This window comes from Cryptomeria japonica, chromosome 8 (genome assembly GCF_030272615.1).
Source record: "Cryptomeria japonica chromosome 8, Sugi_1.0, whole genome shotgun sequence".
NCBI classification, from domain to species: Eukaryota; Viridiplantae; Streptophyta; class Pinopsida; order Cupressales; family Cupressaceae; genus Cryptomeria; species Cryptomeria japonica.
This window is the reverse complement of record NC_081412.1, coordinates 609,040,913-609,185,091: the sequence shown is the minus strand read 5'-3', so window position 1 is coordinate 609,185,091 and position 144,179 is coordinate 609,040,913. Positions and strand designations below refer to the sequence as shown.

General features: G+C 36.3%; 2 protein-coding genes across 4 annotated transcripts; both read right to left on the bottom strand.

Moving 5' to 3' along the window:
- Positions 1-73,843: 73,843 nt before the first annotated feature.
- LOC131071760 (transmembrane 9 superfamily member 1) lies at positions 73,844-138,583 on the bottom strand. Of its 2 annotated transcripts, XR_009112589.2 has the most exons (14): positions 138,130-138,583; positions 136,392-136,584; positions 135,995-136,099; positions 135,830-135,847; positions 135,630-135,724; positions 135,301-135,453; positions 78,001-78,135; positions 77,331-77,497; positions 75,707-75,801; positions 75,406-75,536; positions 75,058-75,300; positions 74,517-74,790; positions 74,175-74,407; positions 73,844-74,050 (listed from the first exon to the last, which is right to left on the bottom strand). XR_009112589.2 is itself a non-coding variant. In XM_058007713.2 (13 exons), the coding sequence occupies exons 1-13, from the start codon at positions 138,232-138,234 to the stop codon at positions 74,340-74,342; spliced, it is 1,782 nt and encodes a 593-aa protein (XP_057863696.1). In that variant the 5' UTR covers positions 138,235-138,583; the 3' UTR covers positions 73,844-74,339. The 2 variants fall into 2 exon arrangements, 1 of the variants encoding a protein (XP_057863696.1); XM_058007713.2 differs by having other exon boundaries at positions 73,844-74,407.
- On the bottom strand, positions 90,725-95,040 carry LOC131071761 (uncharacterized). 2 transcript variants are annotated; one of them, XR_009358681.1, is made up of 4 exons: positions 92,121-93,460; positions 91,679-92,013; positions 91,488-91,557; positions 90,725-91,385 (listed from the first exon to the last, which is right to left on the bottom strand). XR_009358681.1 is itself a non-coding variant. In XM_059209644.1 (2 exons), the coding sequence occupies exon 2, from the start codon at positions 93,453-93,455 to the stop codon at positions 92,238-92,240; it is 1,218 nt and encodes a 405-aa protein (XP_059065627.1). In that variant the 5' UTR covers positions 93,456-93,457; positions 93,695-95,040; the 3' UTR covers positions 92,065-92,237. The 2 variants fall into 2 exon arrangements, 1 of the variants encoding a protein (XP_059065627.1); XM_059209644.1 differs by lacking the exons at positions 90,725-91,385; positions 91,488-91,557; positions 91,679-92,013 and adding an exon at positions 93,695-95,040 and having other exon boundaries at positions 92,065-93,457.
- Positions 138,584-144,179: the final 5,596 nt, after the last annotated feature.

The window sequence follows — 144,179 nt, the reverse complement described above, 5'->3', positions numbered from 1 at the left end:
TCATCTCTCGAGGGTGCATCATCAATATCGTTCATCAAATCTAGGGAATCATACCGACATTTTGACACAAACATCATATCCAGCAAAATTTTCTTTGAATTAACATGTGCACACACTTCACTTCAAAGAGGGGAAAAATGTAGACGTATAAAAATGACCACTTTCTTAAGTGAATATTTAGTATTCATTTGAACCGCATTCCTCTATATTTAATTAAATTCTTTATATTCATCTATTTAGTTAAATGAATTACTCAATTTATTTAATTAAGTTCACCTAAGCCTTTCATAGCCTTTAATTAAATAAATCACTTTATTTAATTAATTCCCCTTTCTCCCTTTTTAATTAAATTGATCTTTGTAAATAAATAAATCTAATTTATTTATTAAAATATCCCACTTGTATTTATGTAAGTTGCATCTATTTTTGTTGAAATAAAGTAATGTATTTTAATTAAAATTCCCCTCCATCCACTTGCAAAATCCTACATCTCCCACTTGCCTCTCTAAACCCCCTTCTAGATTCTTCTAATCACTTCTAAATTAGCCTAATCTGTTGGTGTTGGAAATAAGCCACACTCGGACCGATGATGGACTGGTCCAAGAGGGGTCAGTAGCTCAATGGTAGAGCACTCTAGCAGCGTATGGAAGGTCCTAGGTTTGAGTCCTAGCTAGTCCATGTCTCAACATGGTATCAGAGCCAGGTCTAGGCTAGGAGCCCCAAGCACACGAGAGGTGTGTCTTAAGGGGGGGTGCTTGTGTTGGAAATAAGCCACACCCGGACCAATGATGGACTGGTCCAAGAGGGGCTAGTAGCTCAGTGGTAGAGCACTCCAGTAGCGTATGGAAGGTCCTAGGTTCAAGTCCTAGCTAGTCCATGTCTCAACATAATCCATCTCCTAAATTTTGTCATATTCCTAAGCAAAGGGAAGTCGCTTCTCAAACCCTCAAAGTCTTTGAAAACCATTAAAGGCTTTATGTCTTCAACAAGTTAACCTTTAAAGTCTTCCTAACCATTAATGGTTAACTCAACCTTCTTACATGATTAGAGACTTCCTCTCTAACTCAACCTTCATCTAACCCAAGGGTCTCATCAAGCATTCATTTCTTTGACCATGGTTATCCCTTTAACCTTTGCACAAGAGTTTACCCCTTGGGTAAAAGCTTTATCCAATGGATGACCCTAACCTAACCTTAACCCTTACCTCCTAAGGTAGCCATCATGTCTTCTCAAGCATTTAATGCTTCTTATGTTTCCTCTCAAGCAGTCTTTTGTTGACAATTGTTGCCATTTCATTGGTGAGAATTGTAAACATGGATTGATAACTTTCAATCATGGTCCTTGTTAATATTATCCAATCTTGACCTTCCATTGACCTATTTTTCCTATAAATAGAGCTCTCATTCTCTCATTTTCATATCCAAGTCTTTAGTATCAAACTTATAGACATTTTACTAAGTATATCCAAGTTTCATGCATCTAATCTATAATCATTTTTAAATCAAGTATTTAGCCTCTCTTTGAATAGAAATCGTCTTAATAAGCATTTCCATTATCATAGCACACTCATATTAGACTAGTATATCATGTTAGGATAGACTTTTACTAATCTTTTATCTTATCATCATATCCATGCTATTCTAAATCATATTAAATTTAATATCACGGATAACTAGGAATGCATTCATATTAAGTTGATCAAGCATCCGTCATTCTTGGAGTTGTCATTCCTGAAGTCACTTTGCTCAGTGATCTGAGAGAAAAGGCATTGACTTGAGGGATCCAGTGAGATAGAGAACAATGGAACATCCCTTGGGGAGTTGAGCTATTCCATATAGCTCCATAACTTGCACCAAGAGTCCCATTGGTGTGTGGACCCCTTTTGAAACCAAATTTTCTATTTCTTTGCACCACTTTTTCCGCACACATTTCTGGCACCCACCGTGGGGCATAACCCCATAAAACATATTGTTTTTAATGAAAAAGTGATATTGCAAGTACGCGGAAAAGCTGAGTTAGTGCATTGGAGCCTTCTTTTAGCACTTAGAAACCTTTTTCTAGTGCATCTGGTTTACTGTTTAGAGCGTTAGACTCTATCATTAGCGTATTAAGCACTTAAGTTAGCGCATTAGAAAAACAGGCTAGCACATCTAGTATTTAGCCTCTCTTTGAATAGAAATCATCTTAATAAGCATTTTAAGAAGCATTTCCATTATCATAGCACTCTCACATTAGACTAGTATATCATGTTAGAATAGACTTTTACTAATCTTTTATCTTATCATCATATCCATGCTAGTTTAAATCATATTAGATTTAATATAACATATAATAGGAATGCATTCATATTAAGTTGATCAAGCATCCCTCATTCTTGGAGTTGTCATTCCTGAAGTCACTTTGCTCAGTGATCTGAGAGAAAAGGCATTGACTTGAGGGATCCTATGAGATAGAGAACAACGGAACGTCCCTTGGAGAGTTGAGTTGTTCCATATAGCTCCATAACTTACACCAAGAGTCCCATTGGTGTGTGGACCCCTTTTGAAGATGAATTTTCTATTTCTTTGCACCACTTTTCCTGCACGCAATGCACCTTGTTGTAAGTTTTCAAGAATCTCCAAAAGGAGCTGACCATTAGAAACAAAGTTCTTTTGACGATTGTAGATTGGTACAAAGATGAAATTAATTTTATGGTTGATAAGGACATTTTTTTGATGGAGGCCGTGGTTTTGTAGACTTCATGGGTTTGTAAGCTTCCCTATGAAATCTCTAAGGATGAATGTGTGGCACTTGTAGAATTTCTTCTCAAGTTACCCAAGGATTAAAGTGAATAAAGGTTTGGGACTTGTTGGTTCCCAAATCAACAAATCCTCTGAATCCTAAAGACAAGCCACTTTATTATACTTGGACTCAAGGTTGGATTTGGCCAACGAATGAGATTCATGCATAACACTGAAATCTCATGCACTTCTGGCTCTGCTAGACCAAGGTGGGTGTACTTATACAATGCCTATATAATCTATTGCCCTCTAAACTCAGACATTGTGACTTATATTAGATATTTCCCAATGAAAATATACCAGGGAAAGCCTACTAACTTTTATTCTGGCTATAATCTTGGTATTTCAACATTCTCTCAGTAATTGCGAAAAACTCCAACACTAAACATGTGTCCTACAACAAAAATTTAAAAGATATTTTGAATAATGAATTGTTTCTGGGAATGCATTGAGTTGAATGATAGATCAGTGCCTAATTTTGGGTCATGGAGTCAAATATGAAATTATAAAGGAGATCATATTAGCAAACAAATTTCAACCAGTGGATTCAAAATATGTTAATGCCTTACACTAATAGATCCACTCTTGTTGTCATAAAGTTATACTTGCATATCCACCTTGTGCACTCAAAATCATAGTTGTTTGATCAAAGTAATTTAACTCCTTCCTTGAAAGAGAACCATGAACAAACAACACAATCGCAAGGAAGTTGAGATGAAAAATTCAAATATACCTTATATATGTTGAATTCATATGATCAAAATCATACAAGTATGGATACAACTAGATGACAGTAATGTTCTTATTCCATAAATTGGTTGACATTAGCTCATAAAATCAGACACTACAATTTACATCTTCTATTTGTGAGTCAGACTCAACATTTTTCTATTCACCTGCTCAATACAAAAATTCAATTTCTTTACAAAATGAGAGGGAATGAGAATATAAAGAAGAAGGAAAAGGTTCCAAATCTAACTTGTTGCTGACACCTGTCCATTTTCATCTTTGCATCTGATTCTAGAATCTTGATTTATTTTCCCTCTCTTTCTTATTCTTGTGAATGCACTTTCACTTGGTGGGAAACATTCACTTAGCTACACTTTGTCTCTTCCCCTTAATATTCATGTGAAAATAGTTTCACCCCAAAGAAAAAAATTCCCCTCCCATGTGCTAATTACTTGCAATTTCACTATAATTCGAACTTTTTGTTTGAAAATGTTTTACCCCATTTAATTAAAAAACTTTAACCCCACAATGTTTACACCTTGGGTGAAAACATTTACTCTACAAAAATATATCCTTGTCAATAAAATAATTTTCCTCTTGCAACAACAAAATTTGTCTTCTTTGCATTCCAGGCCTCTTTCCCGTGAATGGTACTTTTGTTTGGTAAAAGGTTAACTTGTTGCACATATTATAAAAACCACCCACTTAATGTACCAATTTGTCCTTTTCCACATATGGCTCCTTCTTATGAAAAATATTTTCACATGAGAGAAAATAATATTGCTACATATTTTCTCCCTTGAGAAAATAAAAACTGCATTAATAATTTTTTAATACATTCAGTGTTTGTAACTTCATATAATATATTTTTTGAATATTTTTTCAACCTGGAAAATCATTCACCATGAGTGAAAAATACTTCACATATGTGTTTTTACCTTTTGGCTATAGGAACATTCACGTCATTTATCTTTTACTTAAGAGTGAGTTTTCACCTCTTCTCACACTTTCAACTTCTTATGTTCAAATAAATATCACTTAGGTGAAAAACTCTAGTGCATCATTAGAATCCTTTTTTGATAAAATATTTTCATGTCGAGAACTTATTTACAATAGAAAATTGTCTTATTCCTTTGATGAATATTCTCACGTAGTGGGAAATTCTCTACAACTGCATTTTTCTTTTGTCTTTTGGCAATTTGAAAAACAAATTCCAGCACTTCCTTTTTTATTATTTTGCTTGCATCTATAAAATTTATTTCTTTGTTGCAACAATAAGGAAAGTTGAACAATTTTCAATAGAACCTAAATTTTCAAGCTTCAGAATGGTGAGGAGTTCTTCTGATTGATATTATAAAAACATTTGGTTCACATTGATTTCATTTTTACCATCCTTGTTCTTCAATTCTTTTCCATTTTCCAGCAAAATTAATGCAACATGACCTCAAACAATGGGCTCTTATCCCTCCATAGGCATTTGTAATATATCTTCAATCTTATATTCTCTTCACCTACAAAACCCATGTCCCTCTTCTATCAAAACAAACATTACGCAAGCAATATCAATTTGGTGAAACCTTCTATCTTTTTCTTTGCAATATGTTCATAAAATTATTAGATATTCAATTCTTCTTCCATCAAATAGTCAGGTTCACATGCTTAGAAAGATCCATTCAAATTGATTTGGGAGATCACTTGTTTAAGCTTGCAGTTATAAGATTTAAAAAAATAAGCACCCCTCTCCATGTACTGTGCAACTTGTACTTCCTTCTTTGAACTCAATGACTTGGAAACAGGCTTTGAAATACTAAAAACCATTAGCATGTTTGTAGTCCTTCAAAGCAAGTGTTTACATGATTTCTTCTTGCAGTTGGTTCTGCAGTCTCATACTTTAAAAATTCACACTCCACCCCTCATAGTATTGCACGCCTAAAATGGTTCTTTTGCCATTTCATTATTTGCAAGCCTCATCATGATTTATCGTGTCATTCCTATACTTAGCAATATCCCTTCAAAATAGAACTAAGAGCATAAAAATCACCAAAGTACCAAGATAATGAGAGTCTGAAGCACAAATATTAGGATACAAGAGAGCCAAGAATGTTGGAGAGATTTGCTATAACTTTATTCAAGATAGTAGAGTGCCTAGAGAGACCATTCAACACAAAAATGGAGCTCAAAAGATAAATAACCTGGGCATGAAACTGATGTTAGTGATAACGAATGAGGACATTACAAATCCCACCAATTGTAGGCATAACACTCAAACAGCCACCTTCAGTGTGTGGATTTGTGGGATGCTAGGATGGTGCACAAACATCTACATGGTGTTCTAGTGTCCATGAGTCAAATTGTCAACAAATTAGGGGAATAAACAAGTGAAAGTTGACTAAGAAAGCCATGCAGACAAAAGGAAAAAAAGATAAAGAACTTTCCCCATCATCGTAAAATGAAGGTTCTTATGTAGCGTAGAATCGCACAAGGTACAATTTACAACACTACATCTTTTTCCCACTTTAGTGATCATATCATTATCAAAAGGGGCAAAGCTAAAGTAGAGATAAAGGTTAGAACGATTTTACGGAGACACGAAGGGGAAGTAGATTCCTCTAACCAAAGTTGCCCCCAAGGAAATATCCCAAACCTTCATAAGATCTTGCTAGGATGTTCCATCATAAACATGTCAATTGTAGACAGACATGTCAAATGAAAAAGCAAAAAAATTGATACAACTAGACACTGAGATAACAAGATATTGATTAAAAGATATGTATTGGTATGGATAGAAAGTTGTGTTATGTTAGATAGTCATATGATAGGGAAGCTTACATTGATCATTGATTGATTAGATAGTGGTGTGGCCCCCACAAATGAAAAAGATAAAAAGAGATCAAGTGGATTGGCCCCCACAAATAGGCAAAAGTTAAAAAGATCAAGTGGATTGGCCACCACAAAGGTGATAGATAAAAAGATCATGATGCAAATGCAAAAAATGAAAAGATATAGAGATATGAAAGTCCCCCCTTAGAATGGTATGCGTGGAACGCATGTCATTCTAAGGAGAATAGATGTTGTCTCACGTCAACATAATGAGATGTTTTCGTGGGATGCCACCTTGCAATAGATGACACGTAAGACCCACAACAACAACACAAACACAAAGGAATAGGGGTATCCTCTAATTCAGTGTTAGAACCCATAACACTAAGATGAAATAATGTATATAATTGCATATGAGTATTTCATCATGGTGGTGGACTATACAGATCATATGATGAAGGCACATGAAGACAAAGAGAAGAAAAATGGGGTCAACACAGAAGAAATCCTAAATGCCCCCAACACTTTGCATCATCCCCGATATTAAAAAGCAACATATGACAAGTGGAAGAAGAGTGGTGAACGAATAGAAGAAGGTTTACGAAAAAAATCCCCCTATTGCCAAGCACCTATAGAATGACTTGGCTCCTCCAGGAGAGCCCAACACATTAATATAGTAAACCTCCCATTTTGAAGCACCACAAAAAAAATTAAGTCCTTTGGGAGGTTAAAAACATATAAAGCAAGCACGAGGGAACACAGAAAGGCGCACCGTAATGTAAAAGATAGAGAAAATAGGGTACTACCTTACAAGTCCTCTACCAACAGGCCATCATCCTCCCAATATTGATCATATGGGGAGAGGGGTCTAGCCCAAAGAGGGACAAAAATAAGGGTGGAAACAAGCATAACACTAGGAGCAAGAGCCAATGATGATGCAGCTTCCACATTCTCATCCAAAAGCTCTTGAGAGGCAGTGTTGAACCATCATGTGAAGATCGTAGATAGCATTGGGATATCCTCTAACGAGTCAAACAAATGTCCCTCAACAAAAGAGGTAGGAACTTAATTGAGGTGGCAAAATAGGAGTTGTACCAATAGCCTCTATGGGAAGGGAAATGACAAATTCTAAAGAAGGCAAAGCCTTCTCAACAGCATAAATAGAAGCATAGAATGAGACATGCACTAAATCAGATAATGAAATAGATAAAGAAATTATCGAAGCTGATTTTTTATGATGAAACTTTGGAACAGTACCCTGCTTGAACTTGCACTTAGGCTACACTAAGGACACAAGCCTCTAATCAATTGTAGCGGGCTAAAGGACCCTAGGAAAATTAATGAAGATGGGGTTGCAAAGCTAGAGGAGCAAACAAGGTTTTACTGGACACCACCTATGTATGTAACATATGGAGAGGTTGAGAGAGAAGAGACACGTCAAACATTTTCTTTTGATTTGGTCAGTAGCTTCATTATGCTTAAATGACCAAGCTAGAGGATTCTTTTTTAGTAACTTATTGAGTTCGATTTTGTCTTGGGCAATATTGGAGTAGAATCCTACAACATAGTTATCCAACCCAAGAAAGTGTTGAAGCTCTTTTAAATTAGTTACTTGAAGATTAGTGATTCATGTAAAAATATGTTGTTGTTCCTTCATTATCCCCCCTAGAAGAAGAAAAATGCCAATAAAAATAAGAGATTGTTGATAAAAATGAATCTTGGTTGGATTGACAACCAAACCATGTTGTTGACAGAATTGGAGAAACTATCAAAGATGTGCAGGATGTGCACTGGGACTCTGACTGAAGACAAGAATGTCATCAATATAGGGCAGGATGAATTTACAGTATTTTTGAATAATAAGATCCATGTGTTGCTAAAATATATAAGAAGAAATTTTGATACCAAATGGAAAGATATTACATTCATATAAACCTTGTGGAACTAAGCAAGTTATTTTGTATCGATCATCAGGATGAATAGAGATCTGCCAAAACTTTTTTGTTAGGTCAAACTTAGAATATAAATTACTTCCTTGAATGGTTTTCCATATGTGATCTTTTCCTAGAAGAGCATGTTGGTTATCTTGTAGACAAGTGTTGAGAGGCTTGTAGTTGACAACCAGTCGCTTTTCCTCAAGCTCATTCCTATGTTTATCATATTTAGGAACATGCATTGCATGAAAAGAAAATTGAGAGGAGGATGGAAAAATCAGACCTTGACCTAGTAGATCATCGATTTTTTTTTTATAGTTTTGTCTCAAGTAGACTCATCAAGAAAAAATTTGCCTTGGCTTTTAGCGACATTTCCTTTCCTTCAACACCTTTTTTTGAGTGGCAATCTACATTCTAAACTTCTGGAATTCATTTTTAGATCCTTAGTCATTACTATTGCTTCAAATTCCATTTTTACTTGATCCAACTGGGGTTGGATGTTTGTTGCTTGCTTGGTAATCCACATTGTATTCTTTTTTTCTTTCTTTTGGGACATTGGTTTTGTTGGTATAGGCATATTCTATTTGCAACCTTGGAACTTGATGCTTATTCAATGTGATGTGCTTTTGAGTAATTAAAATGGGTTCCTGATGTTACATTGACTGACTACCAATGACTTCATCATATTCATCTATTTCATAATAGACAAAAATGAGTTCATCAACATGTCCATCAGACAATTTAATTGGTGCATTATAGATTAAATGAGAGACATGTTTTCTATAAGTAATTCTAGTAGTAGCTTCTATCCACTAATTCCCAAGAAAACAATTATATCTAGCAATATTTAAATCAGCACTAGTATCCCATAGGAAAGCTAATGGATATGATTTTATTCCTGGAAAATGGATTTGCAGTTCTAGACTAGGACATGAAGTTGTAATAGGTTGCCTAAAGGCTCTATATTGTTTGGGTATTTCTTCTCCTATATCTGGGTCAAATCCTTGAACAAGGATAGCTTCTTGTATAAGAGTACTATAATCTTTTTCTTGATTATAAAGTTCCTCTTCTTCCTTTGTTGAAATTGTTGGGGATATAGGAACTGGAGAGAATTCATTGAATCTAGAAATAAATGCTTCCTTTTCTTTTCCCTTGGTTAATTCCTCTGCAAGATTTTCATTTTCTTCATCCTCAAATTCCTGAATTTCTTGTTTAGTTTGATGAATTACTTTGTGAATAAATTCAATTATGTGTCTATGCTAAATTTTGTGTGTCATGCTACTACTGGCAAGTGCTTCAAAATAATTTCTTTGGCTCAAAGGTATGGACTTTTCTGGATGAGAATACTTGACTGATCTAGTAGAGGATGGGGGTTTTTTAGATTGACAAAGTAAATATCATTTTTGTTCTTCTAACCTTGCCAATTCGTCTTTATTTTTTCTCCAAGTTTCTGGTCCTATATCCATCCCCTTTTGAAATTTTTCTATTCTACATATTTTAGCAATGATTGCATCCAATGTTGGAGTTGTTTCTGTAGAATAGTTTCTTCCATGCATCATTCAGACAAAGAATGATAGTTTTGACATTTCTGAGTCTGAATCTGAGTTATTTTCTATCTCAAAAAATTCTTCACTTTCTTCTGACTAGTCCATTTCTTCCACATCAGTCAAGATTATGTCATCAGGGTCAAAAGTATAATCATCTACATGCAAATATTCATCTAAACCATCTAATCTTGCTTCTTTAAGTTTTCTAACTTTTCCCCTATTTTTACCCTTATGTTGTTCTAGGCATTTATTTGCATAATGTTCCCCTTTGCAAATATAACATGTTGGCTTCCAATTAGTTTTTTTCTTGAATCTATCTTTCTTACGAATGAATCCTTTGTTTTTGGAAAAACTTATTTTTATTATTTCCTCATTTACCAGAACAGCCTAAACAAGACTGATCTCTGCATTTTTTCTTATATGTTTTCTGAGCTTTGGGTTCTTCAAACTGGAAACCAAAGGTAATTTGTTTACAAACTACAGGAGATATTAAACGCCTAACCCTTTGCATTTCCTTTTCTTTTCTCACCTTGTTACATATTTGTTCATTTATTTCAATGAGAAATTGGACCAGTTGGGGAAATGTGAGTTCTTTCAATTCCATTTGTTCATGGACAAGATTTTCTAGAACTCTTTTATGGTAGTATTCTCCTATCCTTTTGAAAATTCTAATGAAATTTGTGTACATAACCTTCTAGTTTTGCTCTTTTCTAGACCAATAGAAATTCTCATAGTGTTCTACACAATATTCCTTAAACAGAGTCAGATCCTTACAATTATTCAATGTGATTCTATTATAGGCCATTCTTTCCATTGTGTCTGTGCGGCCAACAAGCATTCTAGTTAATTGAGAACAAACTTGATCTATTCCTCTTCAGATAAGATCATCCTTGTATGAGCCATCTAGTATATCCTAGACTCTTTTATCCATTCTTGTTAGTGACTTTAAGGCTTGACGAATCACATCATCAAGATGAACACCTGAACTAGTGGAAAGATAATTAATGACCCATGATCTCATTGCATCAATACTCCTCATATTTTCCATGTCATCAAATTTGTCAAATTTTACTAGAGGAGTTTTTTCCTTGGAATTCTGTATATTTTTGTGAAACTCCAATCTGATTCTTGAATCAACAACTTTGATTCTTGCCCTGCAGTATAGATTTGAGGGTCCACTTCCTCAGGCCATGGTCATTTTTCCTTGGGCCTCTTCCTCTAGTGTAGCATCTCACATTTTTCCTAGGGCAGTATCCTAAACTTTTTCTATGGTTGGCTCTGGCAACCTAGGATTTATACTTTTCCCTAAATATTGGGCTTGTAGATAACTGGCTGAATTTGCAAGAAAATTCATTAATTTTTACTAGTTGAGATGATGCAAGCATAGATACAGAAACATGTACTTTGACTTCCTTGGCTTGCTTTACCACAGTGTTTTCAAGATACATTGTTATTTTAATAATGCTTTGGGAAAGAGTGTTTATTCTTTGGACAATCTGCACAATTGTGGAAACTTCAGACTTGAGACCTTTTAAGTGTTGCTCATGTAGTTTTTTAGTTTTTTGTTGAGCTACTCACCAGGCTTCCACTTGACTCTTAAAAAGAGTATAATCAACGTGAAGTCAGTAAACTTCAGTTTGGACAAAGATTTCCCATTCTTCATTGAGACAAGCTTCAAGGGTTTGTAACTGAGCAAGAATAAATTGTATATTGGCCTGGGTGGTAGCAAATTTCTGTTGTTGGTCAAGAAGATGAGCTTGTTGTTGACAATGAAGATCTTGTGAAGGATCAAATATTTATGTATACACAGACTAGAACAATTTAACAATGTGTTTTGATTGGAAATAGGTTGCTCACCAATAACAGAGACATGTTGAGGCCAAAACTCTATTTGAAATTTGTCAGTTGTGTCATACTGCATAAAATCCTTAAAAGAAGGAATAATTCCTAGAATAACAGATCTTTTGGCTAGAGTATCAATAAGCATTTCTTCCTGATTGGAATTATCAGTAACAAGAAAAGAAACAACTTTCCTACACATAATCCTATCTTTTTCAGAGTGGAAAATGAAGTTACAATTATTACATTTCATGAGTCCATTTTCTAGTTCAGAAAAATGAACATGAGTACATGAGGATGAGTCAGGTCCTAACATTGGTCCTTTTCTTTTTGGTAAATTCATTTTATCAAAACAATCACAAATATTGTTTCCATCATGAACTCCCTTATGAATTAATCCCTTGGGAAATTGGAATATGTGTTCCCAACTAGGTGCAAGTTGAATGGATGTTGATGGGATGTCAAAAGACATTCTTGCATATTGTACCCTATCCAGGTTATAATTGAATATTCTTTTAAGGCCTCATAGATTGACTACGAGTAAAAACTGGTGCAGAGAAATTCAAGATAGCCTTATCATCAATTTCTTGAATACTAACCCCCTGTAATTGTGGAGGTTTTTCTTTATGTTCATCTTCAATCCATAGTTCAAGTGCCCATGAGGATGGCATCTTGATATCCTAATGTTTTATAATATGAGGGGCTCTCAACTAAGTTGTTGGGCTGGTAGACTTTCAAACTATGGACAAGGCTTCTTCAAGAGGCAAAGATTTTCATGGATTGGTCATTAATGGAAAGAATTTATTATATAATTGATAATGGATAAGAAAAGTCAGGGTATGATCAATAGATTTGTTTTTCATATATAGGTTCATGGTTTTGAATTGGTAGGTCAAAGCATCTTCAAGATTTGCATCCTTAAGGTTGACAAAATAATCTAAGGAACAATCAATATAGATTGGACCGTTGGTCATTGAATCACATGCCCCTCCTAGTAATGCATGGGAGGTTTTAGTTATTATGGCATATTTTAATAGCATCAAAACAATGATGGGTAGTCCTTTTCAGTAATGACCTAAGATCCCTATTCTGACATATGACAAATGCATATATTGAAATTTTTTGGGATTATCTCTTGCCTGACGTCAGAGTTCTCCAATTTCAGTTTTTGTGAATAACTTTAAATACCCTTCAGACCCATTAGTTACTACAAGTTGCAATTAAGCTACTTTGCAATGACTGACACGTTTATAAGAAAAGAATTCCTTAAGACCCTTTGGTATATATTTATAAATATCAGTTGCTTTTATCCTAGGAACTCTAAATTATTTATCAAAAAATCTACCATTATTATCTTCTAACATATTGGAAGAAGAACCTTCCAAAGAGAAATCTTGTTCAAATTGTGCAAAGAAGTGCATGAAACTTGCCTTAGCATGTCGTGCATCCATCTGATCTTGATTATTGGGAAACATCTCCATAATTATGGTACCCTCAAACTTGCACTCAATCCTCTCTCGAATCACAAATCTTACTACCTAGTTCTTCCCATAGACTATGCCATCACGCGACTTAACAAAGCGAGACTTACTCAATTAGGACTTACAACAAGTATCGGGATTTGTGAATGACTATAAGGAGAGTTAATACAGGGAGTTGTATACCATTATGGATTTAGGATGATGATCAATATAAATAGATTGAGAAATGTAGTGACAAATTTTGTATTTACTTAATGCGAAAGTTGAAACACAAGATTACTTACAAGCTCTGATACCATATTTTTATCATAAGTTGTGAGACAGAAGCAAGACCATCTTCTGTTTCTTTCATCACACGCTTAAAATTCAGATCACTAAAGACAAACAAACTTATTTTTTTATCATAAGTTGTGAGACAAAAGCAGGACTATCTTTTGTTTCTTTTATCACACACTTAAACATACAAATCACTAAAGACAAACAGACATATTTTTATTATAAGTTGTGAGACGGAAGCAGGACCATCTTCTATTTCATTCATAACATGCTTAAACATACAGATCACTAAAGACAGGTAGACTTATAACTTAAAGACTTATGTGAGGTCTAATTTTCTAATTCCCTGTAAGGGAAGAGCATACTTCTCTACTCACTTTTGACTCCTAATAAAAACTTGTACCATTTTGGGGTGAGGCTCACCAATGGTCCCTAAAGCAGGTGGAAGTAGCACAAAAGATGAAGTAGGTATAGGGATATGAAGGAGAGTAAGTGTGAAAATAGAAAAGGCAAGAGAAGACATCAATAACTTACTCGTGGCTTTCAAAGTGATTTCGTGATCTTGGGCCATCGCCCACTGACGACTCTTACGCACACTCACAAGCTAGTTCCGACATAAATGAGGATCGAGAATAGATGTCTTAGAAGGAACAGTGGTTTCCTACTCCATAGGAGAGCCCTCTAAGGTCATTGTTGATGAAGAAGAAGTCCCATCCGATGAAGCAAGAGGTGCAGCTAAAATAGGTACTATAGACATAACCATGGGTGTTCTTCCTCTTTTTTCTCTAGGAGTGGTTGGAGGAACCAGAGATACCCTCATAGGCTACAATGAAAGAGCCAAAGGTGAAGAGTGAGCATGAGGTGAGAACCTACCTTTTTTGTACTAGGTAAGAGTAGGGATGTTATCTTGGATCGAGAGCTCAAAGGATGGGTGGGCTACGGACTTAGAGAATATGGGTGTCTCTTCCTTGTCTACATCAGAAGCAGTTGTAAGAATTGAAGACACCATTGGGGGTTACATAGTCGTAGAAGAGTGAGGCCTACCTTGACGAATAGGCTTGTCCTCAACCCTCGATGAAGAAGGGACAAAAGACATGACCCCTTGAAGTACAAGAGCAAACAAGGAAGGTGAAGCAAATACTGATGTAGGAGGAGCCAATGAATACCCAAGCTCAACTAACTTAGGAGCCAACTCCCTCATCTTATATTGATAATAAGTTATGTACATCAAATCACCATGAGGAAGCATAGGCCCAACTAGAGCAGGCCAAAAATGATCTAAAAAAAAATCCCCATGGGCTACCAACAATCGGTATCCAATATCTTGAGCAACATGTATCAAGCCCTCATGAGGAAACTTTAAAAACTTATGAATCGCTAAGGATACCACGTCCAGGGCAATCAACTAGGGAATACCTAGTTTGACCCAAAAAAGGTCCAATTCAAGAAAGACAGTAAATGTGCTTGATATAGTCTTGGATCCCACAAGGAACGTCAAGGTGTTGTTTCCCAAAGGATTAAGAGATAACTTGTTATGTGTGTGAAGGGTAGCACGACACTTAGCATATCTCTTCATATGCCAACCATTAACAAATAAGGTCTCATTTGTAATAACATCAACTCTACATGAAGGATCAACCATCACACCTTTGATAGTTTGACCATTTAACTTTGCAGGGACATATAGAGGAGAATGATAAACTTATAAGTCACTAAGAAGGGGGGTGAATTAGTGCAAGCAAAAACAACAACACAAATCTGATCACCACTTTTCTCAACTTGAAACTTGACAAGCATGCAAGGAAAATAATCACATAAGATAACACCCAATAAAACATACACCACATGACACAATATTTTTCACATGGAAACCCAAATGGGAAAAACTACAGTGGGAATTGGTACCCACAAAATTTGCACTCTTTCGGAATGCACCCTATTAAAGGCCTAGCCCGATTAGGAGCTTTACAATAATGTCTGGTTAAGAGAAGACCTTGTTAGGAGTCACCAGGTCGAGGGATTTACAACTTAGCCTTGTTAGGAACTTTACCCTATTAGGAGTAACCTCTCTGGAGGATTTAAACTCAAATTAATGAGTTACCTGATTAAAGGATTTACACATTCAAGCATGTTAAGACCTACCCGGTTAAGGGATTTAGACTATTGCAACTGTTAGGAAACAATAGGTAGTTGATATGCATATAGCACCTTTGTGCATGATTAGATTCACTTCAGTTCTGCAACTAACACGGACTAAATATCAATATAGAGATTCATCTTTCACTGCACAATCAAATCTGCATTCTATATCCTTCATTTGATACATCATCACACAATATTCATCCTTTTATAAACAGCTATGCTAAGTTGGCAAACAACCTTGGAACAATTTCCTAGGTTCAATGTATCTGGTCAATCTTTCTCAACACGCTTTACTTATGTCGACCACAAACAAAAATAAAAGATTAAGTCTACCGGTTTACTAGTCTAAGTGTCTCTACTCTACCAGTTAACTATTCTTCTTGATTGACTACTCAGTACATCATAACTTGCTCATACCATCGAATATGTTGATGTGGTTCTAGTCATAGACTCATGCCAATGTCATGAACATGCATACCAAACCACAATATCTAAATCTTCACTGATCTTTTGTACCAGTCACTTGATCATAGCACTATCTCTGTTTACCAGTTTGTTGTCATATTTATCGGTTCATTGTTAAACTGACTCCACTACCGATTAGGCTTTACCGGTTGGACTAAATGACTCAGATGACTAACACAATATGGTTGTCATCAATGAAAACACAAAAAAAGTCATCAATCAACCTATTACATCATAACATCATCATCAAGCCAGCAATCTCCCCCTTTGGCATTGATGGCAACACTTAGGAAAAATTATGTCTAAGCATCGCATTATAAAAATTAAGACTCATGACTCAAATACATGCAACAATCCCCCGTAGAAATTACATGCTATTACAAAATTTTAACTAACCAATGCTACTCCCCCTTTGACAGCAATGGCAAAGGTAAGCAAATACGTGAAAAGATAAATTCAATATATATCAAAATTTGCATTACCAAATATATAAAGGAGTTCAAAATGTTTTACAATGTCATCTTATGAACTACATCTACAAAACTAGACTTCAAAAGTGTCAAATCATTGTGCCAAGTCTCCAAGAGTGTCCATGTCATTTCAGTATGTGTCCGGATCTGAGATGCAAGCTCTTCCATGGCATCAAGTGTGCTCATCTCTGGTGTAGCCAAAATTGCTTCAATCTCCTTGTAGCTTCTCTGCAAAATCTCTATCTTAGGGACTAATAATGTCTGCAACTCCTATAGTGAAGTTGTCCTTTTCACCTATTGAGCCTCATAAGCCTTAAACCTCTGCTATAATGCAATTACTGATCTACCAAAATTGATTGTTGAATCATTTAAGGGGTGAAAGGATTCACTCAAAACTTTAAGCTCTTGTTGAGCTTCCTGCCTTTTCTTCTCAAGATCATCACAAAACAATGAAAATTGGCAATTGTGGAAAGGATTTTACCTCTGGTTTATAAGGCTTCTTTAATGAGTTCCATGTTGATAGTAAGACTTACTATGTCTTTATCAATTCCTTTCATTAATTGTTATATTCTTCTCTTCTCATATTCCTTTTCCATATTAATAATTGCAGCTTTCTCCAAGCTTTTCATTTGATCTCCTATTGTTGTGACCAGTTTCTCCAGTTTGTCAATAGGATTAAGAAGACTGTCTATATTAGTCTCTGGTAATATACTAGATAGAATATCAACAGCACTTTGAATAGATTGTGATTCTTTTCTCTGAGCCTTCATTATTTTCTTTTGCACCTTAGATTGCATGGCAGATGCAATCTCCATCAACTCAATTGGACTCAACATGTCCATGTTAATCAATCCTTGTATACATAGTGTCATTCTCCTCATCATCATCAACAATTTTCTTTGATGTAAGTGACCGAGGAATCACTTTTTGTTCTTGCTCTTCCTTCTATTTTTATTCCTCCTTATGTTTCTCTGCATCCTTCTCATGTTCCTATGCTTTCTCTTCAGCTTTCTCCTCTTCCTTCTCCTTGTCCTTCACTGGTGGTGTAGTGGTTTGCATATATTTTATTTGTGTAACTACCGGTGGCTCTTGTGCATCTGACTATTTCAGTTGCTCAGTGTTTTTTACATTATCATTCACTGATGGCTCAGTCGTTTCTTCATTAGCCTTTTCTTCATTTATCTTCTCTGCATCTATGTTTTGTTGACCTGTATCAGTTCCCGATAATACATTCTCTTCTTCACCTTTATCTTTATCTTTATCCTTACCGGTGAAGATATCTTTTGGTAACACTGTCACTTCATCAGGGATAATGATTGGATCTTGTTTAGTGCTTGTGTCAGCAAAAATAATCTCATTTGGTATAATATCATCAATGTTCAAATTGTGATGGAAATCTTCTCCCTTTAATCTCTTTGGTTCCTCTTGTACTTCTTTAGGAATAAGTCCTAAAAACTTATTCAAAATTTTCTCAGTTTTAGCATGTATAGACTGAGATTCACCAACTAACAATCTTGTCAACCTTTTATTTGTAAGAAATAATGCCCTTGACTTAGAAATAATTTCTTGAATATCTTCCCTAGAAGTCTCCAGTTGTAGATGCATCAATACAAATTCAATCAATTCTTTGTCCTACTTTATAGCAGTTTTCCATCTTGCCTCCAATTTATCATATAAGGAATCAGGAATCAAACCTTGCAACTCAATCAATGCTTTGTTGTACTTATTCATGAACCAAACAATAGTATCTTCTATTTGCATTTTCTCATCTTCACCAAAAATGTTATAATCTCTCTTTACATCAGTCAAAATACCATATTTTCTTATTTTCTCCAAAATCCTTTCAAGTAAAGTGAGTTTACTTACCAGTGGTTTCACATATTTCACAGTAGGAGATCCAACCACTTTGGATTTCTTCCCACTGGCTCTTAATTCTTTATTTCCACCTTCAGATTCAATATCTTCTTCCTCAATAGTTTCAAGTGTCCTTTGTGCTTGTTGTTTCTTTCTCTTCATGTACACTTATTTCACCTTGGGTGCTTCAGGCTTAGCTTCCTTAGGTTTTGTTTTAATCTAGATCTTAGGAGTAGGAGGGGGCTTCTTCACCACTGTACTCCTTATTTGTCTACCGGTACTAGTGTTGGTTGGGGCACTAGAGGATTCAGCCTTCCTTGCTTAAAACTTTTCTCTAGCCTTTGCAATTGCCTCTTTTGTAAATCCTTGTTCAACATCAAATTGCTCAACTTCTTTTCTAACCTTCTTGGCTATTACTGGTTTAGCCAACTCATAATGTACCTCTATTGATTTCTCTTTAAATGTTCCAAACCTAGATACATTGGGATCTACCAATTTGGATAGGAGGTCTTCGGCATAAATAATCAAGATATCTTCTCCTACCTCATACCCCATAGGCATAACCCATGAAGTCCTTGGGTTTGTAGCCTCCATTTGACAAGTATCAGTATAAACCATAAAACAGATAGAGTCCTCATACCTTTTTACCACCTGTGTCGGTATCTTTTCTCTGTCATGCATTTTCTTCTATAAATCCTTAAAGTATCCCCAGATAACCTTTGTAAACTCATTACCAAGCATCTTCATATTGTTCTTGATTTGCAGGGATTCTGGTGTATTATCAGACCATTGTATTTCACCTATACCAGGAAAGAAGTTCTAAAAATGGAAAAACAAACCAATGATCAACTGACCGTACTTGAATCTTTGTTACTTGTCCTTCTTGATAGATTCAAGATTCAGCACCAATTCAACTTTCAAAGCTTCTGCAAGATCATAATCAGCATTGTCCTTCAACATCTGATAAGTTGTATGGATAGCAACTCTAGGAATGCTATTCATTTTGCTCGAGTGGTAAACCCTGTAACCGATGACCATAGATGCAAACTTTAATTCTAGATCATCAACATTATTCGCAGTCATTACACGACCATCCCATTTAGAGTCAGTCAATCAAATTACCTCATCCTTCGGGATTGATCTTAAAACAGGAACTTCACCAATGGCAGACAATTCGGTGACAGCATGACTCGCCTCCTTAGTAATCTTGTGTGGTCTATCCAACCATATAAATTGGTCATGAACTCTTCTTAAAACATATCTAACATGCTCCTCTTCAAAATCATCAAGAAAGTTCAAAGCATGATGAAAACATTTATCGATAACCCTCCTAAATTGATCTTTCAGTCATCCTTGCTTATCACACAGTTTTCGGTATTGGTCGTAAATAGAAAGTGTCCCCAAATCCTCAAATTTGCAGTGAATGTAAGATCTGATATCTTTAAAATGCAAAACACCATAGGGTATGCTGGATAGATCTCCAGCGAGATCGGTTTCTATCAACTTCTGTGGATGCCTCTTAAACTTCGATCGAGGCCTTATAGATACATCAACAATATGCGGTGTATCCATTGCAAAAACTCAAACACATATTGGATCTTTAGATAAATACCTTTCAACTTCTTCGCAGCTAGGGTTTCCTGTCTGAACGCTCTTTCACTGATTCACTTCTTTCCAAATGTTCACAATCAGCTATCAAATTTCAACAAGGCAATAGTCAAATTCTCTTCTCTACCTTAGTCACTCTGCAAATGTGTTCTCGACAATGCAAGGTGAGAAATGAAACTCTAAAAACACCTTTTATTTGCCTTTACGAATTGCATTAAATGCAATACCAATTGAACTTACCCTAATCACCGTTCAACCCTCAAACATGCTACCGATTCTCATAACACATCCAACTTACCGGTTTCAACTCAAAATCATTAATCAACATCAAATTACATCTCAATATGCATATTTAACTTACCACACAGTCCTTCAGGGGGTCCAAAAATGGATTTTGACAATAAGCTTGCCCTAAGCTTTATAACTAGCTTAGTTCATCGATGAGGGATTATCCACACTAGATGAATAATTAGAATCTTTTAATGGTTTCTCCTCACTCTTCTTTCTCTAGATCTTGTTCACCTCTTCTCTGGTTTCCTCCACATCAACCTCCTTCTTGTTGGAAATCAATAACACTAAGAGGGGGGGTGAATCAGTGTTATACCGGAATGATCAATTTTAACCTTACTAAAACATGCATACACCAACCTGTATACCGGTACATATAGAATTGAAAGAAGTAAACCAACCAATAAGCCAATCACATAAATGAGAACCATAACACACAGATTTATACGTGGAAAACCTCAAAGAGGAAAAACCGCGGTGGGATTTGTGACCCACAATATCAATCCACTGGCCATATGAAGAGATATTACAAAATATGAGGGTCCTACACTTGCAGGAAGGCTTACAGCCTAGAGCACACTACTCAATCACAAAAGGAGCCTCATTGACTACATATGAATCCAGACTACAATCTGGAGAAGTGTTGAACTGCTAAAATATCATCTTCTATGTCAGAATATAGTTCTGGTTTGAGCTTTGTCTATTTCTATTTGAAACCCTAAACCCTTTACCAGAATAACCCTTACATAAATTTCCTCACATACATGATTGCTCTAATATATTTTGCATCATATTACATTTGCATATCCATAATCTCCTATCTCATGTCTATATCAAAATGATCTATCAAACTGACTTATATACCCTATACAAAATACCATGCCTTATGTCGGCTTACAAAGATATATACAATATCAAATTACATGTCAACCAGATAACATAAATGTATAAATATTAGAACCAATTGCCGATGTCGGATCCAAGAGATGTCGGCCTCCAATACCGATAACCTTTACTAAACCATGGTGGTCTGCATTGTCGGTAGCCAAAGAAATCCTTTTGTCCTGTCGGTGTCGGTGTCTGTGCTAGTGTCGGTGTAGTATCTGTGAAATTCCTGTCGGTACACAACTGAACCAAAACATGAAGCTGGAACACAATACCATGTTGCCATCAATGACAACATAGTGAAACCAACCAATTGAGTGTCAATTGCCAACACTTCTTACCTTTCCACTCAGCAAACTGATTAACATTGCATTCCAGATTCTCTCCAGTGACCAACATTGCCTCTACCAGTTCTTCTCTGGAAGTTCATAGCAACATGTCCATAATTGTGACAAATAGAACAAGTCACATTTTGTCTATACTCCATTTCATAAGGACTAGACCGGTTCACATAGGGTCTCTGCCAAGTAGGGTTTCTCCAATTATAGAAAGGTCTTTGCCATATACCATTAGGTCTTTGATTCATGAAAGATCTCAGATTGTTCATGCTAGACCTGCACTCAATAGCTCTATGCCCATACTTGTTGCAAGTGTAGCAAAAACCATCAAAATTTCTAGGCTTGTAACCCTCATAAGCATTAGACCTATATCCATCAAAAGAACTATATTTGCTCCTACAAATATTAGCAGTATGACCTAGCTTATGACAATTAAAGCATACTGGTTTGTAGGGTTTCTTATCGGTGTTCATGTTTGTCTTAGGTGCAGATTTGTCTTCATGCATGATGTCTTTAGTATCAGAAGGCTCTCCTTGCTCAAAGGTTGTGTATCCCAAGCCATGTGTATCTCCATTATGCCTTTGTAAATAGATCTGCTCATCAAGCATAGCAGTGCTCTTGTTGTATTTAGCCAGTATCTCATTAGCATCAGCCAACTCCTTAGTAAGATCTTCATTCTTTTTCATAAGACTTTCTCTAAGAGACATGGCCATGTCTAGATCAGCCTATATTTCTTCTTTTTCTTCTTTTTTGTCATGAAGATGTGCATGTAGGTCACTAATCTCTCAGTTCAACTTAGAGATCTCATGATCCTTCTCTCTGATTTTGTCTGCAGCAGCCCTCCTGGCTTTCAACTCTTGACTCATCCTGATGGTAAGGGCTTCTAGCTCTCTCAGATTTGACTTATCATCATTCATTTTTTCCACCTCATTAGCCAATACATCAATGTTAGCTTCTTCAGATGAATTATTTTCACTAATTTCATACAACTATTCAGCCAGCTCTCTCCTCTTAGCCAATGAATCTTTATACTTGACCCCTTAACTCACCTAGGGCTTCTTCAAATTTTGCAAGCCTGTTAAAAATCTCCCTATAACTCATATCCCCCATGATGGCCTTAAGGATATTTCCCAAGTGGTTAAGCCTTAAGGGAATTAGGCTCTGATACCAATTGATAAACTTATAAGGAACTGAGAGTGGAGAGTGAATTAGTGCAAGCAAAAACAACACAAATCTGATCACCACTATTATCAACTTGAAACTTAACAAGCATGCAAGGAAAATAATCGCATAAGCTAACACCCAATAAAGCATACACCACATGACACAATATTTTTAACGTGGAAACACAAATGGGAAAAACCACAGTGGGAATTGGTACCCACAAAATTTGCACTCTTTCAAAATGCACCATGTTAAAGGCCTAGCCTAACTAGGAGCTTTACAATAATGTCAGTTAAGAGCAAACCCTATTAGGAGTCACCTGGTCAACGGATTTACAACTTAGCCCTGTTAGGAGCTTTACCTTGTTAGGAGTAACCTCATTGGAGTATTTAAACTCAAATTAATGAGCTACCCGGTTAAGGGATTTACACATTCAGGCATGTTAGGACCTACCCGGTTAAGGGATTTAGACTATTGCAATAGTTAGGAAACAACAGATAGTTGATCTGCATATAGTACCTCTATGCCTGATTAGATTCGCTTCAGTTCTGCAACTAACACTGACTAAACATCAATACAGAGCTTCACCTTTCACTCCACAATCAAATCCTCATTCTAGATCCTTCATCGGATACATCATCACACAATATTCATCATTTTATAAACATCTCTGCTAAGTCAGCAAACAACCTTGGAACAATTTCCTAGGCTCAATGTATCTAGTCAATCTTGCTCAACACGCTTTACTTATTTCGGCCACAAACAAAAATAAAACATTCTTCTCTTTAAGTGTCTCTTCTCTAAGTGTCTCTTCTCTACCGGTTAACTATTCTTCTTGATTGATTGCTCAGTACATCATAACTTGCTTGATTTACTGATCTAAGTGTCTCTACTCTACTGGTTAACTATTCTTCTTGATTGATTGCTCAGTACACCATAACTTTCTCATACCATCGAATTTATTGATGTGGTTCTAGTCATAGACTCCTGCTAATGTCATGAACATGCATACCAAATCGCAATATCTAACTCTTCACCGATCTTTCGTATCGGTCGCTTGATCATAGCACTATCTATGTTTACTGGTTTGTTGTCATGTTTACCAGTTCACTATTTAACTGACTCCACTACTGGTTAGGATTTACCGGTTGGACTAAATAAGTCAGATGACTGCTAAAACATTGTTTCCATCAATGACAACACAAAACAAGTTATCAATCAACCTATTACATCATAACATCATCATCAAGCCAACAGAGAAGGCTCTCCACAATAAGGGACATCAAAAGGGGTAAAAGATATATCGATGGTTCTTGCCCTTTAGATAGGAGGCAAGATTGGAGTAATGGTAACCATATTAACATATGAGCCTTCACTTGATGTTGAATTTTAAGATGATGCAGAGATGAAATTAGATGAATGATATGAGAAAGGATTTGTGTAAATTTACAACTCACTACTTGTCTTATCAATAGACTTATTAGACTTTTTTTCCCTCACCAATATAGATAGCTCTATTGTCTATATGGTCTTGGACAAGATGTTTAAGATGAATGCAACATTCAATGTCATGTCTAGGCACATGCTAAAGGTTCGAACTCAAGAAGGGTTATCAAATTATTCTTTAATAACATATGCATTATGCTCAAATAGGAGTCATTTAACTTAGTAAATACCTATTTCGTTGTAGTTCATGTACAAATATCTTAGTTGCCTAAGTTACAGTAATGATATTAGCCACAATCTTGTTCTTTCTAGATCCTTTCATGGAAGACATACCTCCAAAGGTGCTAGCAAGAAACCAAATCATCATGTTCTAGTAATTAGTGAGTACGAAACACAAATTAGTAAACTTCTGATATCAATTAAGAGACAACTTTTCTTTCAAAGCCAGTTGTAGAAAACCATTGAACATCCTTTGTAGGTCTCTATCTAGCATGGCAAAGGGAATTCTGGTAGAGATAGATTGGTATGAAGAAATAAAATTAGTACCTTTTTCATTTGGCTTTTGCTTGCAATGAACAAGGTTGGCTATGGTGGCCTTGGTACCAATGTTTGCCTAGAACTCTTTGAGAAAAAGTCCCATGGGCTAATCAAATGTTCAAATGGAGTGATCTGGCAAGGAGCTATACCATTCCAACGTGATTCTCTTAAGGGACCAAGATAATTATTTAAGCAGTTTACAACCTAAACTGTGATGAAACACTACACATCGTCATGATACAATCAATGATCACATTAGGATCCCCTTCTCCATTAAACCGATCAAACTTCAATGCCTTATCCCCATGGGGAAGGATGGTATTAAGGATACTTAAGTCAAGCAATCTCTTGTGATAATAAGAAAGTAGCGAAGATTGACCAGAGGTGGATGTAATATTTTTGAGTTGTTCCAATTGTCCCATGTTCTACAATATGGTGTTTAAAATGAGATTAACAGGTGGAGGGGGTGGAGGTGCACCATGCATAGTAGGTGATGTATAGGTATTGTGACAACCACCTCCACCAACACTAGCATGAGGTCCAATACCACCACCAAAAGCAATACCAGGCCCAACACCAACACTAACGAAAGCAGTATGAGTGTTGGCAAAAGCAGTGGTAAAGTTGCTAGGCACACTAGTGTAACCCAATGGAATATTCGAGACATTGATGCAAGGAATCAAGGTGTAATGTCCCGCCAGGAAACCCCGAAGGGATAAAGCTAAAACACAAGAATAGAGTGTGGATAATTTTTTATTTTTTTTCAAATTGAACACCACATAATGATACAATGAGATATCATAAGCTTAGATAACACAACGGAAGACTAAATTAACACCACAAGAGTTTCCCAACATGATTACTTATTTCAACATTTAATTTGACTTATGCTAATTAATCCAATTAAGTTGATTAACTTAATGATAAGATATTACTTTAATCAATGATAAATTATTTCAGTAAGATAAAAATGAAGATAACATGATGAGGTTCATCCGTTGAGGTTAAAAGTATAGATAACATGATTAAGGTTCATCCAATATAAATTTTAACCATACATTACATTCTAACTTTTCCTTAAACATATACCATGCATCTAATTTCATACGTACTTTAATTTCATCATAAATTAATGAATATTTTCCATGCATACTTAATTGCATTAACCATAATTGAATACATTCCATTATTCTAATCTACATTCTTTAATGATCCAAATTACTGCATTTAATAAGATGACTCCATGCATGCATTTAAGTTTAAATTCATCTAATCCACTTATACATCCTAACATAATGCCATCCATACACGCTAAATTAAAAGGAAAAATAAGAATGTAAACCACCACATAACACCGAAATGATCTCGGAGTTCACCCCTAGAGGGCTACATCTCAAGGTCTGCTCAACTGCAAGACCCCTCTGATAATTAAATAATAGAGAAGAATACATAAGTTTACATCATTTACAATCCTATCATCAAGGTGAACATAACCAATAATACATATGACCACATCGGTCCAATAAATACATGAATGATCCCTGAATAGGAAAGGATCCAACTGAACATAATAAGAAGCAAGTACATAGATCAACTGGAGCATCCGCGAAACTAAATCTTTGCAACCCATGGTCTAACATGAATATCAAGTTCTCACGAGGGCTTAAACATCAAGACGACTCCACACCAATGCTCCTTTCAAGACAACACAACAACACACTAGCAAACATAGGGGACAAGTGTCATCACACAACCTGGTATGGTTACCATGGCAGGTCTGCATAGGTTCCAGCCCCATCCACTGGCTTACCCTAGCAACCTAATCCGAACCTCCGGCCCATCCAAGCCTCATGTGGACCCACATATCCTTTCGTGAAGACAAGAATGATGGTTTTCCATTTCAGGCCTTCTCACAGCATGTCGAGTCTTTGTTAACACTCATCCCATGTGTGAGGCACAATTATCTTACTTAATGATTCATTAACTAACTCTCTAATATGCTATTAGGTTATCACTTATTAGACACACTTTCGATGGGTTACCCAACAGCCACTTTGGGCGCGGCCCCCAATCGAAAGCCACTTTCCCATACGACACTAGACCATACTCAACGAACTCCTAAACTCAGACATACACAAGGTCAAGCAACCAGAGTTCAAAATGGAGGGAATAACCATTTGATCAAAACACAACTTCATACGAGGTGCACTAACTGACGGTACTCTAACTAGAGACTTGACCAGCTATGGTCAACCACTAATCAACACTCGACACCCGCATAAAGGTTATGACCAATTACAACACCACCACAAAACAACAATCAAACTCGAGACCGAGGACAGAAACAGGTACCCCAAATCAACCATACGATAGGGTCCAATCAACAAATCAAAGTCTTGCCATTACTTAAGCAAAAGCGAATACAGAAATTTAAACTTGCATAGGCAAGAACCGGTAGAGACAATTTTTTTCCATATTGATTTAAACATTAAAAGTCGATCAAGTTTTCTAAATGATCGAAGTTGATTGCAGTTATCTACCTCATCTAGGTACAGGTCGTTCTTGGTTTTCTAACTCATTAAGTTCGTTTGCATCAAAACATAACATAAATACATCATTACAAGTTTTTAAACCAAGTTCACATGAATATAATAAATAAACATTAACCGTCTAAATACAATATTTAATCTTCAAATAAAACATCATTGTCATACTGGTTCAAAAATAATTTCTCCAAGTTCATCTTTTCCAGAACCAAGTTACACTTTACAGATCAAGGAAATATATATATATAAGGAACCCAAATATAGATAATCCATTCCCAAATTAACAAATTATTTCCTTACGCACTTATAGAAAAATACCAAAATTAAATATTATTTAATATATATTTATTAATCTACGATTAATAAAATATAAACAATTAATAATTAATAACAAAATTAACAAATCAAGTATTTAATTAGAGAAATAGGCATTAATAATAAAATAGAATTTGAATATTAATTAATGTATATTTTCCATTATATAAATAATTAATAACAAATTAATCATAAATTATTACTTAATGACCAAATTAATCACAATTAAAACTTTATTAAAATTAACATTTATTATAATATTAAATATATATATATATATATATATATATATATATATATATATATATATATATATATATATATATATATATATATATATATATATATATATATATTTGCAATAAAAAAATATATTAAAAAATTTACAATTTCCAAAAGAGAAAAAGGGGGGGGGGGGGTGCGGGGGGTACCCACGTGGGCCCCCTTGGTAGCTCACGCTACCATTAGTAGTGCTGCTACCATTGGTAGCGTGCTACCTCCCGCATGGTGGGGGGTTTTTCCCCGCCATGTGGGTTAATTGATATCTTTTTTCTTTTTTTTAAATTATTTACTATTAAAACAATAAACTCACAGTCAAACACACAATCTCAACAGAGACCTAAAATAATTTTTTCAGAAAACTTTGGGTTTTCTAAAACTTACATTATCAGAATACCCAGATCCAGGAAAGGGAAAAATTTCTTTAAAACAAACACCATTAGCAAAATAAGATTGATTAACATCTATTTAAACAACAGATCCGCCTAACCCCAACTAAATTTTTCCAATTAAAAACTTATTTATGAGAAGATTCAATGGAGTTTTAAACAAAATTTCATATAGAACAGCCAAACCCCAATATTTGGTTTTAATTTTTTGAAAACTAATTTATACAAGCAAAAATGACATCTGGAGGTTTGGAAAGGAAGCAAGGAGGGTTTGAGTTTGTGATTTCATTACAACTCTTCCATTTTCCACAAAAAATAAGGAATTATCTACAAACACAACCAGATTTTTACAAAACAAAACCAAAACAATTTCTTTAAAACAAAGAAGCCAATGAAATAAACCAGAGGCCTACCTGGTTCAGCAATCCTGGCAAGATTAAAAGAGATCCCAACCTACAAGATCCAAAAATCCTTTCTTTTGCAAAATCCCCAAATTTTCATTCTCCCCAAAAATATTTTTCAAAATACTTATCCAAAAATATCCTCCTCCAAAATATTTTCAAACCTAGGTTAAATGGGAAAAGTTTTGACCAAAAATCCCATTTTTGCATTTAAAATATTTTTATTTAAAATACCATCCCAAAAATCTTATATTTGAATTTAAAATACGTTTACACAATTTATTTCTAATTTAGAAAAATCAAAATGCCTCTTCCTCAATTAATTTCTAATTTTCTTAATTTTAAGAAAAATATCATTTATATTTCAAATTATTTAACGAGGGTAAAATATTTTTGATTAAAATAAAATCTCCAAATTCATTCTTTCAAAACTACACCAAATATAAATATAAAACTTGCTTTTCTAATTAAAATTGATTTTCTTTAAATAACTAAAATCAACCTTTCTATTTCTAAATGCCAACAAGATTAAATTAATTCTATTTCAATTAAATTTAAATCTTTCATTTCAAAAGCATAACTGAAAATATTCATTATTTAAATTAGCCATTTAAACGAACTTGCTACCAACTTGAATTGAGCAATTCTAATTAATGATAAATCGCATAAAAGGAACTTATTTAATTTAGTCCCCAAAATACTAATGCGTAAACACACATTAATTCAGTTTAAACATTAAGGATTAAATACTCAATTTAAGCACACACAAACACGCAACCCAAGAAAGCCAAACAGACAAACAACCTGCATACCCAACCAAAGGGGGTACTGACGGACGACTGACGATGCTCACTTGAGAACAACTATGGTCCAACGAGGGTCTTACGACCACCTAATCCAAACTCTAAGGACCAAAGATGGACACTCATACCTGCGAATCTAGGTAGAGACGAACCTCGCACCCTTGCAGTATTGTACCTGAAAACTCCTGCAACCAAGAGTCATACAAGCATACATATATAAACTTAATGAAAGTGTTAATCCGAGATAAATAACACGAAATAGGAGAACTAATAAACTTGCATACGAATTGGTGCGAAAACCACATTAACAGGTATGCACAAAAATCCAAAACATCTGACTATAACTTTATAACATGATAAACTAACCAAGGTCAAACCAAGATTAGAAATTGATTAGGGCAGGGGTGCTACACAAGGGATCACTCATAGATGTAGTGTCAACCATGTGTACTATCACTCCAAACATGTCAACACTAATATGAGGAGTAGTAGCATTGAACTGACTATCTTGAGAGGGACCATCTACAAGGGCCACATGACTTTTAACAATTAAGGGTAATGCCCTCAACATCTCTAGACCTATGCTATCCAATATTAACATATCTCTTAAAGTATTTCTCACACTCCCGACCTTAGGGATAATATTTTCCTGATTTAAGAACCCTTCAAAGTCTCTTAGGTTCTCCTCTAATGATTGAATTTGGTCAAATTGAATAGTGACTATAAAATTATGACTGATAGTAGGAGGAGATCCCATGGAACTATTTGTAGGGGTAGTGTTTTGTGATTTAGGTGTAGAAGAGCCCTCAGTCATAATACTCTTATGGGGAGGACAAGCAAAGGGATCATTCAGATTCATCATGTATGTGAACATCAGACTAGGCCTAGTAGGGATATCGAAGTTGGGAGGGATACTCTATCTGAAAGTCCTTCTTACAACAGCCCCAATGGCAGTCTAGGTTTTCAATCTCATACACAAACTCTACACCATTATGACCACTCTACTAGCATGCAACAAAGGATTTTAATGCAAAGTAATAGTTAAGGAAAAAATTTACACAGTGTTAAATTTAATTAGGAAAAATTCTTGAATACACACGCAATTAATAGTGTCAAGATGCTTTCACATCAGGTTCACCAAAACGTCAAGGAAATTCAACTCGCTCAAGGTGATGAAAACCTAGTGGAGCAAATAGAACTACTCCACCTCACTAAATTGGAACTTTGGTGAGCCAGGAGATACAGACTACTAAATATCCAAACCTATAAGAAGAATTTACTGGATAGAAGGTATGTCAAACTACTAAACTCAAAAGGACAGGTCACAAAGACTCCTTGTAACCTCTACATAATCTATGTCCAAGGACACACGTGTGGGTTGAGGATGACAACGCGGTGTGTTAACATCCCATATAGACAGAGTACAAAAACGTACACAAAAAGTATAGAGTGATGGGTTATGTGTCCCACATATACTATAAGGTAAGTAAATAAGTGATAAAGAGTGAAAATGACTATAGTACTAAATAATAAAAGAAGGAAAAGGCAAGAAATATCTCACAATCAATCCATGATTGAAGCCTCTAGCAAAGTAGTTATTTCTCTAGTGAAACCTGTGGACATGATAGAGAGAAAATGTTGGGGTTGTGTATAGAGATCTATCATAGTCATACCCCCACTTTGGTGTTTCCACCTTCACGAACAACCAAGATAGATAGATAGATGACAAAACCAAATATGAAAGAAATACAATGTTAGATATGCTATGGAGATTAAAATGATAAATGCAAGAGGAAAGGGACCCCAATTTTACAACCACGGTGAAGAGTTTGTCAAAAGGAGAAGAAGAAAAAGAAGGAAGTTCTACTCAAAGCTCCAAGATAATGAGTCTGAAGCACAAATATCAAGATACAAGAGAGTAGAGATACATGGAAGAGAGCCAAGAATGTTGGAGAGAGTTGCTATATCTTTCTACAAGATCATAGAGTGCCTAGAGAGATCATTCAGCCCAAAAGGGAATATGAACAAGTCGAGCACAAAACCAATGTCGGCGGGCATGAAGAGGGACAATACAAATCATGTCAAGTGTTCACGTAATGCTCAAACAACCATCTTCAGTCTATAGATTTGTGGGAGGCTAGTATAGTACATGAACGTCTTCACGGTACACTAGAGTCCATGAGTCAAACAATCAATGAAGTCAGGAAAAATCCAAGTCGAAGGCTAACTAGAAAAGCCATGTGAACAAAAGGACAAAAAGGTAAAGAAGTTCTCCCACCAATGTAAACTGAAGATGCTTATGTAGCGTAGAATTGCACAATGTGCAATTTACAACTGTAATGTAGGGAAGTTAGAATTAGTGTCAATTAAGGTAATAAAACCACTAAGATTCCAAATTAACCATTACATTAGAAATGAGGAATGAACCTAATAGATCTAGCCTCAATCCACTTAAGGAAAGGACTAAGATTATTATTATTATTATTATTATTATTATATCCACTTAAGGTTAGGATTTCCTCCTTTCAAGTTGAATTGATTTGATTGTTGATAATTAGGGTAAAATAGTGAATTATTGAAGTAATCTAATAGAAACAGTAAGCTACAAAAAACCCACAAAACCACCAACTAGGATTTGGGGAAAAGAGGATGTTTTAGACCTATTCCCAGAAGTTCATCCTAATTTTTCAGGACCAGGTGGTATCAATTCACCCTGGTCCTCTAAATTTTTCCTCGTTCAAAGTTGAGCCCGTTCGTCACTATGAACTCTGTCAATCCTCCTGATTATAGCATTCTACCTATTCCTACACATAGAGAAAGGGAAAATATGTTGGGAATAGGGGTTGCCTTAACTCAAACATCGGTTTTAAAAATAAAATTGAATTGATAAATGTAAATGAAAGACTCTCATGAAATACTTCCCTTTTGAGGGAAAGATTGAAAATGCTTGAAACAATCATGTATACCTTAATGAAGTTTTGTTTGACCTTCACAAAGGAATAAGGGTTTCATGTAGGTTGTCTTCATAAAACATTGATCATGGATGCCATCTTCAATGCATGAACTTGACTTCACTTCTACTCCAATGCTTGAGGAAAAATTGATTGCTTGATCACTTGAATGATAAAAAATTGATTGCTTGCTCACTTGATTGATTAGAAGATTTGATTATGTTTCAAATGAGAGGGGGTAGACCTCCTTTTATACTTGTTTGTCAAACTCAAATTAATTTTTTGACACTAGTTGGCATGGGATACAAATTATTTCTCAAATAAAATGATTGTTGTGAGGCCCCAAATTAGAGCCTAGTTGAGAGGATAAAAGTGTGGTACATCCTGGTCTTGCTAATCAGGACTCAACATGAAGGGGGAGAAAGGGGAAATGTTGAAAATTCAAATAAATAGGTGGTGTGAGCATAATCAACACTATAATCAAGCCTCAAAATCTGAAGTGCCAAAGTGAGGTCTAGGTGACAACAAAATAGTAAGTGAGTACAATTTAGGACACTACATTTAGCCCCCACTTTAGCAAGAGTGTGAAATTAAGCATACTCATGGTAAAGCACAAAGTTGCATTGAAAATATTTCACCAAGATATCTAAGAAACAAGATACACCAAGCCCCTAAGGATTTTAGGACCTTAGTACTCTACTATCAAGATAAAAGGGAAATCATAAAAGAGAGAAAGAGAGAGAAGCATGACTATACTAGCCAAGTAATATTTTCTTACTATGAGTCATGAAAAAGAAAAAAAGAAAATTACAAAGCAAAAGGCTTAGTTTGCAAAAGTAAGTTGAGTATTAAAATGTGTTATAATGTTTGCATAAAGTGTAACATTGACCAAAGTGTATGCCCCCACATTAAAGTGATTGCAAATGTCTTATCGAGAGAAATTTCTTTAAGGTAGCATGCATCCAAAAGACAAGCACGTTACTAGAATGATATGCCCCCAAGAAAGGACAAATCAAACAGTAATGGTCACAAAACATATATGAAAAAGCACATAAGGAATCCACTAACTCTAGGGTTAGTATGCTCTTATGATAAATAATGTATATCATGAATGAATTGACCTCATCCCACAAAGGTAGTGGAACTATAAACACAATGGAAGAAGAGAGCATGTGTCTTTTTGAGTCAACATGGAAGAGACCAAAATGATCTCAACGCTTTGCATCATCCTCAAGTACACAACACAAGGGACAACTTATAGAAGAATTGAGATACAAAAAGAGGAATGTCACAACAAGTTTGGCATCTTTATTACCTTGTACCAATGAAGTAACAAGGGTCATCCAAAGAGAACCTAACATAACACAAAGACATGTCAAGAAGCACATTACGAACAAGCAAACACACAAAAGAGAATCCATGACACAAATGAAACTAATCAAGCAAATCATCTGCCTCCTAATCTTGCTTAATATCATCTAGGGATGGTGGAGGAGATGCAAGATGAGCCACATCAAGCACAGTAGATGCAGCTATGATGACTTCCAAACAAGGACTGTTCTTTAATGATGGGTCACTTTGTTTATCAATAGGAGCTAGGGTTATTTCTTTTGAAAAGTGTGAAGCTAAATCATGATTAACATCAATAAGCTCATACATATCATCAGAAATATTAGAATCAACATTGTTAGTATGAACAACAGTATCATCATCTAGATTAATGTAAATAGGATCTTTAATACAAAAATAAGTTGAACCATCATTTTTCTTAAGCATCTTTAATCTAGGATATTTAGGTTGAACTTCCTCCTTAGACTTAGGTGATGGTTGGACAAATGGGATCAAATCAACATTTAGTGTCTTCAAGGAAGAGATGGTTTTAGAACCAAGCTAACAAGTTGTGGCACAATGTTTTCGTCATTGTTCTCTTGCATAATGATTCCTTTTAATTTTAGTTGAAGGTTGTGAAGGTTGAGGTTCAATGGACATAGGCATATTTTATTCCCTTAAAGGATAAAAAATCCCACTAGGTTGAGAAAGACTTGATGCCAAGTGCTTTCCTTTATAAGAGGTAGGAGGTGAGACAATGGCATATATAGGAGGAATAGAAGATGTAGGAATAATACCAAGTTCATTATGAGGAGGAGGAATATCCATAAGTATGGGGTCTCTAGGCTTACTCAAGGATATGATCATCTCATTTTTCCATTTCTAATAAGATGAAAAAAAAAAAAAAATCAATTTGAGGCTTAAGATGCTAAGTTTGTTTAGACCAAAAGTAATCAAGTGTGAAATTACCACGCTTTGTTGTGGGTTGGTAAATGCTATGATTAATTGTGGTGATGGTGTCCTTATGAGGAAATGTCAAACATTTATGAATCATAGAGGGGATAGCTTTCATGGAAGAAAGCCAAGGATGTCCCAACTTCACATGAAATTGATCCAATGTAGGAATGATAGAAAAAGTGACATCTAAGAATTAAGTATTGTAGCATCCTAAAATTGCGACACTTGCAATTTCGACTGCATTTGGGTCTTCACGATGGCAATGCAACACTGAACCTGAATGGAGACCCTGAAACTTGTTCATGACATCAAAAACTACATTTTTCAAGCACCCTGGCCTGATCCTCCTTGCACCCTGCTGTCCCTAGAGGTGGGACCAGGGCGCCCTGGTCCCTGGCCCTATTTTTGGGCCCAGTCTCTTTTGGGTCTCGGGTCTTTATGTTTGCAAATTGGAAAATAATCTTCCTAGGTCGGCCTAAGGTCAGGAAAATCAGTGTTTTAACCCTAATTGACAAGTATAAAAACTACATTTCCTCTCCCATTTTGGGAAGATGAAAAGGAAAAAAAGGTGGAAATGATATTCAAACATTCAAGCATTCAAGCATTTCCTTCAAGCAATTGAGCATTCTAAGTCTCCATTCAAGGCTAAGTGTTGCATTCAAGACAAGGATTCAACCATTGAAGAGGAGATCACATACAACATACAACATACTACATACATTACACCTTCGCATGTAAGAATACAAACATTCTTACAACAAGGTATCAGTACTTGTTTACATTACAAACATTTACAGCATTCTCATTTCTTGGTTAATTCCAAAACCAGGGTTTGATCTAAAGGCAAACCCCTCATCCCTAACCCCCCAATCGTCCTCTCTTTTCTGTGTGTAGGTTGCAGGTACGCGGCTGTAATTGAAGATCTGGAATCCTTGTGCAAAGACGAACAGATCCCCCTTCGTTTCACGGATTTTTCGGAGGACCGTGTGCACGCCGGGCGCCATCGTCCCGTCAACTTTCGCTCAAATTTGCAGAACAGCACCGTCTCGACATTTTACTGCTAATTCCAGGTCCGCAGCTTCATCCTATATTCCTATCTCCGTTTATAAGTGAATCTTTCTCACTTTTCATGCATTCCTAGTTCAATCTTTCTATCTACATTCTTTACAAAAGAGGGTGTCCTTGATGTCTTAACCCTTGAAACTCATATAGAATCCAATCTTGCATTGCGTGGGATTGGATCTTGTGGGTTTCAACCCCTCTTTCGAATGTAAAGTCTCCCCTAAGTGAAAACCATCAACCCTAGTGACTCTCCCTTCTCTCTCCTTGGAGTTGGGGGAGGGGAGAACAACTAGGGTTCGATTTTTCCGCTTTACAAGTACAAACCTCAACGGGAAGAGTAATAGAACCAACGGTAGGAAAAGAGAAACCAACAAACATCATAACCATAACATCAGGTTTATCATATGTTACTTGATGGAATTCTAAAACATAAAGATATTCTTTAGTCATCACATTCACCAAACACGTTGGATTAATGAGAACTCCTCATGAGAGTTTGTCTTTCATCTTTGTAGTTGTAGCATCGTAAATTGTAAGCCCTTGCTACGGTGGTACATTTCCACGCTTGGTTTAGCACCCGCCTTAGTGTGTTTTTCATCTTACATTTCTAATCTCTTTTAAGTATTTAATTAATTAATTTAATTAAATCTAAATCCATATTTCATCACTTCACACATTATAAAGTTGGGCCCTTTACCCTAAGTGTGCCCCTTTTCATCTTATTCCTTCAATTAATCATTAAATCATAAACCCTAATTATGTCATATTTTGATCTTTAAGTCCCGATTTTGCATATCAAAACATCTTGAAATCAGCTGTAACTTTGGGATTCGCTCTAATATCATCATATCTAACAGCACTGAAAATTTGGTGAAAAGTTGGTTGAACCATGTGCAAGTGCAACATGGTCCCCGACATTTTTTCCGAAATTTTGGGAGCACAATTCTATGATTTTATAGTGCTTAACCCCAAAACATTGGCGAGAAATTAAACTCCTAAGTCAGCCTAAAGATGAAATTAAGATCTAGGGTTTCATACATAAGAGCTCTCTTTCTTCATTTGAAGGTCTAATGGATCAAATCTAGGGAAAAACATTTGAAGCGATTACAAGGAGCCTTCTGTGTAGCGAAAGAGAAGATCTTTGGATTCTTCAACAAAATTCAACAACACCTATCAAGCATTCATCAAACATTCTTTCATCAATTGTGGGCTTTGAAGATGTAGGAAAGCAACAGGAGATCACCGACTGAAGATTGGCTTGCACCCCTCCCCTAGGGTTGGGTATGATTTCATGTTGTTTCCATATCTTTGTATGAGCTTCATTACATCAATTTGATTTGAATTTATGCTTTATATCACTTTTCATCATTGATTTAGAGAATTCACTTTGTCAATTACAAGCATTCAAGGTTTACCCTTTAGGGTTGCTCTAGATTGTTTACTCTCATCCTAGGATCTTGTACACACTATTTTACTATACAAATTGGCTATTTGTTGAGGTGGAAATCACTGAAACAAGGGTTTGACTAAGGAAAAACCCCATACAGCCACCCAAAACCCTATTTTTAGCTACAGGTGCAGATTCGGGATTCGAACGTCGCTGCAAGTTTCAGAACCGCCAGAGCGCACAGAGACAGTTCCAGGGCTCAGATCTCAGCAAAAACCCATAGGAAAGGGGCATGGAACCCTGGTCCTACCTAGGACAAGGGTGTGGTGCCCTGGTCCTCCCTGTTTTCAGCAGAATTTGGCAGATTAGCAGTTCAGAATTCATAGATCCTAGTCTGTCAGGTACAGCTTCAAATATGCAGAATCAAGACAGGGGCGTAGCACTCCGATCCCTGACATTTTGGCTCAAATTTTTGGCATAGATTCACCTCTAAATTTGTCTCTTAATCTGTACTTTTTAGCAATATATCAGTTATTCTCATTTATGTATTTCCAGATTAGGGTTGTTTATGCATACTTGTATTCTAGGTTAAATCATTCAAATCTGCACTTTTGCATCACTTCTTCCTCTCATTTGCAGTAAAGGAATAGAAACCCTAAGAGGTAATCCTTGGCTCTCTCTTCCTCCCAATAATTAGCCAAAGCATGTTACCTCCCTAGGCCTTTTTGTATTCCATAGTGTGTACATGAGAGTGGGATTAGGGCTTGTTTGCTTAGTCTCACTTTTTCCCCTACACGATAGTGATATATAATGGGCCATCACATACATCAATAGTCTCACTAGGATCAAAAGTAATACATAAATCTTTAGGAGGTGTGGGTTTGTCAACAAGATTCACAATATTATTTGATTATATACCACTTGGTCATCAAGGGAGAATGTAAGGGATTGAGACTAAATAACATTGGAAGAATGAGAAGGCAAAGGATTTGTAAAAAGTTAGAGATTTTGATTAGGAATGACAGATTTATTTCCTTTTTCATTCACACCAACTACGGATATACTGTTATTATCAATGAAATCTGGAATCTTACCCCTCAATGTATAACATTTCTCGATATCGCGACCAAGTTGATGGTGATATTGACAAAAAGCTTTGGATCATGGTAGGGTGGCAATGGTTTAGAAGTGTCGATTGCCTTGATGGGAGGAAGTTTCAACATATTAGTATTGATCAACCTCGACATTAAACTGTGCAAAGACTCGGAAAGAGGTGTTAATTCTTTTCTAAAGTATTTGGACAAAGGGGACACACTTGATGTCGTGGCTGCCACTTGAGTGTTGATGTTGTCATTTATCTTGATGTAACATTTGTTGGGTTTAAATTTTGCAAAAGAGTGTTGATCACCCTCAATCTTATCAACCAGAGCCATTGAAAGAGATGACTCAAATTGACTCACTTTAAGTTAATAATTATGAAGCCTTGCACACAATTGCGTAAAGGAAGTAAACTAAAAAAATAGATGTTTATCTCTAATATGTTTTTATAAATTAGTGATAAAAATTCATTGAACATCATGATCAAACACTTGATAAGTAATTTTAGAATGCAAATGTTTATATCTACCAATAAAATCTGTCACTTTTTCTTTAACTCCTTGCTTACAATGAATCAAATCAGTCAAGGTAATTTTAGGACCAATATTATTTTTGAATTGTTGAATGAAAGCATTAGCCAATTGTTGAAAAAAAGTAATAAAATAAGAATACAAAGAACAATACCATTGCAAATCTTTATCTCTAAAGGTTATAGTAAACAATTTAGCCATAAGTCTTTGGTCATGATCAAAATCACTACACAAAGTTTGAAATGTCTTCACATGAGTCAAGGGGTCATCTTTTCCATTGTACAACTCCAATAGAGGGATTTCAATATGCTTAGGGAGAACCACATGAACAATGTCATCGGATAATGTGCTCACTACATAAGATGTGGGCACATTAAACTTAGATTGTGTAATGGAAGCCAATTGATGTTATAAAGATGTAACAGTTAGAGCAAGGTTATTATTGGTTGATTTAGTGGATGGATTGAAATCGAACATGTTGGATTGGGATGGAGGAGTAACATTGTTATATTTAGGCAGAGGTTGAAAATATGGAGGTGAAAAATTATGATATGTTGGTATGTGAGATGGTTGAGATACAAATGGAAGACTCATGGAAGAAGGTATGTAAGAATATTAATTAATAGGATTGCCCCCATGACTAACATGTGAAGGATTAACATTGCATGATAGAAGATGTAAATGTAGGTACACTAGGAAAGTTTGTAAGCATAGGAATGGAATGATTGACTTGACTAGTAGGTTGAGAGTAACCAAGGACTCCGGCACAAATTTTGATTGGCATGATATTAATGTCAACAATATGAGCAAGGCTTGTACCAGTTCATCATCACTACCGGAGCACCTTCCTATGACTCCTGACCTTTTGTGTCATTTTGTATCTGATTCCAATTGCTATCTTGTCATACATTGACGCGGCAGTAGTGATCCAGCATTCCTCTGTAGGTGTGTAGTCAGGGCAGCCTCTACACACTTATCTTCTCATTTTCTTCCTTCTTACCAGCAACAGCTTGTTCTTCCATGTGCCCTTCTTCCACTGAGAGAGTGAATGATAAGTTCAGTATATTACTCCCCCTAAGATATTGCATCTCCTTTAGGCCTTAGGAGATATCACCTATGCAAAGAGTGCACAGTGCTGGTCCATGGTCTTCTTCCTTCATACCTTTTTTGGTCTCATTCTTCTTCCCATTTTCAGACTTGGGAGAAGGTCTTACCATCTTTTGTTGATGGGCCTTTTCTTTTTTGGACTCTTCATCACAACCAGAAATAGTGCTATAGTACCACACAACATCCATCCCAACTTCATGTTTGGGAAATCTCTTGGCATACCGGTTTGACCTTCTTCTTCTAGCCATGTTGTTGTGATTAACAACCGGAACCGGTGGACCTCTTGCTCCTGCAGGGACATTTCTCCTTTGGTTCCATGCAGGTCTCTGACTTCCATATGCTCTGTATCCACCTTTTTGCAGAGCATAGTTGTTATATCGGTCTCCATGTGACTGCAAGTTCCTCTTCCTACATTCAAACTCTTTATGGCCAAATCTATTACAATTATGAAACAATATTTGCATAACTCAAAGAGGGGACATTCATGTATCTATTCCTTGATACATTTTTCTCATATGCATGATTTCTATGAGATCCTAGATTATTCCTTCTAGATCACCTTCCACATTCTTCTGCCCTATGGCCATAAGCATTACATGCAAAGCAATTACTAGAGAAAGATGGCATATGACTTACAAATTTATTCTGCCATGCATGAGGAGATCTTACCAGTTTAGAATCTCCACTTCTCCTTCCTTGGGAATGAATCCTTGGTTGTCCATTCTGGGTAGCTCTTCCATCTGGTCTCTTCTTCTCCCACACTTGTTTTTCCCTATGGGTGATAGCATTTCTTTGTCCTCTATCGGTAAGAGGTCTTCTTTGATGCTTTCAACTTTTCCTACTTCCAGTGAAGTTGTCTTCTCCCATCTTCCCTTTACCTTTAGGATATGCATTGTTCCTTCTTCTTGCAGTGTCGGTCTTCATTCTTGTTTGCAAGTCTTCACTGGTTGTATTTGGATCAACCTTCTTCCGGGGAGCATTTCTCACTATTAAGGTTTGGCCTTTGTTTTCTCCATTTGAGGAGACAAACAGAATGTCATTAAGGGGGACATTCTTGCTGGTGGAGCATTCACCCGTACCACTTCCTAAACCTTCAGTGTCCTTGGCATGCTTTTGCTTCTTCAACATTTTGTTCAAAGCATCACTGCTGCCATCAAACCAAATTCTTCCCTTGAGCTCATCCTGACACTTCTCAAGGTCATTTCGGAGAATCTCCATTTCTCCAACCAACTACAGAAATTCTTTATCTTTAACTTCTAGCACATATGCTAGATCATCACACCGACACTCCTTGATGTCATCCTTGTGGGACTTCAACTCTGAGATGCTTTTCTTAGATTCCTCAAGGCACTTTATCAACTAGTTCTACTCCACCACTACAGCATTCTTGAATAACTTGTATTCATTTCTTACTCTGCTGAGCTCCTCAAGAGCATTTACAAGTTCTCCATCAAGATCTATTTTTGCTTCCTCTTCTTCTTCTCGTTCACTATCACTGCCAACTTGTCGGTAGGAGTGATCTGCATGATCATTTTCAGATGTGGACCTTTCATCTTCTGATTCTTGAGCCATGAAGAGGTGGGTTCCTTCATCATCGTTGTTACAGCTACTAGCAGATCTGCAAATTCATGAGATGCATTTCTCATCCTTTCATCACAAGTCGGTTCTGCAATAGTAGGCTCATTTCCATATACCTTCTTCAATCTCTCCCATAAATTTTTTGTCAATTTACATATGTCCACCTATGAGGAGACATCATCTGTTAACCCATAGAGAATAGCATTCATAGCTTCTTCATTGCACAGGCATCTTCTTTCTTCTTCAGATCTGGTGGGAGGAATGGCATTCCTAGGGAGACCATCCAAACATCAAACCCTAGAGAGGATAGGTAGACTTTCATTCTACAACTCCAAATAGAATAGTTTGAACCATCAAGCAAAGGAGTAGGGATTGATACTAAACAAAATATTGTGTCCTTAAGCCAAAATCTACCCAAGCTGGAGAAAGCTCGTCTGACTGGGAACCTACGCTCTGATACCAATTGTTAGACACAATGCACCACTGAGAGGGGGGTGAATCAGTAGTTCTTAATCTTTTTCCCTTTAACTAACTTATGTGTGTATACCTATTATAGGATCTAACACAATGTAGACTTACCGGTTAGTGAGGAGACCGACATAAAATCAATCACACACAAGGGGACATCTCATAACACCAGTATGTACGAGAAAAACCCAAGATGGGAAAAACCTCGGTGAGCAATGTTGTTGGAGTCTACTGCTCCAATCCAGCCTCACAATCAAAACTCTGTTACAATGTTTAGCGCTACAACCCAAGGAGCACCAACCCCTGACTTATTTACGGGCTAAAACCCAAAGGAGCTACAACCCCTACACCAAGGTGCAACTCAATGTTCACAAAGATAACTTCAAATATAAAATTAATACTACTGTTACAAGTGAATCTTGTAACCATCTCATATACCTCTTTCTGTCGGTGAGACACCTTTCTCAGCTATACCGGCTCATTCTTCTGCTGCTCTCATTTGTTGCTTCCTTGTCGGTAAACTCTACCAGTTCACCTCTCCTATGTTCTAGTCTACTAGATCTTCTCCTCTCTGCTCTGCACTTTACTAGTACTATGCTCTGTCAGTCCTGTGTCTACCTTCTCTGCAGCTTCCTTCACTTCTACTCTATCGATATGAACACTTCAACCTAGTTCTCCCTCGCACTGCTATTTTCTCACATGCAAAAGTAACACTTGATCACTTCGCAGCAACACTATCTTCTCCTATTTAGCAGCACATAACACTATCTTTGGCTTGCATATTTATAGCCTCGTTTTCCCGCCAAAATCCAATTCAAACTTTGGATGGTTAGGGTTTCCTTACTTACCTCAAGGAAAACCAAATCCAATTAGATCTTGTCTGATCTGATCGCCCAGACAGTTGTTTCCTCACCATCGCCATTGTCTTGCCTTCTTGATCACGCCTTCTATCTTTGGCAATCTGCTTTTTACCCAATCAGTTGATTTCTTGGTCAAACACCAAGATTGATCTTGTGGTTTCCTTCATCTACCTCGATCTCCTCACTCACTCTGATCTATCTCTCAGTTGTCCTCCATACCTCGAGCCGCAAACCTCTGCAACGGCCTGCAACACATCCCATGATTTACGGGATCTACCATTAATGTCGACCAACTCTGCAACAACTTCATTAGTGTACATTCCATCTACCGATGCATGTGAGTCCACCACCTTGACTCCACGTGGCTTCCAAGTCGACCACCTGCCAACTTGGATCTTCATGTTGGTCAAGATAGGATCACCCACTAAACATTATACCAGATCCTCTTTTCTGCCAGTTTACTAACCCTGTCAGTATCTCACATTGTACTAGTTAACTCCTCATGTCTGTACTATATTGAACTGTCGATGGAACTCCTTAGCTGAACATCAAACATGTCTATCCAAAGCATGCTCATCTTCATCAGGTAGGGAGTCTTCTTAATCTGCACCTTCTCCATATTACCGGTGACCAATCATACTGGTAAAACCTCTTGATGACACCATGTCATCAACCTTCCACAGACTCCATCTTTAATCAGGCCAATCTTCCTCTATCTGCATCTTCTCAGCCATGCCTTCTCCCTGATCAATTCTGGCCATATCTCTACCGGTTTGTCAAAGTGACAAACTCATTATTCTTCATCTGTACTGGTGGAGTAACACCTAGTCTTCTGCATCCTGCAACGCACTTATGTGACTTCCCTGTTTGTGCAACAAGCCTTCAAATAGGCACATGTGATCCAGTGAGGGCACATTCACTGTCAGTCATTGCTTCTCATGATGACTACATCTTCATCCAGTGGGAGTCCTTTTGATCTGCAACCACATAGCATACCGGTGACCTATTCATCCAGCTCCTCCTGTGTTTATGTGATTTAGGTAACATTTTGCCTCTTCATCATAATCAATAGCTCAAGAACCTTGCTCATCCTGCTTGTTCATTGGTCATGAGCTTTTCCAGTTGGTAACTACTCACTTGGTTGAACCATCTTCCCCATGTCAACACATCACTTATCAGTTGGCATCCTTTCCTTGGTGTTGATACATTGTATCGGTACCAGTAACCTTGCCATTTCATCCACACAAGTCAAGCACTAACTTGTGTACCAATGACTCCAGTGATCAGTCCTCTGAATGACGTTCTCTTCCTTACCTTACCGGCATCCTGCAACACAAGGTGATATCAAAGATATCTCATCCTGTACTCCTTCATGACAGTGTTGCACATACATCTCTCATACCGATAGTCATCCCATATCGGTTGACATCAATGACAACACAATGCGAACAAAACCTTAGTTTTGGAATTAACAAAGAAATTGAATTGATAAATGTAAATGAAAGACTATAATGAAATACTTTCCTTTTGAGGGAAAGACTAAAAATGCTTGAAACAATAATGTATACCTTAATGAAGTTTTGTTTGACCTTCACAAAAGAATTAGGGTTTCATGTAGGTTGTCTACATAAAACATTGATCATGGATTCCATCTTCAATACTTGAACTTGACTTCACTTTTGCTCCAATTCTTTGATGAAAGACCAATTGCTTGCTCACTTGAATGTAATTTGGCTAAAGTGTAATTGATTGATTAAAAAATTTTATTAGTTTCAAATGAGAGGGGTAGACCTACTTTTATACTTGTTTTTCGAAAACCACATTAAATTTTTTACATAGGCCAACACGGGATCCAAATTCTCACTCAAATGAAATGACCATTGTGAGGCCCCAAATTAGAGCCTAATTGAGAGGACCAAGGCATGGTGCACCCTGATCCTAATTTAGGACTACAGTATGGCACACCCTAGTCCTGCTAATCAGGACTCAACATCAGGGGGGAGAAAGGGGAGATGTTGAAAAAGTCAAATAAATAGGTAGTATAAGCATAATCGACACTATAATCAAGCCTCAAAAGTTGAAGCACCAAAGTGAGGTTTAGGTGAGTATAAAATTGTAAGCGGGTACAATTTAGGAGGCTACAACAACACTATGGACCTCAACCAAATTAATAATGCATTATAAAAACGTGTTCCAACCCAAAAAAGAATAGGTTCAAACCAACCAAAATCATAGAAACACGCCAAGTCAGTCACAAACCACATAACTGCATCTCACGGACTATTCTTCGGCGTAAATATCCTTCAAAAAAAAATGTCTAGATCACTGAAAGAGACATGAATCCTCCATTCATTTCCTAAGGTAACTAATAATTGGAATGTAATGCACAAGTAGAAGATCACATAACAGACCAACACACTATGAAACAGGTAGACTATGTAGCAACAACAACAAAAAAATCTTTCACCATTTCACCAAGGGACTTGAAAAGCTTGTCATAGGTCCAAGACATTGTCCACATAATTTTCCCAAAAACACACTATCACAAGTGTCCATGCGGGAAAATGTGGAGCATTCTTTCATATAACCTAAATCTTCTCTTCTAACAAACTAGAACTGAAGATCAAATAAGTATTTCTTTTGTATGTAGTGAAAAAAATTAAAAACTTGATAGCGTGCATAATGCCCATTACCGGACCAAACTCCAGATCCACACAACACTCTGATGCAACACAGAGAAATAGAGAGCAAAAATACTAACTATAGTCATAGATAAATTTATTGACTCCACACTTACACAATTTTTCTTTAGCTACCAGATGTGAAATTGAACCAACACAATCACAAGGTCTTCTCCATATTAAGTAAGATTAACACAAGTATCATCAATATGAACAAATGAAAAACCATGAGGTGCAACACAATTCATGAGTTCTGGAAAGATATGGAAACATCAATTAAGCCTCCAAATTGAATATTGCACCAAAGAACACCTGTTACCATGCCTTCAACATACTAGCATCTAAAATACTACCTTCAACATCACACCATTTTTCCATCTAATACACTGAAAATCATAATAAATTCATCTCTAACCCAAACTAAGAGACAATACATATTTCCAGACATCAATGTTGACATCAATGACAACATACATTTCCAACACACTCTCACTCAAATCAACAACTCTCCAACAACATCCTCATTCTTTGTTCATAAAGGACACCAGCATGTCATGTTGTCATCCTCAACCCACACATGTTGAATGGTTTTGTCAATATGGGAAACGTTAGGAATACCCAATCTTTCAATGGCTACTATTATACATGTAATAAGTTTGGTCATAAGGAAGCTAATTGCAGATCTAATGTAAGAGGGAGTGTAAATGCTTTGCAACGGGGTATTACATGTTCTAATTGCAACAAATAGGAACATGTTTTTAAATGTTGTAGAGGAAAGTACAACAAAATATTCATCTCACTAAAGAAGCTTGATCAAATAAAGAAAGATATGGGTAAAGAAGAAGGAAGATGAGAAATGTGACAAGGTGAAGGATGGATCTATACCTCAAGATGGTGTGGATGGTTCTTCAAGAAACTAAATTAAAAAGATATTCATTTGGGGGGAGTTATATCTATAGAAATTTAGAACCCCTGAGAAGAAAAGATGTTAAAAATTTTAGTATAATGATCCAAGATACAATGAACATGATGTGTTGACAGTAACAAGTCAAATTACCCATTTTTCAAAGCAAATGATCCTCTACTGAGGATTGTAGAATGTTTAGGTGATCTCTAGTGTAACAAAAGGGTCAAAAGCTACTAAAACATGTCAATCAATTAATGCAAAGTTCATAGGGTAGATGGAAATAGTATATATGATACACTTGGTCATTGTTTACCTCATTCAGAGTAAACAAAAGTGAGTGAAGTATTAAGGAGCAAATAAACTTGCAAGTGCATCTACGTGTGAACCCTTATCATCGGTCTTCTAGGTATTTTTCAAGTTTCTTCTGAAACCCTATGCTCATAAGTAAATAGTAGCTCCGCCTAAGGTTATAGATATTGTGGACAAGCCAAGCCCTCAATTCAAGAAATGTCCATTATAAATGATCCAGCAATGCATTTTCACAAGTGCCTATCAATGTTCTCCAAACTGAGGATGTGTGAATGTACATTTATGCTCATCTCAAAGAGTATGATCCCATAAAAATGGGGCAATTAAGAGAAGATAATTTTTTGGATGATGAATTTATGCTAAAAGTAGAGTGTGTTGGTGTGGGTGAGAAAAAGTTGGATATATGGAGTTGTTCTCCCATGCTTTACCAAGAAGAAATAATCAGAATTGTATTGAGCCAAATACATGAAAAATTCATCTGATTGGACAAACCTTACATGATAACCAAGGAATATATAAGGGAGGTTACTAGTTTGTTCCACCGGAGAAGTCCCTACAATGAAATCTATAAAGAATGATATGGTTACAAACTTAACAGGAGCAAAGTTTGACAAATTGGCACTTACCATTGATGACATTGTTGGCTTGGGTGTTAGATATGCTTCCATGGGAATTGCATATAAAGTCTACTTTGCCAATAGAGAGGGCTCTACATCTACAACTATCATATATATTGCCTATCAAATGGTGAAAAAAGGTAAAGATGTTGATCTATGTGAGCTCTTAAGATAACTAGTGGAGAATTTCCACAAGACTAAGGAGATGAGGGACCCATTTTGGTATGAATATTTGATTATCTACCTAATGCTTTATTTCATGAGGTAACTGCTAGGGGTTAAGAACATTGTATGGAAAAATGATATATAAGTAGGTTCTCAAATTACAAATCATATACATAGCTTTCCAGATGGATAGGCTAGTGATTCTGCCTACTAGGGCCTTTTCAAGACCTTTCAAGATGAAATGAATATGAGATACAAGATACCTAGAGAGGTAATAGAAGCTTATAAAGAGGTGATCACACTCATGGTTGAACATGGAGGTTGTTAAGCCTAGGACATCATGGATTCCTAAGTTACTATATGAGATATTTGGACCTGAATGGGTTTAATATGCAAACATATTGATCAAGAAACTTGTAGACCCTAATGCAGAAAAATTTGGAAACTATGAAGAGATAACAAGTACCTTAAGGAAAAAGAGGGTAGATGAAAGGTTTGAGAAGATGAAAGGTGATCTGGAGAAGAAGCTTGATATATCATCTAGAAGTGTTTTTGAAATGGCTAGTGTTGTTGGAGATACCCCACAATCACCCCAAGCACCTAAGAGAATAGGCAGGTGTACTCCTCCTACCACAACTACTCAAACATTGACAAGAAAAAAGAAGCTTTCTACAATCATTTTGAAGCAACTTGAAGCTCCTATAGAGAAGAAGAAACCAAGGAAGAAGCAATAAGCCAAAAGGGAGAACTTCAAAGTGATCGATGTTGAAGGAGGAAGAAGTGAGAGGCTTTGAGTTAAGAAGAAGAGAACAGAAAACCAAACTGAATGAATCAAAAGAAAGATCTAAGAAGAAAGACAAGGGCGAGGGAATATTGAAGAAAGAGCTGAAGATATCAAAGAAAAATCCTCCAACATCTCTTGGGGAAGAGACCTATAAATTAGATGCAATCCTAAATGCAATAGAATGTAATGGGGCCCTACAAGACATAGCCTTGTTACAGTCAGATGTGCCAAATGTATAATCAATAAATTATTGAGCAAGCATTTATAATGTATATGATGAAATGTAATGTGACCTTAAGTGACATTATTGACAAACTTCTAGAGACCCTGGCTAATGTGTTAATTGAAAAGAGAGAGAATGCAGTCAAGTTAGAGGCTAAAATAAGAAAAGAGGCCATCAAACAAGTTGGCACTATCTTTTCCAAAGGAGAAATTGCAGCTATTGCATAGAGGCAAACACAAGAATTGAGAACAAAACAGAGAATAAATACTCTAATAAGTACAAGTGAAGAGGATAAAGCAATAATTCAAAAAGGAAACAGAAGAATTTATAGCCAATATTTTAAAGTAAATAAAGAAAGGAGAAACATTTGTAGAGAATCAAGCTCACGATGAGAGTGATCTAGAAAAAATCCCAAACATGCAAGATATTGACATATCTATTGTTTTATCCTTTTGCAATAGAGACCAAAGATAATGTTAAACAGACCAAGGAGACGTATCCTATGGAGATGCCTAATACTCTTGCTATGAATGAAGAAAAGAAATGAGGAATGTGTTCCTCCTTTGGATTGTACTAATAAGAATGTTGGGAAAAATGCTTTGAAAACCATCAAAAGTGTAGAACAAACCAATGTTGAAGTGAATCCTAGTGCTAAAGGGAATAGGGATATCAAAGGAGAAGAATAAAAGAAGAAGGTTGATGTAAAAAATATTGATGAAAAAGAAAAGGAAGAAATCAATTTTGAGGATGGTACTATAGAAAAAGATCTGAATGTGATTGCAGAGAAAAATAAGAAGCAAAATGCTTCAATCAATGGCACAAGCAATGGAAAGGGATCATCGGATTCCTTTAAGGACTCGTTAGGTATTTTGATGTAGTTTGAGTTTGTGGTAACTCTATAACTATTGCAAATAACAACTCATGAGGAACAAATTGATTTATCAAACATTTTCCCTCTCCATAAGTTCCAATTAGGGAACATACTACATGCATCTACTAGAAAAAGAGTTTTTGAATGAATATGTAAAGAAAGCTAGTCTCATTGATGATGTCAGTTAAGATTATCCATGAAGGCCTACTGGAGGTTGATATCGATGCATCCCTAGCTTCATAACAACAATTAAGTTATTAATAGATTCATTTAAGGATCATTTAGCTCATACAAAGAAGAAATTAGAAGAGGAATTCCTAAGAATATTTAATGATAAAAGGATGGGTGAGGTCCTTAAGTAATGTGCTAATGCACACATCACGCTGTAGAAGAACATGAAGAAGTTTAACGATGGTATTGGTGATGCTACATCAATATATCAATTTTGTCTAATATGGCCTACCACACAAAAGACATAAAAGGATAGATTGACTCAATTGAGTACAATTTTTTTATTTTGCTAGAACATATGAATTAGGAAAGGTTAAAGATGGCTCCATGAGGTCCCAAATGGATAAATTTCATGAATAGTCATTTTTACTACAAGAGAAGAGAGATGAAATCAGAAAGCAATATTGTTTGCTAAGAGATGCAGTGAAGCTTAAGTTGGCTTCTTTGGTCAGCATTTTGGGAGATGTAAAGCAAGTATAATAGAAGATGAAAGCTTTGGATAACATTGATGTTGCTAAGGACTTACACATGCAGTTTGAAAGTCAAAATCAATTCCTTTCCTCTACATAGGCTACATGGGGTATCGCTCTAGTTGAGCTCAAGATAAAATATAAAAGAATATTGCCTTCCAAGAAGGCATGGTTAAGGTATGACCTGGTTATACAATTTTTGCAATGTTGGATAAATAGTTAAAAAAAATTGAATATAGTATTGGTTTTGTTTAGGGATCTCCACCAAAGGGGGAGAATTTTGAGTTGATGCATCTTGTTATGGGGAGTACATATCTAGTATAATTCCTGACCAAGTAGATATTTTGTCCTTTGTCCTTGATGTCAAAGGGGGAGAGATTGTATAGTTTATACATGTGAAAGAGATACTGGTGAAAGGCAGAGAGTTTGTTAAAATAGACTTGGTGTTGCCATCAATGACAAAGAGGGAGATTGTTGGAAATATGTGTTGTCACAAATGTCAAATTGATGTTTGATAGTATGTATTGTCACTAAGGAGTTAACTGGAGTATGTGCAAAGGTCATTGATGTTCTTGATAATCCATGTATGTGTTGAAGATATTGAAGGGCAGATGTGCCAATGATCAAATATGTAGAAGACAATCTGAATAATTACCTAATGGCATTATATTGGTCTAGAGTAAATGATATGGAATAGATGGTATGTATTGGCTTGTGTATATGTTGCAGTTGTCTTCTTCATTGTCCACATGCTCTAGGTGACAATTCTATGATGTTTGTGTTTAATACTTTGTTTGGTTGTCTGTGCGACTCAGGATTCATCTAAGTATAGTACTATTTGGTTCCTTGTGTATGTGTGTTGGTATTTTACTCTGCAATCTTCTACCCTGCATGATTTTGATATGCAGTCCTAGAGTCGTGCTCCGAAGTATGTTATGCACCATTATGTTCAATTTCCAAGTTGCAACTATTTGTATACAAAACATTGTAAGTGCTGGATCTTTGTTTCTACATCTACCAGTGTGAGATGTTTCATTTGCGTCACTAGAATGCTTTGCAATCTACTGCAATGATTGATATGACCTTGTGATTGTAAGAGGATGTTGAAAATAGTATATTTGATCAATGACAAGTATTTGAAGGTTGGTGGATGCTTTGTGCATGGTATTCTTCATAATGACTTCATGCAGACGGTTCGATCTACATAATGTTTACTAGTTCAGTGTTGATGTTCCTTTGCACTAATTTGTAATGATTGATCTCTTCAAGAGATGTTGTAGGAAGGTTGTATACAATCTCCAATGCCTTGTTCTTGGTTTGCATGACTTTTTGAGTTTCTCCCAATTGGTAAAGAGGTTGACAGTAAGCAGTCTTGATAGTAGTGGGGATAATTGACCAACATGATGTGTTCATTCATTTGCAATTGATCTAGACCTATTTAATTGGTGTTCAAATATGTGTTATGATATGTTTAGGGTTTAGTTATATGTGTGGTTGATTCACAATCTATTTTTTTGTTTATTCTACATGTTTGGAGCCACCCAATACTAGGTCACACATTACTTTTGATAGGTCCTATTTGCGCTGACCTAAGTGATGTTTTTGGATGGTGTGGAGGATATATGAGGAACAAATAAATTATGGTGAAATGAGAGCTGATGTATGATGGTATGATGAAAGAATAAGAATTTGGTCAACTACTGAGATGGGGGGTGAATCAGTAGATAGAAAAACTGATAATAACTTCACCAATCTTAGAATCAACCTCTCAAAGTAAACTTTAAACTAATAAGTTAAACCACTGAACTATAAATGCAATATCACTGTCAGAATAAACCAGTTGTCTGTTACAACAGATTAATGGTAAACAACTTGAAACTCACAAATATCCAAATACTTTATTGACATAAGTAAAACCTCATTTCATATTGTTGTCGGTTATCATGACATATCAAAGTGGATTAAGTAGTTAAGCAAATCAACCATAGTAAACATAACCATAAAAACATTCACCACTTGACATAATATTTTGACATGGTAACCCAAATGGGAAAAACCATGGTGAGATGAGACTCACAAGATAACTATCTGAACTCTTATGAAGTTCACCCTGTTGGGAGCCAAGCCTATTAAAGTTTTTACAAAAAGTCATGTTAAGAACAAATCTTGCTAGGGACCACTCAGTTAAGGGATTGACTATAATGCCTTGTTAGAAGCAATACCCTATGAGGAGTAACCTCAATAGAGGATTTGAAATCCAAGCTAATGGACCACCTGGTTAAAGGATTTGAATAACACTAAGCATGTTAGAGCTTACCCGGTTAGGGGATTTCAACTGTTGTAATTGTTAGCAAACAATAGTGATGTGTTGATCTATTTCAATAGCACTACACTTGCTTGTTCATATCCTTTTCATGCTCCTATCTGCCTTTACACAAAGTGTAGATAACTCATCCGGTTCAGCAACCACACACTCAGCTAAAACTTTGCCAACTCTAAAACAAAACAACTCATCGACCTTATAAACAAATCAATAGGTCGGTAACAAAACAAAAACCTAATTCTCTCATAGAGATTACAATCAAGTCGGTTCAAGTATGACCGTTGGATTACATAACAATCTCTGCACATCATTCAAGAAAGCCTCGACCACTCCTTGATCACTGCTTCATCGAACTCAGTAACTCATCACGTGCTTTGCATTACATGCAATATACTTGCTCATTCCCTAGATAAAACCCATTATCTCAACGCGCCAAAAACACTTTGAAACTATTGTAAAGCGGAAAAATCGAACCCTAGTTGTTCTCCCCTCCCCAACTCCAAGGAGAGAGAAGGGAGAGTCACTAGGGTTGATGGTTTTCACTTAGGAGAGACTTTACATTCAAAAGAGGGGTTGAAACCCACAAGATCCAATCCCACGCAATGCAAGATTGGATTCTAAATGAATTTCAAGGGTTGTGACATCAAGGATACCCTCTTTTGTAAAGAATGTAGATAGAATGATTGAACTAAGAATGCATGTAAAGTAGGAAAGATTCGCTTATAAACAGAGATAGGGATACGGGATGAAGCTGCGGACCTAGAATTAGCAGTAAAATATCGAGACGGTGTTGTTCTACAAATTTGAGCGAAAGTTGACGGGACGATGGCACCCGGAGTGCACACAGTCCTCCAAAAAATCCGCGAAACGAAGGTGGATCTGTTTGTCTCTACACAAGGATTCCAGATCTTCAATTACAGCCGCGTACCTGCAACCTACACATAGAAAAGAGAGGACGATTGGGGGGTTAGGGATTAGGGGTTTGCCTTTAGGTCAAACCCCGGTTTTGGAATTAACTAAGAAATGAGAATGTTGTAAATGTAAATGTTTGTAATGTAAACAAGTACTGATACCTTGTTGTAAGAATGTTTGTATTCTTACATGCGAAGGTGTAATGTATGTAGTATGTTGTATGTTATATGTGATCTCCTCTTCAATGGTTGAATCCTTGTCTTGAATGCAACACCTAGCCTTGAATGGAAACTTAGAATGCTCAATTGTTTGAAGGAATGCTTGAATGCTTGAATGTTTGAATGTTTGAATATCGCTTCCGCCTTTTGCACACATATGTCTTCCTCCCTCTTTTTTTGGAAGAGGAAATGTAGTTTATATACTTGACAATTAGGGCTGATAGACTGATTTTTCCGACCTTAGGCTGACCTAGAAACAATATTTTCCAATTTGCAAACTTCAAGACCCGATGCCCAAAAGGAGACCGGGCCCAAAATAGGGCCAGGGACTAGGGCATTGGGCGCCATGGTCCTGGGGGACCAGGGCGCTAGGTGCCATGGTCCCACCTCCCGGGACAGCAGGGTGCAAGGAGGGATCAGGCCAAGGTGCAGAAAATGCAGTTTTTGGTGTCACAAGCAGGTTTCGGGGTCTCCATTCAGGTTCAACATTGCACCGCCATCGTGAAGACCCAAATGCAGTCGAAATTGCAAGTGTCGCAATTTTAGGATGCTACAACTATCTTCATACAATATGCATACGTGTCATAATCATTACCACTCATCATCAAATCATAAACCAATATAACCAATTCACCAAACTTAATCAGTTAGGGTTTAACAAATCAACAGGTAGGGTTTACCAGTTCAACTCTTCAATACTTAGCAATACCGGTTCACTCCACAAACTTACCTACCGGTTACAGTTCTCTTCACTAGCTCTTCCTACCGATTACAAAATAACATTGTAACAATATCATTATCGATTAATTAATATCAATGACAACATAACATATCATTCATGCAATCTTCATGCAAATGCCAACAATCTCCCCCTTTGGCATTGATGGCAATACAAATATCAATACCATTGATTGCTATGATTGTGAATAGGAATCCTGCTTTACATTTTACCATGTACTCTCCTTGTCTTTAGCTTGCCTTCAACTTGTAGCTGGTTGTACATTCTTCTTTTTGACAATCATACAATTCTTCTCCCCATAATCACATAGTTCTTCTCCCACTTCGACAACAATGCCAAATTGAAAGTAAAACATGCAATGTCAAACTTCACTATTCAGCATCAACAACCTGCAACTTGATGCTCCCCCTATGGAATAACTCCACTTCTACATCAATCCTGCTGTAAAATTCTGCAAGTAGCTACGGGACTGATGTACTCTACATCATGCTCAATTCACCTCATGAAGGGGTACAACCCCTAGCTAACTTCTAAGATACTCAAAAGTAGTCTTAAATAGAGGTTTAGTAAAGATATCTGCAAGCTGCTCCTTGGTAGAAACATGATCCAAGATCACATCTTTACTCTGCACTTTTTCCCTCAAGAAATGATACTTCAATTCAATATGCTTGGTTCATGCGTGCAAAATAGGGTTCTTGGAAATATTTATGGCACCGGTATTGTCACATAATATCTTTACAGGTTCTAAAAACTTCATCTTGAAACCTTCCAAAATGTGTCTCATCCAGATAGCCTAGGTACAATTCATATAAGCTGCAACATACTCAGCTTCAGTAGTAGACTATGATATACAACTCTACTTCTTGCTACTCCATGAAACAAGTCTTCCTCCAAGAAAGAATGCTCCACCGGTTGTACTTTTCCTATCATCAACATTACCTGCCCAATCTGCATCTGTATACATCTTCAAGTCAAAGTTACCTTCATATGGATATCATAATCCATCGTCAAAAGTACTTTTCAAATATTTGAATATCCTCTTGGTTGCTATCAAATGTGTTTCCTTTGGATTCTTCTAAAATCTAGCAACTAGACCAACTGCATGAGCTATATCCAGTCTGTTCTGAACAACATAGTGCAGTTTTCCAATCATTGACCTGTACTCCTTTTCATCAACAGATGTGGCTTCATCTTCCTTAGACAATTTACAACCTGTAACTATTGGTGTCCCAACTGGTTTATAGTCACTCATACCAAATGTCTTTAATACCTCTTTCACATACTTAGACAGTTTGATGAAAATGCCACTCTTCATTTGTTGTATTTGCAAGCCTATGAAAAAATTTATCACCCACTAGAGACATTTCAAACTCATTTTTCATTTCATTTGCAAAGTCATTGTTCATGTCATCATTGCCTCCAAATATGATATCATCCACAAACACTTCACTAAACAGTATCTTATCTCCTTCAGATTTGAGATATATGTTGCTATCTTCATTAGTTCTCTAAAAACCTATCTTCATCAAGTGTGCATGAATCCTTTCATACCATGCTCTCGGTGCTTGCTTTAATCCATATAATGCCTTGTGCAACTTACATACCATGTCTTTTCCATCTGTCAAAGCATAACCATCTTGTTTCTCTATGTATACTTCTTCTTCCAGTATTCCATTCAAAAATGTTGACTTCACATCCATCTGATATACTTTGAATCCCTTATGTGTTGCAAATGCAAGTAAAGTTCTAACACCTTCCAATCTAGCCACTGGTGCAAAATTTTCACCATAATATTCTCCTTCTTCTTGTGCATAACCTTTGCAAACCAATCTAACTTTGTTGTAGACTACAACACCATCTTCATTCAACTTGTTCCTGAATACCCACTTAGTACCTATCACATTTTTTTTCACTGGTCTGGGTACTAGGGTCCATGTATTATTCTTCTCAATTTGATCAAGCTCCTTCTCCATATCTTTGACCCAACGATCATCTCCAAATGCTTCCTTCGCAATTCTAGGCTCCATAGTGGAGATCATGCAAGAATTCTCTCTAATTCTTCTTCTGGTTAACACTCCAGCATCCTTATCTCCAATAATTTGGTCAAGATTGTGATTGAGTCTCACATACCTCAGAATAACATGATCATTATCTTCAGGTTCTTCTTCTTCATTATCATCTTCTTCTTCTGAAACTACCTATTCTGGTTGAACCTGTACAACAGCATTCTCTTTCCCAATTTCAGGTTTCACGGGTTCTGGTTCCAAAAACAAAATGCAAGGATCTTCATCCTTTTTCTCCACATTGGTTTCCCCTGAGACTTCAGGATACTCATCCACTCGAACATCGGCACTCTCAATGATTCTCTGTGTCCAGTTGTTATAACATTCATAGACCTTACTCTTGGTGGAATAACCAAGAAATATACCTTCATCACTTTTAGCCTCAAACTTGCTAACATAGTCACCTCTCTTAATAAAACATTTGCTGCCAAATATCTTAAAATAACTAACATTAGGTGATCTACCATACCATTATTCATAAGGAGTCTTATCCTTACCTCTTTTTACCAAAGTCCAGTTCATAGTGTAGATAGTTGTGTTGACAGCTTCTTTTCAGAAATTTTTCGCTACACCTCCTTGTATCAACATTGTTCTAGTGGCTTCAACAATTGATCGGTTGTTTCTCTCTACAATACCATTCTGTTGTGGTTTCCTTGGTGCAAAAATCTATTGTTTGATACCATTTTCTTCACAATATCTAATGAATTCCTCATAAGTAAATCCGCTGCCTTGATCAGTCCTTAGACACTTTATCTTCTTACCACTCTCCTTTTCAGCTAAGGCGCTAAATGTCTTGAACTTACTAAATGCTTATGTTTTATCCTTCAAAACATATCACTAAATGGGTCACATTCTTGAGCAATCATCAGTGAAGATCATAAAATATCTATCACCTTGAATACTTTTAGTCCTTATTGGTCCACAGAGGTCTATATGAACCAAATCTAACAGATGTTCCGCTGAAAAAGATTTTCTCTTGAAAGTTGAGGATGTCATCTTTCCCAACTGACATTCCTTACATAGAGCATTAACCGGTTTGTCCAGCTGAGGCAAACCTCTCACTATCTTGGACTTACTCACTTTAACAATGATCAAAATTTATATGACAAAATATCCTATGCCAAAGCCAACTATCATCTACTTTAGCAATTAAACAGTTGTTGACTTTAGGATTCAGGTGAAACAAGTTACCTTTAGTCTTCTTGTCGGTTGCAATCAGTTCACCTTTGCTCCCATAGATTTTGCACATACCATTCTTAAACTCTAATGGATATCCTTTGTCATTGAGTTGTGCAGCACTCAAAATATTGTGCTTTAGACCTTCAACCCAATAGACATCATCTGTACTGCTCTTCCCATTAAGAGAAATAGTTCCCTTACCTTTAACCATCCAGGGTGAGTCGTTACCAAATCTTACAACTTTGCCATCAAATTCCTTCAAAGAAAGAAATTTGTTCCGGTCATGTGATGTGAACAACCACTATCAATGATCCAATCATCAGAATTATCCATGCGAGAAACTAAAGCCTTTTGATTAGATGTTTCCTCTTTAGTGGCTACAAACACAATGTCTTCATTAGCATCACCATCAGATTCATCATCAGTGATACCGCCATCAACTACAATAAGACAATCTCTTTTTCCTTTTCCCTTGTACTTCTTGAATTTCTCTTGCTTGTGCTCATTATCACCATTAGGATAGTTAGCTGCAATTTATCCAATCTTGTTGCATGCAAAACATTTCAAAGGTAATTTACCTCTATACTTACCAGTACCTTTGGGAAACCGCTTGGCCAATAATGCTTCAAGCTCAACCAAATTGTCTTCATCATCAACTTCTCTGTTGGATCTAGATTCATAACTGTGACTGACATCTCTACTTTTCCTCATAGATGGGTTAGAAACTGAAGCTCTAAATACAGACTCAAATTGATGAACACTACCATCATAACCATTTAATTCAAAAGCAGTAAGCTTACCAATGATGGAGTCAAGGGTTACCTTAGTTTTGTCAATAGATTTTAGCTCCTAAATGGATGCAACTCGGATATCGTAGACCGATAGCAGGGTTCTCAACGACTTACTAATCACTATGGCATCTTCCACTTTACCACCAGCACTCTTGATCTCACCAACTATCTCTTTTATCCTTTGACCATACTGTTGTATATTCTCTCCTTCAACCATACATGTCATCAAACTTTCCTCTTAGACTCTCTTCCTTGGCAATCTTCACATGTTCATCACCACTATAAATCTCTTCAAGTTTCTTCCATAACTCATATGCAGTCTCCAGACCATGGACATCTACATACTTTGCATCAGACAAAGAACTGATAATAGCCTTCAATGCTTGATTGTTTTCTTGTTGCTCTTTCTTTTGATCATCAGTCATAATCCTACTAGGTGCAACATATTGAGTATAACATGTTCCCGGTATTGATTTCCTCGACTCTTGATATAAATTTTCATTTTATCACTCCATATTTTGTAGTTCTCTATATTAAACTTCGGACCTTCTGTCTTCATCATGTTCTACAAGATCTTTACCTCAAGCTGTTAGGCTTAGATCTTAGAGGACTTGAGAAGCTCTGATACCAATTGATGGTATGATGAAAGAATAAGGATTTGGTCAACTACTGAGAGGGGGGGTGAATCAGTAGATAGAAAAACTAATAATAACTTCACCAATCTCATAATCAACCTCTCAACGTAAACTTTAAACGAACAAGTTAAACCACTGAACTATAAATGCAATATCACTGTCAGAATAAACAACAAATTAATAGTAAACAACTTGAAACTCACAAACATCCAAATAATTTACTAACATAAGTAAAACTTCATTTCATATTGTTGTAGGTTATCATAACATATCAAAGTGGATTAAGTAGTTAAGCAAATCAACAATAGTAAACATAACCACAAAAACATTCACCACTTGACACAATATTTTGACGTGGAAACCCAAATGGGAAAAACCACAGTGAGATGAGACTCACAAGATAACTATCTGAACTCTTTTGAAGTTCACCCTATTAGGAGCCAAGCCTGTTAAAGATTCTACAAAAAGTCCTGTTAAGAACAGATCTTGTTAGGGACCACCCAATTAAGGGATTGACTATAATGCCTTGTTAGAAGCAATACCCTGTGAGGAGTAACCTTAGTAGAGGATTTGAAATCCAAGCTAATGGACCACCTAGTTAGAGGATTTGAATAACACTAAGCTTGTTAGAGCTTACTTGGTTAGGAGATTTCAACTATTGTAATTGTTAGAAAATAACAAGGGTTTGCTAATCCATTTGAATAGCACTACACTTGCTTGTTCAAATCCTTTTCATGCTCATATCTGCCTTTACACAAACTGCAGATACATCATCCAGTTCAGAAACCACACACTCAGCTAAAACTTTGCCAACTCTAAAACAAAACAACTCATCAACCTTATAAACAAATCAATAGGTCGGTAACAAAACAAAAACCTAATTCTCTCATAGAGATTACAAACAAGTCGGTTCAAGTATGACCGTTGGATTCCATAACAATCTCTGCACATCATTCAAGTAAGCCTTGACCGCTCCTTGATCACTGCTTCATCGAACTCAGTAACTCATCACGCGCTTTGCATTACATGCAATATACTTGCTCATTCCCTAGATAAAAACCATTATCTCAATGCGCCAAAAACACTTTGAAACTATCTTCATACAATATGCATATGTGTCATAATCATTACCGCTCATCATCAGATCATAAACCAATATAACCAATTCACCAAACTTAATCAGTTAGGGCTTAACAAATCAATATGTAGGTTTTACCTGTTCAACTCTTTTATACTTAGCAATACCAGTTCACTCCATAAACTTACCTACCAGTTACAGATCCCTTCACTAGCTCTTCCTACCGGTTACAAAACAACATTATAACAATATCATTACCGGTTAATTGACATCAATGACAACATAACATATCATTAATGAAATCTTCATGCAAATGCCAACAACGTGAAATATTGTGATATGTGACATATATTAGTGATTTCTCAAATGATCATGAAGTGTTGTGTTGAATATGTATGACAAAATAGTTTGGGCTACAAAGAGAATTGCACTATAAGCATTTGTTAGATGCTTCTTCTTCAATAGTTCATAGTGTGCATAATATTGTGATTTCATTGTACCTTTCTCTGGAGAAGTGATCTTCAAATTGCAAGTATTGTATCTTTCCCTAAGGCAATGCGTCATTGCCTGCAAGTCCTTTTAGGAAGCAGTGAGCTTCATTGGCAGTACACCTAAAATAAACTTTGTAAAAACATATTTCATATATTGTGAGTTAATCCTCATAGTAATTTTTTCCTCCTTTTGTTTTTCACATAAAAATCTTGGTACTCTTGTGTTGTGGATGTTATGCTTCATTTCTATTTTTGTTGATCCAAATTGATAATTCTAAAAGTTAATGAATGGATAAAATTTGATATATGTTGATTCACCACCCCTCTCTTAGCATATAAGTGTGTTCAACACTACGAAGGGATTTCTATTTTTGTTGATCTAAATTAATAATTCTAAAAATTAATGAATGGATAAAATTTGATATATGTTGATTCAGCACCCCCCTCTTAGCATATATATGTGTTCAACACTGCTAAGGGTTTATGCAGGATTTATACAACCCGACGTCCACCATTTAATTGTGAGGAAGACTCATGTTGCTTGGTGTGCCCCTATCTTGTGAACGAGATTGTGTGGTCTTCAATTATGTGCCCATAATTGTGTTGGCTTGTGTGGATCAAACCTTCATTTCTTGTGAGTTGGCTCTTGGTGGAGAGTGCTTAGAGCTTGGCATCGCTTGTCTGCCAATTCATCGCTAATATCGCCCTAAAGGGTTATTTTTTTGTCATAGTGTTGTGTGGTCGTATGGTGTGACCAAGAGCTCTAGAGGATTCAAAAATTGCCTTAAATAGACCCTTTTTTCAAACTTGTATAACTTTTGCAAATAGAGCCCATTTTTTAAAATGAGATATTGTCAATTTAGCATCGTAAATTGCATCCCTATACAATGCCGTCCTCACCTAGGCTTCACTTATGCATTTTGGCCTTTGTGTCTTGTCTCCTCTTTGATCTTGCTCACACCAATCCAAAATCTGCATCTTCAACACCTTTGTGAGACTCTGTACAAATTTGAGTTCTGATTAGCAAGACCAAGATGGCTTGGGCACCATGGTCCTCCCAAAAGGGTCCCCAATTTGTAACCCACAATGGTCATATTTTAGAGGCAAGAAAACATTCTTCATGTTGGGTTACTTTGAAATTTCAAACATGTTTGAAGTGGTTAGGTACAAAAACAAGCCTAACCCCCTCATTTTGGTAACACAATGCAAGATGATCTCAAGTTGGAATTCAATCGCACTCTAGAAAATTCAAGTGAGCAAGCAATCAAGCATCATCAAGGTAGTGAAGGAGAGATCAAGTTCAAATTTCAAGCATTAATGACCAAGACAAAATGAACACATTATACATAACATTATCAACCTTTGCATGAAGACTTGAAAACAAGAATTATCAAGGTATCAAGTTCCAATTCAAGCATTTCAATTCAGATTTAACCTTGTCCTCAAAAGGTAAGCTTTCTAATTCGATCAATTGTATTTAAAGTTTAATTTCAATTTCAATTCAAGGGTTAATTCCAAACCTAGCAAACCCCTTTCAATAACACCATTTTCCTTATGTCTATGTGCAAACGATAGATTCAAGAGCTACAAATGAACATTCTAGCAGAGAATTTGACTATCATCAAATCTACCTTTTGCATGAGAGAAAAGCAAAGGACCAAGTCGCCCACAGCCACATGATCTAGTGAATTTCTGATGAGATTTTGGGAAAAAAATCTGAGTGACATTTTGATTCTAAAAAGTTTTGTTTGTCTGCATTTGATAACTAGAGGACCCGGATGCCTAAAATTGTATGGTCTTGTACTTCTGGGAAGAATTTGCTAACATAAGTTCTTATTTGTTTCTTATGCTCATATTTAGCTCTTTGTCTTCATATCGTGTCTATAGCTTGTTTTTTATGTTATTTTATGTCAAATTCTCATCATTTACCCTAGATTTAGCATTCAAATTACATCATTTTAATGGCATCCTCAACTGAAACAAAAAGGTGTAAAATTAAATTAGTATTCAGCCCTCTTCTCAATAGAATTGAGGTTGGATCTATTGAATTCACCTTTCCTTTTAAGGTTTTTGGTGGAAATAAGTGGATCTCTTAGTTTACATAGCTTAACTTATAGAACCCTATTTTCCTCACCATTAAATTTTGGTGAACCTGACATTGTGCTTGCATTAATTCTAATTTTTATTTTCAGATCTGATTTGATTGCATTTAACCAATTCATATTTGCACTCATTTCTAAAATATATCATTTATGCACTTAATTTATATCAATTTAAAGATTCAATCCATAAAACTCTAATTAATTTTGATAAAATTGACTTATGGATTGCATAATTTCTAGCTTATATACTCAAATTTGATTATCATTGTACCATCATAAATTGTAAATAGTCCAATTTACACCTCACGTTTGTGCTCCTATTTTAGTGTGTCTCATTTTTATCCCTCTTAGGCCCATTTTGGCATCATTTTACTCCAAACATGATGTCACCTATTGACACCGCTAGGTGGGCCCTGTCTCAAAGGTTGTTCTCCCCTACTTGATTGGTTGGTCCTAATTTTGGAGGAACAAGGTGTGGAGTGCCTTGTTCCTGGACCAAGGCGCACCAAAACACCCTAGTCCCCCTTAATGTGGACCCAATTTGAAATGGGATAGACACTCCCCCTCCCCAATAGATTTTGCTCCCTATCGCTACACTTGACCGTTGGAGGTCATCCTAATCGGTAATTTACCTAGGGAACCCTATTTAAAGGTATCCTAACAATTCATTTTAACATAATTATTCATACCCCCAATCATTCGTGCATCTGTGAGGCATTCATCATCAAGTAGTTTTAGAAATTCAAGGTTGCATTTCATCCTTCGAGCATTATGGAGCAAAGTTACATCAATCTTCATGCAAGCATGTGTGTTTGATTAGGGTTTTCATGTTCGTGTGTTTGTCATGCCATTACATTCAATATTTGTGATAACATTCAAAGAGCATTGCATCATCAATCCTTCTATATGTCATTGCAGATCTGAGGTATATCTCCTTAGCATTTACTTCAATATTTACATTATTTAATTCAAGGTTAATTCCTAAACCGAGGTTTGACCTAAGGCAAACCCCTATCCATGTAACCCTATTTCCTTTATTTTTGTGTGTAGGGAACAAGCTCGAGACTTGTACTCTGAGATTTAAATAGGGTCGACAATGATGAACAAGTTCATCTTTCAACGTAGTGAAATTCAGAGGACCGAGGTGAATCTATACTACCTCACCCCAAAAAGTCATGTCAAACTTCTAGGAACACGTTATAAATATCTTATTTTGCCCATATCTCAGTTGGTGGCTTTGTGGGATATTTGTAGTAGTTTGTTTTTGTTAGTTTACTTCAATTATTCATTGTTTTACCCTAATTTAATAATTCATATCTACATTTCAACTAGAAAGAGAGGGCAAACTCATAACGAATGAATCTAATCAGAACTTCAACTCTTTCCATATTTGGATTACGGCTAGATCTATTAGGTTCACCCCTCTTTCAATGTAGTGGTCCCCAATGAAAATTAGTGGTCTTACTATCCTTGTTGGTGAAACCCTAGTTTTTCCACCATTACATTTTGGTGAACTTGACTCCGTGCATGCTTATTTCTTATTTATGATCTCAAATCTAATTTGTCAGCATTTAAACAATAAAATTTGCACTCATAAATCATATTTGCAATTGAATTACATAAATTTAGTGGTTAATTTCATGAAAACCCTAAAAAAAATTATAAAATTGACTTGTGGGTTGCATAATTTTATAATTGTGTTTTCAAATCTGATTTAGGGTTTTTCATAATGGAATTTGCTAAATCTGATTTGTTTGTCATTTCACATGTGATTACGTTGCTTTTTAGTTACTTTATCAAAATAATGTGTTGGATAATGGTTTATTTCACTTTAAATTACTTCTCATTCATAGTACTTTTGCATATTGCATTTTTACGGTTTCAAAGATATTTCCTACATGCAAATAATATCTCAAAGAGTTTATCTATGTTTTTGATTAAAAAAGTAGCGTTAACAAGGGCGCTGACCCAAAACAAAGAGACCTCAATCCCTCAATGATTAGCGATAACTATTGCTAATTATTTTTGAAACAAAGTAGCGTTAAGAAGGGCGCTGACCCATTACAAAGCCAAAGGCTATCAAAATTAAAGACCAAGCAGGGGTGCAAACCTCAAAAGGACAAAGTCGGACCGGCAAAACCAACCAGTTAAACCATCAACACCCAAACCAAATCAAGAGGGGGGAGAAAACCCCGACTCTTGAGAAAGGAGGGCTTGGGAAAGGTGGTTAGAATTTCTTTTCCGCCTATGACAAACCATCGTCCAGGCAACACTATCAGTAGGAACTTTCACAGAAGAAACATGCGGGGAAAACCCTGCAGAGTCACTGCCAGACTGTTGTTGCAGAGCGGCAACAGGCTGTTGCAGCGGAGCAGCAACAAGAGAAGGAACGCCAGGAGCAGAGTGAAAGTGAGAAGCAGGAGCAACAAGAGGAGGATCCAAGGGGGCGGAAGGGGCCGTAACAACAGTAACATCAACCAAGGCTTCATCAGCTGTAAGGGGCACCTCATCTATGTTATATGTTGTTTCATGGTGACATTTTTAAGAACATGCATTACATGTGTAGATCACATAAAATCTTTCATAGACAATGATAATCCTAGAGATGAAATTGAAAAAGCTAACACTTGTACCTCTCCTAGGGTATCTCATGAGAATGAGAAAGATTCAATACTCTTATCAATGATCTCTCCAATGGTGAGAAACCATTGAAGAGCAACATGGCACCATCTTCTTGTCATATTCCAGTGCAAGAGGGGCAAGCTCACAATGTTGGTTTATCAATCTCTGTAGATCCTTCTTATTCTCTTAGAGCTTATCTTAATCATCAATATATTTGTACAGAAGATGATGTTATGCATTTTATTCATGATCTATCTCCTCACATAACGTTAAGAAAATATGAAGCCTTAGATGATAAGAACCCTCCTTCCCAAACTATCAAAGAGGATATGAATAATGGTGATAGAAAAGAGAATCTCCCTACAAAGGATATTCCTTCTTCATCCAATTCTCCCTTTAACCCTTCTATATGTCCTTACACTACAAATTTTAAATAAATTTGTGATCATAGTCCTTCTCAGTTTAAAAGTTCTTATAAGAGTGGTTATAATATAGTCTCAAAACAAGGTTATAGTGGACAAGGACTTGGAAAATATGAAGAAGGAATCAAAGTCCCTATAAACCCTCCATAAACTAGTCCAAAAGGTCTTGGACATCCTCATCATTCATCTATGGTTGATCTCCTTAGATTTTAGAAGCTTAAGGAGTATTTTGCAAGACATAAACTCTATTGTCCATTTAAAGGTGCTTCTTCCTCAATCCTTTTTGCTCATATCATCAAACTAATGACCATCATGCAAATGATCATTCTGATTTTCAAAATGGAATAAAAGAATTCATTGATGATGGAACTATCAAAATCATAGAAAACAATTATTCTCCTTCTAGTGCACCTTGTTCTATATCTCAAGAGATAAGACCTACTCCTCTTGATAATCAAAAAAAGTTAGCTACAAGAATCTTTTGGAGATTAAAATATGATAAGAATGTTGTTTTTCCTTCCCTTAAAATATAGTTATAAGAATCAAGAAGGTGATTAGTATTGTCCTTTTCATTGTTGTTATTCTCATTCTCTTGGAAATTGTAAAGCTTTTAAAACATTTGTTCAAGAACAATATGATCAAGCTCGCAATAGCTCTTATAGCTATTATCGTAGTTTTTCTTGGTGAAGAGGTAGTGCCTTAGCACTCCATTTACCTTATTATGTTTCTCCTCACCCTACAACACTAGTAGTTAACTTCATTAGGGGCTCTTTATCATGAGTGGTGATACATTTTCAATAACAATCATACTTGGCCAGCAACATAATCCTTCCTTGTCTCCTTGCTTTGCGGGGCAAGGATATTGCACCCTTCTTTTTTAAAGATTACCTCTTCTTTTGAGTTGCATTTTGTCTGTCTTGATGTCTTTTTCTCGCATTGAATTGTTCTTCATGTGAATACATGTGTGTTCCTTGTTTAACACTCTTTTTCTTTGCTTGAAGTGCTACATCTTCTGATGTATAATATCTCTTTGGAGGTTGTGCAATCCTTCTCTTTGTCCCTATGCTTGGGGGGCATTGTTTTCTTCTATCCTTTCTAAGGATCCACTTTTCCTTTGTTGAGCAGTGTTTACTTTCGATACAATGTTATTTGTTGTGTGAAGTTGTTTGTTTGCTCAAGGATTCTCTCTTATGCAAGAGGTGTGTATCCTTGTCTACAACCTCTCCTTCACTTGTTAATGCATGTCTATTATAAACAAACCCTTCACTTTGGGTTAAAAGTGTGTCATCCTTTATCAAGAATCATGTTTTCCTATCAACTGGGGGAAGGTATGAATTCTTGTTCTCCTTCCTTTGGTCAATGATGTTATTTTCGTTCAAAGTCTCTACTTGGAGGTAGATTTCTTGGAGAAAATATCTCTTCCTCCTTCTCCTCCAAAGGATTCCCTTTACACTTGTTGCGAGATATCTCTTTTACAACTATCTTTTCCTTGCTTATAAGAGTAATGCCTCTTTAGCTTGGATTTATGAACATTGTTGTCTAAAAGGATATCTCCTTGGCGTTGAAGGTGTGTATCCTTGTTTCTAGGTTCCTTAAGACATCAACATAGCTTTATGTTGACATCTTAAGGGGGGGCATTGTATATCGCCTGATTTGTACTATATTTTTATTTCTTATACATGGTGTTCATTCTCGAAACCAGACCAACAAGTCTTATACAAGATGTTTCAATTCCGAAACTAGGCACAACCTTTTTACATGTCTTATATGGGGTGTGCATTCTCAAAACTAGGCCAACAAGTCTTATACAAGATGCTTAATGCCTGAAACCAAACAAATTTTGTTTCTATTTCATTTCTTATACAAGTCATGCTCGAAACCAAACCAACAAAGTCTTATACGAAATGCTTGACTCCTGAAACCATACTATGACTGATGTTTATGGAAATTTAACTATAAAGTTTGACCAAAGTCTAAACTAAAACTGATAAAAAGACTAATAAAAATAGAAATTCTAAACCACTATTAGTTGGCAACCTTTTGTACTTGACACATAGTCGTCCCGATATTTCCTATGCAGTTGGTCTTCTCTCTTGTTTCTCACAAGGTCATCAAGAGAGTCATTGGAAGGTAGCCAAATGTATCTTTAGGTACATTCAGAGCACTACACAATTTTGCATTCACTACACATCGGAAGCTACTAGGATTGTGGGTTTCACTGACTCAAATTGGGATGGTAATGTTTATGATTAGAAATATACTTCTAACTTTGTCTTTGTCTTGAATCTAGTCTGATTGCTTAGTCTTGCAAGAAACAAATTGATATTGCATTATCATCAACTGAGGCTAAGTATCAAGGAGTAGCGTTGGCTAGTTAGCAAGTTCTTTGGCTCTGACAGTTGATAAAAGAGTTTGGATTTCGTGTTGATCATCCCACAACTTTTTTGATGTGACAATTAGAGTGTCATACACATTTCTTGCAACCCAGTGGAGCATCAATGCACTAAGCATATTGAGATCTACATGCACTTCATTTGGCAGCTCATTCAAGATCGTGTTCTTTCTTTGGATTATTTGCCTACGAAGCAGCAAGTTGTGGATATCTTCACTAAACCTTTGGCATCTCATCACTATCTTTTGTTGCAAATGATGTTAGGGGTGAAGGAAGTCATCGGAGGTCTTGAGGAGTCATTGGGGATTCATTGGCTAGGCAATATTATATCATGTGTGTTCATATTGGGGGGTTTAATATACTAAAAATCGAAAACAATACATTGCCTATCTAGTGAAAATAGGCAGTTTTTAATTTGGGCTATGAAAATAGGGGGTTTTTAATTCAGGCTATGTATTGGGAGGGGGTGATAGAAAAGGAGGTTAGGGAAATATTTTTTGAAAATAGGGGGATTCTTTGGTATGCCATGAATGCACGTGATATAACCCAGGTTTGCTAAGTGAAGCCCCCATGTGAGGAGTCCTTCCTTTCACTTTTTTCTTTTCAACATTTTATATTTTCTCTCTCCTAGAGAGGAGTTTTCTCCCACAGGGTTTTTCTCCTTTTATTTGGTTGTGAGAGATTTGAATTTCATTGCATTGTAGTTGTACATGGGTACCTAACATGGTGTTGATGTGAGGACCCTAATGTATCTCATATTTGCTTATTGCATTTTCATTCGCTAATTGCATCTCTTGCATATTTCTCCCTAAGTTTCACTTAAGGGGGGGTGTTGGTGTACATGTTTATTCCATACACAATTACTTAAGTTTACTTAGGTAAAGTTATTTACAATGTTAGGTACATTATTTTTTGTTGCTGGGAGTGATTATACCTACTCTTCTTCATGATCGGGACATTTGTCCTTATCACATGTTCTCTCATCTCCAATATTTTGATTTATAAGCACAAGCTCTGTACATTGTAACATATCTCATTCACATCAATAAATTAGCCATTGTTTGGTGAAATAGGTTCTGTTGTATTTCTTCTCAGTATTTTGGTGAAGATTGTGTTGGTTTGCAGTACAAGCACCTAGGTGCATCAACGTTTCCAAGAGTCATGTGGATAATAGCCCAATTTTTCATGTCTAGGTGTAAAATTAACTAGTGTTGAACAAAATTGTCTATTATGGAACTTGATCTTATTGGTTATAGATCACATTTCAATGCAAGGTGTTGTAAAGGGTTTACCCCCTTGCAGGGTCCGAGAGGCGCACACCCTGATGGGGATTTGGGTCAATGTCATTAAAAGTCACATTTTATATATGTAATGTGGGTGTGAAATGAGGGTTTCACCAATTAGGATAGTAAGACCACCAATTTCACAAGATTAACCATTACATTAAAAGGGGGGGTAAATTCAAAAGATCTAGCCACATTTCAATTAGGAAAAGGGTTCAAACACTGATTAAATTTACCTATGTGTTGTCTCCCCCTTTTGAGTTGAAATTGAATTTGTATTGTAAAGTCTAGGGCAAACCAATGGATGATTAGAGCAAAATAGTGATAACAAAATGTTACAGATGTCAGATAGAGCCATAGGCAAGGATATGAGCAGAAGGATAGGATTAGAACTTGTTCTTGAAAGTTTGGGCTAAATTGTTAGCACCAGGATGTTGGGGCTACCTAGTCTTGTAACTCCTAGATAGACAATTAGGATCTTTTCTTAATCAAGGAGACACACTAGATCCATTGTCTAAATATAAGGCAAAATTCTCAAGACTGGGGTGCTAGGGCTACTTGGTCCTCCACTTTTCGCTACTGTAAAATTCGAACATGTTCGCCATTGTCAACTTTGTCAAAATCTTCAATCACAACTCCTGAATCAATTTCCTGCACACATAGAGAGAGAAAACGGGTTGTGGATAGGTGTTTGCCTTGGGTCAAACCCGATTTAAGAATAAACCTTGAAATTGAAATGATAATTGAAATGGAAATAGAATTGAATTGCAACAAGATGCTTTCCTTTTGAGGGAAAGGCTAGATGTAAAATTGAATGCTTGTCATTGAAGTTGATACCTTGATGAAGCTTGTTTGAATCCTCACACAAGGGTTTTAGGATGTCATGTAGAATGTCTTCTTGGAAGGTTGATCATGGATGCCATCTTCTTCAATGCTTGATGAATACTTGATTGTTTGCTCACTTGAATTGAATTCACTAGAGTGTGATTGAGATTATAGGTTGCATTATGAGTTCTAGGTTTTCAAATGAGAGGGGTAGGCCTCCTTTTATACTTAACTATTCGAAAATTATTTGAATTTTTTGAGTAGGCTGACACGGGACCCAAATTCTCGCCCACTTGATGTGACTGTTGATGGGACCAAATTTGAATCCTGATTAAGAGGACTAGGGCAGTTTGGCGCCCTAGTCCTCAACTAGGACCATGGCACCATAGCACCCTGGTCCTAAGAATTAGAACTCAGAATTGGAGAGGAGTAGAAGGGGAAATGAAAATGCAAGTTTCCAAAAGGTATGAGCATAATCAAAGTAATCGTCAAGCGCTAAGAGACAAAACACCAACGTGAAGTCTAGGTGAGGACAAAATTGTATGCAGATATAGTTTACAAAGCTACAATGTACATTTTCTTATTGTAAATCTAAACCGTTGATCATTAGATTATAGATCTAATAGTAGAGATCATATTGGCAGTTTTTGCCCTAGAAGGCAAAACCCCTTTATGTGAAGGCATTATATTACAGTATTGTATTGTTTGTGGAGAGTACAATGGAGAGAGGAAGTTACAACAAATGTGTTGCAAGTTGCATACCTTCATTTTGTCGGATAGAATAAAACTAAAGGACTAATTTTTTCTCTGAAATAGCCCATATTAGGTGAACCATGTATTTGCCCTAGAAGGCAAAACCCCTTTATGCAAAGGCATTGTATTACAGTATTTTATTGTCTATGGACACTACAATGGAGAGAGGAAGTTACAACAAATGTGTTATAAGTTGCATGCCTTCATTTTGTTGGATAGAATAAAAGTAAGGACTATTTTTTTCTCTGTAGCATAGTCCATATTAGCTAAACCATATATATATGTGTATTTTTTTGTGTTATCTTTATATTTTATTTTTTACATTCATATTATTGTATAATGTTTTGTGATCCTCCTGTTCCTTAAGTGAACCCCATAGCTCTCAAAGATCACATACAATCAAACACATATCACATAAGAGGGAAAATGCCATATATTTTGTATGAAAGCCCTGAGAATTCTATTGATCCAAAAAAGAATGAATAATGAATACAAAATGAATCTCTTGATAAAGAATAGAGAAACCATGTGTCCTAATCCTATGACTTGACATAAAAAAACACATGACCTGAGTAAGATTAAGTATGATAGTGTAAAAAGGGGACTAATTAATAATTGATTAGTTAGGTAATTACCTTTTTACACTAACACCCTCTTAAGTGTAACTCGGTGAGAAGCTAAAATAATGCATTAAAAGGGGGAAATGGCTCCTAGAAACTAGGCTTGATGAAGTACCCATGTATAAATGAAAAATGATATCACGACTAGAGAAAGGGAGAAAATCTCATGAAAAAAATCCTATCCAAAAGAGTGAAAGACGTGTAAAATAGAAGGAAGATGATGACTCAAGAAGACCCCCCAAGACAATTTCCACCATAGCTAAAATAGATATCCCTCAAATTATGATAGAAAATATATGGACTATGAATCCTCCAAAAAATGCCCCAAAAAGAGTAGAAACATGAAGGTGAACCTAATGAACACCATTAAAGCAAAGTTGCAAAAAAGGTCGAGGCAAAAAAAAAGCAAATAATCAAGATTCAACCATACCATAAACCATTTGGGTGTATGTTGGATTTTGCATGCAGTGTGTAGATTTTGCATAAATCAAATTAGAAAGCCCATGTCTACTAGTTAACAACTGGTTAAATTTAGAATATTCTTTTTTTTGCCACAACTTTTGCATACAATGTCAAAATTGGGCAAACGAGATATTGTTGGAAAGGTATTTTCGAATAATTTTCAGTTGTGGTCTTATAATCAAATTTGGCAAAGTTAGATCTTCAATTTCAACTTTCAAGCTCATATCTTTTTACCAATATCTTTGGTTTTTGTTATTCTTATGACATTGGAAAGGTGATTCAGATTTCTTCAAATCTAATCATGCACTTTTCCTATATTTATCTCAAGGTACATTTCATTCATATTTTTGTTTTTTCACTATTTGATTAACTACTTGGATGTTTTGGGCACCTGAAAGGATCTATTTGTGGGAGAACATTTTATTTTATTTTATTTACATGTAATGAGGTTATTGGGGTCTGCTTATCTCATTTTGAGGTATCATGGGTTTTTCTTAGCAACAAGATATTACATACACAACTTGGTATTATGCCTGCAATATAGTTACATGACACCCACACAATAGAAGTGAACTTTTCTAAGCTTCTATTCTAGAGGAAATTTATTATTTGTAATTTTTATTGAAATTGAAGCTTGAAGTTCACATGTACTAAATATTTGAAATCTTTTTTTTTTTTGCCTATGATGTGTATTGAACTCTTATTTGATACTATGCGTATTTTTGAAAAATGTTTTTTTAAATTTATGTATTTTTTAATGTTTGATGAATTTACCAAGTTTTCCCCAAATTTGTATTTAGTACCAAGTTTTATTAAAAGTTTGGCCCAACAAGTAATTGCAAAGTTTGAGTTTCTAAACTATGAGCAAGAGACTTCTAATTTGGATAAAATAAACTTTTTAAAAAAATAAGGACAAATGAATATTTTGTTGATGTTGCCCACAACAATTGATATACTCTTCAATTGCTTTTATACGAGGGCCTCCCCTTTAGATGTAAATGATGTTTTACAACAAACACCTTGCAACCAATTGTCCACTTTAAAAATGCAAGGGCACAACAAAATGGTGGAAGAATACCAATGAAGACCACTTAACTATTCATGTTGCTAACTCTCCAATGGATAGCTCCTCTCACGATGTCAAATCTTCTCAAGATGTTGGATCTCATGTGATCGATACCACTCTAATAACTCCTACCCCTAATACCCCATTAGCTCACATTAGTGAGTCCCAACCACCTACTCCAATCTCTCAATTTGCTATGCCTTCGGCTTCAAATCCACTTCATCCTACTCGTGGTGGTCATTCAACATTTGGCTACTCCATCTCAACATATCAATATTTCTACTGCACACAAAAATGAGCCCTATGTGAAGGAATCCCCTCTCACTTCACCTTGTTCTAAGGACCTAAATGATAGTATGCACCTAAATGATAGCATTTCATACTTTGTTGTACAAAAACAAAAGAAAGATCTTCCCAAATCTGTCTCTCATTCTCATATAGAGTGAAGGGTATGAGATTGAGTAGGGTTGGCTCTAGCATTCTCTAGGTTGGACCCTCGGGTTCTTTGTAATTTCTTTCTTTTTGGTTGTTGTGTATGGTGACTAGGCTACAATTGTATCTCTCTGATTCGTTTTGTTGGGTTGTTTGGTTTGTCCCATATTTCATCGGTCTTGTTCTAATTACTTGATAGCTATTATGTTGTACAAGAGTCCAAGCCCTTTCAAAACCCACTTTTATCAATATCAAAAACAATTGATAGAGCCCTAGCAGAAGAATAACATAAAGACATATTATTCTCCATTTAATAAGTTTGACACAACGTATCTATAACTTGTTTTATTCCTGCACATCTTAGGAAAAACTAGAGGTTTAACTCAATGCAAGATGTATAAAATGTTAAACTAGTTTTCTAATATAATAGTTGCATAAAAACAGTACTAGTAAACTTCAAAACAGTAGAAAAGATGCTCAGATTTCCACTAACATGTGCTATTGCTTACTGGAATGAGAGAAAGAGAATGTCATTGACTTTCATTTCAAAAATGCCTTCCTAAAAGAATATTCTGCAAAGTTAAATTTCTCCTCTTCAAGATGAACCAAGGCGCTGAGGTCAGTAAAAATTTCCAGGGCCTGTTGATGCTTGATCAGCCTAAGTGAATCAAACACCAATTGGCTGAGAAGTCAATCTGATGCTTCCTTGAAAAAGCTAGCCCTAAGAATGATACAAAACATTCTAGTCCCAGTTACTATTCGAACAATAATAATGGAATAATTACCTGAAATTATAACATTCTAATCCCAGTGACTACTCAGAACATTGATAATAGAATAATTACCTCATAGGCAAATGTGAATTTTCTAACAGGCGCTGGTAAAGCTGATAAACTAAGACAAAAATTGATTTAGCAAAATTTGAAGCTTCAACTATTGCGCCATGAACTCGATAAATAATGTGACATGATAAAATTCCATTTTTGGTTCAAAAACATTTCATCTTATCCTCAGTCACATTTGATGTTTCTGTAAATTCTTCTAACAAACATTGATGAACCCAAGTAACCAACAGCTCCTGCAAGTTTCAAAATAAAACCTCAAATTATTTCCCATAGAAGTATGTCTGCCAAAACATATTAAATTTTCTCAAGTTCAGAAGCTAAGTAGAGAAGAGAAATGCTTACCACAGAGTATGCCCAAACCAAGGCAGAACATAAGAGTATAGCCAAAATAGAAGCTTGTTTGGAAAAATCCAGACATCTTTGTTTTCATGTAATAATAATATATGGAATAGAGATAGACATAGACAGCTGTTGATGCAGCTGAGAAGAAGGATGTCCATTGCCAATGATAGTTCTCCGCATTTAGCAAAAAGTATGTTCCAACAATTGTGACGCAAATGGTGACTATAATGAGAATCAAGAAGACCAGCAGCATAAATCCATAAACGTAGTAAACCTTGAATATAACAACCAGAATAATTAGATTTCAGAAAGTAACTGAAGCCATGCAACACTGAAAACAGAGAATAATGGAAGACCGCAATTTCAAATAAAGAAAAAAATCAACTTAGATCTTAGAAACATTCAAATAAATCTCTCTTTTTAATGGCAACGAAGGAATTCCAGGTAAGATGATCAAGAAGCAAAGTGGAAGGTTATTTCACAAGAAGGATAGAATTAATCTATACTTTAAGAATTAATCTATTCACCAACAGTCCCTTACCTTGTAATTCCAAAATGATGTAAAAACAAAATACATCTCAATGAATATACTTCCAAATGGAAGCAGACCGCCCATTACTGACACCACTGAAGGAGTGAGATACCATTTCTTCTCAGGAATTGGCCGAGGGATACTCTTCACTCGACAAGGATTATCTGAAGCCCTACTCCAATTCCTTCCTACAACTGTGCCCAGAAGTGCTAAAGGGAATGAAATGAAAGCCCATATTACAAAAACCACCACCTGCATTAGACGAAGAGGGAAATAAAAAAATTAATAAATGGCATATATATGGAAATCCAGATATAAAATAACAGTCGTATGCATTCTTAGTAGCAGGAAGGATACCATAGTGCCAAAAGGAATAGCAGCCAGTGACCGTTTAAATATAGCTACAATGTTCAATGCGAAACCAATTCCAAAGCACAAGAATGGAAAGAGAGATGCGGTAACGACCATTGACTTCACCCAATGCTTCCCTGTCAAGTAAAACATGAAATGAACCATGTAAGTAAAGTTCAAAAAGACATAACTTCCAATAATGCAGCAAAAAATATCAAGAAGCCACCTAATATCAATGACATTGGGAAAAACTCATGTTACAAAATTTTATATTAAATGTTAAGTTCTAATAGATAAGTATATTTACCATCATTGCGCGAGTAAAGGCTTCCACTCACATGACCTGAGATAAATGATGTAAGGGCATAGCAGACAATGAAAGTTGTAACAATTGCTCCACGACTGAACCAACATCAAAAGAACAAGTTAGATAGCTTAAGTTTACAGCCCTAAAAACGGGACACTTAAATGAAGTCTCTGATACTCAAATCAACAATAGCAGAAAAGAGCTTGAAGACAAATTGATGCCAATACATACAGTGAAGCCAGTCATTTAACAACTCATAGAACTCTAGCAAAAGCGAGCAGATTCCAAAAGGTCAAAGCATTGTATTTTATCTGAATGGTTTAATATTATAAGAATATCCCAGAGGCGTCACTCCATTAAAAGACTTGACAGAGTCAAAAAGGCAGACATTTGACTGACCTGCAACTTGATTTTGTATCGTTTCTTATCTTAATTGTGTGCGTACTTGTCTCTACTCTCTCACTTATTCAAACAAATTAGACATATTATGTGATTTGCATTCTCCAAACAGATTCTGAACCCATTCTGTTATTTGACCCTAGCTGTAAATGGAGTGATATTGCATGCATCGCAAGAAATTGGTACTTGTTATATCTGTTATATCAGATCATAGGGGTATATCAGATCATAGGGGTATCTTGTAAGATTAATAGTACTGAGTAATTAATCATCCTATGTTCAGATTAGTCATTTAGCCCTCCATTAGCATTAGTGGGATGTGTATATATATGAAATAAATGACAGTGTGAAGTATGTTAAGTAGCTGGGGAGTATTCTATTTGGTTGGGATCTCATGTTGGAGATATTGCATGGGGTGGCTTTTCCTACCGCCCTCAAAATGGGGATGTTTCAAGAACTTGGGATGGGGATAAAAAGTAGTGTCATGTCCATAAAAATTCAGATAAGAGGGATGTCCCCTCAATTTGGGGAGTATTTTCTAGGGATGTCCACTCGTACAGATTTTAATAAACAATATTTCTTGCATCATTGTATTATAGTATGTTATTTTTATTTGGGCATCTTTACTCAAAAACATCTATTTTCTCATGTTTGCGTCCCACAACCCAGCCCAGCACCCAACCTGCCTTACCTTGGGCTTACTTACTGCCAAGTTGGGACCAGGAAGGGGCAAGCTGAGGGGAGGCTAGTCCTCTAGGGATGTACGCAGACGCCCACATGCCATGTGCATTGGGCGAACCCGAGCCTCGCAGTCAAACCCGAGACCAATGGGGAGCAAATCCACGGCCCAAGCCAACTCCGCTACTCGTGCAGGCTTATTTTTGCATATTGTTGTTAATTATAACCATATTTCTATTATTTAACATGTGGATCTATTTGTTCTCCAAATTTCTCACATGCAACATTATCAAAAAGGACATGATAGTTGACCACTAAAAAATATATAATTTAGCTGTCTAATTAAAAAAATTCTGAAAAACATGACCAAAAACATACAAGAACGTGCAAATGGTGAGTGAAATAGAATGCACTTCAAATCAAACTGAGAGGAAACTGAAATCAAAATAGTATTCAAACCTCCATGAAGTTCGTGAATATGTTTTAAAACAACACATAATATTCACTGTTGCAAACAAAACAAGAGAAATGAAGCATGCTTACATACCCAACATATAGCATGCCAATAATTGCCACCACGATGACAAGAAGCACAAGCATACAAAGTTGTGCACCAGTACCCACCAATGCTGACAACAATACTAGATTTCTTGGTGTACGGAAAACATCCCCATGAACAAGCTTCCATCCTGATTCTTCACTCCCATCTCTTTCCTGTGGGCAGTTAATTAACCATATTAGAATCGAAATGTGGTTGTTGATATAACATGATAACAAGACAAAAAAAATTAGTAGAGCTGATATTGCTGCTCTTTAATGAAATGTACGTGGAAACTTATTTGGAGCTGGTCCAGACAACATCCAAGCCACTCAATATCCACCTCCACATTCATCATACATGATGGGATGGTTCCTATTCAATAAACCTCCAAAAAATTATTGCTACAAGATTGTCCAGTAGATGCCAACATCAATAGATTGCTACGTAACTAGGTATGGGAACAATCCAAAAGTTGCCATTTAACCGATTATCCAAATAAGCAATGTCTCAATTGTTCATTATTTATCCCTTCCTCACTCACCACAAGGACAATATATCAAATTACTGAGCTACAACAATTGAAATCAGTATTTGATTCAGAATAGCATAAATCATAGAGAATAACTGACACAAGATGTGGAGTTGGACCATATCACATTAATGATCTAGAACTCACCAGGGTTTCTAGATCATCATCTTCACGTGCATACTTTGCATAGTCGTTCCTCAATGTGCGCATCATGATCATAAAGACTAAACCAGCGAGAAAAATAACCATCATGAAGGAGTTGAAGATTGAAAACCAATGGATCTGTTTGCAATAGCAAAGATTCAGTAACATTAATACTCTCTAAATTAGATCAAAATGGCAAATAGACCATATCAATTACACCTTTTTTAACTTAATCATTCAGAAGGAGGTCCCATAATATAGTCACATAGGATTTCTAGATCCTCATCTCCACAAGCACACTTTGCATAGTTATTCATTTAAGTGTGCATCATGATCATAAAGACTAAACCAGCAAGGAAAATAACCATCATGAAGGAGCCGAAGATTGAAAACCAATGGATCTGGTAGCAACAAAAAGACCCAATAACCTTAAAACTCCCTAAATTAGGTTACAAGGCCAAATAGACCAAATCCATTAGAACTGTTTGTACTTAATAGTTCAAAATAGATTCCATTACATGGTTACAACAGGTTCTATCTTTTTATCAATTCATTCACAATTAGCATAAGCCAGTCACTTTGAGCCTTCAGCTGACTAATTCTAACCAAGTTTAGTTTTTAATGTAAGAAGATATACTAGAGCTCTAGATTGAACAACCCAATTGAGTTCAGTATAACCAAATAAACTTAATTCTTGAAATGTGAGCGATCTCAAAAATTTGAGAAATGTTTTGTTTACACTTTTTTGATATTTTGTTGCTTGATAGTGGAAAAATTTGGGTCACAATGCCTGAACACAATGAACAGTCTCATACAGAAACAATGGTTGTGGAACATAAACTTACTCAAGTTTACATCCTTCTTGATTTATAGAGTTCTGAATTTTAGGTTGTACTATTTAATCAATTAGATATTGTACTTGGGTCACCATTAGCTTATATATAATGAAGAACTTTGCAAAGGTTCACAAGAGATTCATATACAAGTCTAGAAAACAGAGAAGGCATTAACTTCTCGGACACAAAAATGATTAATCATCCCCTCTATGTGCTGAAACTAATCAGTTATGATATGTCACAGTAAACTGTTTGGATTCGACCAAGAGAGGAAAAGCACTATGATGAAATATACATATGTTCAAAGATGTATTTCACAGCCTTATCAAGATAATGATCTGCCTAACACATGCACATCGTGCATATCAGAAAATGTCAGAAATGTAAGTGTGTATTTGTCAATTTGGAGAAAACTAGAATAGTCAAGATGGATCTACACAAATGCATGGTTGATCTTTCAAATAAGCAACAATGAAAGCATTACCCAACTAGGCCAGCATGACTTACCATATGGAAGAAGCCTCAAAAGCATAAGCCACATGTAAGAAATACTTTGGAGTTTTAGTAGTGAGTGCATCAACTCAAGACTTTGATATGTAAAATTCAATGTTCTGCATAGTTATTATAGTGATCATAAGGTGATTCAACAATATATACACAATGCATCCACAAAACAAATATATATATTTGAAAACAAGTGCACAGAATTTTATCTCTAGAACAGATGTCAATTGCATGGTTCTCAAAACCAATGCACAAAATATTGCACATAAGGTCACTTTCAGGGCATTCTAGGGTATTCACAGGTTCAAGCTAATCTTATAAGTCTTACCAATACCCTGAGAACATTCCAAGGACTCATATAAATCTGTCTCAAATAACAGGATTTGGTGTCTCATATCTTGCCTCGATTCTTGTAGAGACTTCAAAGGATTATTACGATCAGGCACAATCTTCAAATGATTGTTAATTTTAACTTCTACTAGCATTATTGAGCAAGAGGCTATTTGTTATATGCATTAAAATGGGACCTCAGTTGTATAACTTGTGATTGTCACACATCTTGTTCCCTGGCAGTAATAAGATCAACAGATACATCTCTTTCTTGCTCAAGTTTTGGTACTGGTATTATAGTTGATTTCATAGCTTAATTAAGATCCTAAGATTTTATCAATGGTAACAATGTCTTGGCCAGGATCTTTATCTTTTGGTCAAATCTTGCACTGACCATCTCCTCAGAGAATCTTCTTTACATGATTCATTTTCATTACTCCACTTCTCTTATCGATTGCCGTTTTCTCCTCCAATTCATTACTTATTGTTTCCAGCTTTGTAGGTAATTATAGACAGATTATGTTTGCTCTGAGTTGAGAAAACCTATCTTGGCCTACACTTTTAAACAATGACCATAATCCCATTTTTTGGTGTCCCTTTATGGTTTTTTTACTAATATTTATCAATCCCTTATCAGTTGCATTTTATTGATTGGTATCTGGATGCCTATTTTTTCTGTAATTTGACATGTGATCTGTTCTACCAATTTTGTTTCTAGATGCAAATAATTTAAAGATTGCACTGCTTTACCTTTATTACTAATTCTCCAATGAAATGGGAACACAAATTCATTATCACAAAATTGTCAAGTCATGTTCTCCTTCAGTGGCTCCAAAGTTTGTTGAACTACTCATCACTTTTATTGGATTGGTAACCTTTTTATCCTCATTTATTACTCTCATTTGTTTCATTTTCCTTTTGTTGAAAACTAACATTGAAATTTATAAGTTCAATGTTAGTTGGCCCATAATGTTTTCATATTGCCCTGTTCTTTCACTGGTAGATAAGCTTCTTTAACATTTACTATTCTCATAACTATGTTTTTTCCTTTCTGAATTTGTTAGCTTAATTCATGTTTTTAAAAACATCAACATCATTTTCCATAAGTTTTTTAAACTTCTTTTAACTATTTTAAAATGCTGTTATTTTTTGTAAGAGGGCTATGTTGTAAGGGATTTGAATAGAGTTTGAAGAAACTTTGGGCTTAAAGGAAAAGGGCTAAGTTTTGGATTTTCAATTATATGGTTAACTAAAAAGTAAATATAATTCAATATCTGAAACTATCCTACAGATTAGATCCATGTGAATGAGATATGCAGTTGTTCACACCAATTCAAATGAACAACAAAATTGCAGCAGAAGAGAGGAAGATGTCACTAAATGTAATAAGAGAGAATGTCAAGAAGATAGGTGTTCCTAGAATAACAAGAGGAACAATGAATGAAGAAAACGGACCAAAATAGACAAATAAGAAGATTGGGGAAGGATTAAAGTGTAGTACCCCTGCCCTAATCAATTTCTAATCTTGGTTTAACCTTAGTTAGTTTATCATGTTATAATGTTTTAGTCAGATGTTTTGATTTTTGTGCGTACCTGTTAATGTGGTTTTCGCTCCAATTCGTATGCAAGTTTATTAGTTTTTTTATTTCATGTTATTAATCTCGGGCTAACACTTTCATCAAGTATGTATATGTATGCATGTATGACTCTTGGTTGCAGGAGATTTCGGGTACAGTACCGCATGGGTGCGAGGTTCGTCTCCACCTAGATATGCAAGTTTGAGTGTACTTCTTTGGCCCTTAGAGTTTGGATTAGGTGGTGGTAAGACCCTCATTTGACCATAGTCGTGCTCAAGTGAGCGTCGTCAGTATTCCCTTTGGTTAGGTATGCAGGTCGTTTGTCTGTTTGGCTTTCTTGGGTTGCGTGTTTTGTGTGGTTAAATGGAGTAATTAATCCTTAATGTTTAATTTGATTTAATGTGTGTTTACGCATTAGTAATTAAGGGACTAAATTAAATAGGTTCCCTTTATGTGATTAATCGTTAATTAGAATTTTGCTCAATTCAAGTTGATCGCAAATTCGATTAAATGGTTAATTTTAATTGACTAATTTATTTTGTTTATGCTTTGGAAAAGAAAGATTTAAATTTATTTGAAATAGAATTAATTTAATCTCTTTGCCCTTTTAAAAATAGAAAGGTTGATTTTAATTATTAAAGAAAATCAATTTTAATTAGAAAAGCGAGTTTAGTATATATTTTGGATATAGTTTTGAAAGAATGAATGTGGGAATTTTATTTTAATTAAAAATATTTTACCCTCATTAATATTTTGGAATATAAAGGTTAATTTTGTTAAAATTGAGAAAATTATAAATTAAATGAGGAAGAGGCATTTTGATTTTTCTATATTAGAAATAAATCGTGTGAAAGTATTTTATTTAAAAATGAGATTTTTGGTCAAAAAAACTTTGCCATTTAACCTAGGTTAGAAAAATATTTTTTGGAGGATGTTTTTTTTTTTTTTGGAAAACATTTCCAGGAGAGACATTTTGGAAAATGTTTCTGGGAGAATATTTTTGGAGGAAGAAGGTTTTATGGAGCTTGCAGGTTGTGCTCTCCTTAAAATCTCTTCCAGGATTGCTGAATCAGGTAGGTCTCTGGTTTATTTCGTGGTTCTTTACTTAAAGAAATTGTTTTTGGATTGTGTAGAAATCTGGTTGTAAAGGTTAAAAAAAAAAAATCTTATGTATTTGGGAAAATAAAGGAGTTGTAGTTTAATTTCTGAATTTAAAACCCTCCTTGCTTCCTTTCCAAACCTCCAGATTGCATTTTTGGTTGTTCAAATTGGTTTTCAAAATAATCAAATAAAAAAAAATTGGATTGGCTGTTTACAATAAGATTTTGTTAAAATCTCAATGATATTATATTCAAATTCAGTTTTTAAATGAGATCTCTGTTGTGATTGGTAGATTGGAGGTGGAAGAATGATTGAAATTTTACCAATCTCAGTATTTGGGGCTTTCTGGTGTTTTCATTTTAAAAATATGTATATGCTGATCTTTTGTTAATTCTAGAAAATATTCCCAGAGTTTGCTCTCAGAAAATTACTGAATATTGTCAAAAAAAATATATACTCTGCTGGGTCTGAGAATGCCCAAAGACTGGGGTTCTGAATTTATTAGTTTTAATAAATTTAAAAAAAATAAATAAATAAATAAAAGATATTTTATTTCTGGGTCTGTGAATACCCAGAGTGTGGGTACTGTATTTTTTTAGTTTAGTTTTAATAAATTTTAAAAGAAAAAAATTTATATATTACTCAGCGTTTTGTTTTGGGCTTTGGGGGGGAGAGCCATGGTCTCGACCCATGGCTGGGGAGAGTCGTGGCTTCCCCAAGCCATGGAGAGAACCATAGCGTGGAGACCATGTCATGGCCCCCACAGTCCCCTTCCCAAAAGGAAAGGGAACCATGTGATTCCCAAATGGTGGGGCCCGTGGGTTTCCCAAGGGGAAATTTTAAATTATATTAAAGTTTATTTATTTTTTTATTTATTTTATTTTGTTATAAAGTTTTGAAATATATTAAACATTTTAATACATATATATTGTTTTGTATTTTTTTTTATATGCTTCAGGAAGTATCTTATTTGGGTAAAGGATAAAATAATATTTTATTTGGAAAATTTTGGAAATAAAATATATTTATTATTTGGTAAATTTTAAATAATATATTATTCAGGAATATATTATTTGAGAAATTAAATGATAATAGGTAATCTGGAAATTTTAAAAATGAAATAATATAGTAATTGAGTAATTGGAAAATGGAATATTATATCATTGGGTATTTTGGACATTTAAATGATATGCTATTGGAAATATTGGAAATTAAATAATGTATTATTTGGAAATATTGGGAATTAAATAATGTATTGTTTGCAAAATTGGTAAGTAAATGATATTTTCGTTTAGTAAAATAAATTGTTTAATATATATTTTTCTCTGTATTGGGAAATAGGCAAAATTGTACTATTGCAATTGTGGTATTGAATTTATCTTGTAATGTTGATTTTTCTGTTATTGTATTTTGAAAACTTAGATCCTTTAGAAAACTGGATCGATTGTTGTGCGTAAACAATAGGAAAGAAGATTGTCTTTTCCAATATATGCCTATGCATGTTTAATTTTTTGTATTCGCATTTGCTTAAGAAATGACAAGTCTTTGATTTTGTTTTATTGGACACTGTCGAATGATATATTTGGGTACCTGTTTATGTCCTTGATCTCGAGTTTTGACTGTTGTCTTGTGATGGTGTTGTATCCGGTCATGCCTTTTTATGCGGGTGTTGAATGTTGGTATGTGGTTGTCCATAGCTGGTCAGGTCTCTAGTTAGAGTACCATCAGTCAATGTACCCCTTATGAAGTCTTGTTTGACCAAGTGGGTATTCCTACCATATTGAACTCTGTTTGCTTGACCTTGTGTATTCCTTGGTTTAGGAGTTTGTTTGAATATAGTCTAGTGTCATTTGAGAAAGTGGCTTTCGATTGGAGGTCGCGCCCAAAGTGGTTGTTGGGTAACCCATCGGAAGTGTGTCCAATAAGTGATAACCTAATAGCATATTAGAGAGTTAGTTAATGAATCACTGAGTAAGTTAATTGTGCCTCACGTATGGGATGAGTACTAGTATAGACTCAACATGCCGTGAGAAGGCCTGAAACGGCAAACCATCATCCTTGTCTTCACGAAAGGATGTGTGGGTCCACATGAGACTTGGATGGGCCAGAGGTTCAGAATAGGTAACCCAGTGGATGGGGTCGGAACCTATGAAGACCTGCCATGGTAACCATACTAGGTTATGTGATGACACTTGTTCCTTATGTTCGCTAGTGTGTTGTTTTGTTGCCTTTGATAGGAACATTGTTGAGGAGTCGTTCTGATGTTTATGCCCTCGTGAGAACATGATATCATGTTAGACCTTGGGTTGCGAAAGATTTAGTTTCGCGGATGCTCCAGTTGATCTTTTGTAATTGCTTCTTATTATGTTCAGTTGGATCCTTTCCTTTTCAGGGATCATTCATGTATTTATTTGACCGATGTGGTCGTACGTATTATTGGTTATGTTCGCCTTGATGGCAGGTTTGTAAAGGATGTAACCTTATGTATTATTCTCTATTATTTAATTATCAGAGGGGTCTTGCAGATGAGCAGACCCGGAGATGTAGCCCTTTAGGGGTGAACTCCGATATCAATTTGGTATCTGTGATGTTTATGTTCTTATGTTCCTTTTAGTTTAGCATGTATGGATGGCATTTTGTTAGAATGCATTATGTGGATTAGATGAAGTTAATCTTAAAAGCAGTAGTCATCTTATTAAAATGTAGCAATTTGAATCATGAAAGAATGTAGATTAGAATAATGGAATATATTTAGTTATTGATAACGCAATTAAAGTATGCATGGAAAGTATTCGTTAGTTTATCTTGAAATTTAAGTATGTAATGAAATTAGATGCATGACTTATGATTTAATATAAGCTTGAGCATAATGTATGGTTAAATTGTAATGGATGAACTTAATCATGTTGTCTATATTTTTAACCTTAATGGAAGAACTCATCATGTTATCTATAATAATAATTTACCGAAAGAAATTATCATTTGTTTAAGTTTTATCATGTCATTAAGTTAATCAACTTAATTGGATTAATGAAGCGTGAGTTGAGTTAAATGTTGAATTAAGTAATCACGTTGGGAAACTCTTTAGGTGTTATTTAGTCTTCCGCTATAGCATCTGAACTTATGATAACTCATTGTACCATTGTGTTGAGTTTAATTTTTTATTTTTTTTACTTATTTGCACTCTATTCTTGTGTTTTAGCTTTATTCCTTCAGGGTTTCCTAGCGGAGCATTACATAAAGAGTATAATAGGTTACCAAGACGAAGGATTGAAGAGAATAATAGGTAACAAAGACGATAAACATGTCTGCAGATAAAATCAAGGCAGAGGATGAATAAAACGAAATCCCTGTATTTGATATTTTTAGAAAATACTCATATTTGATCATTTTATAAGGTTTAACCATTAAATACTTGGAAGTCGGTTAGCATTAGTAGTAGATAGCCTATAATCAGTGATCAAAACGTCAAAAAAAAAGAAGTTTGTCCTCCAGCTCAATGAAGCTGGAGTAACGATGAAAAACTAACTTTTATATTGAACATGGACACAGATGTAATGGAAGGAGATGTGTGTGTGTGTGTGTGTGTGTGTGGGTGGGAGAGAGAGAGTCTGGTGAAATATTAAAAGCCAAGTGTCACTGATCATTCCTTAATGTCAGACCTATGTTCAACAGTGATTCCAGGAGGTGGACCAGGATGGCAAAAAATGTTATGACAATTTTCAGGAACAGCAATTAAAAATTAGGGAAATTTTATAAATATAGGAATTTCAATTATTCAAATTTCATATGAGAAGGTATTCACCAAATTCATTATATAGCCATATTACATAGCATTGGAGCTGAATTGAGAATTCATGCGACAGTTGATATATGAATAACAAAATTTCCTTGCTTTTGTTTGAGTTTTCATTGTCAATCTGCAGATATATAATATGTCACTCATCCCTTGGCTTTGAAAGAACAATTGGTGCTCCATATGGTTGGTTCCTTGATGTTTTTGATTAAAAGGTAAAACAGGTTTTGAGGGGCCCTCGAACCCTTTACATCAACAAAAAATCAACAAAAACTAAGCAAGAAAGCAGCATAATGTTCATATCCAACAAACCTGAACCCAGCAGCAAAAAAAGCCCTAATTAGAAGCCAGAACACAAGAGAACAATGGAGAACTACATAGACCCAGCTACAGCTGCTTCAAGATATTGGCAACCTCCAGCTCCTATTTGTAGAGCTTCTTGTGCAGATTGACAAAGTCCTGGATGTCTTTCTTTTCTTCCCCAAAGGATTTCATTTTGCTTCTTCTATTTCTAGTACTAGGTCCCTCCTAGGTCATCTTACCAAAAATACTGTTTTTCTTGCCCACATAAAGGACTTCATAACCTTCAACTAAATCTTTCAGCTTCTCAGTTAAACTCTTAATAACAGTGGAATTGTTTTGGATAGAAGTTAGAACACTTACTAACCTTGGTGACCTTGTTGAGGCTCTCCTTAATGCCCGTTAACTCCTTTTTGAGATTGGCCAACCTATGTTTATAGTCTTCTTTCCAATTATTTACAACAGCAAACATATTATCACTGTTCTCCTTCATCTCAACCATCTCAAAGTCAAGTTTCCTCATATTAGGAACCATTTTCCAATTCTCCAAGATTCTTTTATCCTCCTCCCTGATAGCATAGAGATGATCTCTAATTTTCCTCTTGAAGAAGGCCATTCATAGATTCAACCTATACATAAAACCACTTTGTTAGCATATGTTGTGTCTCCACCACTTCCTGAACAGTCTTAACAACCTTTGAAAGTTCCTCCTTGGATGAGGAATTGGAAAGTAGGAAGGAGAAATGCTGAGAATATTGCGGATGGATCTGGAATGCTAGGGAAGGGAAGTCCTGCATAAGGATCAACGATATAGTTCACTTTTCCTTTCAAATGAGTCCTAGAATCCGCCAGTTGAGCATCCCTCTACTCACTGTCCATCACATTTTTTTCAGCAGAATCTCAAAAATACATTGTTTTAGATATAATGAATTTTTTTTCCTTTCTTTGTCATATGGCCTCCCTCCTACTTTTTGCTGTTGGACTACACAGCCCTCTCTTTCTCTTACCCAAATTGGGACTCTTAAAATCCTTGCAATCCGTAGTCTCATCTTCAGAATGAAATTTCAGACTGCTCTCACATGAGGGGTAACCTTCAGAGATAGAACCAGTAGACACATTCTTTTCTTTCTCACCAGAAATATTCTGTAAGGTTGCAAACTATAATAAGTGTTAGAATAATTCACCGCCCTACTAATTTTGACCTCCCTAGCCTTAACACTAACCACAAAGTTTCTGGAATTGGGATGTTGGGCATTCACATTATTGATCAAAAGGAATACCAGCCCTTCATGTAAGGTGGTAGAGATAAGGACGCATTCACAATCCTTGATTGAGGTCTCCAAGGATGAGAACAAATAAAAGGTAAAGGACACCTTCATTTTATACCTAAAATGATTTAGAAGTAAAACAGTAACCATACAGATTTAAATTTGTCCTCCAAAGTCACATACCTCATTAAACAGTGTGTCAGCTCTCCCCAAACCAGCTAAAGAGAGAGTCTTGCATTCCCAGAATGTAATTTAACCAAGTTTTCACCAGGCTTCAAGAAGGACTCCAAAGCATCCTTACCCGCACTCCAATCTTTGTAAACCTTCGCCCCCTCACTGGAAAGACCAATCACCTGCGCAATAAGCTCTTCAATAATGAGGCATTCGACAACTTACATAGACACGTTCCTATGCTTCCAACCTTTCGCAAAGGCTTTAGGAACAATCATGGTATGTCCCTGAAGCCTATCTAAATAGGGCATCAACCCTCCCTTTTCCAAGATCCTCTAAACAATTTTACAATTACAAATGTCTTTGCAAGATGAAGACTCCACACAATTCCTGTCACCTCCCAATTTATATTAGCACGGTGTAATCTCCCCTTTTGAGATAAACCTGATTATTAACAATTTCAACAAATGTAATTCATCTACAAATAGAATTTTTATAACAAAATTACATAGTTAAAATGTCAATTGAGAGAAAATCCTATTAATTAACATCAAAGCATTCATATCAAGAAACTTGTATACAAATAATCTCTATTAAAATCAAGTATCCTAAAATCATTCATATCTATTTCATATCTTGTTTTCCATAGTCAACCATATTAGGAATCCAATGAAAAAGCTTGATAGGGCGTTGGGAGACTATCTTCCTCAACCAAGCCCAAGGGCATGGAACGAGCCTCTAAGTCATTCGGCCCCTTGGCCCACAAGTATGACAGGACCTTCAGTCCAGCCATCTCAGGGTGGCATGTTTGATGATGGTAGACCAATACTGCTGCATCTTCCTATTAAACATTTCACATTGATTCCAAACATGATTACTTGATGGAAATCAGGTAATTAATCACTTGTCCTATATTTCTTGATAGGATGTTGAGAAACTGTCTTCCTCAACCAAGCCCAAGGGCACGACACGAACCTCCAATCCATTCAGCCCCTTTGCTCAAAAGTATGGCAGGACCTCCAATCCATCCATCTTGAGATGGCGTACTTGATGACAGAAGACTGAACCTGATGCATCTTCCTATCAGATATATGTTGCAATAAAGACAATAATATTTGCATACCAATTATTTCCCTTGATATAATAGACTGTTGTTCTTAATTTCTAACTCAGATTTCTTTTAAATTCTTCTCCAATTCAAACTTGATTATTTGATTTCACTTGATTGATGGATTGTTGTTGAATGATTGATATTTGTATGAATGATTGATTGATTGAATGAATTCCTTTGATTGTATGATTTGAGGAATTGGTGAGTGATGATTCATTGTTGATTAGATGATTCATGAGTAATGATGTAATGAATGCTGGTTTGATATATTGGTGAATGATGATTGAATGAATGTTGATTAGATAAAGTGATTTGCTGATTGATTGTTTGCTTGATTTGATAATTGGTGATTGCTTTTGTGGATTCATGAGTGATGGTTGATAAGTCGTCCTTGAATGCTTGGAATGGTTTCTCCTTTATACTTTATTGGTGAAAGGGTCACCACCCTTTATTAATGCCATTCGAGAATAATAAATTATTTTCCAAATGGATCTCCTTTGGATGTCCTCCTCAAATGAAACCTTCTCCCCTTTATATCTTCTAATATGAGGGAAGAGTCACACCTCTTCATCATGTTTGCCCTTTGCGAGAGTCGAGTACTTTCACAATTTCCACCCTTTGAAAGAGTACAACCCTCCATAATTTATGCCCTTTGAAAGAGTCGCAACCTTTCACAATTACCACCCTTTGAAAGAGTGCAACCCTTCATCATTTCTAGCCTTTGATAGAGTCGCAACCTTTCACAATTACCACCCTTTGAAAAAGTACAACCCTTCATAGTTTTTGCCTTTTGGAGTCACTTCCTTATTTTCTTCCCATTCCTTTCTTCTTCCATCAATTCTTTCTTGATTCACATGCTCCATTCTTTCTTCCTTCCTCCCTCCATATCTCCTTCCGAATGAACTCTTCTCCCTTCTCTTCTCCCTTTTATATCTCATGTTTAAGGGAGTCACGACTCTTCATTTCATGCCTTTTGACCATTCATTGAACTTAATTAAATTTTAATTATATATCTTATTTTTATTCTTTTATATTTTACTTTTATTATTATTTATTAATAAATCCTATTTCAAGGAGGAGACATTAAACACAACCAAATTTTCATGTGCCCCACAAAAACAAGCACTTGTTTACATAAAGGAAGGAGAAATGTAGAAACCTCTAGAAGGCAAAAACTCAACTAGGTACATAACATAACTATAGGTGATGTTAATGGCCATCACATAATCTGCCATGATTTCTCTTTCTAGGTTGAATTTGTTTCCTTTCATTCCTTCCATTTTTATAATACTTGTAGCTTGTGCGGGAATCATGGCACTATCATATTACGGCCTTTTAATACAAGCTCCCCAATTTGCAAAAAAACCAACACATTCATTCCCCTCTCTGAACACATGTTGAATATGAATTCCTTCAAAATTATTATTTTGGGTTCCTTGGATGCATTTTATAATGTTCAATGAGTCCCACTCCACAATGAGTTTTATGACACCAATTTGGGAGGCCATAAGGATGGCATTAAACCAAAGTTTTAAAACTCGGACTCGGCAAACCAAAAATTTGGACTCGGACTCGGACTCGTGAAAGACTAGCGAAAGACTCGGCAAGGACTATACAACAAAAAAAATGTAGTTTTACAAAAAAAAAAAAAAAAAGAAATTAATCCATTTAGAGAACACAAGAGCCATAATTGAAACATTACACATGTCATATGATCTACAAACACGCAATATTTGAAATTTCATCATTCATACTCATAGTTTCAACTCTAAAATGTATAATAGCAGCATAAGTTTATAAATGTTTACAAAATTACATATAATGATATGTCCAACTCCAAATGTGAAAAACAACAATGAACAAACTAAAGAGAAGACTACGTCTTCCTCTTTGTATTTCTCCTAATATAGCTCGATTTTTCAGGCCTTGAGCTAGAAGTAGTAGCAGTGGGTGTTGTGGTATCTAAATGGTGAGATGATTCTTCATCAAAGTCAAAGTCCTCATCCTCGTCCTCCATTTCATCCAATCTTGCTCCTTCTGCATCTTGTGCTGCTCCTCTCTCTATTTCTGCAATTTCTTCTTCGGTAAGGAGGAAATCGTCACCATCATTTTGTTCATTCACTATCCAATCACCATATGGATCAATTTCATCCAAGTCAATGGCCTCATGTGAAACACCCTCCACCTATCTAACTCGAAGGCGAAGGTTGTACCGAACAAAGACTAGATCATTGAGCCATTTTTGTGTCAATCTATTTCTCTTCTTTGTGTGAATGCTCTCAAATACACTCCAATTTCGTTCACACCCAGAAGCACTTCATGGCTGAGACAAAACACAGACGGCTATCTTTTGAAGATTAGGTGTGCCGGCACCATAATTCTCCCACCATAAATCTACAAAATACATTTAGAAATATTAGAATTGAGAAAAAAATGTAACAATCAAGTTTGTAGTTTTTTTCTTGCAGTATTGAACTAAGTTACTAAATTTTTTACCCAGTTGTTTTCCTCTCCTATCAATTGCTAGTTATGATGAGAAGAGTCTCCCCTCTGCACTCTTGTAGATCTTGAACAATGAACATTTCCAAATTCATAAATAGATAGTCAAAGTGTCAAACTCAAATTCAATAATGAACATTTCCGAATTCATAAATAAAGATAGAGCAATTGCAAATGTCAAATCTCACCTCCAACTCATCAAGAACCTTGTCTCTCAACTCAGGATCAGGTGCCATGTTATCAATGCATGCAATAACACCTGCCATGACCTCCTCATCAGCCCTAAATGAATCAGAGAAGTAGAATTTCGGGTTCAAAAAGTAGAAGGCATGTATCGGTTGGTGGAGTTGGCTTGTCCACCTACGATCAATGATGTGCCAAAGGATTTCACATTTTCTTGTATTTCCATAATAGTAATGTGAAATGGCCTCTTTGGCCCTATCCATGGCCTCATAAATGAAAAACCCATTGGCATGCCCTCTCCATCCACCATACGAAGAACCCTTACCAAAGGTTATGTCACCTAAAAAATGAAAACAAATTTTAAATTAGTACAAAATTAACCCCTAAAAAATAAAATCAGCAAATAGACAAGATTGTATAAAGTTTACTTGTGTGTTTGTTACTTACCGCAATCAACTCCTCTCCACTTTTGGTGAACCCTTCATCAAAAACAATGCTCACAATCTTCTCTGCTTTAGGTCCTTTGGAGTATGCAAACCCCAACCAAGCATCAGACACAAACATCTACTTAAGATGAGAAATGGCACTAAGAATGCTCTGCAAAGTGATGAAGTGGCTAGCAAATCGTGTCACTTCAGGTCGCACAACGTCCTTGCCATTTGTGTGTTTTCTCATCAAAGCAAGCACCCAAGTATGGTTGTAGATGAATTTGGTGACACTTCTTGCATCTTCAACCACCTTTTTCACCCATCCAATCTTCCCAATGTCCTCTAGCATCAAGTCCAAGCAATGTGCAGCACAAGGATTCCATGTAATCGTAGGATGCCTCTCCATAAGCATTCTACCTGCAAATACATAAGTAGCTTCGTTGTCCGTGATAATTTGGACAACATTCTCAACTCCAACCTCCTGAACCACCCCATCCAACAGATTACACACAGTCTCTACATTTTTTATTTCATTTGAGGCATCAATAGACTTTAGGAATACCATTGCACCATTTGAAGCCACCAAGAAGTTGAGAAGAGTCCTATTCCGTCCATTTGTCCATCCATCAGATAAAATGTTGCATCCTTTTCTCTTCCAATACCTTTTCTGATCATCAACCACAACTTGTGTATTTTTTACAGTTGTCTCTAGCAATGGCCCACTGAAATCATGACAAGTTGGGGCCTTAAACCCCTTACCTGCAACTGTTAATGCATTAACCAAACCTTCCCAATACACATTGTTTGCTGCATTGAAAGATAGATTATTGTAAAACCAAAAGTTTGAAGCTGCTATCTTTGTTTGTTCATGCTTCTCTCTATTCCATCCTGTACCTTCAAGTGAAGGTTGTGCACCTGGAACATTGTGTGGTACAAAAAAATTAGGGTTTGATCTAACGCGAGTTCTACTAGCCTCACCCTCATTGTCACCAAAAGATGAAAGTGACTGACGACCACGAGTGTGACCAATGGGACCCGAAGTGGACAATGTGGGATTCATTGCAGCTACCATGGCTTCTTTTGTTTTTTGCCTTTCTTCCTTTTGCATATCATTCTCAGCAAGAATGGCCTTCATCTCTCTAATAATCTCGGGAGTTGATTTGGAGCATTCCTCCACACCATATCCAGGTATTTGTGCAAGGTGGTATTTTAATCTATTGATTCCACCTGTCATCCATTTTGTACATTCGGTGCAAGTGACCTCCCCCTTTTTGCTTCCTGGAATCCCATATTTCCATGCTTTATCTCTTTGTCTTCCTGACTTTGGGGTTGCCCTTGGAGTTGAACTTGCCATTGCTGATTTAACATGAAAAAATAAAAAAATCAGCAGGGTTTTATGGAAAATCAACAAAAAAAATGACAATGAATCATTTGGGAAAACTAACAAGAAAAAACAAGAAAAAAATATGAGAAAATAACTTAGGAAAGGAAATAGAAAAAAATTTGGCACCATATCCCCTTGTTTTTCAAGATTTTTTGGATTTTCAAAACATGGAAATGATTCAAATGACAACAAAAGAGGAAAATCCTTACCTAGATCTCTTTTGCTGATTTTATCTTCTTTCCTCTCCTCCTTCAAACCCTACAAACCTGTTATAACCAAGCAAAAATGTCAAATGAGAGGAAAAAAAATTTTAAAAACTGAGATTTATTAGTTAAATGGCATGTTTTCTGGACTACGCGAGTCCATATGAAAGACTTGCAAGTCCAAGCAAAATAGACTCGCCTCGCGAATCCTTGGTGAGTCGACTCGTGGCTCCTATGGACTCACGAGTCCGTCGCGAGTCCGTGGCAAGTCCAGGAGTCTTAAAACCATGCATTAAACGATGTTGCTGCTTCTACATTGTAGTTGGATTGAAGATCCAAGTTGATAGCATAGGCAACTATAAAATTTCCTCTATGGTCTCTAGTTACACCACCACCACCCCAAACCATTCTCGAATTGCCTTTTGCAGCAATGTCAGAGTTCACTTTGCTCAGATTTTCGAGTGGGGGACAAAGGTGCAAACCACATTAAATCTAGCAGGTTTTGACACCATAAAAGCAGTAGAGATGTTGAAGTTAAGGTTCCAAACCTTAGAGATTGTCCAATATATGTCTGAGACCTCTAGAGCTACACCCTTCAACAACTTATCATTAGCTTTTATAAAAAAAAATCCTCAATAGCTAAGTTGATTTTGTTTGAAACCCTATTGGCAATATATCATTCTTTTCCCTAAAGATCCTATTATTTATTTCTTTCCAAGTGCCCCAAGCAACATGCAAAAGAGTGAGGGACCATAATAATGTAAGGGAAGGATTCAGAAAGGGGGAAGCATGTTGCTCCGAAACACCTAGAGTAGTGATAGGGAAGACCCAATTAACATTGTAAAAGCAAGAGAATGATCCCCATATCTCTCTAGAGAGGTCGTACTCCAACAACGTGAGTAACACTTTCTTCTTCCCTTTCATAGAGGGCATATCTATTAGGGAATGTGAAACCTTTCTTCATAAGATTATCAAGAGAATTTTATTTTGTGCCATAATCCAAAAGAAGATATTATTTTAGGAATCAATTGTGGCTACCAAAGCTTGCCCCAATTGGGAGAAAACTTGGTCTAATTTCCCAAAGACTCAAAGCCTAGAGCCACAAAATAGACATCGTTCAATTAGTATAATAGCCCATTAAAAAGGTGTTAAGTTGTGTTTCAAGTTGGACGCCTAGGGAAAGGGGAAATTTGCACATGATAAATATCATTATTTTTCAAAAAGGTCATTTTGGAGAATAATGGAATTATTATTTTCAAATTATTGTTATTTCCCTCCACAAAAGTTATACCAAGAGGTTGACGGCTCATTTCCAAGGTTAACCATGTTAATTTTGTAACATCGCTCGTACTATTTCATGCTTCCAATATATATATAAATTTGATTACATATACTAATATGTTAGCATTAACTAAAGATAAATAAAACCAACATTAACTTTTCGCGTTTGACCAACGGTTACACCGTTCATGGTATCAGGTGGTAAAGCGATTCTCAAACAAGTCACACTCCTTCCGATCGAGTAAGTAAATGGTGACTAGTTTATATATTGTGGTGAGAGGTACGTAGTGAAGAGATATGTCTTCCCACACACTCCTTCCGATCGAGTAAGTAAACGGTGACTAGTTTATATATTGTGGTGAGAGGTACGTAGGGAAGAGATGTGTCTTCCCACGTGGGAAGACATATCTCTTCACTACGTAACCCCTCATCCACTTATATAGCATGCTTACATTGAGGAGGGTGCACACACCGAAATTGATAAGAGTGGTGCATCTTTAAAACAAAACACACTATAGCAGATAAAATACAACTTTCAGATCATATCTCCTCTTCTATTTTGATCACGGAATTTTGAAAGAACTTAACATGGTATCAGAGCGAAGTTAAGGAAGATCATATTAAAATTCTGTAACGATCTCATAAACTTTCACTAGGCTCTTACTAAGATCACATTCCCATAATCCTAATGGCAACCGGAGTTAGGTTTGAAGATAGATTAGATGGAGCATCAAATTTTGTATCTTGGAAATTCAGGATCATGCTTGTTTTGAAAGAAAATAAAATTGACTCCCATGTCAAAAGTGAAATTCCTGAACCCTCTGATGATACAGAGAAAATTCAGTGGAGCAAGGACAGTGAGAAGGCCCTTAAGATAATTGTGGATTCAATAAGAGACCACATTGTACCAGTTATTTCTAAATATGAGATGGCCTTTCAGATGTTCGAGGCACTAGCTGACATTTATGAAATCAACAACACTAGCAGGGCTCTCACCCTAAAGAATCAACTACACCATATTGTTAAATTTTGTAACGTCGGTCGTACTATTTCATGCTTCCGATATATATATATATATATATTTACACCGTTCATGGTATCGGGTGGTAAAGCGATTCTCAAACAAGTCGCACTCCTTCCGATCGGGTAAGTAAATGGTGACTAGTTTATATACTGTGGTGAGAGGTACGTAGGGAACACGTGGGAAGACATATCTCTTCACTACATAACCCCTCATCCACTTATATAGCATGCTTACATTGAGGAGGATGGACACACCAAAATTAAAAAGTGTTGTGCATCTTCAAAACACGCTATAGCAGATAAAATACAACTTTCAAATCATATCTCCATCTCTTCTATTTTGATCACAGAATTTTGAAAGAACTTAACATGGTATCAAAGCCAAGTTAATGAAGAACATATTAAAATTCTGTAACGATCTCATAAACTTTCACCAGGCTCTTACTAAGATCACATTCCCATAAATCTAATGGCAACCGGAGTTAGGTTCGGAGTTAGGTTTGAAGATAGATTAGATGGAGCATAAAATTTTGTATCTTGGAAATTCAAGATCATGCTTGTTTTGAAAGAAAATAAAATTGACTCCCATGTCAAAAGTGAAATTCCTGAACCATCTGATGATACAGAGAAAATTCAGTGGAGCAAGGACAGTGAGAAGGCCCTTAAGATAATTGTGGATTCAGTAAGAGACCACATTGTACCAATTATTTCTAGATATGGGTCGGCCTTTCAGATGTTCAAAGCACTATCTGACATTTATGAAATCAACAACACTAGCAGGGCTCTCACCCTAAAGAATCAACTACACCATATAAAGATGAATAAAGGAGAAACAGTTACATCCTATTTCTTGAGGATCATTGAGCTTAGGGATCAACTATCCACTATAGGACATCTAGTAGACAACAAAGAACTTGCTATGATGGCCCTAAATGGACTTCCTACCTCATGGGAATCATTCATTCAAGGAATCAATGCTCGTTCTAAATTTCCCAAGTTTGATAGATTGAAAACCGATTGCATTCAAGAGGAATCTCGGCTTGTCACAAGAGGAATAAAACAAAACAATGGTAATAAAGACATTCAAGTTCTAAACTCTAATTAAGAAAGGAAAGAAGAAGAACTTTAAGAGAAAGAGGGACAACAACTCAAATGGGAAGAGGTCTTCAAAGAAGAAGAGAGACATTCTTGAAGTACAATGTTTCAGATGTGACCAATATGGGCACTATGCAATGAAGTGTCCAGACAGGATCAAACAACAAGCTTCAATGGCAGAAATTAAGAAAGGGAGTAATTCTGAGAAGCTAGTCTTCTACTCAGCCCTCTCTAGTCAAGTCACCTCCAGTTTCAACACATGCGTGATTGACAGCGGAGCATCTCAACACATCACAGGATTCCGTGAGCACCTAGATACACTTGTGGAAAGTTCAAATGAAGAAGTGACAATTGGTGATGACTCAAATTATCCAGTTATGGGAATAGGAACCAGCAATATCAACCTAAAGTCAGGCATATCACTACAACTGACTGGAGTTCTATTTGTACCTGGTATAAAGAGAAACCTTGTCTCAGTTTCTGCACTTGAAGATAAGGGTTACAGATTAACATTTATGGAAGGAAAGGTACTTGCTTGGCCAAAGAACTCCACCATCAAGAAAGCCCGCACCATTGGAGTAAGACAAGGGAGCCTCTACAGACTTTGCACCACTCCACCTCTAGCCTTGATTCATGAGACTCCAGATTCGAATGAACTTTGGCACAGAAGATTAGGGCACCTTCATTTCCATGCCCTACCTAAGATAGAGAAGATGGTGATCGGCTTACCCAAGCTAAGTCAAAAATCTGAAGGAGCTTGCAAAGGGTGTGCCTTGGGAAAGAATACTAAAGGGTCTTTTAATTCTAGCAACAGTAAATCCAAAAATGTATTAGAATTAGTTCATTTTGATTTATGTGGACCCATGTCTGTACCCTCATTAGGGGGATTTTTATATTATGTAATATTTGTAGATGATTATTCTAGGAAGACCTGGATATATTTTCTGAGGTACAACAAGTCTGAAGAAATCCTTTCTAAATTTAAGGAATTCAAAGCTCTTGTAGAAAATATTAAAGGTAAGAAAATCATAACCTTAAGAACAGACAATGGGGGGGAATACACTTATGACATGTTTAAAGATTATTGTATAAATGCTGGGATTAAGAGGGAGTTAACTGTACCTTATAACCCACAACAAAATGGGGTAGCTGAAAGAAAGAATAGGACTATAGTAGAAGCTGCTAGGGCTATGTTGTTTGACCAAAATATAGAAACCTCATTTTGGGCCGAAGCATCTAGGACAGCTGTGTACATTCAAAATAGATGTCCTCATTCTCTTCTTGACAATAAAACCCCTGAAGAAGCCTTTACTGATTACAAACCTGACATAAGTCATTTCCGGATCTTTGGGTGTCCAGTCTATATTCATGTCCCCAAAGAAAAGAGGTCAAAGTTAGAACCTTTTGGAAAGAAAGGAGTATTTGTTGGGTACAGCGAAACCTCTAAAGCCTACAGAATATACATACCTGGTCAACGACAAATTGAACTAAGTAGAGATGTCATCTTTGAGGAAGACATAGCATTCAGGAGGTCCAAAACACCAAGATCCTCCTACAAGCTTGGATGAGGATTCCACCCCTGAGATTCAAAGGGAGACCCCTGAAGATGTTGAGCATGAAGTTCAAGGCTTACCTTTAGAAGAAAATTATCCCGAAACTAGGAAGAGACCACTTTGGGCTAAACAAATGCTTCAAGAAGCTGAAAATTATGCTGCTCCAAAGGGGACCTTAAGAGAAAGCAAGAGACCTAACCTATTTTCCAGTTATACTGCCTTGATGAGTGAGATCATTGATGCAGAACCTTCCTCTGTTGGAGATGTGCTCAAGCATCAAGTTTGGAAAGATACTATGTCAGAAGAGTATCAGTCAATTCTGAAAAATGATGTCTAGGATATTGTGCCTAGGCCTAAAGGCAAATCTGTGGTATCTTCTAAATGGCTCTTCAAAATCAATCATGCAGCAGATGGCAGCATTGAGAAGCAGAAAGCAAGGTTTGTTGCTAGAGGTTTCTCACAGAAAGAAGGTATTGACTATGAAGAGACATTTGCTCATGTTGCCAGATACAATTCTGTCCGAGCAGTTTTGTCTATTGGAGCATCTAAAGGATGGAAAGTCCATCAAATGGATGTTAAGACTGCTTTTCTGAATGGTAAGATTGAAGAAGAAGATTATTTGGAGCAACCTGAAAGTTTTGTGATTCATAAGGCTGAATCACATGTATGCAGATTAAAGAAAGCTCTATGTGAACTGAAACAGGCCCCCAGAGCATGGTATGAAAGAATTGATCACTATCTCTTGGAATTAGGGTTTTCCAAGAATGAAGCAAATCCAAATCTCTACTACAAGATAATCAAATGTAAATTATTAATTCTTATTCTTTATATTAATGATCTACTAATCACAAGAGAGGATAATTGTATTTCTCAATGTAAGAAAGAATTAGCCTCTGAGTTTGATATGAAAGATTTAGGAATTCTTCACTCCTTCCTTGGATTGGAAGTTTGGCAGCAGGCAGATGGTATAATCCTTAATCAAGGAAAATACACCATTGATATACTCAAGAGATTTGGAATGATGGATTGTAGATCCATGACCACACCTATGGAGACAACTCTGCACAAACTAAAGGAAGCAGTTGCAGAATCAAAGTTTGCAGATCCTACCCTCTACAAACAGATTATTGGATCTCTGATGTATTTGGTAAACACAAGACCTGATATATGTTATGTTGTTAATGCACTCAATCAATTCATGTGTGAACCTAGGGAAATACATCTTATTGCTGCAAAACATATTCTGAGATATCTTCGAGGAACTATTGGTTTTGGTCTGAAGTATAAACATGTAGACCTTGACCTACATGGATTCACTAATTTTGATTGGCTGAAAACGTAGTTGACAGGAAAAGCACATCAGGATGTTGCTTCAGTTTAGGATCAGGAATGATCTCATGGATATGTAGAAAACAGTCTTCTGTTGCTCAGAGTTCTACAAAAGCTGAATACATTGCAGCCTCCATGGGAGCAAGAGAAGCAGTATGGCTTCGGAAACTGCTTGTAGGACTGTTTGGTCAACCCTTAAATCCTACTGTCATCTACTGTGACAATCAGAGTTTGCATCAAGCTTTCAATGAATCCAATATTTCATGACAGGTCTAAACACATTGAGATTCCTTATCACTATGTTCGAGATATGGTGGAAAGGAATGTGATCCGACTGAATTATATTGGTACAGGTGATCAGATTGCAGACATTCTTACCAAGCCTCTCTCCAAGATCAAGATTGAACACTTTAGAGATAAACTTGGTATGGTTGAAAATGTTATTTAATTTTGAGATAGAGTCTCATTTATTCTGATATATTAATATATTTAAAGATGTTTAGTGTGTAAACTCTTTTATTTGTCATGTGTGTGACTACATGACTGCATGGGCCTTTTGTGAACATTATTGAAGGGTGACGACTTTTCAATAATAAAAACTTGTTTCAAATTGATATTGTAAGGTGACGATTTTACAATTATCAATTTAACTATCTTGATGGTTATCATGTGACTTGATATCTGTGGACATGTCATGATAGTATTTCTATCTCTAAGACATTATGGTAGATATCTATTGTTTGATATCATTAAATAAACCATAATTATCATAGAGATCTTCATGGTGAATATTATGAACATAATATTTGTGGACATGCCATGAAATCATTATCAGTATGGTAGGCATCATGTGACTTGATGCCAATGCACATACCTTACTTGATAACTATGAGTTATGGTGAGTATCATGAGACTTGATATTCATTGTTGAACCATATCTTTGAATATCACTATGGTGTGATATCTCCTCTCTTCACAGTCAATGGATGAATTATGATGTTTTCTCTAACATGAAATGTGTCCTCCCTAGTTAAGAGAGAGTGTTAAATTTTGTAACATCGGTCGTACTATTTCATGTTTCATATATATATATATATATATATATATATATATATAAAATTTTACACCGTTCATGGTATCGGGTGGTAAAGCAATTCTCAAACAAGTCGCACTCCTTCCGATCGGGTAAGTAAATGGTGACTAGTTTATATACTGTGGTGAGAGGTACGTAGGGAAGAGATGTGTCTTCCCATGTGGGAAGACATATCTCTTCACTACGTAACCCCTCATCCACTTATATAGCGTGCTTACATTGAGGAGGATGGACACACCAAAATTAATAAGTGTTGTGCATCTTCAAAACACGCTATAGCAGATAAAATACAACTTTCAGATCATATCTCCATCTCTTCTATTTTGATCATAGAATTTTGAAAGAACTTAACACATATAAAGATGAATAAAGGAGAAACAGTTACATCCTATTTCTTGAGGATCACTGAGCTAAGGGATCAACTATCCACTATTGGACATCTAGTAGACAACAAAGAACTTGCTATGATGGCCCTAAATGAACTTCCTACCTCATGGGAATCGTTCATTCAAGGAATCAATGCTCGATCTAAATTTCCTAAGTTTGATAGATTGAAAACCGATTGTATTCAAGAGTAATATCGGCTTGTCGCAAGAGGAATAAAACAAAACAATGGTAATGAAGACATTCAAGTTCTAAACTTTAATTCCCACAAGAAAGGAAAGACGAAGAACATTAAGAGAAAGAGGGACAACAACTCAAATGGGAAGAGGTCTTCAAAGAAGAAGAGAGACATTTCTGAAGTACAATGTTTCAGATGTGACCAATATGGGCACTATGCAATGAAGCGTCCAGACAGGATCAAACAACAAGCTTCAATGGCAGAAATTAAGAAAGGGAGTAATTCTGAGAAGCTAGTCTTCTACTCAACCCTCTCTAGTCAAGTCACCTCCAGTTTCAACACATGGGTGATTGACAGTGGAGCATCTCGACACATCACTGGATTTCGTGAGCACCTAGATACACTTGTGGAAAGTTCAAATGAAGAAGTGACAATTGGTGATGACTCAAATTATCCAATTATGGGAATAGGAACCAGCAATATCAACCTAAAGTCAGGCATATTCCTACAGCTGACTAGAGTTCAATTTGTACCTGGTATAAAGAGAAACCTTGTCTCAGTTTCTGCACTTGACGATAAGAGTTACAGATTAACCTTTATGGAAGGAAAGGTACTTGCTTGGCCAAAGAACTCCACCATCAAGAAAGCCCACACCATTGGGGTAAGACAAGGGAGCCTCTACAGACTTTGCACCACTCCACCTCTAGCCTTGATTCATGAGACTTCAGATTCGAATGAACTTTGGCACAGAAGATTAGGGCACCTTCATTTCCATGCCCTACCTAAGAAAGAGAAGATGGTGATCGGCTTACCCAAGCTAAGTCAAAAATCTGAAGGAGCCTGCAAAGGGTGTGCCTTGGGAAAGAATACTAAAGGGTCTTTTAATTCTAGCAACAGTAAATCCAAAAATGTATTAGAATTAGTTCATTCTGATTTATTTGGACCCATGTCTGTACCCTCATTAGGGGGATTTTTATATTATGTAATATTTGTAGATGATTATTCTAGGAAGACCTGGATATATTTTCTGAGGTACAAAGAGTCTAAAGAAATCCTTTCTAAATTTAAGGAATTCAAAGCTCTTGCAGAAAATATGACAGGTAAGAAAATCATAACCTTAAGAAAAGACAATGTGGGGGAATACACTTCTGATATGTTTAAAGATTATTGTATAAATGCTGGGATTAAGAGGGAGTTAACTGTACCTTATAACCCACAACAAAATGGGGTAGCTGAAAGAAAGAATAGGACAATAGTAGAAGCTGCTAGGGCTATGTTGTTTGACCAAAATATAGAAACCTCATTTTGGGCTGAAGCATCTAGGACAGTTATGTACATTCAAAATAGATGTCCTCATTCTCTTCTTGACAATAAAACCCCTGAAGAAGCCTTTACTGGTTACAAACCTGACATAAGTCATTTCCGGATCTTTGGGTGTCCAGTCTATATTCATGTCCCCAAAGAAAAGAGGTCAAAGTTAGAACCTTCTGGAAAGAAAGGAGTATTTGTTCGGTACAGTGAAACCTCTGACGCCTACAAAATATACATACCTGGTCAAAGACAAATTGAACTAGGCAAAGATGTCATCTTTGAGGAAGACATAGCATCCAGGAGGTCCAAAAGCTCTAATGAATTAGAACACCAAGATCCTCCTACAAGCTTGGATGAGGATTCCACCCTTGAGATTCATAGGGAGACCCCTAAAGATGCTGAGCATGAAGTTCAAGGCTTACCTTTAGAAGAAAATTATCCCGAAACTAGGAATAAACCACTTTGGGCTAAAAACATGCTTCAAGAAGCTGAAAATTATGCTGCTCCAAAGGGAACCTTCAGAGAAAGTAAGAGACCTAACGTATTTTCTAGTTATACTGCCTTGATGAGTGAGATCATTGATGCAAAACCTTCTTGTGTTGGAGATGCGCTCAAGCATCAAGTTTGGAAAGATGCTATGTCAGAAGAGTATCAGTCAATTTTGAAAAATGATGTCTGGGATATTGTGCCTAGGCCTAAAGGCAAATTTGTGGTATCTTCTAAATGGTTCTTCAAAATCAAACATGCAGCAGATGGCAGCATTGAGAAGCACAAAGCAAGGTTTGTTGCCAGAGGTTTCTCACAAAAAGAAGGTATTGACTATGAAGAGACATTTGCTCCTGTTGCCAAATACACTTTTGTCCGAGTAGTTTTGGCTATTTCAGCATCTAAAGGATGGAAAGTCCATCAAATGGATGTCAAAACTGCTTTTTTGAATGGTAAGATTGAAGAAGTTTATTTGGAGCAACCTGAAGGTTTTGTGATTCATAAGGCTGAATCACATGTCTGCAGATTAAAGAAAGCTCTTTATGGACTGAAACAGGCCCCCAGAGCATGGTATGAGAGAATTGATCGCTATCTCTTGGAATTAGGGTTTTTCAAGAATGAAGCAGATCCAAATCTCTACTACAAGGTAATCAATGGTGAATTATTAATTCTTATTCTTTATGTTGATGATCTACTAATCACAAGAGAGGATAATTGTATTTCTCGATGTAAGAAAGAATTAGCCTCTGAGTTTGATATGAAAGATTTAGGAATTCTTCACTACTTCCTTGGATTGGAAGTTTGGCAGTAGGCAAATGGTATAATCCTTAATCAAGGAAAATACACCATTGATATACTCAAGAGATTTAGAATGTTGGATTGTAGATCCATGACCACACCTATGGAGACAAATCTGCACAAGCTAAAGGAAACAGCTGCAGAATCAGAGTTTGCAAATCCTACACTCTACAGACAGATTATTGGATCTCTAATGTATTTGGTTAACACAAGACCTGATATATGTTATGCTATAAATGCACTAAGTCAGTTCATGTGTGAACCCAGGGAAATACATCTTGTTGCTGCAAAGCATATTCTGAGATATCTTCGAGGAACTATTGGTTTTGGTTTGAAATATAAACATGTAGAACTTGACCTACATGGATTCACTGATTCTAATTGGGCTGGAAGCATAGTTGACAGGAAAAGCACATCAGGATGTTGCTTCAGTTTAGGATCAGGAATGATCTCATGGATATGTAGAAAACAGTCTTCCGTTGCTCAGAGTTCTACAGAAGCTGAATACATTGCAGCCTCCATGGGAGCAAGAGAAGCTGTATGACTCCGGAAATTGCTTGTAGGACTATTTGGTCAGCCCTTAAATCCTACTATCATCTACTGTGACAATCAGAGTTGCATCAAGCTTTCAATGAATCCAGTATTTCATGACAGGTCTAAACACATTGAGATTCCTTATCACAATGTTCGAGATATGGTGGAAAGGAATGTGATCTGACTGAATTATATTAGTACAGGTGATCAGATTGCAGACATTCTTACCAAGCCTCTCTTCAGGATCAAGATTGAACACTTTAGAGATAAACTTGGTATGGTTGAAAATGTTATTTAATTTTGAGATAGAGTCTCATTTATTCTGATATACTAATATATTTAAAGATGTTTAGTGTGTAAACTCTTTTATTTGTCATGTGTGTGACTCCATGACTGCATGGGCCTTCTGTGAACATTATTGAAGGGTGACGACTTTTCAATAATGAACACTTGTTTCAAATTGATATTGTAAGGTGACGATTTTATAATTATCAATTTAACTATCTTGATGGATATCATGTGACTTGATGTCTGTGGACATGTCATGATAGTATATATATCTCTAAGATATTATGGTAGATATTTGTTGGTTGATATCATTAAATAAACCATAATTATGATAGAGATCTTCATGGTGAATATTATGAATATAATATTCGTGGACATGCCATGAAATCATTATCAGTATGGTAGGCATCATGTGACTTGATGCCAGTGCACATACCTTACTTGATAACTATGAGTTATGGTGAGTATCATGAGACTTGATATTCATTGTTGAACCATATCTCTGAATATCACTATGGTGTGATATCTCCTCTCTTCACAATCAATGGATGAATTGTGATGTTTTCTCTAACATGAAATGTGTCCTCCCTAGTTAAGAGGGAGTGTTAATTTTGTAACGTCGATCGTACTATTTCATGCTTCCGATATATATATATATATATATATATATATATGATTACATATACTAATATGTGAACGTTAACTAATGATAAATAAAACCAAAGTTAACTTATCGAGTTTGACCAACGGTTACACCATTCATGGTATCGAGTGGTAAAGCGATTCTCAAACAAGTCGCACTCCTTCCGATCAGGTAAGTAAACGGTGACTAGTTTATATACTGTGGTGAGAGGTACGTAGGGAAGAGATGTGTCTTCTCACGTGGGAAGACATATCTCTTTACTACGTAACCCCTCATCCACTTATATAGCATGCTTACATTGAGGAGGATGCACACACTGAAATTGATAAGTGTGGTGCATCTTTAAAACACGCTATAGCAGATAAAATACATCTTTCAGATCATATCTCCATCTCTTCTATTTTGATCACAGAATTTTGAAAGAACTTAACAAACCATGAAATGAATTTGCTTTTACAATTGGAGAGAGCTTGAGTTCTTCCAAAATCTTTTGAGGACGAAAAGCCTGTTGAATTACTAATTTCAAGGATAAAACCCTCCTAGCTAGTTAGAGTGGTTTCATAGAGAGATAACCATTGTGTTGCAGAGAAGAGCTCCAGTTTTTTGTTTTGCAATCATAGAAGTTTGATGTATTTTGAATCTCTAATATTTTGGTGTGTTTGTGAAGAGATTTATGAAGTTTTTTGAGGGGCAATTTGAAGGAATTGTGTGTTGATCATACCATCATCTTGGAGGCCGTACACCCTCATTTTTTGTAGCTCCTTACTTGTTTAAGTTTTGATAGTGTTAGATTCTCTTTATTAATGATTTTGGATCCCACTCTTTTGACTCAAAAGTTGTACACCTTTAAAGGAGTTCGTAACCAAAAAAGAGCTACTCGTACCTCTTGGAACAGGTCATACCAGGATGATGTGGGTATGACTCTTTTTAGGACAAAGCTTCTTTCCTTCTTGCTTGATGGCGCCATGGTCTTCACTCGTTCCAAATCATTTGACACTGAGTTTCTTGGATATTCTGGAGTTATGTTGACTTTTGTGCTTTGGTCTTGAGGAAAAGGGTTACTATGTTATTTTCTAGTCTCTCTAAGCAAGAACTTGTTTTCATATTTCTTGAGGATGGAAACCCTCTGGAAATACCAGTTTCGAGGGCAGAAACCCTCCTAGCTAGATTTGTGATTACACCTAGAAATCACATTTGTGCTACAAGTGAAGTTGTTCCAATTGGTGCTGAAGATGGAGATTTTTTATGTGTTTTAACAAGGTTTTGTTGCTCATTTTTCTTGGCAATATTTACTTGAGTTTCAATAATTTCATAGTAAGCTTTGGTGTGTTTGAGATGCATTTTCAATTGTTATTCAATGGTTAGGCTAACTTGCTTTCACAGTGGGTTGTTTCAACCATAGTAGCAAAAATCGTTTAGGGAAAAAATCGGCAAACCAAAAGTATAACATTTTTTGAAAAAATTGGGAAAAGATCGGCAAAAAATTGTGAAAAAATCAGATTAAAAAAAAACACAAAAAATTGTAGAAAAAGAGGCAAAAACTATTTTTTTAAATAACTTAAGGGCATTTCCATACCATAGAGATTTAAAGAGCAAGTAAAATAGAGTTTAACCCATGAATTGTAGAAAGTAATTTTTTGTTGTTTTATATTCATATTTGATATTACTGATTACATAGGCAAATATTCAGTTAACTTTTTAAAAGGGCAGACACCAAATACACCAAATGGTTGTCTTAGTCTGAGATCAAATATTAATTAAGTCTATGAAGTAACTGAGATCAAAAGTTAACAGACAAATAGTAAAAGTGGAAGCCATTTTGAAGTGATCTAAGAATTTCATTGTGATTGAGGCAAGGAGTTTTGTAGGGTTAATTCAATATTTTAGAAAGCTTATCAAATCATATTCCACAATTGCAATGCTTTATACCATAGTAACAAAAATCGTTTGGGGAAAAAATCGGCAAACCAAAAGTATAATAATTTTTTGAAAAAATGGGTAAAAATTTGGATTTTAAAAAATCATAAAAAATTGTAGAAAAATAGACACAAACTACTTTTTTTTTAAAACTTAAGGGCATTTCCATAGCATAGAGATATAGAGAGTAAATAAAATAGAGTTTAACCCATGAATTGTAGAAAATAGATTTTTGTTGTAACCATATTCATATTGCTGATTACATAGGCAAATATTAATTTAACTTTTTAAAGGGGCAGTCACCAAATACACCAATTAGTTGTTCTAGTCTGAGATCAAAGATTAGCTAAGTCTATGAAGTAGCTGAGATCAAAATTTATTAGATAGAGATCCTGCTATTGTTAGGAATTTAGTAAAAGTGGAAGCCATTTTGAAGTGATCCAAGACTTTCATTGTGATTGAGGCAAGGAGTTTTCTAGGGGTAGTTCAATATTTGGGAAAGCTTATCAAATCATATTCCACTGTTGCAATGCTTTATATTCCCTGATGGCAATTGGTAAGTCTTTTATATGGGGTAGAATTCAACAAAAGGCATTTGTTTAGCTGAAGTAAAAGATTAGCAAGCCACTAGTTTTGGCAATACCTAGCTTGCAACTACTATTTTAGGTAGAGACGAATTTTAATGATTGTGTGTTGGAGGACCTTTTATTACAACTATGTAAGCTTGTTTGTTGTCATTCATATTTATTTCGTGGAGCACTTTAGATATATTGCTCACATAATGAATTGTATGTCTTTGTTTGAGCCAATATTAACTATATCAACCCAGTCATAGATGCACTACTTGCCGAAAACTCAGCAAGTTTTCAAAAACTCGCGAGTTTTTGGCCTAGGCGAGTAATTTCGCCATTGACTCGCCACAAAAACTCGGCGAGTATCCGGCAAAAACGCAATTGCATAAAAAAAAAGAGGTCCAAACACATCAAAAAAATCATCTAAATTTTTTTTTTCAAGATAGTCTCATTCTCTTCATCAGAATATATACATAAAATATAACATTTAAGTATAAGAAAGGAAAATGACATATTGAAAGGAAAATGACATGTTGAAATGTGACTTATACTTTAAGTTATATTTCATGTATATATTGATAGGATGTTTGAGAGTGGTTTCAGATCTCTAAGAGTTATAATACAAATTCTAGGTTTTCGATCTTCTATATTTTCAAACTTAGTCAAATTTCAGTAATCAATAGGCTCATATCAGCATTCTCTAGCTCTCTCTATCTCACTCACTTTATCTGCCCCGAATTCTAGACATATCTATCTCTCTATCACTCTTCCTCTATCCCCTCTCTCTACCACTCTCTCCTCTCTCCCCCAAGATCTAGACCTATCTCTCTACCCCTCCCTCTCACACCCTCAAACCCCTGCGAGGGGTGCTACCCTCAACCTCATTTTGGCGAGGTGGAGGAGCCATATCGAACTCCTAGGACTAGACCCTCTAGTTCTGTCTCTCACCTAGTTTTCACTAGAGTTGGGAAGAGGAAGATGTAAAATGTTTTGATGTAGTATTTACTCTTAGTTTTATAAAAACAATTTGCTATTTCAATTTGTTCCAATCTATCACCCATCAACATTCCACAAGAGGATGCCATTTTGTACCCAATTTGCTTTTAAATCAATCAAATATATCTAGACTCAGTTTGTTTCTTTTGTGTACTCGTTTATTGACTCATTGGATGCATCTCCTCACTGAATTTTGCAAAAAAATGCATTTATAATTAAATTTAAGCAAATTTTTAAATTGTCGAGTTTTTGCCAAGTTTTTTTTTCGGGCCTTGGTGAGTTTTTGTTTTTGGCGAGTAGTTCAACTATGATATCAATTATAAATTAAAAATCATATATGTATATCTATATATATTAAATATGTCTTCGGACGTTTAGTGTTGTGGTAGAAACACTCCATTGGTGAGGCAGCCACCAAGGTTCAAACCCCTATTGGGCCATTGAGCTCGCGGGCCTTCTGTCTTCGTTGGGTCGTTGAGCTCGTGGGTTTGAACAAGTGAAGTGTGGGGAATGATGAACCCCCCGAAAATGGACAAAATAACAAACTTTTTCAACCTTGATTCCACATTCACTCTGATTTCATCTCGGATCAACCCTATTTCTAAACAATTCGGTAAGTTCACGTGTTTTCCTAGGGTTTTGCAAGTTTTTGCAAATTTTTTTTTCAGTTTTTTTGCCACTTTTTGCAGTTTTTAACATGATTTTAATGTGATTTATATGCAAAAAATCATTGAAAATTGGGTTAGTGATTGATCAATGATTTTTTCATGAATCGGGATTTTTTCGGGAATAAATCGGCTAGCTCCGAGATTCAGAATTAATCGGGTATAATCGCGATTTTTTGTAGACAATTGCTTCTATGGTGATTACAGAGTAATTTTACTATGCATCGGTTCTGGTTTTGACAATGTGACAGCAGTACATAGTTTTATCAGCACTATATCAGCCTCTTTCTTCAGCTTCAATATATACTTCAGTTTTGTTGATGGACACACCTTTTGGGTATGATATTCCATGCTCATTTTGAGTTTTCTAGACTAATTTATGTTATTGCAGCAGTGTGATTTTGTAATCAGAATATTATATCAGACTTGTTCCAGCAATGTATCAATCATTTATGCTTCTTTGTAGTGCATCCATGCTTATCTTGTAAACCCCAGACGGTAGTACCACTTAAGGTATATATTTGTATGCAGTTTATATTGTAAAACTAGATGATTTACCGCATGTTCATATGCATATCATGCTAATAGGTCTTTGTCAGTTCACCGCTAAACCCAACGTATTTTATTATCCCATTTTGGCAATTGAACAAGCTGGTATAATCAAACATTTCAGTTTGACCCAGCTAAGACATCATGCCAATGGCTTGCATTAATGCATGTTATCCACTGAATGCTGCCTGCATGCTATGGTCGGCTTACCATCACTTCATTCAGTTTGCATACATTGTAGTTAGCTATGTGCTCGAAGCACTGTATGCTCTCATCTTGCCCAGTCCAGGATCTGGGTGATCAGAAAGTGTGATGGCATTGCATATGCATTTTATATCCAGAAAAATTTCAAAACAAAGGTCAGGTGGTTTGTTACAAGGCCTTACTAATCATTGGTCCAAAATCACTTGCTAACTTCTTGACTTCAGCATATTCTAAAGTTGATTGCCTAACAATTTGGTGTTTCACAATAAATAATTGGGTATCAATCAACTCTCGGGTGTCAAATCTCTTGGGTAACAATCGCTGTTTCACAATAAATAATTGGGTATCAATCAAATCTCAGGTGTCAAATCCCTAGGGTAACAATTCAATCTCAAGTTCTATTTCCAACTTCAAAGGCAAATACTTGGCTAATTCAAATACCTCCTTGAACTAGCCTACCACCTCTTCTATTTGCTTCTTTTGTTCTCTAGTGAAACTTGAATTAGAAGTCATTGCTTCTATATTCATTCCTCCCTCTTTAGGATTTATTAAAATATATAACAAACTTACTTGCAAGTATTAATCAACATTTAGTTTAATGAAACTTTAATCTACATTCACAAGGGAAATCCTTTGCTTTCCTTAATAGCCATCCCATTCTTAAGCAATGCATACTTATGCTTCCTTCAAATAAATATGACATTTCTACACCATAATTGAGCGCTGCCAAAAAAACCATACATTGAATGGCACCACATCATATGTTAGGATTAGGTGCGTCATTCACCTTGTAGATCCTAAGCATTGTTAATTCTATTTAATCATGTAGACCATAAATGATGTATGATCTCCAAAAAAAATGGGCCATACATGTGAGGGTGGGTATATTAATTATGTATTACTTATTCTCTGGGACATTTTTGTTATTGTGTAATTCATTGAATATGGAAATTACTTGGAAAAGCTCAAATTGTGAGCTAAGGATGATTGTCCCAATTTGGGTGTTACGACAAGGCATTGATTTCCTTCATGGAGCACCTTAATCTGTAAATTTGGTCAACATGACAATTATATCAGAATCTATGACATATAAGAGCTGTGTAATAGGAGTTACTTTCTATTTCAGGTTGCTTGATCATGACTATGGGGCATGAGATTTTTGCTAGTGGCTCATGATTTTGACTCCTAGTTTTTTCAAAACCAATTGGTGGTTACTATATAACGGAGGTATGGAATAGAAATTTGTGAGGTCATTTTGCAAATACTGTTATGCTACGCAAATTACTATCATTCAAAGGGATAAGTGGATTCTATTAATGCACTCTTTTATTGAGATTAATACAGGATTGGGTCTCTTCAGTGGTGGAGTTTTTATCTACTAAGAGTTTCTCCAATACATCTAGTGTTCATATGATTTGTTGATTTTGTATATGCATCTCCATGTTTTCCTTACCAATGCCTTAAATATCAAATCTTTCTGAGACTCTGAATCAAACAAGACGCTCACCTTGGTCATATTTATTTGAGCTTGACTGTAAAAGAGTTTCTCTCTGTCTTCTTTAATGTTTTGTTGTTTCTGCCACTACACTCTTCTCCATCAAGGCGTATGTTAGAATCTCACCTGGTTCAAACGACACTTCACTCCTTTTTTATCTATCTTAGATTTCACAATAATGCTCAGGATGCAACTTCCAACACTTGTCACATGCTGCTTTGGAAAATACTTAATATATTTGTCTACTTCCGGAACCTCTACACCTTTGTGAACTCTTGAACATATTGTTTTAGTGCTGCTCCGTGACCCCACAATGCAAACATGGGAAAAAACAGAATCTTTTTGTCAGAGTCAGCATACCTCAAATAGGCCTTTCCATTCAGCTGCCACCTAGATCAACTCTACTCTCTCTGTCCCTGATGGAAACCTTCATTCTTCCATTTTTCTCTACATGATTGTACACTCCCATTTAATATTTTTCACAATTACAATAATTTGCACAGTTACAAATAAATACGAATTGACCCATAAATTACAGTTTAATAGTTTATTATTTAATCCAGTTTCTAATGTTTATAATATAGCTCAGAAAAGACCGAATTTATCTTACACAGCAGTTGCTAATTTAATTTCATCAGATTTCCACAATCCATAAGTTTAACAAGTATTTGCTTCTGGATTTGATTGTATATCTTTTTTTGCATCAACGTTTCGGATCACACTCTGTGATCCATCATCAGGATGTAAGAGAGTGCAAGGAGATGAAAGAATGTTAATTGCAGACTTAGACTCACTTAAGGTGAAAAATAAGGGGGGAGAGGAGAAAGGAAGAGTAGTTTGAATTTTTAATGAAGGATAAAGATATTTGAGAGAGACCAAGCAAGGAGAAGAAGCATCATTGAGAATATATTTTATTATCTGATTTCTACTTGCTGTGGAGCATGGAATTATGGTGCAGTTAACCTGAGGACAAAACCCCTCTAGGTTTGGAATTGGAGGACGAAAACCCACAATTCCTTAGTGATTTCACACAGAAATCATCCTTGTGCAAAATTGGATTCATTACAGTTTGAATTAAAATATTCCTTCAACTAGTAGTATGTCACAGTATTTTAAGGTGGACATCAGGCAGATTCGGAGGTGTTTCATAAATATCTGCAGTGATCTACTTCTTAATGATGCAGATATTTATGAAACACCTCCGAATCTGCCTGATGTCCACCTTAAAATACTATGACATACTACTAGTTAAAGCAATATTTTAATTCAAACTGTAATGAATCCAATTTTGTACAAGGATGATTTCTGTGTGAAATCACTAAGGAATTGTGGGTTTTCGTCCTCCAATTCCAAACCTAGAGGGGTTTGGTCCTGTTGTGACCATTTCACACATCGCCCCATTAAAATGGGGGCCCCCTCTTTTTGCTTTTGTTTTGCCTGTTCTTCTCTCTGCTTTTAGGGTTTTGAGTAAGTGAGTGAGTCGTCTGGACTGGGGTTAAGCCTTAGGGGTTTCTTTTGGATATTTTCAAGCCAAGTCCAGTCGAATTTTGAAAGATTATTAAGCATCCTCCCGAAGATTGCAATTTTTGAAATAGGATGAGCCTGCCACGAAGTCAGGTATGTCTCAGGTTAGGTCCAGTCAAGGTTTTTTGAGGGAAAATTCAAATTTTGTCTAAGGGCTAGCATCCTGGGGATGGAATTGTACATTTTGTTTGGGTAAATTTTGACCAAATTTTGGAAGCAAGATAACTGATCCTGGCCTTGAAGATGACCTAACCCTGCATGATGAAGTGATTTGAAGATTTAAATTGTGGTTATTTTGACTTAAAAAGGTGAAATCGCTCCTGTCCCTCTCCCAGGGACCAAGGCGAGAATGTTATTTGGTGCATATTGGTTATTAACTTCCTTTAATTGTTTTGTGCAAGGTCTCCAGGGGAGATGATCGGACGTGAATTGAAGATTTTGAAGATTTTGAAAACTCGAAAATGATAAATTTTGAAGGTTTAAGGTGAATTCGCCCCTGTCCTCTACTGAAGGACCAAGGCGAAATGGTTTACTTAGGTCATTTTTTACCTTGATTGGTCAAATTGAAGCGCCAAGGATACAATGATGGATGAAATCAACATGATAAAACACCCAAACTTAGTCAAAAGCAATGAAAGGTGGAACTTTTTGTTTAGCAAGATGAATTCGCTCCTGTCCCTCACCAAGGGACCAGAGCGATTTTCTTTGTATACACCTTTTTGGACCTTTTCAGGATTTGGGCTCTTGTTCATAGCTTGTAAAGGATGATATCTTCCCCAGCAAAGGAAATTTGAAATGAAAAGTGAAAAGATTTGGCCTTGAGGACAAAAATCGCTCCTGTCCCTCATTGAAGGACCGGAGCTTGAATTCCGAATTTGCATTATCCTCACAAGATTTAAGTGATTTCGCGGTTTGAAGAGGTCAAGAGAAGTATGTTTTATTCGTTGAATATAACTTGAGTGGCCTACAAAGGAGAGAATCAACCCAAGTTGCAATAGGCGCTCCTGTCCCTCTCCAAGGGACCAGAGCGATTTTCTCACAAGACAAACTTCTGGCAAAGGAAAAGCAAGTTTCATGTTTGAGATGAATGAAGGAGGACGTAATCAATCCATTGAAGATAATTTTGAAAGTTAGCAAAGCATAAGTAAGCTCATAATTGCCAAGGCGCTCCTGTCCCTCTCCAAGGGACCAGGGCGAAAAACACATTATCTAGCCTCCCCCTCCAAATTTGGACGAATCCAGGCCAAGGCACAAGATTGGAATGATAATTAAAGTGCTTCAAGGAAGAATGAAGTTGCCAAGACCACGAAATTCGATGAAAAATGGCTAGGGCACTCCTGTCCCTCACCAAGGGACCAAAGCGAAATCTTCAAATTTGCCTAATAGCCTAACATTTTGGAATGCTACTTTCGTTTCCAAGACTCAAGATGGAATAAGGAATGATGTTTTATGCCTTGAAGGTAAATAGATATTGATGTGGTTAGGAGATTGTGCAATAAACTAAAAGGCGCTCCTGTCCTTCACTGGAGGACCAGGGCGATTTCTATAAAATCAACCATTTTCCTCCAAAGCCACGCCAAGACAAGGCGATACAAGATGAGAAATGTCTTTCGAAAGATGATGGACAAGGAATTGACCCCAAGAATCAACAATCCTAGGCTCAAAAACAAAAAAATCGCTCCTGTCCTTCACTGGAGGACCAGGGCGAAAATCCTTGGAAGAGCTCATTTTGTCTTGCAAAAAGCGAGTTGAACATGCATAGAACGAATGAAGATCATTGTTTACCTCCAAACATGAATTGGCAATTTGGAAGATAAAGATCAAGGACAAAAGACAAAATTCGCTCCTGTCCCTCTCCAAGGGACCAAGGCGAAAATGCTTTAAAGCAAGCTCCTTCCAAAGATCACATGGATTAAACTCAAAATTCCAAACAAAAATGCCATTTTGGATGCCAAAGGTGAGGTTTTGAACGTAAAAACGAGAAATGCAAGGTCTAAAGTGCATGATCGCTCCTGTCCCTCTCCAAGGGACCAGAGCGATGTTATTGATGTCCATTATTTTCCCATGCTTGAGCACTTACTTCAAACAACTCGCATTAAATGCCAAATTCGCTAAAACCTTGAAATATTTTAATTAAATTGGCATTTAATAAGGGTGCGTTGATATTTAATAATTAATTTAAGCCTTAGAAAATCATTTTTTATTATTATTAAGGCCTTTTGAAATTAATTATTATTAATTTAAAATAAAAGATAGAGCGCTTGGGGTATCATTTTAATACTTTTTATAAAGTCGGCCTCTTCTTTTATAATTTTTTGTTTATTTTGGGCCTATTTTCACCAAGTCGGCCTATGGGAAAGTGAGGTGGTGAGCGCCTATATAATGGGGGTGTGTTGAATCATTTTAATCAATCATTCAATCATTTATTCAAGTGCCATTTGGAGAAGCAAGGAGGAGTGCGAAATCTGGTCTAAGTTGGAGCGAACTTTGTTAGAGGCTAAAGGTGGAGCGAATTTTCCTCAAGGCGTTGAAGACTAAAGGTGGTGGAGTTGATGCACGTGAGGACTAAAGAGAAGGCACATTTTGCTAAAAGACTTCGACCCACATTTTGCCTAGCGAACTTGCCTAATTTTGCATCATTTCTTAGAATTAGTTCTCAAGAAGAGGTATGGCGAGATCTCCCTTATTGAAATTTTGAATTTCAAATTGCATAGTTATATTTAGGAAATGATAATTCAAAGATTTATCATGAAGTTTCCTAAATTTAAAACTTAAAATCTAATCTATATTTCTACGTTGCAAAATATATTACTCATTATGAAATGTTGTGTAGGTATCAAGATGGCGACCCCAAAGGCAGGAGCATCCACTAGTCGTCCAGCTCTCATGAAGGAAGATCAAAAGAATGAAGAATTGGAGACCAAGATCGTGTCAAAGTGGAGCAACATTGGAGATACCAACTTGGGAAACTTCAGTGTGAAGAAGTTTCGAGAGGTCCCTTACATCGGAAAGCCATCACCTGTCGCAAGGAGAATAATTGAAAGTGGCATTATCAAGGCGGCCGGTTTCCCTCCAGCAATCCAGTGCCATGAGCTGATGATCGAGTGCGCCCGCCATTATAACCCACAATCAAGATCGATCGTGTCCAAGGAAGGAAACACTTTGGCTTACCTTTCAGAAGAGGCTATCAGTGAAGCTCTCCATTTACCAGAACATAAAGATATGATTTACAAAAGCTTGGAAGGGGCTAGGTCCATGTACGAAGATGATCCAGACACTTGCTTGAGCATCATCAATAAGAATTGGTTACTCAAAAGTCGTCCTCGCCTGAGCAAGATTCCCAACACACCACATAGGATCGACTTCCAGGAGGAGTACAGAGATTTGATAACCTTACTCAATCGAGTTACAGGAGCTCCTCAAGCCTTCTATTTTGAGAAGTGGATGTTCTACTTCATCCAAGGGATAGTTCAAGGAAAAGGGACAATTCATTGGGCTAGAATTATTAGCCATTGCTTGGATGTGCAGTTAAGAAGACTGAAGGCTACCAAATCATTCCACATGAGCTCGTACATCATATATGCCTTGATCAGGAGTTTTGAATATGCAGGACTACCTCACAGAGGGGTGATTGGAAGAGGGCCAGGAGAAGTCAGAGTTTGTGATTCTTATGTCCATTTGCATCATCCACCTGGAAGTGACTACAAGTTAGTCAATGATACCTTCACAATGAACATCACTAGGACATTGCAAGGCGGGATTCACAACCGGTTATCTCAAGATGCACAGGAGCTTGTGAAGAGGTATGGTGCTTGGTTCATCCAATTCCAAAAATTTACATATATTAGAGTTCATGGGTGTCCTTCACCTCCATATATGTTGCCAAGATATCCGACAGACAGGATAGTGTTACTTGAGGTGACTAGGCAATTGGCAGCTTATGCAAAGGCTTTCAAACACACGCATGGAAATGGAATTCCTGTGCCTATCATACTAGGGAATTCAGTTGAGGTATGTCCTAATGCTCTAGCCATGGATGATGCAGAGAAAGAGTTGGCCTTATATTCATTTTCATTCTTTGCCTTGAGAGAGAATTTTGATCCTTATGGATATATAGAAGAAACAGTTGGTAGAAAGTCCAAACACGAATTTCAGGTGGAGGACTTTTGGATGAATCTCTCAGATGATTTAGAGGTGAAAAGAAAGATGCATTCCAGGTTACCTTTGGATTTCATCAGGAAATGCAAAGTTTATAGAGTGGCTGATCAAGCTCAGGACAGTGGCAGACATCTCCAATCATCTTATGACCGAGAAGACAAAGCAGTGAAGATAGATTGGAATGAACCTGAGGTTTTTGACTTAAAGGCTTTGATGGCTCCAGTTTTGTCTTGTACTCGCAGATGGGTTGATGTGCAACATCAAAAGTTGAGAGAACAGAACATACCTATGACTTTTACTTTGGAGAAAAGACCAGGGGAAGGAGGAACAAGTGTAAGTGAAGGCAATCCTCATCCTAGAAGCACAAGTGAAGGTAATCTTCGAAGTGCAAGTGAAGGCAATCCCCATCCTAGAGGTGCGAAGAGGAAAGAGAGACCTGAGAAAAGAGAATCCTCCAAGAAGAAACAAGAGGCCAATCGAGATCGCTCATCTGGTACATCTTCTCGACATGAAAAAAGGACAAGTCAGAATATAGGACAAGAGAAGAGGGTACCTGAGGTTGAGGAATCTATGGAATCAATGGTACAGAATGATACACACAAAGAAGGGCAGGCGTCTCAACGTTCATCGAGTCAATCTCCTCAAGTTAATGAGCTACATGAAGACAAGAATAATGATGAAGTGACATCTCCTCTCCGAGAAGAAGAGCCATTGCCTAAAGAAATACAAGTTAGAGAGACAAGATCCGCCATTCCAGATTGGTTGAAGGAGAGGCTAACAAGGGTGATTGTGATCGAAGATGAAGATAATGTAATTGACTTAGAGAGCCTTGTAGGAAATTCTCAGGAAGTAACAGAAAGAAAGAAGGCCACCAAGATGTCCAAGATGATCAGAGATGAGACAGAGTCCAGGAAGTTGCAGATAGCTACACCGGCAGTGGACAAGTATGAAGGTGAAATCCTTGCAGAGGAGTATGATGTAGAAACATTTGAGCTTGGTCCACTCACAGCCGAGCAAACACTGGATGAGGCAACTGATTCATTTGAGGCACTTAAAGACAAGCTTAGAGAAGAAATGGAAAAGAATAGAAAGCTTGAGAGAGAGAGAGGTGCTTGGAGGGGCTACTTTAGCCATCTCAATCAGCCTTTGGGACGTCAGGATCCAGCAGTATCTCCTGTGCAAGCACTTCCCCTTGAATCAATTGGTGAGGCAAAAAGAGTTAAGAGCTTGGTCCAGCTTATGAGCTCTTGGATTGACAAATCCCATACCGTTGCCATTGAGTTCGCAACAAGAATGATGCAGACTACCCATCGGGCTATCCAGGTCCTTGAGATCATTCACAACCTAATGATAACAGTAGCCGCCTTTGCCCACACTAGAGATGTTATCATTCCTGTTCTGCAAGTAATCAGGCAAACACCAAGGAAGATCTTAGCACAAGAAAAGATAATGGATGGAGGAGCTCATAATTTACTCCAATGGTCAACTCTACTTCAGATGAAGGAAGTTCTTTTCGAAGACATTAGTACCAAATGCAATCAAGTTGAGGAGCTCATCCATCCAATTCAGGACAAGGTGTTTGAGGTGTTATGTTCCATTCTTGGCAGAAGGATTGAAGATGAGACAGATGTGAATCTTCAAGAGTTGGAGGAGAAGGTCAAGGTCATCTTTTGCAAAGATGAGAATGTTATCACAGATGAGCAAAGGGACCAAATGTTCGCTACTATGCTCTTGATTGAGAAAATCAAAGAACTCGAACCTGGATGGGATGTAGCTCTTCTCAAGGCCTTCGATCAGGTCATCCACTTGGAAGAACGAATGAGGAATCTTCCAGAGATTCCTATTGCTGAGATTGAAGGGATTGTGTCCAGATTCACTGCATACGCTAAGAAGGAGCATTGGAAAGGGAACAAGGTTCTAGAAGAGAGGTTGTTATAGATGATGTGGCACCTTAATTATCATTGGTATATGTTTCCTAGATTTTTGTGCCAATTAAATATTTGGCTATGCATTTAATACTGTTCAATTAAAGGGGAACTTTTTGTAATAAACCCTAATTAGGGTTTAGGTGTCAGAATCTCAGCCGTTGATCTTCTTTTGATCTGGGCCATTCATTGTAATTGAGGATGCTATATATACCTGTTGTGACGTTTTCACACATCGCCCCATTGCAAATGGGGACCCATGTTTTTTTGCTCGTTTTGTTCGTTTTCGCTTTGCTTTTTCTAGGGTTTTGTTAGTTTGTTAGTTGTCTGGATTTAGGGTCAAGCCTTAGGGTTCTAATTACCGTCTTTTCGGACCAAAATCCAGTCAGTTTTGGGGCTTTTGAGTTTCCTTTTCTAGAATGCAAATTTTGAATGCAATGAATTTGCCAGAATGGTCTAATTTTCAATTGGAATGTTCATGCAGAGCTTAAACTTGTCTAAGTGTTGAAGATGAAATGTGAATTTTTGTCCAATTGAATATTTTTGACCAAATTTTGACTTTTTTGAATTTTGATCCTGGGCATTGGAATTGATTTGTTTTCGCCTCGTGAAGTGTTAAAATGTGAAAAATCTTGTTATTTTGGCCTGTAGGAGCAAAATCGCTCCTGTCCCTCAGTGAAGGACGGGAGCTCAATCTCAAATATCTCATCATTCTTGCAGAGTCCAGACAAATTTTACGTTTGAAATAATGGAGAACGACGAGATCTTTCCATTGAATATAAATTGAAGATTTTCATGAGCACAGAAATGCCTCCAGGAGGAAAATCGCTCCTGTCCCTCAGTGAAGGACCGGAGCTACAATTCAAATTTCGTCTTGTCCTTGCAAGATTTTGAAAGTTTAATGATTTGAGGACGTCCGAAGGAAGATACTTTGCCAAATGAATATAATTTGATATGCAAAAACGAAGGAGAATGACCTATATTGACCATATCGCTCCTGTCCCTCTCCAAGGGACCAGGGCGAGGTACCTTGTAGCTCTCGTCCCTCTCCCAGGGACCAGAGCGATTTCCTTCATTATGTAAAATCCAGACAAAGGTCAAGGCAAGTTTACGTTCAAAAACAAGGAAAAACATGAGATAAATGCGTTGAATATAAATTGAAGATTTTTGGGACGTCCATAACAGTGCTAAATGCCTAAATCGCTCCTGTCCCTCAGTGAAGGACCGGAGCTACAAATCCAATTTTGCTTTGTCCTTGCAAGATTTTAACATCTTGACAATGTGAAAAGGTCCAAAGAGGTACATTTTATCAAATGAATATAACTTGAAGTGCTGTCGGGGAGATCACATGGATAACCAAGTCCGGCTTGAGTGAGGTCCTGATCCTGAAATTTGGCTAAGTCTGGAATGCCCTGATCCTGAATTTGACTAAGTCTGGAAACTGAAAAACCTCCAAAAACTAGATTTTGCAATATAACTCCTGGAGGTCTGAAACCACTCTCAAACATCCTGAAAGTATATATGGAATATAACTTAAAGTATAAGAAAGAAGAAACATAGAAGGAAATGTCACTTATACTTAAATGTTATATTCCATTAAAATTGTCCTGATCGAGAGTGCGAAAAGTCAAATTTCGCTCGTGTCCTTCTCCAAGGGTCCAGAGCGAAATGCGCTCCTGTCCCTCTCCAAGGGACCAAGGCGAATCGCTCGTGTCCCTCACCAAGGGTCCAGAGCGAAAATGCTTAGTTGAGTCATTCCTGACCTTGTTTGGACGAATCGAGACATCAAAGGCATGGTGAAGGACGAAGTGAGCATGATAGAGCATCCAGACTTGATCAAAAACAATGAGATGATGAAGTTTTGCCTAGAGGGTCAAATTCGCTCCTGTCCCTCACTGAAGGACCAGAGCGAAATTCTTCATAAGGTACGATCTAGGCAAAGATCAAGCAAATTTTATGTTCGAAGGCAAGAAAGGAGGTCAATCGAACCCGTTGAAGACAAATTGAAGATTATCAAACGTCAACAAAGGACCAAAATGCTTAAGTTCGCTCCTGTCCCTCAGGAAGGGACCAGAGCGATTTTTGTTGTGGATGACTTTCTTGCACAGTTTGAACCGATCTCAAGGCATGGATGAATAGAAGAGCACATTACGAACCCGTTGAATATAAGTTTTGAAGGTGACAAAGTGAAATAAGGCCCATAGAGCTAAAATCGCTCCTGTCCCTCTCCAAGGGACCAGAGCGAAATTCTTATGAAGGCTTAAAATTTGAAAGTTTATCAAGCATCAAGTGATCACGAAGGATCAAGGAACTTTATTTTGCACGATGATGGTGATTGCAAGTTGGAGAACGCAAGCATGAACCCAAAGACTTGAAGTTCGCTCCTGTCCCTCAGGAAGGGACCAGAGCGATATTGATTATAGTTGCTAATTCCTTCAAAAATCACGTTAAGTCAAGGTTTTGCAAAGGGGTAAAAGGTACAAGGTGTCTTTTGAAGATGATATGCAAGAGTTTTGAACGTAAAAGTGTTATCAATTAAGTTAAAGGACTCATATCGCTCCTGTCCTTTGGACAAGGACCAAGGCGATTTTTACTAAAACACTCATGTTCCGACAAAATCAAGACAATGCAAGGATAGCTAAGGTCAAGGACGTCCTTTAAGAGGCAATGAACGAGGAACCAAGGATGAAAGATGACACGTTTTGGCTAGAGCTTCAGGATCGCTCCTGTCCCTCTCCAAGGGACCAGGGCGATATCACATCTAAGGGACATTTATTTGCAAGACAAGTCACTCAAGTTTGAAAATCCTAGCGAAAATGCCAATTCCAACGTGAGGTTAAAGGCTTTGAACGTCAAAAGTGCAAAAAAAATCAAGACCAAGTGATGGATCGCTCCTGTCCCTTAGTCAGGGACCAGGGCGATGAGGTACATATTTTCCATGTTTTTTAAAATTTTGGCGCTCAAACGCATTTTTGAATTTATTTAAATGCTAGGAAAATCGATATTTAATTATTGGCATTTAAATTTAGCGCTTGGTATTAATTGATTATTTTTGCCTTGTAAGAAAATCGAATTCATTAATTAAAAATGAAGGCATTTAATAATTGATTATTAATTCATTAAAAAATTAAATGGAGCGCTTGGTATTTATTTGTTTTATGGAGGTCGGCCCTTGTTATTCATTTAAAAATCATTTAAATTGCTTTATTTTTTACAAAGTCGGCCTAAATGGTGGTGAGAGGTGTGAGCGCTTATATAAGGGAGGTGAAAGATTTTTTATTTTCACATTATCATTTTTATCATCTCAAGTGCGATTTAAGGAAGACAAAGGGAGAAGTGCGAAGTTGTGTTCAAAGAAGTGCGAACTTGTCCAAGGCATTGGAGATCACGTCAAGGACATATCAAAGATGGCGAAATTGCTAACTTGAAGAGGAGATCACGTCCAAGACTTGAAGGGTGGCGAAGTTGATAAGAGGAACGTTCTTTTGAAGATCACATCAAGACTATCGAATTTCAAATTTTGCCTAGGCGAATTCCTTTATTTTGCATTTTAGAGTTAAGCTCTCAAAGAGGTATGACGATATGGATTTATTGTTTTGATTTTGAACGTTGATCGTCATTTCCTTAATTTTGGATTTTGAAATTTTGTTTTGCCTTAGCTCAGTTGTTTTTAGGAAATGATTAATAAAGGACTTATCATTAAGTTTCCTAAAATTTGCTCTCTAATTTATGTTATGTATTGCAAAATCATGTTACTAATTTTGAAATGTTGTGTAGGCATCAAATGGAGGTCTCTTCAAGGAAAATCAAGCCGGATCAAGGACGGTCTTCGCCAGGACGATCAAGCCAAGACAAGGGCGACCTCTTCCAATCCAGCGTTCCAAGGCGAGGTACATCATCCTGCACATCAAGGACAAAAGGAGTTAGAACAAGAGTTAATTAAAGATAGCCTCTCAACGACATCAAATTGAATATCTAGCAAGCTTCAAGTGTCAGATGAGGTGGCGTCCTAGTCATCATTTCTCCAATCAGTGAAGTCCATCTCAACATGTCCAGATTCAATGTACTTAACTCATGGAAGGTGGCACAAACTCCGATGTACCTACCCCGGCTATCCATTGGTCGATTTTTCTAAAAGGGACATGTGTCCAAGCAATACAATTTTATCATTGGTCAAGCATTAAATGTTATGTAATGGTTGTAACAAACCCTAATTAGGGTTTTCATTGTAAAATCTTGGCCATTGATCTTGAATTGATCTAAGCCATCAAATTGTATTGTGGGCACTATATAAGCCCAGGCATTTCATTTGTAAAGGCTAATTAGAAATAAATTAGCAATAAATTAGAGAGAGAGTTGTAAATAGTTGGAAGAGTTAGAATATAGTTGATAGAATAGCAATTAGAGTAGAATAGGAGGACAAGGCAAGAAATTGTTGCCATTGATTGTAAACAAACTCCATTTTCATTGAAGTAATGGTGAAATATGTCGTTTTCTTGCAATTTGCATGGTTTCTTGTTGAAGTCTTCAATCTTAGATGGTAGATAATTAGATGAATGGAGGAAGTGTGATTGATTGATGGTGGAATTCGTACATCCATACTACTAGCAGTTTGTTGATTGCAGACTTGCCTTGCGTAGTCAACTGGAATCATTCAGCCTAAGCTCAATTTCAATTTGTTGCCTCTTCATTGATATGCATCAACTTGGATGGTATCTATGCCTGCGGTGATGATTTGAACATCATAAAGCTTCCCTAGAAGATCGCACTAGTCTTGTGTAGATGTTCCATTGATGTCAAAACAAGATCTAGTTAGAGTTTTGTCAAAGATCAATCATTGCTCCTACATTCTTAGTATTAGGTTTAGATCCTCTCTTCGCCCTTATCCTTTTTCCATTTTTTTAATCTAAGTTAGTAAGAGCCTGTGTCCAGCAAAGCAGATCGGAAGTTCAATGTAAGTCCCCTTGTGATTCCAGCAAATCACATCATACCACTGAAGCTTGTCCACACGTGGAGACCCCACTAAAAGAACCTTGGAGTCTACCTAACTGATCCTTTACGCGAATCTTCAGCAGTTAGAGACTATTTTCTCAAGAGAGGATAAGATGCCTTTAGGTATTTTATTCTGTGTATGATTGTGTACAAAATACACGTCAACAGAATTGGCGCTAGAAGGAGGGCTGAGCATTTGAAAGTCCGATCTTGTCAAGAACTTTTACCCTCGTCCACGCTCGACAAGATTGAATTGGAGCGCCTGACAGTGAACACGAACTCTTGAATCCAAGGAAGATCAGTGGAAAGCTTTTTCTCAAACACTCGAAGGAAGGTGACTGCTGGATCGTCAGTTGGACTTACGCAAGAAGGAATCAAGCTGGAACCAGTTGAACGTTCAAGTTGAATCCGAGATATTCAAGATCTCTCTTATTCCAGAAAATCCAAAAAAAGTGAAAAATAGAAAATCCAAAAAAAAAGTGAAAAATTGAAAATCCAAAAAAATCAAAAAATCAAAAAATCAAAAAAGAAAGATTTCTCAATGGAGCGGCAACAGTTTCACGAAGAGCAACAAGTTGATTTTCCTGAACTTTGGTGGAGGTTAGATACACAACTTTATCCACGCAGATTGTCCGAGTTTGCAAGACCAGGGCAGTGTCGAGTTCACGAGACAGAGGAACATGATGAGATGCATTGCTTGAAGTACTTATCAAGGATGGAATCGGCAGCGCAGGGAAAAATCTTCTTTTGGGATGTCCCCAAGCCAGAAAGAGAAGAAGGCAATTTCAGTGTCCCAGAAACCAAGGATCCTCTTCTAAGCTTCATGTGGATGATCGAGAGTCAACTCATTGTGGATGGTGAAATGCGTCTTGAAAACATATTGCTACCATTGTGGTGTAGAATTCACAACTCACCTCACTCGGAATTTACTTGCTCAGTATGTGAAATGGCTATCAATCAAGTCAGAAACCAGTTTGGAATGCCAACTTTGTCCGAGGAAGAATGCATCATGAACAGATCTTGGGGTGCACATCTCGCAACCGAATTTAGGAGAACTTATGAAAAGGACATTGCTCTAGCACCTGAATGTGAGAAGGATCAAGTGTACGTTGACGATACCAATGCACCTGATGATCGATGTATTACAATGGATAGCCTGCCATGCCTTGCACCTGAAAAGGAATACTATGAAACAAAAGTTGAAGAATCAGTTGAGAATATTCAAGCAATAATAAAGGAAGATCCAGGAGTTGAACAAGCAACTAAAGGAAAGGACGACTCATTCCTTGAAGAGTTCTCACTTATGCTACAAAAGGAGATCCTTGAGATTGAATTGCAGGAGTTTTCAAATGGCCTCATTGAAGAAGACAATCAAGTTGAGATATTGAACAAAGAGATACAAGTTGACATCTTAAGTAAGCCCAGATATGAAGAACAATTCAAAGGGGCGCTTGAAGATTTCATCCCCATTATGCTATTTGAGGAAACATTGAAGGATCTTGTAAAGGAAACACAAATGGAATCACTGCCAAAATTTTTTCTAGATAAGCAAGTTACTGGGAGTGATATGATCCACCATCAGCTCCGACCTCCCGAGACTATACTTGAAGAAGAAAGGCCACTTGAGATTATCTTTGATCCACTAGAGGAGATGTTTGAAGCTCAATCCATCAAGGAGACTCTCATTTTTGAAGATATGCTAACAATATTTCATGAAGATGCCTGGTTTATGCAAGATATCTCAGTGAAAACTAAGAATCTTGAGCTATTCGAAGGGGCGCTGAGCTTGTTTCAAGAGGAATTTCCTAATCAAGATCAACATGTTGTGGACGCTCGTGGAATGATTCATCATCAATGGCGACCTCCTGAAGCGGCTGGTGACCTCGCTTTCAACAATACAGTTCTGTCTGAGCCTGAAATACGCCAGGTTGTTTCTTTCCTTAATCCTAGCCTTGAAAGTTATTATGATTTTGATTATGGGGATTTTGGGAAAACAACTTGCATCTGGATTGATCATGGTCCTAATGAATTACCTCAGTTGATCATTTTGAGTGAAAACTTGCTTGAGTATGAGAAATGCATGGTGAGAGTTTGCCTTTCTGTATTTAAGGATGAATTTGCCCGATTGAGAACCATCACGTTTGCCATGCTTCTGTTGCACAACTTGAGAAATCATGTAAAGTCATGTATATATTTTGCTTCTTTGAGTCGTGTCGAGTCTAGGACTCTTGTATATAGGTTTAGAGTAGGTTTTCTTTTCGTGTTTTTAGGTTAGAGGTCTTTTTGAGCCTTGTTCTTGATTTGCCTTGAGTCATTTGACTCATGATCTAGTGTGGCTCAGGTAGTTTTGTTGTTTGCTTTGGTGTGCGTTTTAGTTTAGTTTGCTTTGGGTCGGTTTGTCGGTCGGTTTGCTTTAGTTTAGGTGTCTTGAGTGGGAGCCTCCATTTTGTGAGAAAGGTGTTTGTGTTGTTGCTCACACACTGGCAATATCCTGGATCTTATGTTAGACTCATTTCTTAGATATCTATTCATGAAGTGCTCGGAATCCGAGGTTGTTCCTCTTTAGCTTTATCATCTGATCAGGACCTGTATTTGACTTGGAAGGGAATCATTTTCTGTGTCTTGATGCCGACATCTGTTGATTACTATATCTTCACACATTAATAGACTCCGAGTCATTATGGTTTTCAGGCAAAGCTGTGATTGGTGAAAAATCTAAAATCTGGCTTCAGTGCCACCGCAATCCTCAAACCCTAGTAAGCTTCACTGCTTACGAGCCAAAGGAATTGACGAAGAGAAAAAGCAATATCAAAAGGAAAAAATGAAAAAAAAGAGAAAATGAAAGAGAAAAATGAAAAGAAAAGTGAAATGAAACGAAATATCAAAATTGGCTAAAGGGAATATGCGAGTAACTCCTTCGGGGCTATAGACGCCTGGCTGGCAATGGAGCAATGTTCGTGAGCTTGCGGCGATAACCTCGTCGGGACTATGGACGTCTGGCTGGCAGCGAGGCTCTATCCAGGATGCTTTTGAAGTTCAGATAAACTACGTAGCTAATCACAGGGGAACCCGAAAGTCATAGTTGTCTTGTCGAGAGGAATAAATACACTTGCACACACCTGGGTAATCAAAGACTAAGTGTCTAGATTTGGTTAAAGATTCTCCTTCTACTTTGAGTGCATTTTCTAATCTCTTGATGAGCTTGGTTGAATTTTCCAGAGGTTCTAGGTGTCGATTGAGTCTTTATCTCTGAAATGTTTTTCAACATTTATTCAAGGTGGCGCTAGATGTTGTGACGTTTTCACACATCGCCCCATTGCAAATGGGGACCCATGTTTTTTTGCTCGTTTTGTTCGTTTTCGCTTTGCTTTTTCTAGGGTTTTGTTAGTTTGTTAGTTGTCTGGATTTAGGGTCAAGCCTTAGGGTTCTAATTACCGTCTTTTCGGACCAAAATCCAGTCAGTTTTGGGGCTTTTGAGTTTCCTTTTCTAGAATGCAAATTTTGAATGCAATGAATTTGCCAGAATGGTCTAATTTTCAATTGGAATGTTCATGCAGAGCTTAAACTTGTCTAAGTGTTGAAGATGAAATGTGAATTTTTGTCCAATTGAATATTTTTGACCAAATTTTGACTTTTTTGAATTTTGATCCTGGGCATTGGAATTGATTTGTTTTCGCCTCGTGAAGTGTTAAAATGTGAAAAATCTTGTTATTTTGGCCTGTAGGAGCAAAATCGCTCCTGTCCCTCAGTGAAGGACGGGAGCTCAATCTCAAATATCTCATCATTCTTGCAGAGTCCAGACAAATTTTACGTTTGAAATAATGGAGAACGACGAGATCTTTCCATTGAATATAAATTGAAGATTTTCATGAGCACAGAAATGCCTCCAGGAGGAAAATCGCTCCTGTCCCTCAGTGAAGGACCGGAGCTACAATTCAAATTTCGTCTTGTCCTTGCAAGATTTTGAAAGTTTAATGATTTGAGGACGTCCGAAGGAAGATACTTTGCCAAATGAATATAATTTGATATGCAAAAACGAAGGAGAATGACCTATATTGACCATATCGCTCCTGTCCCTCTCCAAGGGACCAGGGCGAGGTACCTTGTAGCTCTCGTCCCTCTCCCAGGGACCAGAGCGATTTCCTTCATTATGTAAAATCCAGACAAAGGTCAAGGCAAGTTTACGTTCAAAAACAAGGAAAAACATGAGATAAATGCGTTGAATATAAATTGAAGATTTTTGGGACGTCCATAACAGTGCTAAATGCCTAAATCGCTCCTGTCCCTCAGTGAAGGACCGGAGCTACAAATCCAATTTTGCTTTGTCCTTGCAAGATTTTAACATCTTGACAATGTGAAAAGGTCCAAAGAGGTACATTTTATCAAATGAATATAACTTGAAGTGCTGTCGGGGAGATCACATGGATAACCAAGTCCGGCTTGAGTGAGGTCCTGATCCTGAAATTTGGCTAAGTCTGGAATGCCCTGATCCTGAATTTGACTAAGTCTGGAAACTGAAAAACCTCCAAAAACTAGATTTTGCAATATAACTCCTGGAGGTCTGAAACCACTCTCAAACATCCTGAAAGTATATATGGAATATAACTTAAAGTATAAGAAAGAAGAAACATAGAAGGAAATGTCACTTATACTTAAATGTTATATTCCATTAAAATTGTCCTGATCGAGAGTGCGAAAAGTCAAATTTCGCTCGTGTCCTTCTCCAAGGGTCCAGAGCGAAATGCGCTCCTGTCCCTCTCCAAGGGACCAAGGCGAATCGCTCGTGTCCCTCACCAAGGGTCCAGAGCGAAAATGCTTAGTTGAGTCATTCCTGACCTTGTTTGGACGAATCGAGACATCAAAGGCATGGTGAAGGACGAAGTGAGCATGATAGAGCATCCAGACTTGATCAAAAACAATGAGATGATGAAGTTTTGCCTAGAGGGTCAAATTCGCTCCTGTCCCTCACTGAAGGACCAGAGCGAAATTCTTCATAAGGTACGATCTAGGCAAAGATCAAGCAAATTTTATGTTCGAAGGCAAGAAAGGAGGTCAATCGAACCCGTTGAAGACAAATTGAAGATTATCAAACGTCAACAAAGGACCAAAATGCTTAAGTTCGCTCCTGTCCCTCAGGAAGGGACCAGAGCGATTTTTGTTGTGGATGACTTTCTTGCACAGTTTGAACCGATCTCAAGGCATGGATGAATAGAAGAGCACATTACGAACCCGTTGAATATAAGTTTTGAAGGTGACAAAGTGAAATAAGGCCCATAGAGCTAAAATCGCTCCTGTCCCTCTCCAAGGGACCAGAGCGAAATTCTTATGAAGGCTTAAAATTTGAAAGTTTATCAAGCATCAAGTGATCACGAAGGATCAAGGAACTTTATTTTGCACGATGATGGTGATTGCAAGTTGGAGAACGCAAGCATGAACCCAAAGACTTGAAGTTCGCTCCTGTCCCTCAGGAAGGGACCAGAGCGATATTGATTATAGTTGCTAATTCCTTCAAAAATCACGTTAAGTCAAGGTTTTGCAAAGGGGTAAAAGGTACAAGGTGTCTTTTGAAGATGATATGCAAGAGTTTTGAACGTAAAAGTGTTATCAATTAAGTTAAAGGACTCATATCGCTCCTGTCCTTTGGACAAGGACCAAGGCGATTTTTACTAAAACACTCATGTTCCGACAAAATCAAGACAATGCAAGGATAGCTAAGGTCAAGGACGTCCTTTAAGAGGCAATGAACGAGGAACCAAGGATGAAAGATGACACGTTTTGGCTAGAGCTTCAGGATCGCTCCTGTCCCTCTCCAAGGGACCAGGGCGATATCACATCTAAGGGACATTTATTTGCAAGACAAGTCACTCAAGTTTGAAAATCCTAGCGAAAATGCCAATTCCAACGTGAGGTTAAAGGCTTTGAACGTCAAAAGTGCAAAAAAAATCAAGACCAAGTGATGGATCGCTCCTGTCCCTTAGTCAGGGACCAGGGCGATGAGGTACATATTTTCCATGTTTTTTAAAATTTTGGCGCTCAAACGCATTTTTGAATTTATTTAAATGCTAGGAAAATCGATATTTAATTATTGGCATTTAAATTTAGCGCTTGGTATTAATTGATTATTTTTGCCTTGTAAGAAAATCGAATTCATTAATTAAAAATGAAGGCATTTAATAATTGATTATTAATTCATTAAAAAATTAAATGGAGCGCTTGGTATTTATTTGTTTTATGGAGGTCGGCCCTTGTTATTCATTTAAAAATCATTTAAATTGCTTTATTTTTTACAAAGTCGGCCTAAATGGTGGTGAGAGGTGTGAGCGCTTATATAAGGGAGGTGAAAGATTTTTTATTTTCACATTATCATTTTTATCATCTCAAGTGCGATTTAAGGAAGACAAAGGGAGAAGTGCGAAGTTGTGTTCAAAGAAGTGCGAACTTGTCCAAGGCATTGGAGATCACGTCAAGGACATATCAAAGATGGCGAAATTGCTAACTTGAAGAGGAGATCACGTCCAAGACTTGAAGGGTGGCGAAGTTGATAAGAGGAACGTTCTTTTGAAGATCACATCAAGACTATCGAATTTCAAATTTTGCCTAGGCGAATTCCTTTATTTTGCATTTTAGAGTTAAGCTCTCAAAGAGGTATGACGATATGGATTTATTGTTTTGATTTTGAACGTTGATCGTCATTTCCTTAATTTTGGATTTTGAAATTTTGTTTTGCCTTAGCTCAGTTGTTTTTAGGAAATGATTAATAAAGGACTTATCATTAAGTTTCCTAAAATTTGCTCTCTAATTTATGTTATGTATTGCAAAATCATGTTACTAATTTTGAAATGTTGTGTAGGCATCAAATGGAGGTCTCTTCAAGGAAAATCAAGCCGGATCAAGGACGGTCTTCGCCAGGACGATCAAGCCAAGACAAGGGCGACCTCTTCCAATCCAGCGTTCCAAGGCGAGGTACATCATCCTGCACATCAAGGACAAAAGGAGTTAGAACAAGAGTTAATTAAAGATAGCCTCTCAACGACATCAAATTGAATATCTAGCAAGCTTCAAGTGTCAGATGAGGTGGCGTCCTAGTCATCATTTCTCCAATCAGTGAAGTCCATCTCAGCATGTCCAGATTCAATGTACTTAACTCATGGAAGGTGGCACAAACTCCGATGTACCTACCCCGGCTATCCATTGGTCGATTTTTCTAAAAGGGACATGTGTCCAAGCAATACAATTTTATCATTGGTCAAGCATTAAATGTTATGTAATGGTTGTAACAAACCCTAATTAGGGTTTTCATTGTAAAATCTTGGCCATTGATCTTGAATTGATCTAAGCCATCAAATTGTATTGTGGGCACTATATAAGCCCAGGCATTTCATTTGTAAAGGCTAATTAGAAATAAATTAGCAATAAATTAGAGAGAGAGTTGTAAATAGTTGGAAGAGTTAGAATATAGTTGATAGAATAGCAATTAGAGTAGAATAGGAGGACAAGGCAAGAAATTGTTGCCATTGATTGTAAACAAACTCCATTTTCATTGAAGTAATGGTGAAATATGTCGTTTTCTTGCAATTTGCATGGTTTCTTGTTGAAGTCTTCAATCTTAGATGGTAGATAATTAGATGAATGGAGGAAGTGTGATTGATTGATGGTGGAATTCGTACATCCATACTACTAGCAGTTTGTTGATTGCAGACTTGCCTTGCGTAGTCAACTGGAATCATTCAGCCTAAGCTCAATTTCAATTTGTTGCCTCTTCATTGATATGCATCAACTTGGATGGTATCTATGCCTGCGGTGATGATTTGAACATCATAAAGCTTCCCTAGAAGATCGCACTAGTCTTGTGTAGATGTTCCATTGATGTCAAAACAAGATCTAGTTAGAGTTTTGTCAAAGATCAATCATTGCTCCTACATTCTTAGTATTAGGTTTAGATCCTCTCTTCGCCCTTATCCTTTTTCCATTTTTTTAATCTAAGTTAGTAAGAGCCTGTGTCCAGCAAAGCAGATCGGAAGTTCAATGTAAGTCCCCTTGTGATTCCAGCAAATCACATCATACCACTGAAGCTTGTCCACACGTGGAGACCCCACTAAAAGAACCTTGGAGTCTACCTAACTGATCCTTTACGCGAATCTTCAGCAGTTAGAGACTATTTTCTCAAGAGAGGATAAGATGCCTTTAGGTATTTTATTCTGTGTATGATTGTGTACAAAATACACGTCAACAATACCCTCATTCATTTTCATTTTGTAATTAGAAATGAGATATTAGAATTAGAATTAGAGCTTTTGGAGAGAAGAAAGTTATTTTGTAGCAAGATTGAGTTTTGAAGAGAGAATTTCAAGCAATTGTTGTCTATTTTGGCTTTGAGATCAATAAAATATTGAAGTTATGGTGTTTTATTGCAATTCTTGTGGCTACTTTCATGGTTGCTTACTTTCTTGAATCATTCTTGGTTGAAGTAGTATTTAAATTTGAAGGACTAAGTGTTGGGCTTGATCTTTGGTGAGATTCACGTTCCAAACCACTAGCTTCTTGCTGATTGTAAGGACGCCTTGTGTGGTCAACTGGAGATATTTGGATTACTTAAACCTTCAATCATCATTGAACTATTGATATGTACCTTCATGGTAGTGTCCATGATTCTTGATGAATTGAAAAAACATCATTAGTCACCTTAGAAGATCGCATCAATTTCAGTTGAGTTGTTATGTTTTGGCAATATTGAAATTGGTAGAGTCTTACCAAGTCTAGCCTGCATTGAGTCATTCTTAGGATTAGATTAGAATTCATCCCTTGCAAACCCTACCTTTTGATATTTTTTAGAACTTGTTAGTTTTAGGAAATCTTGTTCCTGCAATTCGGATACGTAAGGCCCCTTGATGAAACAGCATTCACAACGACCATTGGTGCTTATCCACACGTAGAGACCCTACATTAAAGAACCTTGGAGTCATCCTGATTGATCCTTTTTCGCAACATCTTCAGCAATCAGAGGCTTTATTCAAGAGAGGATAAGGTACCCTTGGGTATTTTATTCTGTGTTAGGCAGTGTACAAAATACACGTCAACAGGTCCTCAGGTTAACTGCACCATAATCCCATGCTCCACAACAAGTAGAAATCAGATAATAAAATATCTTCTCAATGATGCTCCTCCTCCTTGCTTGGTCTCTCTCAAATACCTTTATCCTTCATTAAAAATTCAAACACAACTTTTCACATGTCTCTTGATATTCTTTAGAATAAACTTCAATTAATTATTGCAGTTTATTATTACTTAACCCTCCCTTAAAGAAATTGCTTGCATAAGAAAAAATTATTAAATCCCAGCCCTTTAGGAGAAGTAGTATCCAAACTTGCTATATATTAAGCACAGATATAAATTTTAATTGAATTGCAGCTTGCTTGGATGAGTTTCTATTTGGTGGAAAAGGGATAATTCCCTGAAAACCCTCAACCCTTGACCTCAAGGATGAATCGCTGATCCAACTTCAATCTATTGTTGATTTATTGGTTGCTGCACAATGATATGTTGCTGGTCTTTGATGTGTAATTTGTGTCATGAATCTTGTGATTCAAGGATGGGAGTTGCAAACCTTTCTAAAACTTTCCCTTGGCTAGATTTGATATCAAATGCAATCCTTGTCCCTGCAGGTTGGAATTCTAACCATAAACCAACATAAACAGTACTTTATAACTCCCACCCAAGGATAATATGATCAATCAGCCTTCACAAAGAAATTTGTATAGAATTTCTGATCTACAATATGCAGTATTGCTACCTTCTTGTTTGTTATCATCTTAATTATGATGCGGATGTGGGTATAGGATTGTCGAATAACATCAACCTGCCTGTTACGCGAAACTCATGCAATCCCTAGGTGAGTTTTCTCAATTCTGAATCAGGGGGTTTATTCTAGGTTTTATTTTGAAAAGGGGACATTATAATGATCCATTTTGGATCAATATCTTTAGGTTATTTATGTTTTATGTTAATCTAAAAAAATTATGTTTAAGTCTACTTATCCCACTTTAAGCAGGCAAGAGAGGTAAGGTGGAAAAATTGTTTATAGATGGGCTCTTGGGACTTAGAATAGGGTATACTTTGAGGAATCAGATTTGAATACAGTTTCTCAGAGACTATGTGTTAGCTAAGTGCAATAAATACACTGCTCTTAAAGAAAATTTGGACTTTAGTTGGCACCCATATCTCTTCAGAAATGTTCTTTTCTCTTCTACCAACTGCCTGAACAGATATTTTGGTATACAACAAATCTGCTTCTTTTCCAATTTTTAGGAGTCTGAGTATTGTTATTGTGCAGTCAAATGACTAAACCTTTTATAGAAATTATGCATTTTCCAATCTTTAACACAAAACAAAAAGATGATTTTCACTGAGCATTCTAAATATCTTTTCTTCAGTTCAAACTCCTACTTTTTTAGACCTAGGGTTTATAGCATTTATATAGGTTTAAAATCAGGCTCATAAGAAGTAATCTTCTTGGTCTGCTTAGAGAAACGAAGGCCGATTTATTAGAATATGAAATATCATATAAGCATGACAAGAAATAAACATGGATCAAGTAGTATGCTTTAATAATTGGTTTGTACCTGGTGCTCAAAAAAAGGATAGTCCAAATAGATATCAAATCGCCTAGGAAAGGTTACATTCGTATCAACCCATTTGACAGAATATGTAAGCTCCAATGTGCTTCCAGGTATCAGAGGCTGAGGATTTTCCTGAGTAAGATTCAGGTGAATTATCTGCATTTCACATAAAAATTCTATCAATTTGTTATACGCAATAATGCAGTAAGATTGTATTGCAATTTATGCTAACAGTTTTCTTGTATAAAAGATAAGAGCAATTCTGTATAAAAAAGTAATAGATGCCCTTGGCAAAGCACAAGAAATATATATAAAGCATGTGCTTCACCCACCTGGTCCTTATTCGATTTTACAACAAGGCTCTTATGGGTGTAAAGTAAATGCTTTTGATCCTCTTTCTTGTCAGAATGTATTTCTCCCACAAATCCTATATATATTACAATTTCCATTAGTGCCTTGTACATAAAGGTAAAATCATTCAGACTGTGAAAAATAAATCAGAAGAAATTCATCTCAAAGAAAGGATGCATACCCCAGAGAGGCAGATCATCTAGTGCGATCCATCAAATATGCCAATGATTGAACCATTAACCAAGTCAGCCTCTGTGGAAGTAACTGAACCATGGGCGCTAATCCTATCTTAAAGTTTCTAATGGTACCAAACATGTGAAATAAAAATATAGGAGAAATAACACACCCATGAAAAATTCGGACCAATACATGTTCTCAATGGCATCTTTGAACTCCTGCACCTTGTCATTGTTAAGCTCGAGGCTGCATATTTTGCTCCTGTCAACATTTTCTGCCAAAAAAAAGTAACTGCTAAGGCATGTACAAATGAGTCTTTCTTCCACCCTTTAGCATCTTTACAGTGAATAATTAACATCATATATGTTACAAGAATGTTGCCAACTTATTCAATAACAAAATGATCTAAGCCTGAGGGGTCTAAACAATTTCTTTTAGGCATTGCAGCCTAAAGTGCTATAGCTAAATCCAAACATGGACCTACTCTAAAGTAGCATCTTCTAAGGAAATCATGTCATAGTCTAAAACCATAACAATGAAAAGATACAGGAATAGAATAGTCTTACTTCCAAATTTAATCTCAATCTGACTATCAATAAGCTCATTTCCCTCCAGAACCTCTCCAAGTCCACCCCACTTGTGTGTAGGGTTATTTCCAGGATGACAGAAGGGTAGACTGTAGTAATTATATGTTTCTTGTGGATTGTTGTAAGGACCAACCTTGTTCACCCAAAGTGTTACAGGATCACCAATATTATACTGCTCAAAACAGTATACAAAGTCAGTAATTTATATTCCCAGATGCAGTCAGAGAAAAGCTAGAAATTCATCATATCTAATGGCCACCAACATGAACAACTTCATAGTAATTTATTATTGCCCTGAAGAGAGGACGACTAAATTCATTTTTTTAGGAAGATTTAGCAGAGTTCGGTGGCAAATAAAACATGTAGATATAATCTCAATTCCAAAGGTAGACCATAACCATCCAAGCAGCATCAGAGCCTCAGTTGTCTGGGTCACCATAGTAGATATGACATGAGTTTTGCAAGTACTACTATAAACAGAGAGTTTGTTCAGCCAAAGAATTAAAATAGAGCTCAATATAAACTCTAATTTGACTAATTAAATTTCTACTTGAGGACCACAGATTCAACGAAAAAATCACAAAAATTTAACAAAATAAAACTTCAAAAGGGTAGACAAATTTGCAAAAGACTAATAGAACCCACAACATTATAACCTGAACAAACAATTATGGTAATTTCAATAGCAGATTCATGGAAGATGGAAATGCAAACATTTGAAAGAGCTGCTTCTGGATTCGATTGTGTGGTAGTTGATGCAAAAACTACAACACAATCTAATTCAGAAGCAGCTCTTCCAAATCTAATGGATTGTGGAAACTTGATGTCTTCAAATGCAAACATAATCAGACAGAGCTCCAAGTTTGGCAATTAAGATCTTGTAATGTTGACCAGAATATGGCCCTATCGAGATACAGGATTTGACTTCACGGAGAGGGCATGATTCATTTTATGTTTCTGAACTACTCAGGAAAGAATCAAAAGAGGTATAGATTTACTGATCGCACACCCAGTTCCATAGATTCCATCTACTCTAAAAATGGAGTCAACGAAAATCTTTAATAGCTCCATTCACACAGAGAGACTAGCAATGGCATTAGATTATTGTCATGTCATTAATGGGCCTGCTTCAATTGCCTGGATTGAACTAATGTCCACCAATCAAACCCAACAGAAAACCCCTCCTATTTGAACAACGAGAATGGGGACCCAACATAGAACACAATTAGGAGCATTGTAGCGCCATGGCAGAAAACAGAAGAAAATTAAAACCCATACAAGTAGAAAAACCAACAAAAACCAATGCATATACACGCCTTATCCCAGATCTTCATATTACCATGCATAACTTGCATATAAGGTCATGGCAGTCAAGTATAAAGACACACTTGAAGAAATAATTTGTGGAAAAGGGGATATCAATCGTGATAAACCCTCCTGAAAAAAGCCATCAGCACACAAACTGAATCTGTTGATTACCATGAATTCAGCACTTCGGTTACCTCCTTATCTTTGACATCAGAAATCAAAATGATAAAGTTGAAGTATACCCATCAATCATAACGAACACCATACTAACAGGAAGAATGCAATTTTATATATAAAAATCAATAACAGAAGACTTTCAGTTTCCGGATCTACCTAATGCGATATATGTAGACTATATCTACTATTTTGAAATGTACTAGAAGCTTATAATGTGAGAAAAACGCGGCACCTTGTGGTCATACTCTGAAGCAGTAACCATGGGAAACACCGCAGCCTGAAACAAGGCCAGAAGCAGTAGCCACTGCCATTGATGCATTTTGATGAGCTCCTTCATTCTATCTTTTCAGAAGGATCCTCCTTTTGTTTTTGTAGATTCTGTCACACTAAAGTCGTCAAGCTTCGCAGATATTGGTATAGGCCTAAATCCTTGTTCAAAGTATCCTAGATTTTATGTACTAATGATTATAGTAATACATTATTAGCTACAATAACAAGGCTGACTTTTTCCTCCCAGGAAGCAGAAAGATCACTGTTGTATCCAGAATAACAAATAGATATATAGCCCATGGGGCCAATACATTCTCTCTCTTAAACTCATCCAATTAACTCTGGTTTCACTAGGTGATGTAGGACCCAGATCTGGGCTACCATTGTAAATTTGGGTGAGGTTGGGATGTTGGTTCAGATTTCATTATTTCATAGTAATTGATAAAATTGATGTTTTGTGGGGGTTTTATTTGCTTGATTTTAGTTTGCCTGATGATGGTTTGACCAGTATCTTTAGAATAAAGAGCTTTTCCGGGTAATGGGCTTTAGCCAATGGCGGTCTTGCGCATTCAATACTCAAATTGACTAAATTTTTAGTGATTTATGATAGAAAATATGATATGGTTTAAAAGCTCAACGAAAATTAAATTGATTAATGGAAGAAATCAAATGCTTTTTGACTTTTCACCTTAAATCACATTTGATTCAGTAAAAGTTCTTTTTCTTGTGAGCTCTGCAAAGACTATTTTTTCGAGTGGGACAAAATCTACTTATGTTAAGTAGCACTTTAATTTTGTAGGAATTTATTGAGTTAAAAGACTAGGTATGGTTACTTAAAAAATTTAAGAATTTTAAGAGTTGATATAATTGGGTAATGTGGTGAATTTTATGTTTGTAGATTTCTATCAAAAATTTAATTCAAAATTTTTAAGAAGTTGCTGATTTTATGAATATTTTTATTTTATTAAAAAAATTACATGTATTTTAATGATATCATGGCATGGTGAAAAATTTAAAAAAATATATTTTTTAAGAAAAATTCAATTTTGTTTCAAAAATAATTGTTAGAATTTTGAATCTCATGAAATTTAATCATGTAATAATTTTTTATTCATTTCATGTAACCTTCTATCTTATTAAAAATAGATTATGTTAATTGACCTTTGCTTTATTGGTGAAGTTGAATGGCTCCAAAGGAACCCACCACGGATCAAATCATGTAAGGCTATGACATCATAGGTTGGACCTCCATTGATATGAAAAAAATTATTTTTTATTTATATACTTTTTAAAATGAATATGTAAAAAATGTATTAAAGAAAAATGTGCCAAATTTTTTTATTAAGCATAATTTCATCCTCATTTATTCATTCACAATTAGTTTTCAATTTATTCTTTTTATTTAATTAAAATTTAACATACCATCTATGCTACTATAAAATAAGCAACAAACTTAGTTAAAGAGTCACATAAGACCACTCTCTAAGAAATTAAAGTTAGTTTTTTTTTTTAATTTAATAATAATACCTTTATAAGAGATGTTGTAAATAACTATTTGAATGATATTTCAATCTACAATATTTTGAATTTTATTATATATTATTTTTAATTAAAAAATTTGTAATATACTAACATAAATACAATGACCATGGTGCTAATATTATTCAAACTATCTCCTTTAATAGATTGGTGAGGCTTAGGGTCGGTTGTATTAATGTCAATTGATCCTCTTCTCCCAATGGTTGTCTTAAGTTAAACCTTAACAATGGGTGTTGAGGTGGTGATTCAAGACTCTCAAGGCCACTTTATGAAAGGGGCTCTTTCTACACCTCAAGATAACGATGACTAATGAAGCATAAAAGGGGGTGGTTATCCATGAGATTACTATGGATTTTATCTTGAATTACCAAAGGCTCGAGATCAAAGGGGACTCATTAACAGTTATTAAAGGCCTTTCTTAAGAATCTTGAATGATAAAGGAAATAAATTTGTTGCTCCTCCTAATCAAAATTTGCAAATTTTCACTAATCTTTTACCTTCCCATTCCACTAATGTGATTGAAACTGATTGTCTTGCCTTCTCTCCTATTGACCTTGGCCTTGAGTCTAATAATGTGGTGAACCTTATTGATAAAATTCAATCTCCTAAGGACTTATGCATTATATTTGATCCCAATGAGACTATTATGGCACTCGATGACCCATTATATATTACTATGAGAATCAAAGACATACCCTCATGAGGGGTGCTCATTGACTCAACTTGTATAGTTAAGTGATGACTAAAGAATTTTTTTATACCTTACGATTGCATCAAGTGACATATGATAAATCTAATGTGGTGATTAAAATATTTGATGGCTTCTCTTGTCCTGTTATCGGTTCTATCATACTTCTTATTGAGGTTGGCACTAAATGTTTAGATGTTGTCTTTTCTATCATTTTTACATCTAAACAATTTCATGTGAAGTTGGAACATCCTTGGCTCTCTTCCATGAAAGTGATTGCTTCTATTGTTCATGTGTTTGAAATTTCTTCATAATGATAAAATCATAAGTGTTAATCATAGCACATATCAACCTACGGTGAGGAATGGAGATGTTTGTATTGATCATTTTTGGTCTGAACAATTCCAACCTCTTAAGCCTAGAAGTGGTGCTCCTTTTCAATCCTATCAAAGATGGAAGAATGACATGATTTTATCCTTGAGTAAACCTAGAAATCCAACACTTAGTCTTACTCCTAGTAATGAACATATTCCTTCTCCTAAGGATTCTCTCTCACTTCCTCCTACGGATAAACCTACTCTTCCTCCTAAAGATAAGCATACTATTCTTCCTAAGAATAGACCTATTCCTCCTCCTCGTGATGGACCCAGTCTCCTTCCTACACCTCCCATTCCTCCTTTATATGGTGTAGTTATGCCTCCTAAATCTTATAAAGGAAAGCACTGACATCTCTTATCGTTAAACCTAAGAGACCTTCTCCTATGCATCCTTCCTTAAAGGAAGAGAAGAAGCATATGCCTATTGATCCTAAACCTTCATAATCTCCAACTAAAACTAAACAAAATTGTTGTGCGAGAAAACGCCAACGGAGACGTCGTGCTAGGGCTCATGAACTCACTTCTCAAACAATCTCCTCCCCGAAGACACCAACTGTTAACATAATATTTCCTCAACCTTCTCCTAATCAAGATGTTCAACCTAAATATCTAAGACATAAAACGATTAAGACAAATGATGATTCAAGTTCTATTCCTATTAGAGCTCATATTTTTGTTAATCTTGATAATGAAATAGATGAGAATGTTGTTCATGATGAAAATATTGATGCTAATAATTTGGATGATGAATACGAATATATTTATGTTGACAATAATTTATCTAAACAATTTTCAAAAGAATTAATCCTAGCTCCAAGTAACAGACAAATTGACTCGTCACTAAAGCATGGTCCTTGTTTGGAACTTGTGATAGCTTCATCTACAGTGCTCGAAGTGACTCCTCTTGCATGTCATCCACCTTCCCAAAACAATGATGAGCAAGGTTGGGAGGCAGATGGTTTGCATGATTAGCTTCATTAGTGTTGTAGATTATCTCTCTCTCATCTCTTGCTTGTTTGTGATCTTCGTCTATTTGTCTCTCAATTCTTCTATTTGTTGTCCCTAGTGTTGTCAACTTGAGGACGATGCAAAGAATTGAGATATCTTTTGGTCTCTCCCATGTTGACTCAAAAGACACATTTGCCCTTCTTCCATGGTGGTTTTTCTTTCTTTGGGGAATGAGGACAATTCTATGTGAATATATATACATGATTTATATTATTTATCATAAAAAGCATACTGACCCTAGAGTTAAGTGAAACCACCTCGTGTTTTATTTCTTGTGATCATTATCCTTTGATTTGTCCTTTCTTGGGGGAATATTATTGTAATAATGTGCTTGTCTTTTTGGGTGTATCCTACATTAAAGAAATTTCTCTCAATAAGGCGTACGCAATCTCTTTAATGTGGGGGCATACACTTTTCTTGATGTCTCTCTCTTTTGCATATCTTGATACTTAGATTACTTATCAAACTTAGTCTTTTGCTTTGTAATTTTTGTATTTTTCTTTTCATGACTTATAGTAAGAGAACATTACTAGTTTGAAGTCATGGTTCTCTCTCTCTTTCTCTCGCAATGTCCCTTTTATCTTATCATTGAATTTGTAAGATCCTAAAGTCCACTAGGGGATTGGTGTATCTTATCTTCTTAACAACTTGGTGAAAGTTTTCAATATGAACCCTTGTACTTTGTCGAGAGTATGATTAACTTCATACTCCCACTAAAGTGGTGGCTAAATGTAGCATCCTAAAATTGCAACCCTATATACTTTTGACCGCATTTGGGTCCCTATCTTAGAATTTACACCCCTAGGCCTGATTGGAACCTGATTATGCTTATATCACTCAAGTATGACTACATTTTTTACTTTTGCATCAATATGGTACCTTGTCCTAGCCTTAAATTGGGGTAGGACTAGAGTGCCATGCCCTGGTCCTAATTAGGACCAGGGCACCATGCTTTGGTCCTCCCTAATTGGTCCCTATTTCAAAACCCTTTTTCTAATTCAAATTTGAGTGGGATTCCTAGCTCCGTGTTGACTCATGACGAAAAATTAGCAAGTTTTTCAATGGACATGTATAAAAGGAGACTTTTCCCTCTCATTTGACATAAGAAGGCATAAGTAAGCATACATGACATCAAGAATTCAATCATTCAAGCATTCATTTAAGCATTCAAGCAATTGAGCAAGTAATCGGTCTTCCTTCAAACCTAGGAGAAACAACAAAGTCAAGATTCAAGCATTGAAGTGGAGATTTACATCCTACTTTGTCAAAGACTTCATGAAACCCTAATATTGTGTGAAGACAAACAAAACTTCACAAAGAGGTATATCATTTGGCATCCCCCTCAGAATCAGAATCTTCATTTATAGAAATTCAATTATCATTTATCTCTATTTCATGGTTAATTCCAAAACCGGGGTTTGACTTAGGCAAGCCCCTATTCCCAACCCATTTCCCTTTCTTTATGTGTGTAGGAAATAGGTGTGGAGTTGCGATCTTCAAAATCGAGATTATTTGTGGAGACAAATCAACCCCTTTTGGTGTGCAAAAAGTTCGAAGGACCAAAGCAACGAGCATTCCAATCCCGACATTTTTTGAGCTTTTTTAGGGATCGGATATGAATCTGCTTATACTTCTCAGATCCAAGTGTGTGTCTCAGTCTTGCATCTGTAGCTCACTTTTTTTGCATTTTTACCTTCATTTTTGACACTTTTCCCTAATTTTAGCAATTCAACTCACAAAAGAGGGCAAACAAATCAATCAACTCCCTTGAAATCCAATCAACATTCAGTCCTTGTCTTTTTGGTTTGTGACTGAATCTATTGGGTTTCATGCCTCTTTTGAATGTAATGGTAAATTAGTGGTTTTCATACATCTAATGGTGGAAACCCTAATTTTTCACCATTACAAATGGTGCTCTCGTGTTTTGTTGGTAGCTTTGTGGAATTCATTGAATTTTTACGAGAGCATGTGGTAATTATTGTTATGTTATCCACAAATAGTTTTTTGTGGAAAAAAGGTAGGTTGTTGGTAAGGTTCATGAGCTTTACCATCAAGGGAAGGTATTGGATCTCCCCTATGTAAAAACTTACACTACATTGATTTGCTTCAATCATGATATTTCATTATGTAGGATTTTTTAGAGAAAGTGAAACTAGATATTTTATTAATTAATGTGCATCAATGGGTGGTATTAGGTATAGTTTAGTTTAAGCAAGAGGAGTTGATGGGCTCAAATGATTCCATCAAATCTAAACTAGTTCCAATCTTAGGTGGAGGCATGGATGTGGTTTTCAAAAGTGATTATCCTCTATCAACTTTTATTATAAGTAAACTACAATTGAAGTTGCGAAGATGGAGATCATAAAGAGAACCTCCTCCCCATTCAACATATTCAACTAA

Coding starts and splice junctions, on each gene's coding strand:
- LOC131071761 (XM_059209644.1), bottom strand. CDS start 93,455: ATGGCAAGTTCAACTCCAAGGGCAACCCCAAAGTCAGGAAGACAAAGA.
- LOC131071760 (XM_058007713.2), bottom strand. CDS start 138,234: ATGAAGGAGCTCATCAAAATGCATCAATGGCAGTGGCTACTGCTTCTG. Junction 136,585..138,129: donor CTTCAGAGTATGACCACAAG/GTGCCGCGTTTT, acceptor TGTTTTGAGCAG/TATAATATTGGTGATCCTGT. Junction 135,454..135,629: donor TAAAATCGAATAAGGACCAG/GTGGGTGAAGCA, acceptor TGTGAAATGCAG/ATAATTCACCTGAATCTTAC.